This window comes from Petromyzon marinus, unplaced genomic scaffold, assembly GCF_048934315.1.
Source record: "Petromyzon marinus isolate PM22_M1 ecotype Great Lakes invasive population unplaced genomic scaffold, UKy_Petmar_22M1.pri1.0 PM_G_Scaffold_3, whole genome shotgun sequence".
Classification (NCBI taxonomy): domain Eukaryota; kingdom Metazoa; phylum Chordata; class Hyperoartia; order Petromyzontiformes; family Petromyzontidae; genus Petromyzon; species Petromyzon marinus.
In genome coordinates this window covers 5,123,945-5,268,123 of record NW_027422872.1, presented here as the reverse complement: position 1 = coordinate 5,268,123, position 144,179 = coordinate 5,123,945, and the positions used below count along the sequence as shown (strand labels likewise).

Genomic DNA, 144,179 nt, shown 5'->3' with positions numbered 1-144,179 from the left:
TGCCAAAGTGGGGAGGGGGGGGAAGGCCAGCGATCCGATTGGTCGAGAGGCAAACCTGGGAGCGTCTCCGGCGATGGTGCGCAGCGATTGGTCAACGGTTGTCCTATGCTAATTTTGGTATGCTAATTAGTTTTAATCTGTATGCTAATGTAGTTTATTTATCCATACTCATTAAGTTTAATGTTTATCCTAAATTAGTTACAAATTTATGCTCGTTTAGTTAACATTCTATGATAGTATCGTTATATTTTTTATGCTATAACAGCAGTGCATACTGGCTGTGGTGGTACCTGCTATGATTACAGCAGGCATACCGACTAGTGGTACCTGCTATAATTACATCAGGGCATGCTGTGATGGTACCTGCTATGATTACAGCAGGCATACTGCTTAAATGCTTTATCACGTGTCGTGAATGTGATAGTTTCATCAGAGAAATGGTGTCCTTGACCGGCCCAGAGCAGACATTTCACTTTGCCTTAGAACCTGAGGTGGCACAGCATTAGCAATTCCAAGTTCTTTATGTGACCAATAGCAACGAATAATGTGGCAAACATTTGAAATGAGTGGGTTATGACGTACTGTACTTCACTCTTATCGACCATTAACGTGAGTCTGTGTTACTGGCGTTGTGCTGCCTCGGCTGGTACCAACTTCTTCTTTGACCACGTGGACCATGCGGATGAATGGTCTACGCGGGTCGAGCGACCGATGGAGAAGACCTATGGGGGCACGCGGCGGGAGACTCTCAGGCGAAATCGTGGAAGTCGCGTGACAGAGGCCACGCGTGGAGGATAGATGCATGCTGGCGAGACGTCGTCTTCAGTTTAATTTAAGTTTCATGTGTCAGGTGCAGAGCCCTGTGAGCCGTGCGGCTCTTGACTCGGGTGCAACCGCAACAAAAGAAAAACGTGAACATATTCATGTTGTGGGTCACTGTTGACGATGTGGGTCCCTACTGACGAGGTGTCAATATTCATGTTGTGGGTCACTGTTGATGATATGGGTCCCGATTGATGATATGGGTCCGGATTAAAGAGGTGAGCGTCCCTTTTGATGTGGGTCTCTATTGACGAGGCGAGCATCCCTGTTGACGATGTGGGTCCCTGATGACGATGTGGGTCCATGTTAACGATGTTACCACTGAATTGGTCCTCGTCTAATAGCCTATATGTTCTACCATATGTAAAACCATACGACAATAAATGTTACAATACATAGCATGTATAGGAATTAAAATTCATGTCAACCACCACTCACCCTCCCCTCGACTCACTCCCACGCTCAGCCCTCCACTAGGGTACCCCCCCCCCGCCCATACCGGTGGCAGAGGGCCTTGTTGGACCCAAGACATCTCTCCTTCTTTCCACAGAGCTACAAGACAATCAGAGTCTAGTCGTCCTACACATCATCAGCAAGACGGATGAGGTGAGCTACGTCTGGCTGTGTGTGGCGCCGAGCGTGAAGATTTTCTTCTCTTCTGCAGCGTGCGTCCACGTCAACTTTCACCATCAAGCGCGCCCAGACTCCTCCACGGCTCCGCTGCCTCTCCTGCCCTCGTGCTCCTGCTTCCGCTCCGTCCGATCGCCCCCCTCTCCTCCTGCCCCTTGCCGTCTCTCTTCACACGCGCACTCCGACCTCCCTCGCCTTCCATGTCAGGAGGTACGCCCGAGATCACTCGTCCTGCCTGCACCAGCGACTCACGCATCGTCTGACCGCGTCTCCGTTCATGCAGGTAAGGGCACCATCACGGCGTAGCGGTTAGCGGCGCTGCGCCATTCTCGCTCACGTCCAATACCAGCGACAATTAGGGGCCGTCCGTGAATGACGTCACGCACCTAGAGGGGGGGGGGGCGGGGTCAGACGTTTGTGACGATGTGTGACAAGGGGGGGGGGTTTGAGAAAAGTGACGTCACATCAAATTGCGCAACTTTAAATAAATATAAACGCGTTCTACTTAAATAAACTTTGTAATGTTTTCTACCTACATCAGAGTGCAGCGCCACATTTACAACGCACTACAATGACAACAATAGTTTAAAGCGATTTGAAGCATGTTTTATTTTTGGGGGGGGGGGAGGGGGGCAGAACTTTGTGACGTCATAATTGAGGGGGAGGGGTCTGACTTTGTGTGACGTCGTGTGACGATGGGGGGGGTCGAAAATCCTCTAAAATCGCGTGACGTCATTTAAGGTCGGCCCCTTACCTGAAGCAGTCCTGAGCGTCACTTAGGTGGACTCAGCCATAATTAAGGTGGTGAGGTGGGTGGGGGTGCTAACATCAGAATTTGAGAGACGAGCGGCCAGCCGTGGTTCTGTCCACACCAGCCCCTGGTGTTGTTCCATCGCGACCCTCACCGGTGCTCGCTAACAGCACACGCCCAGTGGGAGTCGATGAGTCCGTGGGTTTCTGTGCGAGTCCGTGGGTCCATTGTGCGTCTGTGGATGCGTCAGTCTACATTGGGGAGCCTTTGTCTTTGCAGTTTGGGGACTTGTGCAGCACTAGTGTGTAGTAGTGTATAGTGTAGTGTATAGTGTAGTGTACTGTGTAGTAGTGTAGTGTATAGTGTAGTGTATAGTGTAGTGTATAGTAGTGTATAGTGTAGTGTATAGTAGTGTATAGTGTAGTGTATAGTGTAGTAGTGTACTGTGTAGTAGTGTAGTGTATAGTGTAGTGTATAGTAGTGTAGTGTATAGTGTGTAGTGTATAGTAGTGTATAGTGTAGTGTATAATAGTGTATTGCATAGTAGTGTATAGTGTAGTGTATAGTAGTGTATAGTGGTGCATAGTGTAGTGTATAGTAGTGTAGTGTATAGTAGTGTATAATAGTGTAGTGTATAGTGTAGTATATAGTGTAGTGTATAGTAGTGTATAGTGTAGTGTATAGTAGTGTATAGTAGTGTAGTGTATAGTAGTGTATAGTGCAGTGTATAGTAGCGTAGTGTATAGTGTAGTGTATAAAAGTGTATAGTGTAGTGTATAGTAGTGTAGTGTATAGTAGTGTAGTGTATAGTAGTGTATAGTGTAGTGTATAATAGTGTATAGTGCAGTGTATAGTTTAGTATAGTGTAGTGTATAGTGTAGTCTATAGTAGTGTATAGTGTAGTGTATAGTGTAGTGTATAGTTTACTATACTAGTTATCACGTGACTAGTGTAGCTAGCCAGGTGGTGACCACACTCGTGCGTGCATCTCCACCCGTCCGTGTTTGCAAGTAAGCGCTCGTGTGTGTATGTGCACCCGCGTGTTTGTTCGTGTCTGTATGTATGCACACTGTTGCACATGGTTCGCTCGTGTGGGTGCGTAGTGGAACGCACTGCTCATGAAAACGTTGCCTCGTTACGCGGTAAATGATGCGGCACGACAGGAGGGAACTGCAGGGATGAGGCTCTCCAGTCTTGGTGCTGTGAATTAAAACAGCGCCAGGGTGGAGCGTCCCATCCCTACAGCTCGTAGCTGTGACGGAGCGAGAGTGATCAGCGGACAGCCACCATGGTTGCCAGGTAAGGGGAGACTTCACCCGGAACTCTCCTCCACACGTGTTCCCCTTGAACATTGTCGCAATAAACGTACGGTCAGGAATCTTTAAAATATCCGACCTTTGTTGTTCCGCAAGAATATTAACGCTCAAACTCGTATCGAACTCTTCATGAATTCACTTGGTCAAACAGTTCAGGTACTCGGCAAAGCATTTCACCACCCGGTATGCAACAGTTAAACAATCTACTCCAAATCAACACCGAAATGTCAAATTATCATCCACCATTGACTTCCACATCGATGGAAGCCATTTGCCATGACGTCCAAGCCATTAAACACCGGAACAACGAACGTGCCATTCAAGTACATCTTGAAACCCATTATCTGAAGTAGTTTGTATTAAACAATACCTAAATAATAGAAACACGTTTACAATATTGAGCGAAGTTAAAGTCACGGACTTTTTCCAACTTTAGCTCAACAGGACCACAAAAGCTCAGATATGTGGTTCATAATAAATGAATAAATCTGATTGAAATCATCAACTGGCCAAACACTTTCTGATTTCAACATCACCTTATAAAAGAAAAACATTTTAAATATAAGCGCGCAACTTTATCTGTGATGAACACTGCACTTTCCGTTGTTTTCATGCAGGGGGCGCTGCAAACCTACGCACCCCCTGCATGGACGACGGAGGCGCAGGGACAGACGTTCGATTACGTTGGAATCGATCTGCAGACGGCGGTCTTCTCGCACGGCCAGCTCCGTGTCGCCTTATCTCGATCCCGCAATCCCAAACAGGTGAAAGTCCGCATCAAACCGAACCCCCGGCAAGGCCATCTACTTAATGACGAGAGAAAATTCACATGAAATGTCCTTTTCAATGAAGTCTTCCAGATGTAAATTGAAACAAGCTTTTAATGAAGAAATAAAATCATCTAATTCAAAACAACACAATTCAAAGATGCTTCATTTCAAAACTTCAAAACGGAGCATGGAGTATTTGCGTGAATGCGTCCTTTGTGTGCAAATGTTGTGAATTTCCTGGCCTGAAGGCCGTCAATGTCTTGGACCCTTATTGGTGCACAGCGTCTCAACAACAGCAGTGGGGTTTGCTTCAACCGATGGTTACGAACATCCAGACGTGAATCAGCAAGGAGCATTTCTAGTCCTAGCTAGACAAAATCTACGTCACCACGTAAGACAAAACTACAATTCGTGTTGTAGAGAATGTACCTCCTCCTATACGTGTAACTTTCAAGTGGTATGCATTGTAACTCATGAATGATCCGAGTGTGCTACCTATTTCAAAGACAATGAGTTGCTCCAGATGCTTCGTGGATCACAAAAACACCGTTTGACCTGTATCACAAGAACAACGGGTCTCACCTGAGTTCTCTGTACAGGTTACTTCCAAACAGACACACACACTGTCCTAACATCACTTATTCAATATTTGACCCTTATCGATCAAATGTTACAAGTATGCACAAAACCAGACAAGTATTCATTCTAAATTATTGACAGGCATATTGACAAAATTGGATTACTGCAGTGAAATATACTGCATCACGTTACATCATATTAACAAGAAGCTTTTAAAAAAAAGTTGCAGTCTGCTTCACAGTGAATGTAAAACATACTATTGTGTCATTCAAAATGAGTAGGCCATTGCATGCTGGCGTCTGAGTGAAAATGTAGCAAATTCTAAACATTACCTACAAACTACACAACTGAGATGACACATCAATCATCGCCCCCTACTGATAGGCTCTTGTCCACATGCAGGCCGGTGCAGGGCCACCACCTTGTGCCACACAGGGGCAGCTGCTACTTGGGGATGCTCTTTGAGTGTTTCAGACGAGGTACGACACAAAACTCCGAGTTGCTGAGGCGATTAAGCAAGCACCGTGTAAAATAAATTATTATGATAACATAGTGAATGCTTGGGAGCTTATTGGCTCTTGCTCCTGGTTAGAGATCTACCCAACCCACGGGCCCACAAAGTGTTCAACTTCACATTCTTGTCATTAAAGGCCTGTGACAAAGGTGTATCTATTGTAGCAACATCGTCTCTGGCTTACACATCTACCAGGTCTCCACTTGACTTTGTATTGTCTAGGAGCAAGTCCACCCACACCTCCACTTCCACAAACTGCTGGGAGTTGCCTCACTCTGCCTCACAGTCAGAATTCTCCTCCTGCTTCACGATGTGAAGGTCCCATTTTGGAGTTGGATCTTCATCTTCACATTTTACCTTCACTTCTTCGCTCATCACTTCTTCACATTTCACCTCGATACCTTTAAAAGTGTCCAAGCTGGGATTTTCGTCCGGTTCTTGTTTCATGAGGGATGGGCTCATTGCGGCACTTTGACTTTCACAAGCTGATTTCAGACTCCGACTCCGCTCCTTGTGGATCTTCCGATGCTTTTGTGTTCTCTGGTGTCTTCGAAGATTTGATGAATCTGCAAACGGCTTCCTGCACAGAGTACACCTGAAGGGTTTCTCTCCCGTGTGTGTTCTCTGGTGTTTTACAAGAGAAGATGACCGTGCAAACGCCTTCACGCACACACTGCACTTGAAGGGTTTCTCTCCCGTGTGTGTTCTCTGGTGTTTTTTAAGAGCAGATGACTGTGAAAATGCCTTCCCACAAACACTGCACTTGAAGGGTTTCTCTCCCGTGTGTGTTCTCTGGTGTAATACGAGATCAGATGACCGTGAAAATGCCTTCACGCACACACTGCACTTGAAGGGTTTCTCTCCCGTGTGTGTTCTCTGGTGTGTTACAAGATTACTTGACTGTGTAAACGCCATCCTGCACATCGTGCACCTGAAGGGTTTCTCTCCCGTGTGTGTTCTCTGGTGTTTTACAAGATCAGATGAATCTGAAAATGCCTTCCCACACACCCTGCACTTGAAGGGTTTCTCTCCCGTGTGTGCTCTCTGGTGTGTTTTAAGAGCAAATGAATCTGAAAATGTCTTCCCACACACACTGCACTTGAAAGGTTTCTCTCCCGTGTGTGTTCTCTGGTGTTTTTTAAGAGCAGATGACTGTGAAAATGCCTTCCCACACACAATGCACTTGAAGGGTTTCTCTCCTGTGTGTGTTCTCTGGTGGGTCTCAAGAACTGATGGCCATGCAAATGCCTTGTCACACACAGTGCACTTGAAGGGTTTCCCTCCTGTGCGAGTTCTCTGGTGCTGTGTCAAATTTCCAGTCCGATCCGTGCTGTATGCACGCTGGTCGCATTGTTGACTTGTCGTACCGAGCTGCTGTGCTGAGTGCCTTTGCTCCATCAGACCAGCGTCAGCTGCAGACAGAAAATAAGAATATCCACATCATCTACACGTCAGTATCGAGGCACAGAGGAATGCATATATACAGTCACATTTGACTTACACGTCTATACTTATTCATATATTCATGATGTAGTGAAAAAGTTTCCCAAATTCATCACAGGGCTGTTATGGCACACAATGAGAGGGCAAATGGTCATAAACATGCCTGGAAGCCCTTGTATCTTCAAAATGAATGTTCACCCAAAACTCTGAGTACACAATTTCAGCTGTCTGGCTACAAAAGGAATATTTATGAGAGCTAAATTCAGCTGACATAGCAAAGGGTGTTGAAAAAAAACCTATTTGTGTTAGGCAGAAATGCATAAATTAATGTTCAATCGCAACTTAGAGGTGTGAATCCAGGCTCAGATGTCCTTGAATGCTGGGATGAACAGTTCCGACTTCAGCTGAATGTGTGTGCTGTGTTCACCTCCTGTTTCCATTATTATAAAGAGTTCCAGAGGAAAACAAAAGTAAATATTGTTACGCTATAACCTCCGTGTTCAACAGAGTTAATAGACGTTACTGCAAACACAAACTGTACAGTCACTGGGTAAACAGGCAGTGGCGTGTCTAGAATCACGCCTGGCCACCTTCATCTGCTTGGCATGAATGCTTCCTCACTCCACCAAGTAATTAATCGAGTATCAACGAACATATTCGAGGCTAACTGGAGTTTGCGTGTCTCTCTCCGTGGTGAGATGTTAACTACCTCACCTGGTATACAGGAAGTCGTGGGTTCGATCCCGACCCTGACGCCTGCTGTATATTTGGAGTTTGCGCGTCACTCCGTTTAGCGTCTTTGACCGATAGACATTGACACACGTATTCTTGTTGATTTCGGTAAAGTTACGTAGATAGAAAATAACAATAACAGATAATACAATTACATTAAATAAAGACCACTTGTGTTGCGATCAAAACGACGTGAGTTGTTTTGCTTTATTTACATTTATTTTTATTGTTATTTTCATTTAATTTTCTATCTACGTGACTTTACCGAAAGAACCAAGAATATAAATTCCTGCAGTCACCAAAGTTTTAAGTCAAAACATTCACACACGTTGACAAAGCCTCACCTTGTGTTGTTGTGGGCAGGTCGCTTCTGATGACAAGAGCGGTATAGCAGCTCAAGCGGGCTTGGCCTGCTAACAAAAAATGAAAATAAAAACTGCGTGAATATTGACAATAAAACAAAGTTACAAAGTGGCGAGCCGGGTGAAGACAAATTAAACTTAAGCGAGATAATTAAACACAATCAGGCGAGGGCAGGAGGCAAGGCCCCGCGTTGCTAGGCCCCGCGTTGTAAAGTTCCAACCTGGACATCGATTCCCATGCTCGCTGCTACTCAACTGACATCCCTACGAGAGAGAGAGGCTCTACCTTGGTAAACAACAACAACCACCACAACCACCACCACAACAACCAGAATCGCAATGAGAATTTCTCACCTCGGATTTCAGTGAAGGAAGCGATAGCTTCCAGTTACCTCGTGACGTCACGCGGCAGCAGGTGACATGACGTCACTTCCGGAGTACGAGACACGCTCCTCCCACAATGAGCGGCTCCGTAACTAAATAAATTAGAGAATCTTCTTTGGTTCTTTCGGTAAAGTCACGTAGAATGATAATAAAATAATAAATTGATAAAATAAAATAACACAATAATATTCTCACAACGTTTCGGCCACAACACAAGCGGCCTTCATCAGGTGAAGGGGGCGAGACTGTCTGGTAGGACAGCGCTGGAGTGAAAGAGCCACGTTCAGATACGGCCTTTAAGCTGTGTGAGAGGAACAAAGCGCCTTGACAAAGGAATTAGCATATAATTTAGCATTGAAATGGCTGAATGATTAGCTTGTGACTGGTCACAGAAAGTGCTATGTTAAAAGTTAAAGCATACACACCCGCAGAGGCACCCATTGTTAAAGGAATTAGCATAGAATTTAGCATTGAAATAGCTAAGTTAAGGCATACACATCTTGACAATGGAATTAGCATAGAATTTAGCATTGAGATAGCTGAGTGATTAACTTGTACCTGCTGCAGAAATAGAGCTTGTACCTGCTGCAGAAATAGCTACGTTAAAGTCAGAGCATACACATTCACCGAGGCCCTTAGTACAAATCAAACAGGAGAATTTAGCATTGAAATAACTAGGCGAATTCCAGCATTGAAACAACTGAGTGATTAGCTAGTGACTGGTCACAGAAATGACTACACATCTGAGCTATTCACAGTACTATATAGTGAACCAATAAAAACTAAAATATAAATTATCTTCATGTTATCAATAAACTCTATATTCTCCAATCAGCTAAGCTACCAACAATAAGTCGTTATATATCACAATGCTATATGGCGTAAAAATGGGTGGATTCTTACCCTCAAATTTCAGTACCACGGATAGCTACGGGCCCCGTTCAGACGGACGAGTTCGTCCATGGTCGGAACAGAGGAGGGGGAGAGAGACAGCTGCGAGGCCCTAGTATGCTCCATGTTGTAAAACTATACCATTAACCGTGGTGTGAGAGGTATTAAGAGGCAATGCTGGCGAAAGAGCTGCGGTCTGAAGGTCATCGTAAAAATACAATTAATTAAGAACAGAAATGATTTAAAACATCTTTCCAGTGGTTACTAAGCCTGAATCCATCTTCTCGGTTGAAATTGTCTCTGTGCTTGTATATGTGAATGGCCTCATGAACGAATCTCTCATGGTAGCCGGTTGGTTTGCAAAGAACCTCCGTCTTGGAGAAGTCAATGTCATGTGAGCCCACTGAATTATAACAGTGATCTGCCACGGCAGAGGAGTTCGTCCTACCGTGTTTCAAGTCTGCTTTGTGTTCGCGGATGCGGTCCGAGATATGTCTTTTGGTTTCTCCAATGTAGCTACTACCACAGAGTCACTTTAGTTTGTAAATGCCCGGGTACTGTATGTCCGGAATCACATCTTTTACAGACAGAACCAGATCACGGATTTTATGTAATGTGTTGAAACGGACCTGGATCTTGTGTTTGTTCAGGATTTTGGAGATCTTTTTAGTGACCCCTGCAATGTAGGGTAAGGTGATGGTTTTGAGTGGCTCCACAAGAGGATCGTTCTTCATGACTGTAGTGATGGCTTTGCGGATTGTGTAGTCGGAGTAGCCATTAGCCCTGAGAGCCTGGTGTACGTGCTTGAGTTCACTGGCTATGTGTTCCTGGTCGGATATGCATTGGGCTCTATGGTGCAGAGTCTTGATGAGGAAAAGGCTCATATACAACAGGCTCACATGAAATTGATTTCTCGAAGACGATGGTACTTTGCAAGCCGACTGGCTATCAACAAAGATTCGTTCACGAAGCCATCCATATATACAGACACAGACACAAATTCAACCGAGACGACGGTTTTAAAATCAGCAATCACTTTTGGTCATGACTTGATTTGTGTTTACTTGTCAACCTCTACCGTCAGCAGTGGATGGGTGTAGCGAGGTGCAATGCCCCCCCCCCCCCATCTCTGTGATTAAAACACACAAACACCACTAGCCTATAACAATAAAGTGACCAAAAAGGACAAAGAGTACGTTTGACCTGTCAACTGATATAAATTCCACATTTATATGGCGTAGCCCAGTCTCTCCATTGGATGACTCCTGCTAACCTCACACAGAGTAGTACTCAATTTATTGAGCTCTGATGCCCAAACTGTATCTTGAAATTGCAACCTTTAAAACTGCGAGACAAACGTTTTAACCACATCACTTTCCAGCCAGATATCTCTGCCCAAGTTGGAGCACTCTACCAATGAATCCAGTCATCTGAAATTAACGTTATTGTAACATGCATTCGGAATTCCTTTGGTCGCCCAAATGAGCCTCCACACCTTGGCATGGATAGTGAGTCTTGCACTCACATCAGAAGCAATAACGTCCAGCTATTTTATTTCAGCATGGCAGATTTTAAGCCACGTTGACTTGGAACAAACCTCCCCAGGTACTTGGTCCGATTGAAACTGTAAAAATAAAATTGTACCCTTAGGGGTTAGCCTGAATTGAACCCATGAGATCGGACCCAAGCGTAATGCATAAAAGCAGCACTCCCATCTCACTGGGTTTGTACAAAATATCTGTGCTATACACCATACTACTTTACAGAAATATACTACTATACTTTAGCTGGAATGTAGCATGTTTATGGTAGAGTGGATTATTTGTAAATTTTGATTGAAAATCCGAAGTGTCTTCAGTTATAAGACTCCGTCATTCTTCAAGCTGCATACCAATGTTGAACAAACATTTACATTGCTAAAGGACATTTGCAGATGATACATTATTAATGTTTGAGACAGAGGGACATGCCAATGCACGTGAATGTTTTTCAATAAAACATATCAAAACTATACAGTTGCAATGATATTAAAATTAAATCCAAGCAACATTACCATTTTCCCTGCTCCATGAGTTTGTGCTCAATACTTTAACGTGTACAGGGCCATGGCGGTGTGGGGGCCGACGTCCACCCCACCGCCCTCGCTGGGCAGGTGGGGCGCGATGTCCGCCCCTTCCGCCGCCTCCTCCACCGCGTCGGTCGGCTCCCGCCGGGCCCCCGCCAACCGAGCGATCGGGCCCCCCGCGCTAGCGCCCTCTCCGAGGGACAGACTCGTGCTGCTGGCTCACGGCCGCACGGAGTAAACCCACGCACCCCCGCGCGCACCGCGGCTATCGCTAACGCAGCGGACAGCGGCACGCTAGCGCCTACACCGGGGAGCGATTACCTCCACGAGCATCCGCGCGCACCGCAGCCGCCGTTAACACGGGGCCCGAACGGTCTCGCACCTGCGGGCGATTATCTCAACGCGTGTCCGTGCACGCCGCGCGCCAACTACGGCTGACGCTGACGCAGCACGCGGCGGCCCACCCGCGTCCACGCCGACGGGCGATGATCTCAACGCGCGAGCTCCGGCCGCGGCTCCGCCCTCGCTCTCGCCGCGCATCCGCCCACGGAGCCGCTCCGCACAGGGATCACACACGCACCACACCGATGCTCTCTGCTAACTTTTATTCGTGGCGCAAACCCCGCACTGCCCGGAGGGAATATTCTACGAGCGGAGCCTAGGCCTACCGCTACCCAAGTCCGCAAATGCTCGCACGCCCCGTCACGCACCTCGCGGCCGTGCTCACGGCGTCGCGCGGACACCGTGAGAGTCATGAGGGACGAAGACGAAAGGGAACTTTGCCTATCGCCGCCTCGTAGCGGCGCTCGCCGGCGTCGCACGGATGCTGCGAGCGGCTCGAGACGGCGGGGAGCGTCGCGTGCGACTCGTCGCCGCCGACCCGGCGAACCTTCGCGCGCCCAAACAATTTGAAGCCAACTCAGGGGCGCCGCAATGTGACTCGCTCTGCGAGGGTCGGCCATTCTCCTGGCGCCGGGAAACCGCGGGACTTTCATCTCAGAGACACTTCGGATGAAAACCCGTCGTGCCGGGCAATCCCCCGCCAGGACGCTACGTGCGCGCGCTGCAGGTGCGTGCTCGGTGTGGGGGTCACGGGGGAGTCGAGGTGCCGGCAGAGTTGCTCCGAGACCGTGGCACCACAACGGATCGGGAATTGCGTTGAAATCCGGCTCGCGCAAAAGCACAAAAGGGGCGACCCAACGGGGCCCGAAATCAAATCGATTCGCCGAGTCGACAAATGTGCACATTGCCCCGGGGATGGCAACAGACAGTCGAGTACGGAAAATCGTGATGTGCACCGATTCTGTTTATGTGCGACACAACTTCACGCCACATGGTCCCACGGGGAAAGAGGGTGGCATAAGTAAATACAAAAACGAACCAGTAAACCATTGGTGATTGAATTTAGATTTAAAGCTTTCGTGACTGCAGGGATTCATATTCTTGGTTCTTTCGGTAAAGTCACCACGTATAAGGAAAACAATAAAATAATAAAAATATAAAACAATAAAATTCTCACAACGTTTCGACTGCAACACAAGCAATCATCATCAGGTGTGAAAACCACAGCAAGAAAATTTGAAAAAAAAATTGGTAATGGATCAAAGCTATGAAGGTGATGATCCAGGAAAATTATATTATGATGCTGTGGGAAAAGGTAATAAGTTACTCTAAAGTGCCTGGCCATGGAAACGTTGGTAATGATTAGGAAAAAGTCTTAAATATGTTGACGTGTAAATCAGCAAATCAAATTAAATCCACAGAGGGAATGAAGGATCCCAAACATGCGACACTCAGAACCAAAAGTGGCAGAGACTCGGCCGAGAGAGTGGAGAGAGAGAGAGGAAGAGACTTTTCAGGACTTTATTTCCACTAAAAAATTTACAAAAAAACATTACAGGAAAAAAACACCTAAATGGAAAATCAATAAAACATCAAACTCTTAATAGCGGTATGCGCATGAAATACAAATGGCAGCGGGATAGAAGCTGTGGAAACGAGGCATGCACGGACATCTCCGTGTGCAGCAAAGTTGTTCAAGGGTTTTTCAATTTTATAAAGAATCAAATGTTTTGACATCAGAATGCGATGTGAACAATATATATTTTTCTCCCGTACAAAACGAAATGTCAAACACCTGAATTCGTTTTTTCTTCAAGGATTCTGTTGTCGTAGTTACATATGCACTCTGCAAGTTTTTTTAATGTGGGCACGTGCAAATATTGTCTGGGTACATGAAAATATTTCTTTGAAAATGTGTCCTAGACACTATATTTGTAAGTTAATAAAAGTAGAATTGAAACATTAGCACAATGTAGATTTGTATATTGTAGGGTAGAAATATATTTATCATAGCGATGATCTAACATTGGTTTAATACAATTTATATTTTCACTTAGAATACTTTAGCCATGCAATAGACTAAATATAATGCTTGTGTTTTAAAAGAAAAAAAATATATTTACTAGGATTAAAGTTGCGCGAAAGATTTTCTAAAATCTGAGGCTTGGAGAATTGCATGCTGGGAATTAAATTGAGACAGAAAGGGGTTAATGCATGGCTTGCAGAGCAGTCGCACGTTACAGAGATCATTGACAAAACAGAATGCGATGTGAACAATATATATTTTTCTCCGCTACATTTTCAAAACGAAATGGCGTTGACATGTCAAACACCTGAATTAGTTTTTTCTTCAAGGATTCTGTTGTCGGTTTTCATTAAAGTGTAATGACAGGGTGACACCTGCTGACATCACAGGGTGACACCTGCTGACATCACAGGGTGACACCTGCTGACATCACAGGGTGACACCTACTGACATCACAGGGTGACACCTGCTGACATGACAGGGTGACACCTGCTGACATCACAGGGTGACACCTGCTGACATCACAGGGTGACACCTGCTGACATCACAGGGTGACACCTGCTGACATGACAGGGTGACACCTGCTGACATCACAGGGTGACACCTGCTGACATGACAGGGTGACACCTGCTGACATGACAGGGTGACACCTGCTGACATCACAGGGTGACACCTGCTGACATCACAGGGTGACACCTGCTGACATCACAGGGTGACACCTGGTGACATGACAGGGTGACACCTGCTGACATCACAGGGTGACACCTGCTGACATGACAGGGTAACACCGGCTGACATCACAGGGTGCCACCTGCTGACAGGGTGACACCTGGTGACATGACAGGGTGACACCTGCTGACATCACAGGGTGACACCTGCTGACATGACAGGGTGACACCTGCTGACATGACAGGGTGACACCTGCTGACATCACAGGGTAACACCTGCTGACATGACATGGGGTAACACCTGCTGACATCACAGGGTGACACCTGCTGACATCACAGGGTGACACCTGCTGACATGACAGGGTGACACCTGCTGACATCACAGGGTGACACCTGCTGACATCACAGGGTGACACCTGCTTGCATGACAGGGTGACACCTGCTGACATCACAGGGTGACACCTGCTGACATCACAGGGTGACACCTGCTGACATCACAGGGTGACACCTGCTGACATGACAGGGTGACACCTGCTGACATCACAGGGTGACACCTGCTGGCCTGGCAAGGGCTTAACAGGTACAGCCACAGAGGTAACAACCAATCAGGGAAGGAGGCGCATCTGGGGCAAAGGCAACAGGTGGGGCTAGCCGAGTTACTCCGGTAACCTGCTCAAAAGGTTCCACGAGAGGGCGTGGCCGGAGGCGGGGCCTAGCCACGCCTCTGGCCACGCCCTCTCGTGTAACCTGCTCCAAGGTTTCACGAGAGGGCGTGGCCGGAGGCGGGGCCTAGCCACGCCTCTGGCCACGCCCAGTCCACCTTGATGGTCCGGCCCCATAGCTGCAAGTTGATAAGAAGGAGCTTCCGCCGGGCCATGGCGGCCGCATGATGGCTCCGGTACTCGATGAACGCGTAGCCTCGGTTGAGGGTTTTGTCCCGGTAACAGACGCTCATCGTGACGTCCACCACGCCCTCCGTGGCACCGCTCATCGCCATCATCACCTCCGCTCGCTTCTTGTCCTCTGGCAGCCCCCCAATGAAGAGGCAGCGATTGTCCACGCTGAAGCGGACTCCAATGCGGCGTCCGGGACGGATCTCGAATTTGTTGAGTTTCTTGACGGCATCCGTGGCTTCGGCGAGCGTCGCGTAGGTAGCGAACGCGTAGCCGCGAGTCTCTCCGCTATGATCCATCATGAGGCGGAGCTGGTAGAGCTTCCCCACCGTCACCAGCACGGGCACCAGCTCGTCCTCGTAGAGGTCGCGCGGGATCCCCCCCAGCCACGGGCGGGAGGGGGCCCCTGCCAGTCGGGCGGCGGTCCGAAATTCCTCTGTCTGCTCTCCTGGACGATGCTGTACCCCGTGCGCAACATGAGGTCCAGCAAGACCTTCATGCAGGCCATGCCGAGCACCGATGGTTTGGCTACTATGGTGGTGCTGGGGCAGCGCCTTGGGGCCCGGTGGAGCCCTTGACACTCCGCGCGGTTGCCTCGTGCCGACAAAGCCACGGGGGGAATCAGCTCCTGAAAAGCCAAATCCCCAGCAGGAACTCGCTCGGCCCAAACCTACAGGCCAGCAGTGAAGAGAGGAAGAGAGAGAGAGTGGAGACGGATGGAGAAAGAGAGACGCGTTTGTTCGGTCCATGGGCCTAAATGTGACGTTAGCGTAGCCTGTGCAGTATGCATACAGCGCTTTTGTCAATCCACTGCTGGATGAAGCCCTCCCCCACATTGCGCAGAGGAGACAAGAAACACAAACTCACACGGTTCCCGGCATGCGTTTGTTTGTCCTCGGAAATGTTCACCGAGCGATGATTTTGCGTTTCGAGCGGCGCTCACGAGGCGGCGTTTGACTTCGCGCAGTGAACTTCGCCCGTGATGACGTCACTGGGCACGACAGGAGAGGTCGCCACTGACTTTTAGCGCCGGTTTTTTTCTCCCCATCCAATAGTCCATGAAACGCTTCAAAATGAGACCGTTTTGCCGGTATCAAAGTATGACAAAATAAGAATAGATTTGATCCTTTTATGGCAACAAAACGGGTGTTTAGATGTTCAAACACCAAACAGAAACCTTCTTCAATGAATCGTAAGATCTGTTTTATTGCCAGAAAGGATACAACCCATTCTTATTTTTTCATAGCCCATGAGATGTCTCCTTTGTCGGTACCACGTGAGGTGGCCTAAATTGAGCAGGTGTTCATATTGGATCATCTTTACAACAGAGCAGACATGCAGACAGAGCTAATGCTTAATGCTTTCAACCCTCGCTGTTGAAATGTGAGTTTACTTGCAAATGGAAACACAGTTCTAGATTTAAAGCTTTCGTGACTGCTAGGATCCATAATCTTTGGTTCTATTGGGTAAAGTCACGTAGGTAAAAAAAAAAATAACAAAAATCACGACGTTTCGGCCACAACACGGCCTTCATCAGGTGAAGGGACGAGACTTTCTGGAGGACAGCGCTGGAGTGAAAAAAGCCACGCTCAGATCACGACCTTTAAGCTGTGTGAGAAGAAACAAAGCGCCTTGACAAAGGAATTAGCATATAATTTAGCATTGAAATGGCTCATTGAAATAGCTAAGTTAAAGTATACACATCTGCAGAGGCACCCCTTGACAAAGGAATTAGCATAGAATTTAGCATTGAAATAGCTGAGTGATTAGCTTGTAACTGGTCACAGAAATAGCTATGTTAAATTCAGAGCATATACATTCACCGAGGCACCTAGTACAAATCAAACAGGAGAATTTAGCGAAACACAACCACGCTCAGACCGCGGACCTTTAAACTGTGTGCGAGCAAACAAGGTGTCCTGACAAAGAAATTAGCATAAAATTAGCATTTGATTGGCCGATTTTAGAAAAGATGTGGTGCACGTGCCAGTGGACTTGCCGTTTGGGGTACCACTACTTGAAAAATATACTGTACCATTGAAATTAGTTTAATGATTAGTTCGATTTAGAACATCTTTCCAATGGTTGCTTAATTTGAAACCATCTTCTCGGTTGAAATTGTGTCTGTGTTTGTAAAACCTGTGGGTTTGCAAAGAACCTTGGTATCGGGAGAAAATTATATCGTGATCACCCACAGCGTTGTAACAGTGATCAGCCACGGCAGAAGAATTCGTTTTGCCGTGTTTCAAATCTGATTTGTGCTCGCGAATTCGGTCAGAGACATGTCGCTTTGTCTCCCCGATATAGCAATCACCGCAGGTACAACTCAATTTGTAAACCCCGGGGTACTGTAAGTCAGGAATGACATCCTTCACGGATGGGATCAGATCACGAATTTTGTGTACTGTATTGAACCGGACCTGGATCTTGTGTTTGTTTAGAATTTTGGAAATATTTTTAGTAACGCCTGCTATATATGGTAGTGTGATGGTTTTGACCGGAGTATCAAGTGGTTGTTTCTGTATGGAGGGAGAAAAAGCTTGGCGGATGGTACGGTCAGAGTAACCATTCCTTTTGAGGGCCAGGTGTACATGTTTTAATTCACTAGTCAGGTGGTGTTGGTCCGAAATGCAATGAGCACTATGGTATAAAGTTTTGATGAGAGAATTATTTTGGGCTGGGTGGTGGTGGGAATCAGGTTCAAGTAGGAATCTGTGTGGGTGGGTTTCCTGTAGACATCAGGTCTCCTCTCAAACAGAACATCACTCAGCTATTTCAATGCTAAATTCTATGCTAATTCCTTTGTCAAGGGGTGCCTCTCCGGATGTGTATACTTTAACTTAGCTATTTCAATGAGCCATTTCAATGCTAAATTCTATGCTAATTCCTTTGTCAAGGCGCTTTTTTTCTTCTCACACAGCTTAAAGGTCGTGATCTGCGCGTGGCTTTTTTTTCACTCCAGCGCTGTTGTTGTATATGAGCCTTTTCCAAAATTGATATGAACAATAATATTTGCCATTATATATATCATATTTTTTTTAACAAACGAAAAAAATAATCAATAAAACCCGTAAGCCAGGCACACGAAAAACCAGATGTCGGTCATAAACAGGCCATTAATAAATAAAGAAATAATAAAACTCTCGAGGTGAGGATGTTAGCAGCTATCTGCGAAGATCTCCAGATGAACAAGAGTTTAATGTGCCCTAAGGGAGGTCACGCAGAGGGAAGCCCTCCGCAAGCCAGAAATGAGGACGCCCACGGGTTAAACCATTTTTTTTTTAAAACAACGGTTAAAATTTAAAATGCAATAACAAGAATAAGCTAAAGTTAGCGGTCCTCGCGCTCACTCCAATTAAGACCAGGCCACCAGATACATCAGTGAATTATTATCCAATAATTCGCTTTCAAATGATTTTCACCTTTAATACTTTTACTGTTAAAACAAAGCTTGGAGACAAAATACACAGTCACATCAAAGGTTTTCGAGAAGGAATGAGACAACGGGCAAACTTGCGAAAGAGTTTAAACAATATCCCAAGCAACCCCGACCACCTTTGTCTCTCTCGCAGCGCGGAGAAGCAAGAATTACACCTTATCACAAGGGGCCATCTGGAAAAGCCAGCCGGGTTTGATGAGGAGACACACCCCACCCCACACACGGCAACCAGGCAAACAAAGTTTTAAAGAAATTGCAATATAACATTAATAATGTGTTAACCTTAAACGATATTCCATTATAGAACCTTACAGAACCAAGGGATATGGATTCAACAATCAAGAAACGGACCTCTTAAACTCAGGATGAAAATTATTTTTCTTTTTAATAATTCCATCATAACAATGCGAACCTCGGTAACCCGAGAGGGGTGTCGGGAGGACGTAGTTACAAACACGAGTCTTGGCGAACATGGGACCAAATGGTATTTGAGAAATATAAAGTCGAAAGTATAAAGAGATAGGTGCTCCCGACCACCTTTGTCTCTCCCGCAGAGCGCGAGAGAGGAATTTCACGCCAGGGCAAACAGATCGTTAACGCAGGAGCCATCTGTACACACACGAACTCACACACAAACAGACCACGCCCCCCCCCCCCCCCACCTTTTCCACAGCGTGGAGAGAATTGTCTTTGAATATAACGGTCAGCCGCATTTTCAAAAGTCAGTCAACAGTCAAGAGTCAAGACAGATCAGCGAGTCAAGACGTCCACAGGACGAGCAGTCGCATGGAGCGGCTGGCTCCGAGCCTTGCTGAGTAGCGAGGATCGCATGAGTCGCCATGTATCAACGAAATTGAGTCATACAGCAGTGGAGAGAAACTGCTATCAGCGAATCAGCGCTGAGAGCGCTCGAGCATCTCCACAGGGAGAGAGCGTGCAACGTGGCTCAACCAGCAGCGGAAAAGCTTGGACAGCCGCCAACAACTTCAGCAAACCAGCGACCAAGCGCGTGCGACTTGAGTCATACAGCAGTGGAGGAAACCTGCTGTCAGAGAGCCGCCAACAACTTCAACAAAGAGAGCACGTGCGACTTGGCTCACTCAGCAGAATAAAACTTGACCTGTCGCCCGCGAGCGCAGCGTCAGATACTACAGCAGCGGAAAGAGCGCGGCCAGCAACGCCAAGCAAGAGCGTGCAGCAGCTCATCCAGCAGTGGAGGAAACTGCTGTCAGCGAACCAGCATGGGCACGTTCGCGCATCTTCAAGGAGAGGGAGCGCGCGCCACCAGCGTGCCATCAGCATCAGCATCAGCACCAGCGCGCGAACAGCGTGCCACCAGCGTGCCACAGCGCGCAACTTCGCGTCACCAGCGCTGAGAGGGCAGCGGCCCCGCACTCAACACCCATCGGCGCAACGACGGCGAGCGTCGTGCTGACTCATCCAGCCAGCGGTGGACAGAAACTGGCAGTCGTTCGTATGCCCCTCCCCCACACTCCCTTCTCACTCCCCCACCGCTACACAACGAACAAACATTTTTTTTTGACAAGGAAATCAACCTAGGCGTTTGCTCAACGCAAGAAATCAACAACCCTCCCATTAAACATACAAGACTCATGATAACTGCGTCAACTATTAGCTGATAACGAAAAACATCGCCACCCATTGAGTTACGTTGATGAGGCAATCAGAATTATTTCAGTCGAACGCTTTAATTCCATAATCGTTGATGAATCAATGAACGAACATCGCCGTGGTACTGTGCTGACGATTTCAAGCATAATAATTTCGCATATCAGAATGTGTTAAGGATTGGATACGAATCAAAGACCGAGTGCCGTCTTGTGTAATAATTCAAGTATACGAATTCGCATATAATAGAGTTAAGGTTTGATAGAATAGTTATGCATGTTTAATCTCTCTCTCAATTAACCACAGGTGCCGCTATCGAGGTGAAACAACGCAATCGTGATGGTATCATGTTAACGCTGTGTTGAAATTCCAAAATCCCGAAATTGAGTTTTCATATTATACAAAATTAAAGTTAGCTAGAAAATAAAATTGATTAAAGCAGGTTTGTGTGTGATTCTTCCTGAAATTATGCATATTGTTCTGCGTATGATATCTGAATCCTGGGGACCTATCATAAGCACACTATCACCACACATAATCCATAACACACATAATTCATAATGTTCATTCGAGAGTAATCGTATCCTTATCGATAATACGGAATTAAAGAGCAGAGTCGAATCGACTCTCTCTCATTCGTGCTCACAACACCTACAGAACTGCATACGATTAATCGCGTTGTTCAAATTCATAACACAATCCTCGTCACCGAGGCTCGACCTATTTATCATAACGACCTGCATTATCATAACCACGCCCACTCGCATAAATTAATATGATCTCTCAAATCAGCATAATTTATGCACATAATTACATACATTAACATAATTTAGGATAAATTATGCAAATTTCATTTAATTTTCATTATTTTCATCAATTTTCATAACACCTATATATACAACAGTTTCAACCTGGACATCGATTCCCATGCTCGCTGCTACTCAACTGACATCCCTACGAGAGAGAGAGGCTCTACCTTGGTAAACAACAACCACCACTACCACCAGCATGAGAATTTCTCACCTCGGATTTCAGTGCAAGCGCGGATCGGCAGCCTCCTGTTACTCGCGACGTCACGCAGAAGCAGGTTGGGGGAGTGTGAATACCTTGGTTATATGACGTCACAAGCGAGGTACACCTCCCGCTGGCACTTCATGCCGATGAGGTCATGCTGAGTGGTGACGTCACAGGGCGGGGATGGAGTTTAAGTTGATTTAGCTTCATTTTTCATTTCCCCCTCCCTTGGGTGCGTGAACTCAGCAACAACAACGTGGACATTGTGTATACAGTGTGTGTACGTACACACACTGTGTGTGTAGTGGGGGGCAAAGGCGGTGCATTGGCCAGTCATCTGAGTCAGTCGACCCATGGCATCTTATCAACTTATTTTTTTAAATTTATTTTTATTTGTTATTTGTATAATTTTTTTTATTTTTTTTATCTTTTATTTTGTTTTTTATCTACGTGACTTTACCGAAAGAACCAAGAATATTAATTCCTGCAGTCACCAATGTTTTAAGTCAAAACATTCACACACGTTGACAAAGCCTCACCTTGTGTTGTTGTGGGCAGGTCGCTTCTGATAACAAGAGCGGTATAGCAGCTCAAGCGGGCTTGGCCTGCTAACAAAAAATGAAAATAAAAACTGCGTGAATATTTACAATAAAACAAAGTTACAAAGTGGCGAGCCGGGTGAAGACAAATTAAACTTAAGCGAGATAATTAAAGTGAATGCAATCAGGCGAGGGCAGGAGGCAAGGCCCCGCGTGGCTAGGCCCCGCGTTGTAAAGTTCCAACCTGGACATCGATTCCCATGCTCGCTGCTACTCAACTGACATCCCTACGAGAGAGAGCGAGGCTCTACCTTGGTAAACAACAACAACCACCACCACCATCACAACCACCACCACAACAACCACAATCGCAATGAGAATTTCTCACCTCGGATTTCAGTGCAGGAAGCGATAGCTTCCTGTTACCTCGTGACGTCATGCGGCAGCAGGTGACATGACGTCACATCCGGGGTACGAGACACGCTCCTCCCACAATGAGCTGCTCCGTAAATAAATAAGTTATTGAATGAATAAATTATGTTAATGTTATCCGTCCCATATGTCGTGGGGTGCTGAACCCGTCGCAAAAAACTCGCGACGGCTTCAACGAATACATTATGTTAATGAGCCGCCAGTCAGTCACTGGGCGTAGCTTTGCCCAAATAAGGATTGGCACTGGAACGATATCGGCAGTGACCCAAGCGGAGGTGATGTCATGTTCAAGAGCGCGGTGGACGGGGGAGGGGTGAATACCTTGGTGACATGACGTCACTAGCGAGGGACACCTCCCTCTGGCGTTTCACACCGATGAGGTGATGCTGAGTAGTGACGTCACAGAGCGGGATTGGAGTTTAAGTTGATTTAGATTCATTTTCCATTGCTCCCTCCCTTGAACTCAGCAACAACAACGTGGACATTGCATCCCACTGGGATTTTTAGCACACAGCGTTGGTGTACGGTGCTTTTTTCAGGAACATTTAGCTGTTTTTTTCATGAATTTTCTGTTTGCAGAGTCACACAAAGTAGTCACTTTAAGATGTGTTCCTTGTTCTTGTTTGTGTTTGTTGTGGTTGCACTTGATTCAAGAGCCGAATGGCTCACAGGGGTATACCAAAAAATATACTGAAATTATTGTGTACACTCTGTGTGTGTGTACACTGTGTGTGTGTGCACTGTGTGTGTACACTGTGTGTGTGTACACTGTGTGTGTGCACTGTGTGTGTGTGCACTGTGTGTGTGTACACTGTGTGTGTACACTGTGGGGGGCACAGTCATCTCAGTCGACCAATGGGCATCTTTTCATCAATTTATTATTTTCCAATTTTGTTTTTGTTATTTTCTATTTACGTGACTTTACCGAAAGAACCAAGAATGTGGTAGCACATTCTCTATTCATTGCAGACGTTCCAGGTTAAAATCCGACAGGCACACCTGGCTACCCCAGTAACATTCACCACAATATGCGGTCTGCTAAACGGCAGATGTAAAACATAACGTTGTGTCATTCACAACGCATGTTGGTGTCACGGTAAAAATTGTGGCAATTCCAAACATTATCCAGAAACTCCACAACGGAGACACGCACCCCCTGTACCAACGACGGAGGCGCAGGGACAGACGCTCGATTACGTTGGAATCGATCTGCAGACGGCCAGCAGCTCCGTGTCGCCTTATCTCGATCCCGCAATCCCAAACAGGTGAAAGTCCGCATCGAACCGAACCCCCGGCAAGGCCATCTACTTAACGACGAGAGAAAATTCACACGGAAGACTTCTCAACGAAGTCTTCCGGATGTAAAATGAAATAAGCTTTTAATGAAGAAATAACAATCATCTAATTCAAAACACAACGCGATTCAAAGATGTTTCATTTTAAAACTTCAACACGGAGCACGGGGCGCTTGCGTGAATGCGTCCTTCGTGTGCCGTAAATGTTGTGACTTTCCTGGCCTGTAGGCCGTCAATGTGTTGGACCATTATTGGTGCACAGCATCTCAACAACAGCAGTGGGGTTTGCTTCAAGCGAGAGGTATGAACATCCAGACGTGAATCAGCAAGGAGCATTTCTAGTCCGAGTTAGATAAAATCTACGTCAATACGTAAGACAAAACTACAATTCGTGTTGTAGAGAATGTACCTCCTCCTATACGTGTAACTTTCAAGTGGTATGCCTTGTAACTGATGAATGATCCGACCGTGCTCCCTATTTCAAAGACGATGAGTTGCTGCAGAGGCAGATGCTTCATGAAACACAAAAGTACCCTTTGACCTGCATCACAAGAACAACGGGTCTCACCCGAGTTCTCTGTACAGGTTACTTCCAAACACACACACACTTTGTCCTAACATCACTTAATCAATCTAGATTTGAACACTTAATCAATGTTTGACCCTCATAGACAAAATGTTACATGTACACGGACAATCAGACAAGTATTCATTCTTAATTATTTACAGGCATATTAACAAAATTGAATAACTGCAGTGAAATATCCTGCATCAGGTTACGCCGTATTAACAAGAAGCTATTTTAAAAATATGCACCGTCTGCTTAACAGTGGATGTAAAAATACTATTGTGTCATTCAAAACGAGTCGGCCATTGCATGTTGGCGAATTCTAAACATTAGCGACAAATTACAAAACTGAGATGAAACATCAATCATTGCCCCCTACTGACAGCCTCTTGTTCACATACTCTTTGGTTCTTTCAGTAAAGTCACGTAGGTAGAACAAATAATAATAGATCACGACGTTTCGATCGTAACACAAGCGGTCGTCCTCAGGCGGAAAAAAAATGCAGGCCGGTGCAGGGCCACCACCCTGTGCCACACAGGGGCAGCTGCTACTTGGGGATGCTCTTCGAGTGTTTCAGACGAGATACAAAACTCCGAGTTGCCGAGGCGATTAAGCAAGCACCGAGTAAATGTAATTATTATAACATAGTGAATGCTTGGGGGCTTCTTGGCTCTCATTCCTGGTCAGAGATCTCCCCAATCCACGGGTCCACAAAGACTGGCCGCTCGCTCTTACTCTGCTGGTTGAACCTAGGAATTGAGTGTTCAACTTCACATTCTTTTCATTAAAGGCCTGTGACAAAGGTGCATCTATTGTAGCGACCGTCTCAAGCTTACACATATATCGGTTCTCCATTTGACTTTGTATTGTCTAGGAGCAAGTCCACCCACACCTCCACTTCCATGAATTGCTGGGAGTTGCCTCGCTCTGCCTCAGTCAGAATTCTCCTCCTGCATTACGTTGCCTCCATCAATGTGAAGGTCCGATTCTGGAGTTGAATCTTCATCTTCACATTTCACCATCACCTCTTCCCTCTTCACCATCACCTCTTCAAATTTCACCATCACCTCTTCATATTTCACCTTGATACCTTTAAAAGTGTCCAAGCTGGGATTTTCTTCCGGTTCGTGTTTCATGAGGGATGGGCTTATTGTGGCACTTTGACTTTCACAAGCTGATTTCAGACTCCACTCCTTGCAGATCTTCTGATGCTTCTGTGTTCTCTGGTGTACTTGAAGATTTTATGAATGTGCAAACGCCTTCCTGCAGAGTGCACCTGAAGGGTTTCTCTCCTGTGTGTATTCTCTGGTGTGTTACAAGAGGAGATGACTTTGCAAACGCCTTCCCACACACACTGCACTTGAAGGGTTTCTCTCCCGTGTGTGTTCTCTGGTGTACTTTAAGATGTGGTGACTGTGAAAACGCCTTCCCGCACAGAGTGCACTTGAAGGGTTTCTCTCCCGTGTGTGTTCTCTCGTGTACTTCAAGATGTGATGACTGTGCAAACATCATCCTGCACAAAATGCACCTGAAGGGTTTCTTTCCTGTGTGTGTTCTCTGGTGTATTTTAAGAACAGATGACTGTGCAAATGCCTTCCCACACACAGTGCACTTGAAGGGTTTCTCTCCTGTGTGTGTTCTCTGGTGTTTTTTAAGAACAGCTGACTGTGAAAATGCCTTCCCACACACAATGCACTTTAAGGGTTTCTCTCCCGTGTGTGTTCTCTGGTGTCTTTGCAGATTTGATGAATGTGCAAACGCCTTCGCACACATCGTGCACCTGAAGGGTTTCACTCCCGTGTATGTTCTCTGGTGTGTTACAAGAGCAGATGAACGTGCAAATGCCTTCCCACACACAGTGCACTTGAAGGGTTTCTCTCCCGTGTGTGTTCTCTGGTGTCTTTGCAGATTTGATGAATGTGCAAACGCCTTCGCACACATCGTGCACCTGAAGGGTTTCACTCCCGTGTATGTTCTCTGGTGTGTTACAAGAGCAGATGAACGTGCAAATGCCTTCCCACACACAGTGCACTTGAAGGGTTTCTCTCCTGTGTGAGTTCTCTGGAGGGTCTGAAGAACTGATGGCCATGCAAATGCCTTCCCAGACACAGTGCACTTAAAGGGTTTCTCTCCTGTGTGTGTTCTCTGGTGTACTTGAAGATGTGGGGACTGTGAAAATGCCTCCCCACACACACTGCACTTGAAGGGTTTCTCTCCCGTGTGTGTTCTCTGGTGTGCTACAAGAGTAGATGAATGTGCAAACGCCTTCCCACACACACTGCACTTGAAGGGTTTATCTCCCGTGTGTGTTCTCTGGTGTTCTACAAGAGTAAATGAACGTGCAAACGCCTTCCCACACACAGTGCACTTGAAGGGTTTCTCTCCTGTGTGAGTTCTCTCGTGCTGTGTGAAATCTCCAGTACGATCCGTGCTGTATGGACACCGGCCGCATTGGAGCCTTGTCCTACCGAGCTGCGCTGAGTGCATTTGCTCCATCAGACCAATTCTGCGGAGGAAGCGTCAGAGGAAGCGTCAGCTGCAGACAGAAAAAAATAATATCCACACCATCTACACGTCAGTATCGAGGCACAGAGGAATGCATATATAGTCACATGTGACTTACACGTCTATATTCATATATTCATGATGTAGTAAAAACGTTTCCCAAATTTTTCACAGGGCTGTTATGGCACACAATGAGAGGGCAAATGGTCATAAACATGCCTGGAAGCCCTCGTATCTTCAAAATGAATGTTCACCCAAAACTCTAAGCACACAATTTCGGCGGTCTGGCTACAAAAGGAATATTTATGAGAGCTAAATTCAGCTGACATAGCAAAGGGTGTTGAAAACAATACTATTTGTGTTATGCAGAAATTCATAAATTAATGTTCAATCACAACTTAGAGGTGTGAATCTAGGCTCAGATGTCCTTGAATGCTGGGATGAACAGTTCCGACTTCAGCTGAATGTGTGTGCTGTGTTAACTTCCTGTTTCCATTCTTATAAAGAGTTCCAGAGGAAAACAAAAATAAACTATTGTTACGCTATAACCTCCGTGTTCAACAGAGTTAATAGACGTTAATGCAAACACAAATTGTACACTGTCAATGGGTAAACAGGCAGTGGCGTGTCTAGAATCACGCCTGGCCACCTTCATCTGCATGGCATGAATGCTTCATCACTCCACCAAGTAATTGAGGATCAATGAACATAGCCGAGGCTAACTGGAGTTTGCGTGTCTCTCTCCGTGGTGAGATGTTAACTACCTCACCTGGTATACAGGAAGTCGTGGGTTCGATCCCGACCCTGATGCCTGCTGTATATTTGGAGTTTGCGTCACTCCGTTTAGCGTCTTTGACCGATAGACATTGACACACGTATTCTTGTTGATTTCGGTAAAGTTACGTAGATAGAAAATAACAATAACAGATAATACAATTACATGAAATAAAGACCACTTGTGTTGCGATCAAAACGACGTGAGTTGTTTTGCTTTATTTGCAATTATTTTTATTTATTTTAATTTTATTTTCTATCTACGTGACTTTACCGAAAGAACCAAGAATATTAATTCCTGCAGTCACCAAAGTTTTAAGTCAAAACATTCACACACGTTGACAAAGCCTCACCTTGTGTTGTTATGGGCAGGTCGCTCCTGATAACAAGAGCGGTATAGCAGCTCAAGCGGGCTTGGCCTGGTAACAAAAGAAAATAAAAACTGCGTGAATATTTACAATAAAACAAAGTTACAAAGTGGCGAGCCGGGTGAAGACAAATTAAACTTAAGCGAGATAATTAAAGTGAATGCAATCAGGCGAGGGCAGGAGGCAAGGCCCCGCGTGGCTAGGCCCCGCGTTGTAAAGTTCCAACCTGGACATCGATTCCCGTGCTCGCCGCTACTCAACTGACATCCCTACGAGAGAGAGAGCGAGGCTCTACCTTGGTAAACAACAACAACAACCACCACAACCACCACGACCACCACAACGATGAGAATTTCTCACCTCGGATTTCAGTGCAAGCGCGCACACGGCAGCTTCCTGTTACCTCGCGACAGCAGGAAGTAGTATGACGCAACTTCCCTCCCACGAGCGGCTCACTAACTGAATAAATTATGTTAATGAGACCGGCCCATATGTCGAGGCGATGGGGGCGTGGGTGCTGAACCCGTCGCAATCAACTTGCGACGGCTTTCACGAACTCATTATGTTAATGACCCGCCAGTCACTGGGCGTAGCTTTGCCCAAATAAGGATTGTACCGGGACAGATATCGGCAGTGACCAAGCAGAGGTGACGTCACGCTCAAGGGTGCGGTGGCCGAGGGTGGGAATAGCTTGGTGACATGACGTCACTAGCGAGGCACACCTCCCCCTGGCGTTTCACACCGATGAGGTCATGCTGAGAAGTGACGTCACAGAGCGGGAATGGAGTTTAAGTTGATTTAGATTCATTTTACATTGCTCCATCTCTTGAACAGAGACCCCTTGCGTGCGTGAGCTCAGCAACTACAACATGGACATTTCTGTGTGTACACACTGTTTCTGTGTGTACACACTGTTTCTGTGTGTACACTGTGTATACACTGTGTGTGTGTACACACTGTGTGTATACACACTGTGTGTATACACACTGTGTGTGTGTACACTGTGTATACACTGTGTGTGTACACTGTGTGTGTGTACACTGTGTGTATACACTGTGTGTGTACACTATGTGTGTACACTGTGTGCCTGTATCTCTGTGTGTGCCTGAGTCTCTGTGTGTGTGCCTGTGTGACACCTGATGATGATTGCTTGTGTTGCAGTCGAAATGTCGTGAGAATGTAATTGTTTTATATTTTTGTTATTTTATTGTTTCCCTTCTACGTGACTTTACCGAAAGAACAAGAATACATATCAGCTCTATGTTTTCAAGTCAATACAGTTTGGGTAGTGAATAAATTATAGTCTAAATAAGCTACACATGACGAATTATAGGCAATTATAGTTATAATCAAAGACATTTTTAAACAATCACGTGGTCCCTGTAGTCGCCGTTTGAGACAAAATCTGCTTGAAAACAGTTTATCAACATATATGAATACATTGATTCGAATAAGCAGAGTTAATTTCCTATTTATGGCATGCCAGTTATGTGCCAGTTTTCGATATCAACATCACCTTATAAAAGAATAACATTTAAAAAATAAGCGCACAACTTTATCCGTGATGAACGCTGCACTTTGTCGTTTTCATGCAGGGGGCGCTGTAAACCTACACGCACCCCCTGCATGCGAACGACGGACGCGCAGGGACAGACGCTCGATTACGTTGGAATCGATCTGCAGAGGGCCAGCAGCTCCGTGTCGCCTCATCTCGATCCCGCGATCCCCTACCAGGTGAAAGTCTGCATCGAACTGAACCCCCGGCAAGGCCGTCTACTTAACGACGAGAGAAAATTCACACAAAATGTCCATCTCAACGAAGTCTTCCAGATGTAAAATGAACTTTTAATGAAGAAATAATGTAAATCAAAACACAACACAATTCAAAGATGTTTCATTTTAAAACTTCAAAACGGAGCATGGGGTACTTGCGTGAATGCGTTCTTCGTGTGCAAATGTAGTGACTTTCCTGGCCTGAAGGCCGTCAATGTATTGGACCCTTATTGGTGCACAGCGTCTCAACAACAGCAGTGGGGTTTGCTTCAACTGATAGGTACGAACATCCAGACGTGAATCAGCAAGGAGCATTTCTAGTCCCAGTTAGACAAAATCTACGTCAACACGTAAGACAAAACTACAATTCGTGTTGTAGAGAATGTACCTCCTCCTATACGTGTAACTTTAAAGTGGTATGCCTTGTAACTGATGAATGATCCGAGCGTGCTCACTATTTCAAAGATGATGAGTTGCTCCAGAGGCAGACGCTTCGGGAAACACAAAAATACCCTTTGACCTGTATCACAAGAACAACGGGTCTCACCTGAGTTCTCTGTACAGGTTACTTCCAAAACACACACACACTTTGTCCTAACATCACTTAATCAATGTGTGACCCTCAGACAAAATATTACATGTATGCGCACAATAAGACAAGTATTCATTCTAACTTATTGACGGGCATATTAACATTGAATTACTGCAGCGAAATTGACTGCATCACGTTACATCGTATTAACAAGAAGTTATTTTACAAATACGCACCGTCTGCTTAACAGTGTATGTACAACGTACTATTGTTGCGTCATTCAAAACGAGTAGGCTGTTGCATGCTGGCGTCTGGGTCAAAATGTAGCAAATTATAAACATTACGCTACAAATAATAGATCACGGCGCTTCGATGGCAACACAAGCAATCGTCATCAGGTAGGACAAGCAAGCAACAAGAAGAAACTACTGGAGTAGGCGCCTACTACTTCAGCAGTTTCTCTTGCTGTGGTTGTCCCACCTGATGACGATTGCTTGTGTTGTGATCTAAACGCCGTGGTCTGTTATGTTTCTACCCACGTGGTGACTTTACCGAAAGAACTCAAGAGTGTGGATTCCTGCAGTCACGAAAGCTTCGAATCAAGATTACCTACAAACTACACAACTGAGATGACGCATCAATCATCACCCCCTACTGACACTACTGGCACTTGTCCACATGCAGGCTGGTGCAGGGCCACCACCTTGTGCCACACAGGGGCAGCTGCTACTTGGGGATGCTCTTCGAGTGTTTCAGACGAGGTACGACACAAATCTCCGTGTTGCTGAGGCGGTTAAGCAAGCACCGTGTAAATGCAAATATTATAACATAGTGAATGCTTGGGAGCTAATTGTCTCTCGCTCCTGGTGAGAGATTGACCCAACCCACAGGTCCACAAAGACTGGCCGCTCTTACTCTGCAGGATGAACCAAGGAGCTGAGTGTTCAACTTCACATTCTTGTCATTAAAGGCCTATCACAAAGGTGCATCTATTGTAGCGACATTGTCTCTGACTTACACATCTACCGGGTCTCCACTTGACTTTGTATTGTCTAGGAAGTCCACCCACACCTCCACTTCCACAAACTGCTGGGAGTTGCCTCGCTCTGCCTCACAGTCAGAATTCTCCTCCTGCTTCACGTTGCCTCCATCGATGTGAAGGTCCCATTTTGGAGTTGAATCTTCATCTTCACATTTCACCTTCACTTCTTCCCTCTTCACCATCACTTCCTCACATTTCACCTTCACTTCTTCCCTCTTCACCATCACTTCTTCCCTCTTCACCATCACTTCTTCCCTCTTCACCATCACTTCTTCCCTCTTCACCATCACCTCTTCATATTTCACCTCGATACCTTTAAAAGTGTCCAAGCTGGGATTTTCGTCCGGTTCTTGTTTCATGAGGGATGGGCTCATTGCGGCACTTTGACTTTCACAAGCTGATTTCAGACTCCACTCCTTGTGGATCTTCTGATGCTTCTGTGTTCTCTGGTGTACTTGAAGATTTAATGAATGTGCAAATGCATTCCCGCACACACTGCACTTGAAGGGTTTCTCTCCCATATGTGTTCTCTGGTGTTTTTCAAGAGCAGATGACCGTGAAAATGCCTTCCCACACACACTGCACTTGAAGGGTTTCTCTCCTGTGTGTGTTCTCTGGTGTGTTTTAAGAGATGACCGTGAAAATGCCTTCCCACACACACTGCACTTGAAGGGTTTCTCTCCCGTGTGTGTTCTCTGGTGTGTTTTAAGAGTAGATGAATCTGAAAATGCCTTCCCACACACACTGCACCTGAAGGGTTTCTCTCCCGTGTGTGTTCTCTGGTGTGTTTTAAGAGCTGATGACCATGAAAATGCCGTCCCACACACACTGCACTTGAAGGGTTTCTCTCCCGTGTGTGTTCTCTGGTGTGTTTTAAGAGCAAATGAATCTGAAAATGTCTTCCCACACACACTGCACTTGAAGGGTTTCTCTCCCGTGTGTGTTCTCTGGTGTCTTTGAAGATGAGATGAATCTGAAAATGCCTTCCCACACACACTGCACTTGAAGGGTTTATCTTCCGTGTGTATTCTCTGGTGTGTTTTAAGAGCGGATGACCATGAAAATGTCTTCCCACACACACTGCACCTGAAGGGTTTCTCTTCCGTGTGTGTTCTCTGGTGTGTTTTAAGAGCAAATGAATCTGAAAATTTCTTCCCACACACAGTGCACTTGAAGGGTTTCTCTACCGTGTGTGTTCTCTGGTGTTTTTTAAGAGTCGATGAATCTGAAAATGTCTTCCCACACACAGTGCACTTGAAGGGTTTCTCTCCTGTGTGAGTTCTCTGGTGCTGTGTCAAATTTCCAGGTTGATCCGTGCTGTATGCACGCTGGTCGCATTGTTGACTTGTCGTACCGAGCTGCGTTGAGTGCCTTTGCTCCATCAGACCAGCGTCAGCTGCAGACAGAAAATAAGAATATCCACACCATCTACACGTCAGTATCGAGCCATGGAGGAATGAATATAAACAGTCACACGTGACTTACACGTCTATATTCATTCATGTATTCATGACTAGCTGTACTACCCGGCTTCGCCCGGGACTTGGATCCACCACGTCCGGCCGCCTTTGTCTCCCCAGTGGCGATGTTCACACCACAACAGTTACTCGTTTGAGGCTGAGTCGACCTAGGAGAGGCCCAAATAATCGTCGCCGGTGGTGGCCGTGAGCGGGAATCGAACTCGGGTCGCCGGGTTCGTAGCGCGGCGTAGCGCTAACCGATACACTACAATGCGTTATGCTTCCACACACACACAGACACACACAGACACACACACACAGACACACACACACAGACACACACACACAGACACACACACACAGACACACACAGATACACACACACACAGACAACGCTAACCACTACACTACAACGCGTGACGCTTCCACATGTGAGGGTCACGTGACAGATTTGACGTCGCAGCTCACTTGCCGTGCAAAAAATCTATACATTATTGAGCTCCCCTCCCCACCCCTAAAACAACACAAAAGTGTATTTGTATAATGTTTGTATGGTGTACAGTCTGGAAAGTACCCACATGGCAAATTTCCAGTTTGTTGCATGTCGGGAAGTACGCTAAACATTTTGAACAGACAACACACACAATCACAACTTTGCCTTTTATATATATTTGGAGATGCAGTGAAAAACTTTCCCAAAATTCATCACGCGGTTTCAGTTTTTTGATTTTCAGTTTGATTTATTTTGGTTATAGTCCCGTGAGCCATTCGGCTCTTGAATCGGGTGCAACCACAACAAGCAAAAAAACAAAAACACGACCAAGAAAAACATCTTACAGTGACTATGTGTGACTGTGCAAACAGCACTGTCATGGCACGCAATGAGCGGGCAAATGTCATAAATATTCCTGTAAGCCCTCGCATCTTCAACATTAATGTTGCCATAGAAACGTCGTGGGGTTTTTGCTTCATTGTAAAAAAATAAAAATTATTATCTGTTATTTTTATTTTATTTTCTATCTACGTGACTTCACCGAAAGAACCAAGAATATTAATTCCTGCTGTCAGCAAAGTTTTAAGTCAAAACATTCACACACGTTGACAAAGCCTCACCTTGTGTTGTGGGCAGGTCGCTTCTGATAACAAGAGTGGTATAGCAGCTCAAGCGAGCTTGGCCTGGTAACAAAAGAAAATAAAAACTGCGTGAATATTTACAATAAAACAAAGTTACAAAGTGGCGAGCCGGGTGAAGACAAATTAAACTTAAGCGAGATAATTAAAGTGAATGCAATCAGGCGAGGGCAGGAGGCAAGGCCCCACGTGGCTAGGCCCCACGTTGTAAAGTTCCAACCTGGACATCGATTCCCATGCTCGCTGCTACTCAACTGACATCCCTACGAGAGAGAGGCTCTAAACAACAACAACCACCACAACCACCACAACGATGAGAATTTCTCACCTCGGATTTCAGTGCAAGCGCGCACACGGCAGTTTCCTGTTACCTCGCGACAGCAGGAAGTAGCATGACGTCACTTCCCTCCCAAGAGCGGCTAACTGAAAAAATTATAATCTTAGTTTTTTCGGTAAAGTCACGTTGAAGGGAAACAACAAAATAATAAAATATATATAAAACAATAAAACATTCTCACGACGTTTCGACCATAACTCAAACGGTCGTCTTCAGGTGTGTTGGGTTGCATAAATTTATTTTTAAACGGCGCATTTATTTATTTATAAAAAACGTTAGTGCCACGCGCAACGATTTGGCAGTTTATTTAGGACTAGTCCATCTATATTCTGAAAAGAGGAGGGGGGAGACGAATTTTTTTTTATAATGTATGCTGTCTGAAAGCCACTGTAAGCGTGAACAATCAATTAAGACCTGAAATGGTTTATCAAATCTTTCCAATGATTGCTAAGATAGAATCCATCGTCTCGGTTGAAATTGTCTCTGTGCTTGTATATGTGGATAGCCTCATGAACGAATCTCTCATGGAAGCCAGATGGCTTACAAAGAACCTCTGTCTTGGAAAAGTCAGTGGCATGTGAGCCTACTGAATTAGAACAATGATCTGCCACGGCCGAGGTGTTGGTCCAACCGTGTTTAAGGTCTGCTTTGTGTTCACGAATGCGGTCCGAGACATGGCGTTTGGTTTCTCCAATGTAACTACTACCACAGAGGCGACTTCGTTTGTAGACAAAAAAAAATTATGTTAATGAGACCGGCCCATATGTCGAGGGATGGGGGCGTGTGCGCTGAACCCGTCGCAATAAACTCGCGACGGCTTTAACGGTCACATTATGTTAATGAGCTACCAGTCACTGGGCGTAGCTTTGCCCAAATAAGGATTGCCACTGGAGCGATATCGGCAGTGACCCAAGCGGAGTTGACGTCACGCTCAAGAGCGCGGTGGACGGGGGAGGGATGAATACCTTGGTGACATGACTTCACTAGCGATGTACACCTCCCCCTGGCGTTTCACGCCGAAGAGGTAATGCTGAGTGGTGACGTCACAGAGTTGGAGTTTAAGTTGATTTAGATTAATTTTCCATTGCTCCCTCCCTTGGGTATGTGAGCTCAGCAACAACGTGGACATACACTGTGTATACACTGTGTGCATGTGCACTGTGTGTGTGTGTACACTATGTGTATACACTGTGTCACTGTGTCACTGAGTACCTGGTGCGGTGTGTAAATATCGCCACTAGGGAGACAAAGGCGGTCGGGCGTGGTGCTGGCCACCCACCCCCTCGTGTACCGTTCCGGCCTTCATAGGTGCTCGCTAACAGCACTTGCCCCTACAGTCTGTTAAGGCTACACGGGGGATCTTTGTCTTTGTGTGTCACTGTGCCTGGCACAAGCGTCGTGGTGACGTCACCGTCACTTAGTGGCGAATGGCGGTTGTTGTTGTGTCACTGTGCGTCACTGTGTTACTGTGTGTATATACACTGTGTGTGTACCCTGTGTGTACACTGTGTGTACACTATGTGTATACACTGTGTGTGTGTACACTGTGTGTGCACAGTGTGTACAGTGTGTGTACACTGTGTGTGTGTACACTGTGTGTACATTGTGTGTGTACACTGTGTGTGTGTACACTGTGTGTCCGAACCCCCGGCAAGGCCATCTACTTAATGACGAGAGAAAATTCATACGAAATGTCTTTTTCAATGAAGTCTTCCAGATGTAAATTGATACAAGCTTTTAATGAGGAAATAAAATCATCTAATTCAAAACACAACACAATTCTAAGATGTTTCATTTTAAAACTTCAAAACGGAGCATGGGGTACTTGCGTGAATGCGTCCTTCGTGTGCAAATGTTGTGACTTTCCTGGCCTGAAGGCCGTCAACGTGTTGGACCATGAAATGGTGCACAGCGTCTCAACAACAGCAGTAGGGTTTGCTTCAACCGATAGGTACGAACATCCAGACGTGAATCAGCAAGGTGCATTTCTAGTCCCAGTTAGACAAAATCTACGTCAACACGTAAGACAAAACTACAATTCGTGTTGTAGAGAATGTACCTCCTCCTATACGTGTAACTTTCAAGTGGTATGCCTTGTAACTGATGAATGATCCGAGCGTGCTCCCTATTTCAAAGACAATGAGTAGCTCCAGATGCTTCGTGGAACACAAAAACACCGTTTGACCTGTATCACAAGAACAACGGGTCTCACCTGAGTTCTCTGTACGTTACTTCCAAACACACAAGCACACTTTGTCCTAACATCACTTATTCAATGTTTGACCGTTACAGATCAAATGTTACAAGTATGCACAAAACCAGACAAGTATACATTTTAAATTATTGACAGGCATATTAACAAAATTGGATTACTGCAGTGAAATATACTGCATCACATTACATCGTATTAACAAGCTTTTAAAAAAAGTTGCAGTCTGTTTCAGAGTGTATGTAAAACATACTATTGTCATTCAAAACGAGTAGGCCATTGCATGCTGGCGTCTGAGTGAAAATGTAGCAAATTCTAAACATTACCTACAAACTACACAACTGAGATGACGCATCAATCATCGCCCCCTACTGACAGGCTCTTGTCCACATGCAGGCCGGTGCAGGGCCACCACCTTGTGCCACACAGGGGCAGCTGCTACTTTGGGATGCTCTTCGAGCGTGAGATGAGATACAAAACTCCGAGTTGCTGAGGCGATTAAGCAAGCACCATGTAAAATCAATTATTATGATAACATAGTGAATGCTTGGGAGCTTATTGGCTCTTGCTCCTGGTTAGAGATCTACCAAACCCACGGGCCCACAAAGTGTTCAACTTCACGTTCTTGTCATTAAAGGCCTGTGACAAAGGTGCATCTATTGTAGCGACATCGTCTCTGGCTTACACATCTACCGGGTCTCCGCTTGACTTTGTATTGTCTAGGAGCAAGTCCACCCACACCTCCACTTCCACAAACTGCTGGGAGTTGCCTCACTCTGACTCACAGTCAGAATTCTCCTCCTGCTTCACGATGTGAAGGTCCCATTTTGGAGTTGAATCTTCATCTTCACATTTTACCTTCACTTCTTCGCTCATCACTTCTTCACATTTCACCATCACCTCTTCATATTTCACCTTGATACCTTTAAAAGTGTCCAAGCTGGGATTTTCGTCCGGTTCTTGTTTCATGAGGGATGGGCTCATCGCGGCACTTTGACTTTCACAAGCTGATTTCAGACTCCGACTCTGCTCCTTGTGGATCTTCCGATGCTTTTGTGTTCTCTGGTGTCTTCGAAGAGTTGATGAATCTGCAAACGGCTTCCCGCACAGAGTACACTTGAAGGGTTTCTCTCCTGTGTGTGTTCTCTGGTGTTTTACAAGATCAGATGATTGTGCAAACGCCTTCACGCACACACTGCACTTGAAGGGTTTCTCTCCCGTGTGTGTTCTCTGGTGTATTACAAGATTACATGAATCTGAAAATGTCTTCCCACACACACTGCACTTGAAGGGTTTCTCTCACGTGTGTGTTCTCTGGTGTAATATGAGATGATATGACTGTGTAAACGCCATCCCGCAGATCGTGCACCTGAAGGGTTTCTCTCCCGTGTGTGTCCTCTGGTGTTTTTTAAGAGCAGATGAATCTGAAAATGTCTTCCCACACACACTGCACTTGAAGGGTTTCTCTCCCGTGTGTGTTCTCTGGTGTTTTTTAAGAGAAGATGACCATGAAAATGCCTTCCCACAAACACTGCACTGGAAGGGTTTCTCTCCCGTGTGTGTTCTCTGGTGTAATATGAGATGATATGACTGTGTAAACGCCATCCCGCAGATCGTGCACCTGAAGGGTTTCTCTCCCGTGTGTGTTCTCTGATGTTTTTTAAGAGCAGATGAATCTGAAAATGTCTTCCCACACACACTGCACCTGAAGGGTTTCTCTCCTGTGTGTGTTCTCTGGTGTGATTTAAGAGCAGATGAATGTGCAAATGCCTTCACGCACACACTGCACTTGAAGGGTTTCTCTCCCGTGTGTGTTCTATGGTGTACTATAAGATGTGGTGACTGTGCAAACGCCATCCCGCACAGAGTACACTTGAAGGGTTTCTCTCCCGTGTGTGTTCTCTGGTGTTTTACAAGATTACATGACTGTGTAAACGCCATCCCGCACATCGTGCACCTGAAGGGTTTCTCTCCCGTGTGTGTTCTATGGTGTACTATAAGATGTGGTGACTGTGCAAACGCCATCCCGCACAGAGTACACTTGAAGGGTTTCTCTCCCGTGTGTGTTCTCTGGTGTTTTACAAGATCAGATGACTGTGCAAATGCCTTCATGCACACACTGCACTTGAAGGCTTTCTCTCCCGTGTGTGTTCTCTGGTGTGTTTTAAGAGCAAATGAATCTGAAAATGCCTTCCCACAAACACTGCACTTGAAGGGGTTCTCTTCCGTGTGTGTTCTCTGGTGTTTTTTAAGAGAAGATGACCATAAAAATGCCTTCCCACAAACACTGCACCTGAAGGGTTTCTCTCCCGTGTGTGTTCTCTGGTGTGTTTTAAGAGTACATGAATCTGAAAATGTCTTCCCACACACACTGCACTTGAAGGGGTTCTCTTCCATGTGTGTTCTCTGGTGTTTTTTAAGAGCAGATGACCATAAAAATGCCTTCCCACAAACACTGCACCTGAAGGGTTTCTCTCCCGTGTGTGTTCTCTTGTGGTTCTGAAAAACTGATGGCCATGCAAATGCCTTGTTACACACAGTGCACTTGAAGAGTTTCTCTCCTGTGTGAGTTCTCTGGTGCCGTGTCAAATTTCCAGTCCGGTCCGTGCTGTATGCACGCTGGTCGCATTGTTGACTTGTCGTACCGAGCTGCGCTGAGTGCCTTTGCTCCATCAGACCAATTCTGCAGAGGAAGCGTCAGCTGCAGACAGAAAAAAATAATATCCACACCATCTACACGTCAGGCACAGAAGAATACACACGTGACTTACACGTCTATACTTATTAATATATTCATGATGTAGTGAAAAAGTTTTCCAAATGAATCAGATTTGATGAATCTGCAAATGCCTTCCAGCACAGAGTGCACCTGAAGGGTTTCTCTCCACGGGCTGTTATGGCACACAATGAGAGATAAAATGTCATTAATATGCCTGGAAGCCTTCATATCTTCAAGATGAATGTTAACTCATTAATATGCCTGGAAGCCTTCATATCTTCAAGATGAATGTTAACTCAAAACTCTAAGCACACAATTTCAGCTGTCTGACTACAAAAGGAATATTTATGAAAGCTAAATTCAGCTGACATAGCAAAGGGTGTTGAAAACAATACTATTTGTGTTATGCAGAAATGCATAAATTAACGTTCAATCGGAACTTAGAGGTGTGAATCCAGGCTCAGATGTCCTTGAATGCTGCGGATGAACAGTTCCGACTTCAGCTGAATGTGTGTGCTGTGTTCACCTCCTGTTTCCATTCTTATAAAGAGTTCCTTAGGAAAACAAAAATAAACTATTGTTTTGATATAACCTCCGTGTGCAATAGAGTTAATAGACTTTACTGCAAACACAAACTTGACACTGTCACACACTGCCATGAGTAAACAGGTGGTGGTGTGACCAGAACCATGCCTGGCCACCTTCATCTGCTCAGCATTAATTCTTCCTCACTCCACCAAGTAATGCATCGAGGATCAATCAACATAGCCGAGGCTATCAGTGTCTCTGTCTCTCTCTCCCCGTGGTGAAGGTGTTCCCCTCCACACATTCAGAGTCAACAGCGGCACGCGCTTAGCGTCTTTGACCGATAGACATTGACGCACGTATTGTTGGTTCTTTCAGTAAAGTCACGTAGATAGAAAATAAAAATAACAGATTAAATTCAATAAGATAAAGACCACTTGTGTTGCGATCGAAACGTCGTGGGTTTATTACTTTATTTTTAAAATTGTATTTTTCATTTATTTTTATTATTTTATTTTCTATCTACGTGACTTTACCGAAAGAACCAAGAATATTAATTCCTGCAGTCACCAAAGTTTTAAGTCAAAACATTCACACACGTTGACAAAGCCTCACCTTGTGTTGTTGTGGGCAGGTCGCTTCTGATAACAAGAGCGGTATAGCAGCTCAAGCGGGCTTGGCCTGGTGAAAATAAATAAAAACTGCGTGAATATTTACAATAAAACAAAGTTACAAAGTGGCGAGCCGGGTGAAGACAAATTAAACTTAAGCGAGATAATTAAAGTGAACGCAATCAGGCGAGGGCAGGAGGCAAGGCCACGCGTGGCTAGGCCCCGCGTTGTAAAGTTCCAACCTGGACATCGATTCCCATGCTCGCTGCTACTCAACTGACATCCCTACGAAAGAGAGAGGGGCTCTACCTTGGTAACAACAACAACAACCACCACCACCACAACCACCACCACAACAACCACGACCACCCACACGATCATAATTTCTCACCTCGGATTTCAGTGCAAGAGCGAAGCGATCGCTTCCTGTTACCTCGTGACGTCACACGACAGCAGCAGGTAACATGACGTCACGTCCGGGGTACAAGACACTCCCCTACCACGAGCGGCTCCGTAACTGAATAAAATTATGTTAATGAGCCCGGGCCATATGTCGAGGGATGGGGGCGTGGGTGCTGAACCCGTCCCAATAAACTCGCGACGGCTTTCACGAACTGATTATGTTAATGAGCCACCAGTCACTGGGCGTAGCTTTGCCCAAATAAGGATTGTACCGGAACAGATATCGGCAGTGACCAAGCAGAGGTGACGTCACTCTCAAGGGCGCGCTGGACGGGGGTGGGGTGAATACCTTGGTGACATGACGTCACTAGCAAGGCTCACGTGACATTGACTTTTCCAAGACAGAGGTTCTTTGTAAGCCATCTGGCTACCATGAGAGATTCGTTCATGAGGCTATCCACATATACAAGCACAGAGACAATTTCAACCGAGAAGATGGATTCTGGCTTAGCAATCATTGGAACGATTTGATAAACCATTTCAGGTCTTAATTGATTATTCACGCTTACAGTGGCTTTCAGACAGCATACATTAATTTTTCGTCTTCCCCCTCCTCTTTTCAGAACATAGATGGACTAGTCCTTCTAAATAAACTGCCAAATCGCTGCGCGTGGTGCTAACGTTTAAAAATACATAAATACACCGTTTAAAAATAAATAAATTTATGCAAACCGACACACCTGATGACGACCGTTTGTGTTATGGTCAAAACGTCGTGAGAATTTTTATTGTTTCATATATATTTTATTATTTTATTGGTTCCCTTCAACGTGACTTTACCGAAAGAGCTAAGAATACGGAATATCATTTGGGTCATTTTTTTTGGAACTCAGATGAGATTTCTGATATTACCGCGTTTTATAAATATTTACGTAACCAATAACTTTTGAAAAAAAATTTAATCAGACCGCGCTAATACCAACGCGAGTGTTTATTGTTGATGGTGAGTTTTGTAAATCCGTCGTACGGTTAAAAAGAATAAAGTTTTCCCGTAAAAAAAATAAAAATCTCTCCGCCTTGGAGCCAATCAGGTTTCAGTTTCTCCCCTCCCACGTGACGCAGAGTTTTCTGGCTCCTCCCCCTCCTCGCTCGCCGCCATTTTGAGAGTCGTGAGGGAGGTGAAGCCAGCGGCCTTGACAACGACGAAGATTCACACACTGTGACAACCTCACACTCACACACTGACAACCTCACACTCACACACACTGACAACCTCACACTCACACACTGTGACAACCTCACACTCACACACACACTGTGACAACCTCACACTCACACACTGTGACAACCTCACACTCACACACACTGACAACCTCACACTCACACACTGTGACAACCTCACACTCACACACTGACAACCTCACACTCACACACACTGTGACAACCTCACACTCACACACACTGACAACCTCACACACACACTGACAACCTCACACTCACACACTGTGACAACCTCACACTCACACACTGACAACCTCACACTCACACACACACTGTGACAACCTCACACTCACACACTGACAACCTCACACTCACACACACACACTGACAACCTCACACTCACACACACTGTGACAACCTCACACACACACTGACAACCTCACACACACTGACAACCTCACACTCACACACTGTGACAAACTCACACACACTGACAACCTCACACTCACACACACACAACCTCACACACACACACACTGACAACCTCACACTCACACACTGACAACCTCACACTCACACACACTGACAACCTCACACTCACACACACACATTGACAACCTCACACTCACACACACTGTGACAACCTCACACTCACACACTGACAACCTCACACTCACACACACTGACAACCTCACACACACACTGACAACCTCACACTCACACTGTGACAACCTCACACTCACACACACTGACAACCTCACACTCACACACACACAACCTCACACACACACACACACTGACAACCTCACACTCACACACTGACAACCTCACACTCACACACACTGACAACCTCACACACACACACTGACAACCTCACACTCACACACACTGTGACAACCTCACACTCACACACTGACAACCTCACACTCACACACACTGACAACCTCACACACACACTGACAACCTCACACTCACACACACTGACAACCTGACACTCACACACACTGACAACCTCACACACACACTGACAACCTCACACACACACACACTGACAACCTCACACTCACACACACTGTGACAACCTCACACTCACACACACACACTGACAACCTCACACTCACACACACTGTGACAACCTCACACTCACACACTGACAACCTCACACTCACACACTGACAACCTCACACTCACACACACTGACAACCTCACACACACACACTGACAACCTCACACTCACACACTGACAACCTCACACTCACACACACTGACAATCTCACACTGACAACCTCACACTCACACACTGACAACCTCACACTCACACACTGACACACTGACAACCTCACACTCACACACAGTGACAACCTCACACTCACGCACTGACAACCTCACACACACACACTGACAACCTCACACTCACACACACTGACAACCTCACCCTCACACACACACACACTGACAACCTCACACTCACACACACTGACAACCTCACACACACACACACACTGACAACCTCACACTCACACACACACACTGACAACCTCACACTTACACACTGACAACCTCACACACACACACTGACAACCTCACACTCACACACACTGACAAACTCACACACACACACTGACAACCTCACACACACTGACAAACTCACACACACACTGACAACCTCTCACTCACACACACTGACAACCTCACTCACACACACTGACAACCTCACACTCACACACACTGACAACCTCACACTCACACACACTGACAACCTCACACACACACAGGCTGACAATCTCACACTCACAAACACACACTGACAACCTCACACTCACACACTGACAACCTCACACACTGACAACCTCACACTCACACACACTGACAATCTCACACTCACACACTGACCTCACACTCACACACTGACAACCTCACACACACACTGACAACCTCACACTCACACACACTGACAATCTCACACTCACACACTGACAACCTCACACTCACATACTGACAACCTCACACTCACACACTGACAACCTCACACTCACACACTGACAACCTCACACTCACACACACTGACAATCTCACACACACACAGGCAGACAATCTCACACACTCACACACTGACAACCTCACACTCACACACTGACAACCTCACACTCACACACACTGACAATCTCACACACACACAGGCAGACAATCTCACACACACACACACTGACAACCTCACACTCACACACTCACACACTGACAACCTCACACTCACACACACTGACAATCTCACACTCACACACTGACAACCTCACACTCACATACTGACAACCTCACACACACACTGACAAACTCACACACTGACAACCTCACACTCACACACACTGACAATCTCACACACACACAGGCAGACAATCTCACACACACACACACTGACAATCTCACACACACAGAGACTGACAATCTCACACACACACACAGGCTGACAATCTCACACACACACACACTGACAATCTCTCACACACACACAGGCTGACAATCTCACACTCACACAGGCTGACAATCTCACACACACTGACAATCTCTCACACACACATAGGCAGACAACCTCACACACACAGGCAGACAATCTCACACACACACACACTGACAACCTCACACACACACAGGCAGACAATCTCACACAAACACACAGACTGACAATCTCACACACACACAGGCAGACAATCTCACCCACACACACAGGCAGACAATCTCACACACACAGGCAGACAATCTCACACACACACACAGGCAGACAATCTCACACACACACAGACTGATAATCTCACACACACAGACTGACAATCTCACACACACAGGCATACAATCTCACACACACAGACTGATAATCTCACACACACAGGCAGACAATCTCACACCCACACAGGCTGACAATCTCACACACACACACACTGACAATCTCACACACACACAGACTGACAATCTCACACACACATGCTGACAATCTCACACACACACACACACAGACTGACAATCTCACACACACACAGGCAGACAATCTCACACACAAACACTGACAATCTCACACACACACACAGGCAGACAATCTCACCCACACACAGGCTGACAATCTCACACACACACACTGACAATCTCAAACACACACACAGGCAGACAATCTCACCCACACACACAGGCTGACAATCTCACACACACACACACAGGCTGACAATCTCACACACACACAGTCTGACAATCTCACACTCACACAGACTGACAATCTCTCACACACACAGACTGACAATCTCTCACACACACAGACTGACAATCTCTCACACACACAGGCTGACAATCTCACACTCACACAGACTGACAAACTCTCATACACACAGGCTTGATAAAATAAAATAACACAATAAAATTCTCACGACGTTTCGGCCACAACACAAGCGGCCTTCATCAGGTGAAGGGATGAGACTGTCTGGAGGACAGCGCTGGAGCGAACACAGCCACGCTCAGATCACGACCTTTAAGCTGTGTGAGAAGAAACAAAGCGCCTTGACAAAGGAATTAGCATATAATTTAGCATTGAATTAGCTGAGTGATTAGCTTGTGACTGGTCACAGAAATGGCTATGTTAAAGTTAAAGCATACACATCCGCAGAGGCACCCCTTGACAAAGGAATTAGCATTGAATTTAGCTAATCACTCAGCTATTTCAATGCTAAATTCTATGCTAATTCCTTTGTCAAGGCGCTCTGTTTCTTCTCACACAGCTTAAAGGTCGCGGTCTGAGCTTGGCTGTGTTCGCTCCAGCGCTGTCCTCCAGACAGTCTTGTCCCTTCACCTGATGAAGGCCGCTTGTGTTGTGGCCGAAACGTCGTGAGAATTTTATTGTGTTATTTTATCAATTTATTATTTTATTCTCATTCTACATGGTGGTGACTTTACCGAAAGAACCAAAGAAGATCAATCCTTGCAGTCACGAAAGCTTTAAATCGAAACAACTGCCTTGTTCAGGTCACGAGCGCGAGGGGTGACGTCACGCGGAAGGGGAGGGGTGCGGGGGGGGGTCCGTGACGTCACACGGTCGCCCGCAACCACTCTCCCGCACCGTGACGTCACGCGTGCCTCAACCCCCCCCACCGTGACGTCACGAGCGCAGCTGCAGGGTGACATCACCGAGCGTGTGGATTGCTGTGAGGTAAAAACAACAAAAAACTATATATATATTTTTTTCTATATCTCACATTAAACACTTCGGGGTTCATATCAAGCAGAGGGCTGTTATTTTACGTTGCCGAGTAGTTTGATTATAAATACAATTTTACACGGCTTTTTTTTTTTAGAACTTCGGAGTTGCTACGTCTGAGGGGGGTTTTTTGTTCTTAATTTTTTTTCTCACCCCTTGAAGGTCACGAAACAAGCGATAAAAAGTGTGGGAATCCGAGTGTTTATAAACTACAAAAACAATATTACACGCTGGGGGGGAGGGGTTAACAGGTCCCTGCAGGGTGGGCTGGTAGGAACATTGGAATTTTGTCAAGTCTCTGCGCTGTCTATTGCTGATTTTACACCCCAACAGCACGAGATTTCACTTCGTTAAAGTATTGAAAGGGGACGGACGGACGGACACATTAATCTATTGCAGGCTGGTACACTCAGTTTACAATCTTCGCTACTACCAGTATAAAGGATGTCAGTGACAAGAGAGTGACTCTCATGACGTCACTCACGTGGTTAAACAAAGGATGACAGTGACAAGAGAGTGACTCTCAATGACGTCACTCACGTGGTTAAATAAAGGATGACGGTCACACGAGATTTCACTTCGTTAGAGTATTGAAAGGGGACGGACGGACACATTAATCTATTGCAGGCTGGTACACTCAGTTTACAATCTTCCTTCCTACCAGTAAAAGTCGCCTCATAGTAGTGATGAGACACCACGTCAGAGGGTTACCCTCAGACGTGGTGTCTCACTAAACACCAACAATAAAAAAAAGCGCGGGAAACCCTCAAAAAGTTGTGAGGCGATGGATTTAATTCATTTATTTTATTTTTTATTTGGTATCACCCTGTGAGCCACGACCCAGCGTCGCTTTCGTGAGGGCGAAACTTTCATCAGCCTCATGGGGTCCACAACATTTCACTTTGCTTGGAAATACGACGTTTTACACCCCCCCTCCCATCCCCAGCGATTCGATTGCTGTGCAGTGTTTGGAATGTGCTAGGAGATGTTAACTACCTCGCCTGTTATCATCACGGTGACTAGGAGATGTTAACTACCTCTCCTGTTATCATCACGGTGACTAGGAGATGTTAACTACCTCGCCTGTCATCATCACGGTGACTAGGAGATGTTAACTACCTCGCCTGTCATCATCACGGTGACTAGGAGATGTTAACTGCCTCGCCTGTTGTCATCACGGTGACTAGGAGATGTTAACTACCTCGCCCGTTATCATCACGGTGACTAAGATATGTTAACTACCACGCCTGTTATCATCACGGTGACTAGGAGATGTTAACTACCTCGCCTGTCATAATCACGGTGACTAAGAGATGTTAACTACCTCGCCTGTTATCATCACGGTGACTAGGAGATGTTAACTACCTCGCCTGTCATCATCACGGTGACTAGGAGATGTTAACTACCTCACCTGTCATAATCACGGTGACTAGGAGATGTTAACTACCTCGCCTGTTATCATCACGGTAACTAGGAGATGTTAACTACCTCACCTGTTGTCATCACGGTGACTAGGAGATGTTAACTACCTCGCCTGTTATCATCACGGTGACTAGGAGATGTTAATTACCTCGCCTGTTGTCATCAAGGTGACTAGGAGATGTTAACTACCTCGCCTGTTGTCATCACGGTGACTAGGAGATGTTAACTACCTCGCCTGTTATCATCATAGTGACTAGGAGATATTAACTACCTCGCCTGTTGTCATCACGGTGACTAGGAGATGTTAACTACCTCGCCTGTTATCATCACGGTGACTAGGAGATGTTAACTACCTCGCCTGTTGTCATCAAGGTGACTAGGAGATGTTAACTACCTCGCCTGTTATCATCACGGTGACTAGGAGATGTTACCTACCTCGCCTGTTATCATCACGGTGACTAGATGTTAACATCCTCGCCTGGCCTACAGGAGATCGTCGGTTCGCGCCCAGGCCCTGACCACGCTTGCTCCTGCTGCTGTATATTTGGAGTCTGCGTCTCTCTCCCCATGTTGATTGCGTGGATTTGTCTCAGGGTCCTCCGATTTTTCCCGATACGGGGCCATCCATTTAGTTCGTTGTCATGGAGGGGGATACCCAAAATGCATACGCTTGCATATGGGGGGGTCTACTCACAATGTACGCATAGGAAATGGGGGGGGGGGGTTGAAGCCTCGATAATAATGCAGCCGGCGGTGGACTATCTGTTTGCTTAAACACGTTAATATTAATAATTGATCGTTTCTGCATGGATTACATATCGGCCGTTCTACAGGATTCTAGGGGGTGGGGGGGTGATGCGTCAGGCAAATGTACGTAGGCAGGTGGGGGGGGTGTTTAAAAAGTCCGCGTGCGTACGGGGTCAGGTTTTGACAGATTTTTGCGTACGCACAAAAGGGATGGCCCCTACACATTTAGATACTGTACAGCACTGTACACGGAGTGATCCCAGCTGTCCGGCAATGGTTTGTGTGATCACTCTCTGTACTACAGAGTGGCATGTGTGTGATCTCCATTGGTTTCCTCCGAGTTTCCCTCCCATAGCTAAACCCACAAACACAGTGGAACTGGTACTTGCCAGAACCACATCCCAAAGCTAACAGATTACCTGGAAATGACTCAGTGGGGGGATCACAGCAACATCGCCCCCTCTTGTGCAAACTTGGCAGGACCCCTCCTGAAGAAGAGTTGAGACTCAGTGGGGCTTTCCTGAGCAACAGGCGTATTCATACATTAGCAATACGGATGAATACAGACGGCACATTGAGTGTGGCATGCAGTCATTATCCTCTGCCATTGTCAATCGACTTCTGGAACGAAAGCCTCCCCAATTCGTCCCAATCTCAAGTGGTGAGGACTCAACACAGCCAGTCAGCCACTGACAAGCTCACTCACCCATTAACTCACTCACCCACCACACTGCAGGTCACAGCAGCACATTCGCGCAGCTAGTCAGCCACTGGCAAGCTCCCTCACCCACTAACTCACTCATCCAACCACCCACTCATCACATTGAAGGTTACGACAGCACGCTAAGCCAGCCAGCCACTGACAGGCTCACTCACCCACTAATTCACTTGCACCCACTCACCAAACTGCAAGCACAACAAGACACTCACTGAGCCAACCAGCCACTGACAAGTTCACTCACTCACCCACGCACGCATCCACTTACCCACTCACCACATTGCAGGTCACGACAGCACACTAAAGCCAGTCGGCCACTCACAGGCTCACTCACCCACTAACTCACCCACCCACTCACCAAACTGCAGGCACAACAAGACACTCACTGAACCAGTCAGCCACTGACAAGTTCACTCACCCAGAAACCCATCCACTCACCCCACCACCCTGCAGGTCACAACACACTCACCCTCGCAGAGGTTTTTGGGCAAGCGTTGCGCACTTTCAGATGCGCTTCTGCGTCCGTCTGGAACCATTTTCCTTCCGCTATTAGGAATCCACTGAAACTGTGCATTTTAAAATCATCTAGATTGAAAACTAATTTCTTTTGCACTGGTCTTTGTGTTTAGTTTCTTGTCCTCTACCCGTACCTCCGATTAGCACGGTTCGCTCTGTACGGTGTGAAATAAGTTCAACGTGCATACACCCAGCCCATCAGCCACTTACAAGTTCGCTCACTCACCCACAAACTCATCCACCCACTCACCAAACCGCAGGTCAGAACACTCCCCCTGCTCAGCAATTTAGCCTCTAAAACCGTCGCTCTCCCAACTGATTTCTGTTTGCTTCGCCATCGTACTTTACCTCACTTGCTTCCGTCATTACGCTGACCAAGATCTCTCGCCGCCCTTAACGAACAAGCACGCACCCCGGCGCTCTCTCTGGAGCTCTCAGCCGGTCAGTAAACGGCAGGAGCTTGCAAAAAAAAAACGCGAACGCATTTCGCGCACTCCATGCGAAAACGTGTTTCACCCGCGATTCGTTTCCCTCAACCAGAACGGCGGCGACTGGGAACAGAAGAACTGGCGGCCCCCCCGGGGCCAGTGGTCAGGCGGGGAGGAAATGTCGGCGCACGAAGAAATTCTGCTGTGCAACTTGAGGAAGTGCCGGCGCATTGTTGGCGACTTCGCCTGGGTCACCTCCTGCTCGCACCTCTTTTGCGACGAGGACGGCGAACGCAAGTTCAAGATGGGGGCGGTCGCCTGCCCGGCGTGCGGCGCCTTGCCGCGCGGCAGCCTGGACGTGGTGCGGGTCTGCTTGAACCCCCCCGAGGAGCACAAGTCCATGGTGCTGGCGGGCCTAGGGCCGGACGTCATCCAGGAGATATGTTCGCGGGCGCTTTCATTCTGGATCTTTCAGGTATCGGCGACGGATCGGTGACTTTTTAAAAATAAAAATTATTTTTAAAAAGTAACAAACTGAAATGTTTTATATTTTAGCGGATAAAGTCCCACTGAGCTACGTAACCTCTTTTTTTTGCAGAAGTGACCTGGCCATCACGAATGATAGCCAAACCCAAGCGGCTGTTATCATCACGTGGAAATTTACAGCAGTCAAATACTCTAAAACGCGTTAGATGTCGTTTCTAAACATTGGGAGGGAAAAACCAGAGGACCTGGAGAAAATCCACACGGCCACTGGGAGAACGTGCAAACTCCAAACATAAGTAGTGACTAACTCGGAGACAAAAAGACTTGGAGCCACTTCTTTATTTAGCGAGCACCATTGGAATGACGCAGTTAATATTTAGTCCGTCTATTATCGGTGGCACTACTTAGAACATGTACAGCGTTTAAGATGTCACTCTTGAATTAATTTGCGTGATTTATGAATATTTTTTTCCTGCTGGGTTCTTTCGGTAAAGTCACGTAGAATGGAGATAAAATAATAAAAATAATAACAGAATTTATTATGTTATTATTATTTTAATTTTTATTACGGAATAAATTCTGTTATTTTTTTATCTCAATTCTACGTGGTGACTTTACCGAAAGAACCCAGAACATGAATCCCTGCAGTCACGAAAGCTTTAAATTGAAAATTATGAATATTTGTTTTTCATTCTTTCGATTTTTTTTTGGAGCTTCGTCATTCCCAGAGGCTTCGCTAACCGAGTTATTCTTCTACATGTAAGTCCCCTTGCGCGTACGGCTCTTTAACCGATTAAAAATACGTTTAATCAAATTTTCCATCTCGCAGGTGCACCAGGAGAGACTGTATCAGGAACACTTGGCCGCGAAATCAAAGAGGCTCAGGGTGCAGTCTGAGGACCGCTTCAAGCAGGAGATCCAGAACAAGGTCACGGAGGTCGCCACTCTGAAGCGGCAGTTCTCGCTTGCCAAGAGCGAGCTGGCCAAGTTCAAGAAGAGGTACAACGAGGCTGCCGAGAAACTGCTGGAGAGGGACCGGGAGCAGAAGAAACTGCAGGTCTCGTACGATCGCCTCCGCCTGCGATCCTCCCCTATCGACGAGGGGAGACGCGCTGAGGAGGAGGAGGCTCCGAACGGCGCGGCGTCCTCGCCATTCATAGTGAGATTCGGTAGGGCCGTTTGAACTTTAGTAATAGGTTTTTACCCTTTTAGCTGGCACAAAAACTGACACCTTTATTCAAGGCATCATGTTTGCAATAACCACAACACAAGCAGTCAAAATGCAAACAAAAGAGACAACTCTGATAATAATATGCACTGTCCTTGAATTTGATTGGTCCACACCCGAGATGGCTTTTCTTAGAGCCTAGTCTCCACTGGTGTTGGACCAGAAGACGCCAAAAGGCGTACAACTCAAAAACAGCGCACCATCAGGGAGTATTGAGGGCTCGGGGTAAGCCTTTACATTATGAGACCTCCTTTGCCCAGTAACAAGATATAGGAATAGGTTTTTACCCTTTTGGCTGGCACAACAAAAACTGACACCTTTATACATGGGATCATGTTTGCAATAACCACAACACAAGCAGTCAAAAATGCAAACGAAAAGAAACAACTCTGATAATGATATGTTTGAACTTTGTTAGGAACCGACCAAGCAGGGAAAATGGGAATAGGTTCATACGGTGACGTTTTGTACGTAATGTAATTTTTTCCCCCACCCCCCCACCCCCCTGGTAGCAGCGACGTCGACCCCGCGAACGTCGCAAGGCGCGGAGGGAAACGCGTGGAGCTGGATGATGAAAACGCCTCCGCGTTGCCGCCCCGAGGAGGCGGAGTTTGCGCCGAGGCCGTTGTTTTTCAACGGCAGCCCCCCGGGCAGGTCGCCGCACTCCGACGGCTTCCTCCGCTTCCTCTTCCCCGCCAAAGCCGCGGTGACCGGAGCCAGGAAGTGACCTCCCCCCGGTAACAACGCGAGAGTCCTTCCCTTCGCGCCCGCCTCCCCGCCCTCCAATGCGGTCGCAAGGGGTTCCCCAAAAAAAAAACTCGTGGGGAAAAAAAACGACGCAGAAAGGACCTCGCCCACTGGCCTCACCGCGCATCAGATTCCTGTGGTCTTAACGCTGCCCGCAGGTCATCTGCCTACTCCCTGTGGTGCTTGGCAGGAGCCTCTCGTCGTTACCGCCAGTCGATTGCCTCCTCTGAGCGCAAACGGAATCCGAATCGGAAATATTTATTTACGCTGGAGGTAGGAATCCGACAAGCTGTGAAGCTCTTTTCCCACAGACTTGTGGTCGGGGGCACCGGGGTAAAAACGTTACAGCGACAAACAAATGCAAAAAAACCGTGTCGTGCACAAGCGTCACGGGGTCCACGCGTGCGAGCGCGTGGCTCATCGCCCCCGTCAGTTGTGTTCGGAGAGCCGCTCGCTGGAGATTTTCACGCACGACGACAACGCCGCGTCATTGAGCCATCGTTTGTGACGGCCGGTTCGCTTGTGAAAATAGCTGCGTAGGTCGGTGGGTCCTCGCCTGGTAAAATGAAAAATAAATTTGTTGAGTTTAATAGTTTCAATTCGTTACTACTTTAGCGCACACCAATTGTGTTCTGGGAGAGCAAACCCACAACGTTGACAGTGGAGTTTGACGTCCCGCTTGGTGATCACCACCAGCGGCAGTAACTAAACGACCGCACTCCGTTCAAGTGACAAACGTCTCCCATTGGCCGTGCCGGGTGGGGCTCACAGGGTTACGTCACTTTCACATCCATCAGAAACTTTTGTCTGTACTGGAGGAATCCGTGCAGCCCTACAGGAGGTTGTAGGTGCGATCCCAATTCTGACAGCTGCTGCCGTATATTTGGAGCTTGCGTCTCTCTCACTCTCTCATCATCATCATCACCACAGTGGCTATGAGATGTTAACTACCTCGCCTGGTCTACAGGAGGTCGTGGGTTCGATCCTGACTCTGACAGCTGCTGCTATAAACCGTGGCCGATGAGCGACCGCTTTCGACCCCGCCGCTTTGCGTGCTGGAGAGTAAACCCACGACATTTACCGCTTGAGCACCGTGAATTTTTTTCCGGCGGGTAGGTTGCCGGGTGTCGTCGTTGGCGTTCGGGGGAGGGGGGACAGGCCGGTGGTGGCGGCGCTCGTGACGGCACAGAGGGGTTTGCCATTTAGAATCTCGCTGCGGCCGACCCGGGAGTTACCGTGGTGCGCGTTTTTTCTCGATGCTGTGTTGGAGTAAGTGCTGTTCACAAGAGGGAACCTGTTCCATTTGTTTTTCATTAAAAAGTTTAGGACTTTGCGGCCGCCAACAACCCTTCCTTTACATTACACAGACCACCCATACAGGTCGACACAACAACCGCCATTCGCCACTAAGTGGCAGTGACCTCACCACGTCGCTTGTGCCAGGCTATGTGCATGTTGAGGCCACGTGAAGTGTCGAAGGCCCGCTGGTAGGAGGTTATGGGGCAGACCCAGGTGCCAGGGGTCCACTGACTGAAATGAATGGCCGATGCACCACCTGTGCCCCGTACTGTGCCAACTTGCTGTGCTTCAGCCACCCAACTGCCCAGCAGCAGCATTCACGAGCCTCCTCCAATTAGGCCGATCTAGACACCACTGGTACCAGTCCACTCAGCTCCACATCCTCTTGTACCACATCACTCCATCTCTTCTCTAGCTCGTGCCGTGCTCGTTTAGCCCCCTCTATCTGGCCGAACAAAAGCTGTTTAGGCATGTGGGCTACATGACCCAACTAATGCAACCTTGCCTGCCAGAGGAGCTCACCGATGGGATTTTGTCCAGATCTTTCAAAGATCTGTGAGCTCCTCACACAATCCAGCCTGGTTAAACCCAGGATGGATCTTAGGCAGGCCAGCCTAAATGTTTCTAACCAGGGAAGATTTACCATTCGGGGGGTTTACATTTTGCAAGCGTAGAGAAGGGAGGGCATGACTGTGGCCGAGAAGACCCGAAGCTTCATGTGGAGTGACAGACCAGGTAGCTTTACGCAACTGATGAAAAGTTAATGCCGCTTGACTGATTCGGAATGAGACCTCTGTTGTCAAACCGGAGCTGGTCATGAGCACACTGCCCAGGTATGGAAAACTCTTCACTCTCTCCACAAACACAAAGATCCCCATATAGCCTTAACAGGCCGGCATGGCACATGAAGGGGTGAGTGGCATACACAATGCCACGTCAGAATTGGGTATTACAGATAGATAGCCTGCCGCCAACAAAAGAATAGCTCCAGCAGAATTGCTTCATTATTTAGTTCTATCCATGGCTGGGTGAGCACGTCCCTACTTATCAAGCATTGTGCTCACCATTGTACCGAGTCACTTAAACGCAGGCGAGCTGCTGCTTCTCTACTGCATGAAAGTAACATGGCATGTTATCTTGAAACACCTCTATAGGCTTATCTTCCAAAGCCTCCAATTGGTGTGGAAGCTTTAACCCGCATTACATCGCCAATACTGACTAAAATAGCGCCTTCATCTACTAGCAGAAATTTAGTAACACGCTTTTCAACATGATTACAAATCAGAACCTCTGAGTGTGTGTGATCCAGCCACCGTTTAACGCACTAAAACATCACCTATTGATCATACTCATGTTTAGTTTCATATCGCGTCATCATTCATTGCAAATTGCATCTCACCATCACTGAGGAACCTCAGGCATACAGGCTGTGAGCCAACACCAACAATTAGCCAAGCTCTGCAGTCCTCTGCAAATTAAGTTAATGAGTGTTGATACCTCCAATTAGCACAATTGGCTCCGTACCGTGCAAAAGAAGTTCAACATTCACGCATACAGAAGGGACCTACAATATTTAGTCTGCACTTTGCTGTACTGCCTTCTTCCGGCGTGCCGGGGAGTGGCACCTCCTCGACGTCCATGGGAAGGGATTTTCGCAAAACGTGTGCGGGTCCAGCCACCCTCACTGCCTCTGCGGTGCTGGATTAGAGGCTACGTACAGCATAGCCATCACCACCACGCTATCTGTGATCCCCGAGATGCCTTTGTCCGTCTCCGAATTACACGCACTTTGCCCGTCTGTTGTATATATAGGTGTTATGAAAATTGATGAAAATAATGAAAATTAAATGAAACTTGCATAATTTATCCAAAATTATGTTAATCAGTGTAATTATGCCCATAAATTATGCTGATTCGAGAGATAATCGTATTAATTTATGCGAGTGGGCGTGGTTATGATAATGCAGGTCGTTATGGATTATCAGGTCGAGCCTCGGTGACGAGGATTGTGTTATGAATTGGAATGACGCAATTAATCGTATGCAGTGACGCAGGCGTTGTGAGCGTGAATGAGAGAGAGTCGATTCGACTCTGCTCTTTAATTCCGTATTATCGATAAGGATACGATTACTCTCGATTGAACATTATGAATTATGTGTGTTATGGATTATGTGTGGTGATAGTGTGCTTATGATAGGTCCCCAGGATTCAGATCTCATACGCAGAACAATATTATGCAGAATTTCAGGAAGAATCACACACAAACCTTCTGCTTTGATCAATTTTATTTTCTAGCTAACTTTAATTTTTGGATAATATGAAAACTCAATCTCGGGATGTTGGAATTTCAACACAGCGTTAACATGATACCATCACGATTGCGTTGTTTCACCCCGATAGCGGCACCTGTGGTTAATCCCCGACGCGTAACGCAATCGATCGGTTGTTGAGAGAGGAATTAAAAACAAGCGAACTATTCTATCAAAACCTTAACCTTATAATATGCAAACTCGTATTCTTGAATGATTACACAACACGGCACTCGGTCTTTGATTCTTATCCAATCCTTAACACATTCTGATATGCGAAATTATTATGCTTGAAATCGTCAGCACAGTACCACGGCGATGTTCGTTCATTGATTCATCAACGATTATGCAATTAAAGCGTTCGACTGAAATAATTCTGATTGCCTCATCAACGTAACTCAATGGGTGGCGATGTTTTCGTTATCAGCTAATAGTTGACGCAGTTATCATGAGTCTTGTATGTTTAATGGGAGGGTTGTTGATTTCTTGCGTTGAGCAAAAGCCTAGGTTGATTTCATTGTCAAAAAAAAAAGTTTGTTCGTTGTGTAGCGGTGGGGGAGTGAGGAGGGAGTGTGGGGGAGGGGCATACGAACGACTGCCAGTTTCTGTCCACTGCTGGCTGGAAGAGTCAGCACGACGCTCGCCGTCATCGCGCCGATGGGTGTTGAGTGCGGGGCCGCTGCCCTCTCAGCCCTGGTGACGCGAAGTTGTGCGCTGTAGCACGCTGGTGGCACGCTGTTGGCACGCGCTGGTGCTGGTGGCACGCTGGTGGCGCGCTGTTGGCACGCGCTGGTGCTGATGCTGGTGCTGATGGCACGCTGGTGGCGCGCGCTCCCTCTCCTTGAAGATGCGCGAACGCGCCCGTGCTGGTTCGCTGATAGCAGTTTCTCTCTACTGCTGGCTGAGCTGCTGCACGCTCTTGCTTGGCGTTGCTGGCCACGCTCTTTCTCCTTGAAGATGCGCGAACGCGCCCGTGCTGGTTCGCTGACAGCAGGTTTCCTCCACTGCTGTATGACTCACTTTTGTTGATACATCGCGACTCGGCGATCCTCGCTACTCAGCGAGGCTCGGAGCCAGCCGCTCCATGCGACTGCTCGTCCTGTGGACGTCTTGACTCGCTGATCTGTCTTGACTCGCTGCTTCACTTCACTGACTTTTGAAAATGCGGCTGACCGTTATATTCAAAGACAATTCTCTCTGGGCAGTGGAAAAGGGGGGGGGGGGGGCGGGGTCTGTGTGTGTGAGTTCGTGTGTGTACAGATGGCTCCTGCGATAACGATCTGTTTGCCCTGGCGTGAAATTCCTCTCTCGCGCTCTTCGGGAGAGACAAAGGTGGTCGGGAGTACCTATCTCTTTATACTTTCGACTTTATATTTCTCAAATACAATTTGGTCCCATGTTCGCCAAGACTCGTGTTTGTAACTACGTCCTCCCGACACCCCTCTCGGGTTACCGAGGTTCGCATTGATATGATGGAGTTATTAGAAAGAAAAATAATTTTCATCCTGAGTTTAAGAGGTCCGTTTCCAGATTGTTGGAATCCATATCCCTTGGTTCTGTAAGGTTCTATAATGGAATATCGTTTAAGGTTAACACGTTATTATTAATGTTATATTGCAATTTTCTTTAAAACTTTGTTTGCCTGGTTGCCGTGTGTGGGGTGGGGTGTGTCTCCTCATCAAACCCGGCTGGCTTTTCCAGATGGCCCCTTGTGATAAGGTGTAATTCCTGCTTCTCCGCGCTGTGAGAGAGACAAAGGTGGTCGGGGTTGCTTGGGATATTGTTTAAACTCTTTTGTAAGTTTGCCTGTTCGCCTCATTCCTTCTCGATAACCTTTGATGTGACTCGGTATTTTGTCTCCAAGCTTTGTTTTAACAGTAAAAGTATTAAAGGTGAAAATCATTTGATAGCGAATTAATTTCGATTTAAAGCTTTCGTGACTGCAATGATTCATCTTCTTTGGTTCTTTCGGTAAAGTCACGTAGAATGAGAATAAAATAATAAATTGATAAAATAAAATAACACAATAATATTCTCACGACGTTTCGGCCACAACACAAGCGGCCTTCATCAGGTGAAGGGACGAGACTGTCTGGTAGGACAGCGCTGGAGTGAAAGAGCCACGTTCAGATCACGGCCTTTAAACTGTGTGAGAGGAACAAAGCGCCTTGACAAAGGAATTAGCATATAATTTAGCATTGAAATGGCTGAATGATTAGCTTGTGACTGGTCACAGAAATAGCTATGTTAAAAGTTAAAGCATACACATCCGCAGAGGCACCCCTTGTTAAAGGAATTAGCATAGAATTTAGCATTGAAATAGCTAAGTTAAAGCATACACATCCGCAGAGGCACCCCTTGACAATGGAATTAGCATAGAATTTAGCATTGAAATAGCTGAGTGATTAGCTTGTAACTGCTCACAGAAATAGCTACGTTAAAGTCAGAGCATACACATTCACCGAGGCACTTAGTACAAATCAAACAGGAGAATTTAGCATTGAAATAACTAGGCGAATTTAGCATTGAAATAACTGAGTGATTAGCTAGTGACTGGTCACAGAAATGACTATGTTGAAGTCAAGGCCTACACATCTGAGCTATTCACAGTACTATATAGTGAACCAATAAAAAACTAAAATATAAATTACCTTAATGTTATCAATAAACTCTATATTCTCCAATCAGCTAAGCTACCAACGATAAGTCGTTATATATCACAATGCTATATGGCGAAAAAATGGGTGGATTCTTACCCTCAACTTTAGCACCACGGATAGCTACGGGCCCCGTTCAGACGGACGAGTTCGTCCATGGTCGGAACAGAGGAGAGGGAGAGAGACAGCTTAGAGTCGCGGCATCTCTTCAGAAAGGTAAGAGACTCGATTAGTTGAGCCTTCTTATCCCGGAGTCTGTTGAATGATCTTAAGGATGTGTGGAATCCCTCCCCGTAGAGGCGGTTAAATTTCGATTTAAAGCTTTCGTGACTGCAATGATTCATCTTCTTTGGTTCTTTCGGTAAAGTCACGTAGAATGAGAAAATAATAAATTGATAAAATAACACAAGCTAATCATTCAGCCATTTCAATGCTAAATTATATGCTAATTCCTTTGTCAAGGCGCTTTGTTCCTCTCACACAGCTTAAAGGCCGTGATCTGAACGTGGCTCTTTCACTCCAGCGCTGTCCTACCAGACAGTCTCGTCCCTTCACCTGATGAAGGCCGCTTGTGTTGTGGCCGAAACGTCGTGAGAATATTATTGTGTTATTTTATTTTATCAATTTATTATTTTATTCTCATTCTACGTGACTTTACCGAAAGAACCAAAGAAAGCAAATTAATTATTGGATAATAATTCACTGATGTATCTGGTGGCCTGGTCTTGATTGGAGTGAGCGTGAGGACCGCTAACTTTAGCTTATTCTTGTTATTGCATTTTAAATTTGAACCGTTGTTTTAATGACAAAGGAAAAAATATATATGGTTTAACCCGTGGGTGTCCTCGTTTCTGGCTTGCGGAGGGCTTCCCTCTGCGTGACCTCCCTTAGGGCACATCAAACTCTTGTTCATCTGGAGATCTTCGCAGATAGCTGCTAACATCCTCGCCTCGAGAGTTTTATTATTTCTTTATTTTTTAATGGTCTGTTTATGATCGACATCTGGTTTTTCGTGTGCCTGGCTTACGAGTTTTATTGATTATTTTTTTTGTTTGTTAAAAAAAATATTATATATAACGCAAATATTATTTTTTGATTTAAAGCTTTCGTGACTGCAGTAATTCATATTCTTAGTTTTTTCGGTAAAGTCACGTTGAAGAGAAACAACAAAATAATAAAATATATATAAAACAATAAAAAATTCTCACGACGTTTCGACCATAACTCAAACGGTCATCTTCAGGTGTGTTGGTTTGCAACTAAGAATATGCAAATATTATTGTTAATATCAATTTTTGAAAAGGCTCAACACCAGGCAGCGCTCACAAGCAATGCAAAGTTACATTGTTTCCTCATAGGTTCATGTCATAAAGTTTATAATAAAAACAACAATGATAATTATTACATAATGCATTGGATTGATCCTAACTCTTAACAGAGTTAGTCTGTTGGCAGCAGTCAGTGTCCAGTGCAGTCCTGGCATCTGCTGCTCAGTTTCCTTCCCCGGCTGCGGTCCCAGTGGCACCTCCATCACCCCAACTGTGCGGTCGACCGGCCGCAACCAAACAGCATCATGCTGCGGAAGAGCGTGCGGATCGCGTTCGCCACACGAGCCAGGCCCTTTCGTTCCTGCACTACCACCGCCTCCTGCCACTCTGTCTCCTCCTCTGTCTCATCCTCTGTCTCCTTCCCCGTCGCCTCCTCTGTCTCCTCCGTCTTCTCTTTCTCCGTCTTTTCGACCTCCTGCATCACCATCTCTTCCACCAACACCACCACCATCTTCTCCTTTTCCTCCTCCACAGCCATCTTCTCCTCCATCTCCTTGTCGTCCTCTTCGTCCTCCACCGCTATCTCCTCATGTCTTCTCCAACGCCCTCTCCACCTTCTCCATTTCCTCTTTCACCTCCTCCTTCACTTCCTCTTTCATCTTGTTCTCCACAACCTCTCTCTCCTCTTCAACGGTCTGCGAGGATTGCTGCGCTGGCTCCGCTCTGTGAAGAGACGCGCATGACACCGTTCAACCTTCCTGCTACGGCAGACATCGCAGTCGTCTCCTTACAATCTGTAGGTGGACTGTGTGGCGGATTAATTCGAATTTAATAACCACACAAAACATCACAATCAGTGAGTACGCTTGGCATTGCAGCTGTCATTCTCTCAATGCAAGGCTAGCACGAAGAAAGGTGCTGCTGAATCTAACACAGACTGTTGTAGTTTCACAGTAGTGGCTGGCATTGCTGTGTAAATCCAATCGAATAACTTGCAGTGACATTTGTATATGTGTATTATAATTGATCCCTGGCACACAATGGCATACTCATTTCCAATGACATCAGGGGAGATTTTTAACGTCTGCTACGAAGGAGAGGGTGTGCGTGTCTTTGTGGTTTACGCAGCAGCAGTAATACCCAGGGCAGGACACCAGAGCTGAACTGTAAGCAGTGAGTGATGAACCCGCTATCGCTGGCCCGCTTCACGCATGCACGATTGTGGAAAAAATATCTATGGTGATTCGTGGTCGACTAAGTTGCCCCCTTTGACTTTGATGTCATCTCAGAGCGCTTTACACGTGATGAGCCACTCACATCTTGCATTTCTCGTCTCAATGCATTTGAAAGGGGGCACCCCCCTCCTCCCAATGGCAGCTATCCTTGTGCAGTAAAAATACACTTGGTAGTTGGCCAGGAAGCGGGCATTAGTCTGGCAACAATATAGTGGATGTAGGGTTACATGGTGAATGTATGACCGCATTGTTACGTGGTCTCACCCAGAAACCAATTATGGAGAACATTTCTATCGCCGAATGTACATGTGGGGTTTGCATTGTCTGTGTGTTTGTGCGGGTGGCAGAGCTGGAACATCTTTGCCTCATAACTAGAGGGATCTGGGTTCGATTCCCAACTTGGGCCACTTTCTCTGTGCGGAGTTTGTTCTCTCCCCCTAGTTCTGGGTGGGCTCTGCAGCTTTCTCCCCATAACTGAACCCACATAAGCAATGCAAATCACTCAATTGGGATCGCAAACAACAGTCATTTTTATATTCTTAGTCCTTTCGGTAAAGTCACGTTGAAGGGAAACAACAACAAAATAATAAAATATATATAAAACAATAAAAATTCTCACGACGTTTCGACCATAACACAAACGGTCGTCTTCAGGTGTGTTGGTTTGCATAAATGTATTTTTAAACGGTGCATTTATTTATTTATAAAAAAAACGTTAGCGCCACGCGCAGCGATTTAGCAGTTTATTTAGGACTAGTCCATCTATGTTCTGAAAAGAGGAGGGGGGAGACGATTTTTTTATTGTTTTATATATATTTTATTATTTTTTGTTGTTTCCCTTCAACGTGACTTTACCGAAAGAACTAAGAATATGAATTACTGCAGTCACGAAAGCTTTAAATCAAAACAGTCATTTTGTTACCGATTACTAACAAAACTTGGCAGGACCCTGCTGAAAAAAGGTCTTGAGACTCAGTGATGCTTATCCTGCGTAAACAATAATAATAAAAATAAATACACACAGGACACACGCAGCTGGTGGTGGTGCTGGTGGTGGTGCTGGCGGTGGTGCTGGCGGTGGTGCTGGCGGTGGTGCTGGCGGTGGTGCTGGTGGTGGTGCTGGCGGTGGTGCTGGCGGTGGTGCTGGTGGCGGTGCTGGTGGTGGTGCTGGTGGCGGTGCTGGTGGTGGTGCTGGTGGTGGTGCTGGTGGCCGTGGTCCAGAGGCAGTGGTGCTTCAATTTGGTGATGCGCTTCTCCTCCTCGAGACGTTTCACTTCCATGAAATGCTTTAACTGATCGAGGCGCTTCTCCATGAGTTGGTTCACATCTTTGAGGCGCTTTTCCACTAAGCGCTTCACTTCCTCGAGCCGCTCCTCTGCAAGCCGCTTCTCCTCTGCAAGCTGCTTCTCCTCTACAAGGTGCTTCTCCTCTGCAAGGTGCTTCTCCTCTGCAAGGTGCTTCTCCTCTGCAAGGTGCTTCTCCTCTGCAAGGTTCTTCTCCTCTGCAAGGTGCTTCTCTTCCTCGAGACGCTTCACCTCACCGAGGTTATTCACCTCCCGAATGCTCCTCTGGTTCTTGGGGCGCCTACACTTGAGCTGCTTCTATTCGTACATATGCGCAACGATAAGCACAGGAACATTCAGACATGCACACACATGCACAAAATCATACTCACACGCACGCAAACATGCATTTCCACCCATACACAAATGCATACTCACACACCTATGCATGGACGCAAACATGCATATTGACTCATGCAAATATGCTGAGCACACACATACATATACACAATCACCCGATGTTAAAACAAACCTTTACCAATCAGTACTTTTGAACACAGAATTAATGTAGCCCTAACCCCTAATTCACCTAAACCCTACAAACTAATGATACATGTTACACCCTCATATATTCCCACAGACACCTATCGACCCCACAGACCTCATGAACCCCATTGAGGCCTTGATCAACTGCGATAATTTAATGGCGATTGTTATCAACATTCATCACGGGCAATAGGTGCCAGAGAATGTTCCATTGTAAGGATCTAGCTGCCCATAAGCTAGAAAAATCTAAAAGCAGCGCTCATAGTGGGCAACTGGAATAGCACCTTCCAATGAGCTCACAGACTGAGGTCGCGTCACTGCCTGAAAAAAAGGCCAATTTATGTGCATGCACAAGTGGAATATGGCATGACATGGTGGCAAGATGGGGTGATGTCAGGAGATGATGTGGTGGTATTTAGATGTGATGTGTTGGAATGTTATGGAGAGATGGTGTCATGTGATGGTGTAGACACATCGTGAGGTTCTATGATGGGTTATTGACTAGATGTTGGGGTGGTATGATGGGAAAGGTGGTGTGGAGAAATGGCTTGATGTGATGTGTAGTCATGTTGTAGTTTGATCGTGTGGTGGCATGGTGTGCTATCATGTAGAGACGGTGTCTTTGACCCTCACCGATCACATACACACCTTTTGGTCGCCATTGTTGTCACCTTGGTTCGGGAAAGGGTCAACTCTGTCCATAATGTCCCCCCACGTAGTCGTTTGGAGCTGCGACTTCCGGGCTACGGAGCACAGACATTTCATTCAAAGGATGAGTAATGGATTAGAGAACGAAGCACATGGAGATTTCACAGAACTCATTCTGAGATCCCTCTAGTTACCTCTTATCACACTACAGGCCCTGCTATTGAGAAATATTCATCACATGGCATTAACACTTTACATGTCATATTTTTGTGAGCATGTTGAGATCATTCATTCCATAAACTTGAGACCCTAGTATAATTATAGGTTGCTGAAACCCAGAGCTTAATCAACATTCTCTGCCATGCTGGATCAGTGTCTAATCCCTTACCCACCAAGCCAGTTCTACTGAATGTCATTATTAGGGAGTTCTCCCCTGCATTTCGTAGTAATTTGTGAAAAGTAAGTTTATAGCTCATCAGAATCCTCCAGAATATATAAATATTCTGATTCTAACAAACTATTTTATGTAGGTATATGTAACTTACTCTCATAGTGCTCCAAGATATCAGCCCACTTAAGTTGTCTGTCCATGGTGTCGGTGTTGTGTCTGTTTGATGGTGGTGGCCTGGAGGGGTTGGAACAAGGATCAAATTTATCAACTCAACGAATCACTCATCCTCTCAATGATTACCATTTCCCACTCACAGTACCAGTTCACTCGCTCTTGTGCATGTTGATTTACAAGCCCCTTCATTTACTTGCTTACTGCCAACTCACTCACTTGTGCACCCGCTCACTCACTCATTCACTGACCCACTCACACATGTTTATTCCAATCCACTATTCCATTGAACATAATCGTCAGACTTAACCATGTTCATGTAGAACCCATTTGTATTAATCCACTGGCTGATAAAGGCCTCTCAATGCCTCATGGATGATGAGGGTTATGTAACCATACTTTAAAACGCTGGTCAGTGTGGGTTGGTGAAGGTCGGGGAGACTGCAAAAGAAAATATATTTCTACACTGCCCTCCAATGCTCACAATGGCTATTACACCATTTATAGCACGTGGTGGCCACCCAATGCTAGGACATCCAATCACTCCCCAAGCTAGACCCTGCTTAGCTTCTGAGACCTGATGAAATCAGGAGCATAACGGGTACTCTATTCATAGGTCAACCAATCATAGTTCATAGTTTATAGTTCATTTATTTGGTATAGCCCTGTGAGCCATTCGGCTCTTGAATCGGGTGCAACCGCAACAAACAAAAAACATGAACAAGAAAACATCTTAAAGTGATTATGTGACTGTGCAAACAGAAAATACAGGAAAAAATATCAAAATATTCCTGAAATAGCACCGTACACCAACGCTGTGTGCAATCGAATAACCTGAGCAATATCCCTCGCCCAAACATCAAAATACTATTACTCAAGCATAACCCGAACACCTGATAGGCAACCCTAACCCGTCATACCGAACACTAACCCTTAATACACAAACCCTAATACACAACCGTAACTCTAACTCCTAAACCGTAACTGTATCACACTTGCCCGTATGGCAAACTCCAACCTCTAATTATAACTGTGAACTCTAACCCTTCACTCTATAAAGAAGACCTGTACCATCGCCGTCGCCTTGCTCTGCAGATGCACACGGACACAACGCACACACACATACACGGGGAAAGGTGATGCAAAAGTATACTGCACTGCAAGCAAGAACTAAAATTATTCGTATATTTGGTATTTTTTACCATTTGTTAGAAAGTAATGCTATCACCAAGGTGCACAAGACACGTGAAGGGATGGCAGCCAATGGTCAAGGATTGGAAAGCATCCTAGAGATGTTCAGAGATGGAGTGATTAAATCAGCTCGCGTACAGGTGCTCGGTGGATTTGTACGTTACGGGACCACGAGCGAGTTACGGGACCATGAGCGATTGCAATAGTTTGGCGAGGCCCTCAGCAGTGTGTTTGTATTAAATCTTTGCATATCCACAATTAGTCACAATGCAGCAATAAATTGGCCAAACAAAATCGTTTGGATGATTGTCTCAATTCTTGGCAACCGGAAACAGCAAACATTGTATAAAGGTGCCAGGTTTTTTGTGCCAGCTAAAAGGGTAAAAACCTATTACTATGTCATGTTACTGGCAAAGGAGGTCTCATGATGTAAAGGCTTACCCCGAGCTCTCAATACTCTGATGGTGCGCTGTTTTTGAGTTGTACGCGTTATGGTGTCATCTGGTCCAACACCAGTGGAGACTAGGCTCTAAGAAAAGCCGTCTCGGCTGTGGACCAATCAAATTCAAGGACAGTGCCAATATTATTATCAGAGTTGTCTCTTTTTTGTTTGCATTTTGACTGCTTGTGTTGTGGTCATTGCAAACATGATGCCTTGAATAAAGGTGTCACTTTTTGTGCCAGCCAAAAGGGTAAAAACCTATTACTATATCTTGTTACTGGCAAAGGTCTCATGATGTAAAGGCTTACCCCGAGTTCTCAATACTCCCTGATGGTGCGCTGTTTTTGAGTTGTACGCCTTATGGTGTCATGTGGTCCAACACCAGTGGAGACTAGGCTATAAGAAAAGCCGTCTCGGCTGTGGACCAATCAAATTCAAGGACAGTGCCAATATCATTATCAGAGTTGTTTCTTTTTGTTTGCATTTTTGACTGCTTGTGTTGTGGTTATTGCAAACATGATCCCTTGTATAAAGGTGTCAGATTTTTTGTGCCAGCTAAAAGGGTAAAAACCTATTACTATTGGTAAGTTAACTTATTATCGGACAAAAAGCAATATTTGACAATAAGTGAATGGGGGTTCAAAGCAAGTTGCTCAATGGTGAAAGTGTATGCAACTAAGAGAGGCCGCTCTCTCTACTTAGTGTTCACTCAAGTGGTACTCGTGTGATTGTTTCATTGATCCCAGGGGGATGACAAACTAAGTCTAGCGTCAACTGGAAAATTAAGTCACGACTTTCCATTTTGAATTGAGTGACCTATCACACAGTACCCTCCTCCCTGGCTGGATGCTCCATTATTAGGTATCGTTATTACTGAACACCCATGCCTGTTCTTATTTGGAAAAGGTCAATTGCAGCTCTAATGCTAAATTATAAACATGATGATAGCAGCAAGGCTTTGATATGCCAAGTAGGAAGGATTGCCGCCTGGTACTGTTGTTCATCTTGGATTGAACCTGTTCATGTTTTAATTTAAAACTGCTACAGTTTAAAATCATTGTAATTCCAATTTAAAGCCCCTGATAATCCTCATGCCTTTCTTACATGTAAGGGTCTCCAAGACAAAATAAATATCAATTGGACGTTCTAACTTCTGATGCTATTTCATTGAAAAGTTACGTTAACTTATAATACGTTTTAAATATAAAAAGTTACCACTATTGAAATACAGCAATGTATGCCAAAATCCAACATGGTGGATAATTCAATCATCATCATATGTGAGACACCCAGCTGAACTTAAAACCCAGTGTACACCCAGTATTTTGTTTACTTTTATGTATGGGTATTTAAGTGTTACCTGCTGGTATAGGCAAAGTTTATCCCTGTACTCAGATTTCTTCTCACAAACAAACCTACAAGATGAGGAAATGGCCAAACATAAAATGTCTTCTTGAGATCTTGAGACTCGGTGAGACTTGTTTAGATAAATGAAGTGTTATACTGGTAGGAACGAAGTTGTAAACTGAGTGTACCAGCCTGCAATAGATTAATGTGTCCGTCCGTCCCCTTTCAATACTTTAACGAAGTGAAATCTCGTGCTGTTGGGTGTAAAAAAAATTCCAATGTTCCTACCAGCCCACCCTGCAAGGACCTGTTTGTTATAACTTGAATAATATACTTTTGAGTGTATTAGGGTACATGTATTATCATTGTCGTTACTATATAATGCACCTAAACTGACTTAACAATGTATTTGCATGAGATTTTGCAAAGGAGCAAAACATTTCTACACCATATATTTATTTTATTACAGGCGTAGTAACATCACGGATGTCACTGTGTGGTGCCGGCCCTAGCGAGGCACGGCGTGCGATGCATCGTCATCGCGAACACCCCGTAGGTGGGTGTAGTACCAGCCCTAGGGGGGCACGGCGTGCGATGCATCGTCATCGCGAACACCCCGTAGGTGGGTGTAGTACCAGCCCTAGGGGGGCTAGGTGAGCGCTGGAATAGCGCAGTAGCACCACACGTGGCGCGCAGTGCTGACTCCTACAGGAGGGAGTGTGGGAGTGTCAGCCATGGGATGAGGTTACCCTCGGCCATGGCACTCTGGTTGACCCCGGAAGGCACGTGGCGGGTAAGATCTACACAGGGGCCTCAGGAGGGGGCTTGGGGGTGGTCACGTGTCAGGGTAAGCTCCTAGGGAAGGGCCGAGAAACAACAAGAGGTTTCTCGAAGGTGGTCTTGGCCAGCCGCGACCCAGCAGCATATAAACTGGGTCCGCACAGGGACCGAGGTTCAGCGTTGCTACCGTCATCTGAAGATCTACGTCCAAGAAGAAGTCACCAACACGTGGACGAGGACCCCAGCTAGGGAGGGTCCTGTCCGTTGTAGCTACTCCCGGTAACTAGCGTAGTTAGCCTGGTGGTCCACCACCATAGGTTATCTGGTAAAGGGACAGTAACCCCTTGTGTTATGTGTTGGTGTTAATAAATATGTTGCCTCCACGAAGAATATCTGCGACTCAGTTGAATCCACTACACAGGTATTACAAACTGAAAAGGCTCGGTAATAACTAAAAAACGCAATACATTGTATACACTCGAATGTAGCTGTATAATACTCAGGGAAAGGCTGGTAGAATGGTGCTCGAGAAATTATGTAAAATTAAAGCCGTACAAACAATTGCTATTAGGTTAACTGTCTAGAGTATCGGTCATTTTGTAATGACATTAATGTTTTTTTTGTTACAGGCAGCGTAGAGAATTATGAAAATCTGGTTGCATGCAGGAGTCCTTGATGTGAATGACAATAACTTAGAGAGAAAGTATCACAATAGTCAACCCCCCTCACATGTTGTTATAGGCTGCAGTAACGACGACAGGGTGGGCAGCAGTTAGCAGTTTTGGCAAAAACCCAATGTTGTAATGTCTATGCTCTTCCATCTTTGCTCCATGCTTCCACCAGCCGACACTGAGCAGCAAGGTGCAAGGTTAAACAAAAACTCGGTGACCCGCAGTGTCAGAAGGCCCTTGTCCAGCAGTGTATTAAATTAGGGCTGTACACGTTTATCCTATCATTACATAACAGCCTTTACCTGTCCCACCGTATTTTCATCTTGACATTTAATCGTAAGAATGCGACTTGCTTACATTATCACAATACTTAGGAAAAAAATATATATGTATTGCTGTGTTTAAAAGTTCATCCAGTTCCTTCTGACACATGCATTATATGGTGCCTCTAGGCGAGTTTAATTTCAAGCATAAAGTGTTATTTTAGTTACTGTTCAGGCATACGGCTCATCTGATCAACAACAAATGAGTCAACACCGATATAAACAAACCTGTTCACTGTATATTGGAATAAAGATTATGTGGCCTGTATTTTACAACAACTTTGTAGCGTGGTTATTTGCATGCAAAGCAACTATGCCTCACATTTAAATATTGACAGTCTCAAGCCAAGCAAAGTTACATCAGGAATTTAAAAAAAACGATATAGTATCTTTGACAACAAGCATGACAATGTTGCAGTACCAAAAACAGACTTATCACAGAGAAAATGTATAGTTAGACCAGTGGTTCTTAACCTTGTTGGAGGTACCGAACCCCACCAGTTTCATATGCGCATTCACCGAACCCCTCTTTAGTGAAAAATAAAATGTGATTTTTTTCAAATTCAAGACATAGATATGTTTTTTACTGGTACACAAAATGAGCCGTGCATGAACATTACCTTGTTCAAAGAATAAAACCAACACAATGCATAAACTCACAACAAATTACATACCTGGAAATCAATGTGACTTCTGCTGTTGCCTTTGAGAGATCAGTTCAGATATGCGTGGCTTCACCTTGGCAAGTGCCACTCTCATGTCATTTTCACAGCAAAGTCTGTTCCTTTTCTTCGTTTTTATGTCCAGCATCCTCGAAAAGGATTGCTCACAAAGATATGTTGTAACAAATAGTATAAAAAAATCCAGGGCTTTCTTAGCAATAACTGGATACTTGTTCATTTGTCGACACCAAAACGTTGAGAGCGTTGTTGTTCTGAAGAGTTGCTGTTGAACCTGGCTCTGCTGAATTTCAATGATTTCGTCGAGGAATTCATCATTGACATCTGCTGTTTCAACAGCAAACGTGAACGGCTGTCTCACCCATGCTGGATATGACTCTTGTAGGGAAATATCTGTCGAGAGACTTTGCAAGCTCATCTAAGTGCGTGGCAATTGTTTGCTTCAGTTCCGTGGATACAGAAATATCTCCGATTCCAGACACATCTTCGATCTTACTTGCACAGTCGTCCAGAAGCGGGAAGTTTGCGAAGTTATTGTTCTCTGTTCGTCGTTTCCATAACGGTAGCTTTTTTTGAAAAGCCTTCAGGTGTTCTTCCGCTTCCATGATATTGACTCCACCACCCTGCATCTGCTGATTGAGATGATTGAGAGCTGCGAATATATCAGCCATGTACGCTAAAATGAGAATGAACTCAGGGTTTTTGAAGCAATCTGTATGTCAGTGTTGGTGCTCTTGCAAAAACAGGGCTAATTCCACACGCATGGCAAAAACACGATTCAGCACCTGTCCCCGGGATAACCACCGAATATTAGAATGGAGCAGAAGTACCTCAAATTCAGAGCCCATTTCTTTACACAGCTCACTGAAGATGCGGTGCCTCAGAGCACTTTTTCGCACATAGTTCACACATTCCACCACAGTTTTTAATACTTCTGCCATTTTTGGAGGTAAGGTTTTTGTTGCCAACGCATGCCTGTGCAGAATACAATGCGTCACAATGATGTGTGGTGCATCGGCCTTTACTAGCGCACCAAAACCAGACTTTCTTCCCAGCATGACTGGAGCTCCGTCCGTACAAACTGCAGAAACCATATCCCATGAAAGATTGTTGTCTCTGAAGAAGTCATCCACAAGCTTCTTCACATCGGCTGCCTTCGTTGTTGTTGTAAGAGGCTTACAAAATAAAAACTCTTCTTTTATCATGTCGTCTTTCACATAGCGTACAAAAACAGCAAGCTGGCTTAGATCAGAAACGTCTGTGGTTTCGTCGAGTTGAAGGCTGAATTTTGCCGGGCTTGAAATCAGATCCGCGACTACTTGAGCCAAGATGTCTTTACTCATGTCTTCTATTCTGTCACTGACGGTGTCATTTGAAAGGGTAATTTGGGATAATTTACCTTCGGCCGCTGTTCCGAGTATCAGATTTGCCATCTTTAATGCAGCTGGTTTCACAAGTGTTTCACCAATGGTGTGTGGCTTGCCCTGCTTTGCGATCAGGTAAGCAACTTCGTACGATGCTGTCAGGATCGGTTTGTTAACAGGTACAAATCCAAGAGCAGGCAGAGTGGCCCTTTCATCGAATCTGGCTCTCTTCACCCTGAATTCAGCAAGTGTTGTGTTCTTGTATTCCCCGTCTCCATGCAGCTTCAAGAAGTGTTCCTTTAGTTTTGCCGGTGCAAGACTAGAGTTGCTCAACTTGGCGTTGCAAATCATGCAGATAGGACGCTCACTCCCATCACGTTCCGTGATACATGAGAATCCATGTTGTACATATTCGTCCGACCACTTTCTTCTTTTGCCCGACATAGTTAGTATGGATAAAATATTAAAGAAATCACACGACGTACGACAACAACAGTCACACGTTGACTACTGAGTACGCACTAAATTCCCCGCAGCGCTGATTGGCCAAGCAGTGTAGCATGATCATCTGCAGCCAGTGATGGCCAAGCGGGCCGTGTGTGTCATCACAAATTTACACAATAATTCAAGTGTGTCCGGCCCTCCGTGGCGGGGGCTCTGCCGAACCCCTGAGATCGACTCACCGAACCCCTGGGGTTCAATCGAACTCAGGTTAAGAACCACTGAGTTAGACAATTAGTATTTACATTTGATATATACTTAGCAAAGAGAACCAGTGGACGTTTTTAATGACACACAACCAACGCTGAATGTAAAGAATAACAATTACTAAATACACAAGCCCCCTTTCAGTTAAAATCGTTCAAATCAAACCACGCTACATCAAAGCACGGACCGGCGCTGCCCCCGGCCGGGGCTCGTCCCAGGGCGGCCGGCCGGCAGGGGCTAGGAAAGAGGGGTAAAGCCTCCGGCCTAATCACCAACTCACCGGACACCTGCGGCCCAGCATGTTGAAGATGATCTCATTCTCGCGCGGGGTGAGCACGGCCGGAGCCGGCACACGGCTGCTGCCGCTTTTGCTGCCTTCCCGGCTGCGTAGGCATCGTCGTCAAGAGCGTGGGCCAGCGTCGGCCGTGCGGGCACGCGGCCTCTCGGCGGAGTCTGAAGCCGCCTCGGGAGCCGCGTCCCAGCGCCGTCACCGCCGGGCAAAACTTCAATGACGTCACACACCCAGGGGGAGGAGGGGGGGAGGGGTCAGACACTTGTGTGACGATTTGAATTCGAAAGGGCAATATTTAACAATTTTAAATTAAACAGCGTGGTGTTTACACCATTGGAAACCTCATTTGCCAGTAACAAATATGATAGTTGTTTTTTTTTTACCCTTTAATCTGGCAACAAAACATCGATATATCGGTGTGGTGTTTCTCTGTCGTGTTGCATTTCTCTCAATTAGTTTATTTAGAATTGTGACAATGTTGATTTCTGTATACTACACTGCTTTGAGTAGAGCTGTGGCTACGACTCCAGAGGACATGAGCTCGATTCCCGGCGACGGCTTAACGTCAGTGGCGAGTGACATCTGAACCGATACAGGCTCCTCTCTATCAACCCGCAATGTGCCTGTGTGTACCAGTGTAACTTCCAATTAAATGCTCCTATAAAATGACAAATTCCCCAGTACAAACAGAAAATCACAAGAAACAAGTTGTTGACAGTAGAACTCTGAAGCCCATACAAATGAAAAGAAAAAGATAATTGCCAAAAAAATTAAATAAACCGAAAAAGTTATCTATGTTGTGTTAAATAATTGGCAGAGTAAGAAGGCACTACGTTATATTGTCTGTACAAGATCTGCATTCAACCAAATTAATTTTAAATGTCTGTCCTACGGGCAGACTTGTTCACACAATGTGAATGTTGAATTTCCATCACGAGCTCAGGGCTGGTGACAGAGATGGGCACTGATCAACATTTTTTTGAGAAGTGAGGCCAATTGAAATGTATGTTAACAATGCGGCTATAGCTAAGGGCATTTTCTCCAACATCCCTATAAGGCTGTACAGGGGGGGATCTTTATTTTGACGAGTGTGACTTGCATCCCACTGGGATTTTTGCACACAGCGTTGGTGTACGGTGTTTTTTCAAGGAACATTTTGATGTTTTTTTTTCCTGGATTTTCTGTTTGCACAGTCACACAAAGTCACTTTAAGATGTTTTTCTCGTTCGTGTTTTTGTTTTTTTAGTTTGTTGCGGTTGCACCCGATTCAAGAGCCGAATGGCTCACAGGGGGCTATACACCAAATTAATGGAACTGAAACTGAACGAGGGAATCCCGACGCAGGGCTACGTGGCTGCCGCCTCGTGGACGGCCTGAGTATCGCGCGTGAATTCCCTCGCACCGGCAGTCCCCGGCGGCAGCTTCCCCAACAGCCACGAGCCGCGTGCTGCAGCCGGGCAATTTACCTGCAGAACAGAACAGTCCGTTGCAATTATATACACAGAATGTAAACCTTTGACTCGAAACTTTTGTGACCGCAGAAACATTCACATTCTTTTGTTTCTTTCGGTAAAGTCACGTAGATAGAAACTATTAAAGTTTTTTTTCTTCACTTTATTTTTTTTTCTATCTACGTGACTTTACCGAAAGAACCAAATAATAAGAATGTAGTTGAATTAACGCTTAGGAGGCTTTCACGACCAATATCATCCACAACAGAGGTGTTTTTGGGGGTTAGAACGCGTAAATATACAAATGTGTCGTTAAACCCGCCACCACCCGACACAGCCAACCAGTAAGGGTGGTCACGTAAACAGAACGTGGCCAATTCGTGTATAGTACAGCACTAGTGTGTAGTGTGTAGTAGTGTATAGTGTAGTGTATAGTAGTGTATAGTGTAGTGTATAGTGTAGTGTATAGTAGTGTATAGTGTAGTGTATAGTGTAGTGTCTAGTGTAGTGTATAGTGTATTGCATAGTAGTGTATAATGTAATGCATAGTAGTATAGTGCATAGTGTAGTGTATAGTAGTGTATAGTGTAGTGTATAGTAATGTATAGTGTATAATGTAGTGTATAGTGTAGTGTATAGTGCAGTGTATAGTGTAGTGTATAGTGTAGTATACTAGTACAGCACACCGGTGTGTTGGAGAGCCAAGCCACAACATTTACAGTCTGAGTACCGTGACGTTTCGCCAGTAATTACAATTAGCTTCATCAGGCGACATCCAGATTTGGTGAAATATGCCAATTTTATTTTTGAGTCCACACACCAAGGCTATTTATTCAGTCAACAGAGGAGCTGCGCAGTGAGCTGCTGCCAAACGCATTCAGGTTCATCAGACCATTGCCCTGACACCAGTGTTGACTTGGTCGCTGTCAATAAGTATGATGGCAAGTCTTAATATGACTGCTGCTTGCACTGAAAAAAGTTTAACTTCTTAGTTTTCAAAACATAGGCGATGTGTGCGTCTTTTTTTGTCACCGTAAATCTAATATTGCATCTGTTCTCCCACAACAGAATTGTCTGGGCAAACGATTAGCAGCATGTGCCATTACCGGCAAATTGGACAGAGATTGATTCATCTGTCATCGCCTTTCCGAAAATGTCCATCGAGCAACGTGCAACGCAGCTATGGTCAGCACTCCACGCTATTTGTGGTTCCCCACCACTTATGTCATCCACCCGTGGTGCACTGTGTCTACCACGGGGTCAAACCGAGTGCTGGTCAGTCATCATTCGCCTCCTGCGGTCACGATGTTCACACGAATCCTCATCAGAGCACATCGTAAGGTCCAGCAGCTGCTGTAGTTAAAGTAGCTCTGACCATCGTGCTCATCTCTGAACTCTTGTGCAGTTCATTACGAATGTATCAACTAAGGTAATACCGATCGCATTTAGACTCGCATCTGCCGCTGTCACTTCTCGTAAGCTAGCCTATCGCTAATATCAGAGAGGATAAGACTGCTCCGTTTTGAACTTGATAATTTAGACAAATGTCTCTTACAATCACACTTAGCATTAACAGATAAAATGTCCACATCTGATTGGGACCTTGTAGATAACATGACTGTTTTTTTTTTCTGCCGCGACAATGTCAACCAAATGTAAAGTTAACCTGATTGCTAAAGACAATGCACTATCAAAATAATGAGTGCATTGTCTTTGAGCTGTACGCCTTTTGGCATCATCTGGTCGAGCACCAATTGGGTTGAGGCTCAAAAGAAAGCCGTCCCTTGGTGTGGACCAATCAGTTTCAAGGACAATGCATATATTATCATAGTAGGTTTTTTGTTTGCATTTTGACTGCAGGTATTGCGGTTAATGCAGACATGAATCCTCGTAAAAAGGTTTCAGTTTTGTTGCCAGAAAAAAGGGGAAAAACCCTATCATTACATTTTGGTACTGGCAAAGGAGGTCTAATGATGAATAATAGCTTTCAAACACTGCACAAAATTAATGCAGAACTCCAGGTTATCCACTGTTGGCATAGCCAACACCTTAAACGCCTTTTGTTTTGTCAATATAAATCGGAGCAGGCTGTTACGGTATAATAACGACGTGCCCGCTAAACTCGGGCCCTCTTGTCCACTGATGAGTGAGGAAGTTTAACAAAAAATGACAACAGAAACTCAAGCAAATTAAGAAGTAAGCTAAAGTAACAAAAATATTTGGGTTTCTTTAATCAAAACACACCTCCATATTGATTACAAACCCTCACGCAAACATTCCCCCCAACTCGTGCGTTTATACGTTGGCCGAATGCGAAAGCCACGATGTCACACAAAACGCGTTCTAAGGAGATTTGAACTCTAAATGCTCTGGGTTACAAACCCAGCGCCGTATCACCCGAGCCACGAGGCTGGGTGCTGGCGTGCCCCCCGTGCCGTCGCGAGCGCGTTAGCGGGGTGCCCGCGCTCTGCCGCTCGAATCTTAAAAGCGCAAACAGGCGCCTCCGATTGAATCTTGACGGAAGAATGTCAAGAAAACCTCCAAAGTCGAGACGATCAAAACGGCGGCGGGGCATTGGGGGGCCGAGTAAATGGAACGTGGGATGGCAAAAAGCGATTTGAGCGATAACCTACGCCCGAGAGTAAAACTATCCCGCTAAATCAAGACGTGCAGGTCGTGGGGCGCGTCCACGCCGTGGGAGGCGCCGCCAGCGGCCTGCTCGGGGGGCTCCTGGTGGGCCCTCGGCGTCGCCCCCAGCTCCGTCTGAAGCTCCTTCAACTCGTCACGGAGCTGCCACAATTCCGATGGTGACGTCGCTCTGGGACCCGCCGTGGACTCCGGCTCGACAGCATCTGCCACCCTAGAAACGAGTCGAATTTCAATAAGAGTATTTTCATTAACAAAAAATATATATACACTCTCCATGATAGAGGGTTTTTTGGTTATATCGCATGTATAGTGCAGTGTATAGTGTAGTATAAAGTGCAGTGTATAGTGTAATGTATAGTAGTATAAAGTGCAGTGTATAGTGTAGTGTATAGTAGTGTATAGTGTAGTGTATAGTGTAGTGTATAGCGTAGTGTATAGTAGTGTATAGTGCAGTGTATAGTGTATAGTGTAGTGTATAGTGCAGTGTATAGTGTAGTGTATAGTGTAGTGTATAGTGCAGTGCATAATGTAGTGTATAGTGCAGTGTATAGTGTAGTGTATAGCGTAGTGTATAGTAGTGTATAGTGCAGTGTATAGTGTATAGTGTAGTGTATAGTGCAGTGTATAGTGTAGTGTATAGTGTAGTGTATAGTGCAGTGCATAATGTAGTGTATAGTGCAGTGGATAGTAGTGTATAGTGTAGTGTATAGTGTACTGTAGTGTGTAGTGTAGTGTATAGTGTAGTGTATAGTGTAGTGTATAGTGTAGTGTATAGTGCAGTGCATAGTGAAGTGTATAGTGCAGTGGATAGTAGTGTATAGTGTAGTTTATAGTGTACTGTAGTGTGTAGTGTAGTGTATAGTGTAGTGTATAGCGCAGTGTATAGTGCAGTGTATAGTGTATAGTGTAGTGAATAGTGCAGTGTATAGTGTAGTGTATAGTGCAGTGTATAGTGTAGTGTATAGTGCAGTGCATAGTGCAGTGGATAGTGCAGTGTATAGTGCAGTGTATAGTGCAGTGTATTGTAGTGTATAGTGTAGTGTATAGTGCAGTGTATAGTGCAGTGTATAGTGTAGTGTATAGTGCAGTGTATAGTGCAGTGTATAGTGCACACAACATCTATATACATATTCTTAGCTCTTTCGGTAAAGTCACGTTGAAGGGAAACAATAAAATAATAAAAAATATATAAAACAATAAAACCGGATTCCCACCACCATCCATCACAGAAGAATTCTCTCATCAAGACTCTGTACCATAGAGCCCAATGCATATCCGACCAGGAACACATAGTCAGTGAACTCAAGCACGTACACCAAGTTCTTAAGGCTAATGGTTACTCCGACTATACAATCCGCAAAGCTATCACTCAAACCATGAAGGACCCTCTTGAGGAGCCTTTCAAAACCATCACTTTACCCTACATTGCGGCGATCACAAAAAAGATCTCTAAAATCTTGAATAAACACAAGATCCAGGTCCGTTTCAACACATTACATAAAATCCGTGATCTGGTTCCGTCTGTAAAAGAAGTGATTCCGGACATACAGTACCCTGGTGTCTACAAACTAAGTTGCCTCTGTGGTAGTAGTTACATTGGAGAAACCAAACGCCACGTCTCGGACCGCATCCGTGAACACAAAGCAGACCTTAAACACCGTACGACCAACACCTCGGCCGTGGCAGATCATTGTTATAATTCAGTAGGCTCACATGACATTGACTTTTCCAAGACAGAGGTTCTTTGTAAGCCATCTGGCTACCATGAGAGATTCGTTCATGAGGCTATCCACATATACAAGGACAGAGACAATTCCAACCGAGAAGATGGATTCTGGCTTAGCAATCATTGGAAAGATTTGATTAACCATTTCAGGTCTTAATTGATTGTTCACGCTTACAGTGGCTTTCAGACAGCATACATTAATTTTTCGTCTCCCCCCTCCTCTTTTCAGAACATAGATGGACTCGTCCTTCTAAATAAACTGCCAAATCGCTGCGCGTGGCGCTGACGTTTTTCTTAAAATAAATAAAGACACTGTAAAAAAATAAAAAAAATAATGCAAACCGACACACCTGATGACGACCGTTTGTGTTATGGTCGAAACGTCGTGAGAATTTTTTATTGTTTTATATATATTTTATTATTTATTGTTTCCCTTCAACGTGACTTTACCGAAAGAGCTAAGAATATGAATTACTGCAGTCACGAAAGCTTTAAATCAAAATCTATATACATAGCTATCAACACATACACTACACTATACACTACACACACAACATCGATATACATTGCTATCAACACATATGCTACACTATAAAATATACACAACATATATATAGCTATCAACACGTACACTACACTATACACTACAAACACAACATCTATATCCATAGCTATCAACACATACACTACATTGTACACTACACTATAAACTACACACATCTATATACATAGCTATCAACACATACACTACACTATACAGTATACACTACACACACAACAGCTATATACATAGCTATCAACACATACACTACACTACACACACATCTATATACATAGCTATCAACACATACACTACACTACACACAACATCTATATATATAGCTATCAACACATACACTACATTATACACTACACTATAAACTATACACAACATCTATATACATAGCTATCAACACATACACTACACTATACACTACACACAACATCTATACATAGCTATCAACACATACACTACACTATACACTACACTATAAACTACAAACATCTATATACATAGCTATCAACACATACACTACACTATAAACTACACACATCTATATACATAGCTATCAACACATACACTACACTACACACAACATCTATATATATAGCTATCAACACATACACTACATTGTACACTACACTATAAACTACACACAACATCTATATACATAGCTATCAACACATACACTACACTATACAGTATACACTACACACACAACAGCTATATACATAGCTATCAACACATACACTACACTACACACACATCTATATACATAGCTATCAACACATACACTACACTATACACTACACACAACATCTATATATATAGCTATCAACACATACACTACATTATACACTACACTATAAACTATACACATCTATATACATAGCTATCAACACATACACTACACTATACACTACACACAACATCTATACATAGCTATCAACACATACACTACACTATACATTACAAACACAACATCTATATACATAGCTATCAACACATACACTACACTATACACTACAAACACAACATCTATATACATAGCTATAAACACATACACTACATTGTACACTACACTATAAACTACCCACAACAGCTATATACATAGCTATCAACACATACACTACACTATACAGTATACACTACACACACAACATCTATATACATAGCTATCAACACATACACTATACACTACACACAGCATATATATAGCTATCAACACATACACTACATTATACACTACACTATAAACTATACACACCATCTATATACATAGCTATCAACACATACACTACACTATAAACTACACACATCTATATACATCGCTATCAACACATACACTACACTATACATTACAAACACAACATCTATATACATAGCTATCAACACATACACTACACTATACACTACAAACACAACATCTATATACATAGCTATAAACACATACACTACATTGTACACTACACTATAAACTACCCACAACAGCTATATACATAGCTATCAACACATACACTACACTATACAGTATACACTACACACACAACATCTATATACATAGCTATCAACACATACACTATACACTACACACAGCATATATATAGCTATCAACACATACACTACATTATGCACTACACTATAAACTATACACACCATCTATATACATAGCTATCAACACATACACTACATTATACACTACACCAGGGGTCGGGAACCTATGGCTCGCGAGCCAGATGTGGCTCTTTTGATGATTGCATATGGCTCGCAGATAAAACAAAATATTCTCACTTGTTTTAATCCATCCATCGATTTTTCACTGCGCATGTCCTGTTCAGGGCTGCAGGAGCAATTGTCCATTATTTTAATTGGATGATACTGGCCTACGTTTGCCGTTGCTGGGTAAAACAGGTAAACGCCCCCTTTTGAATCAGTCTGAGACTGCGTCTGCTCGGTCATTAGCTCAAAGCTAACCCTTCGACGAAGAAGATGGCGAAAAGAAAAAAAGACGACGAGTATCGTACATTTCAGGACGAATGGACCGAAGAATTCGCCTTTGTGGAGAGAGCGGGTTCTGCGGTGTGTCTAATTTGCAATGACAAAATTACATCGTTGAAACGGTCGAATGTAAAGCGGCACTTCGACACGCGCCACGCTACCTTTGCATCAAAATACCCTGCGGGAGACAGCAGAAAGAAAGCGTGCCAAGAGCTTCTGAGCAGGGTGCAAGCTAGCCAGCAGCAACTCCGCGTATGGACCCGGCAAGGTGACTATAATTCGGCTAGCTTTGCTGGTTCTTTAGCAATAGTGAGGAACGGAAAACCATTCACAGATGGCGAGTATGCTAAAACGTTCATGCTGGATGTAGCCAATGAACTTTTTGATGATCTTCCGAACAAAGACAAGATAATCAAACGGATACAAGACATGCCTCTGTCGGCAAGAACTGTTCATGATCGTACCATCGTGATGGCAAACAAAGTGGAGGAAACGCAAGTGAAGGACATAAATGCAGCGCCGTTCTTTTCTCTGGCTTTGGATGAGTCAACAGACGTGAGCCATTTGTCGCAGTTCAGCGTGATTGCAAGATATGCTGTTGGTGACACACTGCGCGAAGAAAGTCTTGCTGTTCTGCCATTAAAAGGGTCCACAAGAGGTGAGGATTTATTCAAGTCTTTCATGGAGTTTGCTCAAGAAAAAAGTCTACCTATGGATAAACTTCTCTCAGTGTGTGCTGATGGTGATCCGTGTATGGTGGGGAAAAACAAAGGATTTGTGGCGCTTCTCCGTGAACATGAAAATAGACCCATCCTAAGTTTCTATTGCATTATACACCAGGAGGCACTTTGTGCTCAGATGTGTGACAGGCAGTTTGGCGAAGTGATGTCGCTGGTCATTCGTGTGATCAACTTTATTGTTGCCCGAGCCTTAAATGATCGCCAGTTTAAAACACTGCTGGATGAAGTTGTAAATAACTATCCTGGTCTGCGTTTGCACAGCAATGTGCGTTGGTTGTCAAGAGGGAAGGTGCTTAGCCGTTTTGCGGCTTGCCTGAACGAAATCCGGATTTTCCTTGAAATGAAAGGCGTCGGGCATCCTGAGCTAGCCGACACCGAGTGGCTCCTCAAGTTTTACTATCTCGTAGATCTGACTGAACATCTGAACCAGCTCAACGTGAAAATGCAAGGCATTGGAAATACAGTGTTATCCCTTCAACAAGCTGTATTTGCTTTTGAAAACAAGCTGGAGCTTTTCATCACGGATCTTGAAACAGGTCGTTTACTACATTTTGAAAAACTGAGCCAATTTAAAGATGCATGCACAGCAAGTGAGCCCATTCAAAACCTTGATCTCCACCAGCTAGCTGGCTGCACATCCAGTCTCCTACAGTCCTTCAAAGCACGCTTTGGAGAATTTCGTGAGCACACTCGTCTTTTTAAGTTCATCACCCATCCAAACGAGTGTTCACTGAACACAGCCGACCTGAATTACATCCCTGGTGTCTCCGTCAGAGATTTTGAAGCAGAAGTGGCTGACCTGAAGGCCTCAGACATGTGGGTGAATAAGTTCAAGTCACTGAATGAAGATTTGGAAAAAATAACACGACAGAAAGCGGAGTTGGCGAGCAAGCACATGTGGACAGAAATGAAAAAACTCCAACCCGAAGACCAGCTGATTCTCAAAACTTGGAACGCGCTTCCTGTCACATACCACACACTGCAGCGTGTGAGTATTGCTGTATTGACCATGTTTGGATCTACGTATGCATGTGAGCAGTCATTCTCACATCTTAAAAACATCAAGTCCAACCTACGATCACGTTTAACGGATGAAAGCCTCAACGCTTGCATGAAGCTTAACCTCACCAAGTACCAACCCGACTACAAAGACATCAGCAAATCCATGCAGCACCAGAAGTCGCATTAATGGTGAGTGTTATAACAACATTATTTAAAAGAATAAATTCAGAGGCTTATTATACTGGCATTTAGTTGAATTCACTTTTAAAATATATTATATGGCTCTCACTGAAATAAATTTCCAAATTTTTTGCTTTCATGGCTCTCTTAGTCAAAAAGGTTCCCGACCCCTGCACTACACTATAAGCTATACACAACATCTATATACATAGCTATCAACACATACACTACATTATACACTACACTATACAATACACACAACATCTATATACATAGCTATCAAAACATACACTACATTATACACTACACACATCTATATACATAGCTATCAACACATACACTACATTATACACTACACTATAAACTATACACAACATCTATATACATAGATATCAACACATACACTACATTATACACTACACTATACACAACATCTATATATAGCGGTTGGGAAGCTGACGGAACCGTTATTATTTCCCTTCCACGTCACTTTACCGAAAGAACCAAGAATAAGAGACAGCTTTGTTTAGAGCCTAGTCTCAAACAGTGTTAGATGAGAGGACAATGCCACTACGAAGACATTGACAGCTCGGGGTGAGACACACGAGGCTCTAAAGAAAGCTGTCTCTGGTGTGGAACAATCAGTTTCAAAGACAATGCATCATCATCATCTCGTAGACTACCAGAGCATGTTTTTTTTCTGTTTGCATGTTCATTACAAGTACCGTGTGCGTGGCCAATGCAGTGAGATGATTCCTTGCAAGAGGTTTACGTTTGGTGTTATCATGTTCACACAGCTGTTTTATTACTAGAAAGGGTAAAACCAATTCTTATATTTTGTTACTGGCAAGGGAGGTCCCATGATGTTTTTTTGCTGTTGTCATCATCGGCGAAACGTCACGGAAACTCGAATTGTCGGCGTAGTTGGGGGTCGCTCTCTGACACACAGCCGGCGAGTGTCGAGCCGGTAGCGACCCGGCACGTTTAGTTTACGTGACGCAATGCCAACCGCGCCGGCGAGGCCCCCCACCTGCTCCGTGGCCGGTGCCTCCCGCTCAGCGAGTCGTGGATGGTGCCCAGCCCCAGGTAGGCAATCTCGGACAGTTCGAGCAGGAGGCTGAGACCGGCGACTGCGTACATGACCAGAAGGAAGACGGTCTTCTCTGTGGGGCGCGACACAAAGCAGTCGACGCTATTCGGGCAGGGGTCACGGACGCACTTGAAGCGCGGGGCCACCTCCACGCCGTACATCAGGTACTGCCCCACCAGGAAGCCAACCTCGGCCAGCGTGCGGGCCAGCAGCTGGAGGGTGTAGGCCACCATCAGGCCGTCCGTCTTGATCCTCCACCGCTCGTTGTGCTGCTTCCCCTCGCCGTCTTCTTCACCCTCCTCCTCCACCTCCTCTTCCACCTCCACCTCCTCCTCTTTCTCCGTGCATTCAATCACGCGGTCGGGGCTGCCGGTTCGCTTGGCTCGCTTGGTTTGTTCGTCTCGCTTGTACTCGATCCTACCACGACAGAGAGCGGCGGCGGCGTCGAAGTTTCACCCCTCGCTACGAGCGAGCCACCGTCGGGACTCGAGGTAAGTGAAAATATTTACCTTCCTTTAAAATTTGACGCTTTATTTACTACTAAGCGGGAAGCACCCGGCGTTGTCCGGGGGAAAACATATATTGAAACACTTCTCAAAACTTAAAAACATAACATATACAAGTGGAAAAAAAAACTTTGATCATTGCCTCATTCGTAAAAACTAAAATGAAACCCAACGCGCGGCGTAAAAAAACGTACGCTCGCGCGCCAAGATTCGATTCTTTAGATCGCGCAAAGGAATCGAAGGTTGTAGATTTCTTTAGAATCAGCCTATTCCTGTTTAATCGATACCACAAAGCTCACCAGATATCGATTCTCGCCACACTTCATCGTCATTTCCCAACCCCCCCCCCAAAAAAAATAAGTGTATTTTTATGTTTGCATGGTGTACAGTATGGAAAGTACCCACATGGCAAATTTCAAGTTTGTTGCATGTCGGGAAGTACGCTAAACATTTTGAACAGACACATACTCACAACTTTGCCTTTTATACATATGCAATTATAATATCGCATGCAAATGTATATTTCTTATTGTTGAAGAGTTTAACAATGCTTCCCTTTCTGCTGTTGAATCGCAGAATATTTTACGACGCTGACCGTGTGCGTGTTTAAACACAGCGCACATTCGCCCTCCCGAACTGAACTAGCCGTTCGGACGTACCGACGGGGGGGCTCGGGAACGGAACTCCGTTCCTAAGTCAAGGGGAAACCTTGCCGGCACTTTCACCGTTCAAACTCGTGACCAAATCGATGGCGCAACCTAATTAAAAAACAAATTAAAACATTTCCAACTGCGGGCAGCCATTCAAATTTCCACCGTAGCCCCCCCCCCCCCCCCACTGTGAAAACTCCCTCCGAGAACCTCGGTACCTGGTGATGCGATGCACTGCGAAGCCGAGGTACAGGATGGTGGGCGTGGCGACCGCGATGATCTGGAACACCCAGAAGCGGACGTGGGAGAGCGGGGCGAAGCTGTCGTAGCAGACGTTCTCGCAACCGGGCTGCGCCGTGTTGCACGAGAAGCGGCCCTGCTCGTCGTAGTAGATGGACTCGCCGGCGACCGTCGTGAGAACGACGCGAAAGATGACGAAGGTGGTGATCCACAGCTTGCTCAGGAAGGTGGAGTGCCGATGAACCTCCTCCAGCAGATGTGTGAGGTAGCCCCAGCTCATCGTGGCCGCCGGTCTAATTCAGCGACGCCGCTGCGGGGAAACGTTCACCCGTGTTTGTACAGGCACTACTCTGCTTACAAACATTCAACTTCAGGACTTTTAGAGATAATAAAAAAAAACCTATCCCGTTTGTCCAGTTGCCCGTTTGGAATGAGAGTCGTAAGTTCAACCTCCACGCACAATAAATGGCAGTGGTGGCATCTACATTGGCAGAATGTGAAGAACCAGTGGCATCTACATCTGCAGAACATGAAGAACCGGTGGCATCTACATCTGCAGAACGTGAAGAACCAGTGGCATCTACATCTGCAGAATGTGAAGAACCAGTGGCATCTACATCTGTAGAACGTGAAGAACCAGTGGCATCTACATCTGCAGAACGAGAAGAACCAGTGGCATCTACATCTACAGAACGTGAAGAACCAGTGGCATCTACATCTGCAGAACGTGAAGAACCAGTGGCATCTACATCGACAGAACATGAAGAACCAGTGGCATCTACATCTGCAGAACGTGAAGAACCAGTGGCATCTACATCGACAGAACGTGAAGAACCAATGGCATCTACATCTGCAGAACGTGAAGAACCAGTGGCATCTACATCTACAGAAAGTGAAGAACCAGTGGCATCTACATCGACAGAACGTGAAGAACCAGTGGCATCTACATCTACAGAACGTGAAGAACGAGTGGCATCTACGTCTACAGAACGTGAAGAACCAATGGCATCTACATCTATAGAAACGTGAAGAACCAGTGGCATCTACATCTACAGAAAGTGAAGAACCTGTGGCATCTACATCGACAGAACGTGAAGAACCAGTGGCATCTACATCTACAGAACGTGAAGAACCAGTGGCATCTACATCTACAGCGCTGGTAGCGGCCATCGGCAAGTCCAATCAAGTTTCAAGTTTCATTTATTAGGTGTATAGCCCTGTGAGTCATGCGGCTCTTGAGTTCGGGTGCAACCGCAACAAACAAAATATGAACAGAGAAACATCTTAAAGCGACGACGCGTAATGGAAACATCCTGTGATAAAACAGCAAATCTTCCAGAAAAGAAAAAAACTTATTACAACTCTGTGTGCAAAAATCTCACAAACCCCTTCTTGAATAAGAGCCTTGAGACTCGGCGAGGAATTCCCCCCCGGGTGAACTGAATCACATCGTTATTATCACTACTGCCCTCTGTTCGAACAGCGTTCATCTATTTTCGTTGTAAAATGGCAATCGGTCACTTGTTCGGAGGTCATGTCCATGAGGACGCATTTCCTAAGAAGGCCACGGCAGTTGCGTTGGTTCCTCGCGCGCTGCCGAGAGACGAGTTCTCGGTGGCACTCGAGAAAAAACAAACGCGCATCCGTCCCGTGCCCTCCTGGATAGCATCATCAATTGCGGTGTATAAGGGAGCAAAGATGCCGCCCTAATCGATTGCGGTGTATAAGGGAGCAAAGATGCCGCCCGAGAAGACGATTCGTAATTTGTTTTTTTTGGGATCAAGATCTCTTGTGGACGCGCGCGTGTGTGTGCGTTCGGGCCCTCCTCCACCCGACACAGCAAATCAATAAAATGTTGACTCCCTCGCCTGGTATACAGGAGGTCGTGGATTCGATCCCGAACCTGACGCCTGCTGTGTACTCCATCTCTTCTCTAGCTGTTTAGGCATCCGCTTGCACACAACAACAACCGCCATTCGCCACTAAGTGGCGGTGATGTCACCACGACGCTTGTACCAGGCTATGTGCACCCTGAGGCCACGTGAAGTGTCGAACGCCCGCTAGCAGGAGGTCACGGGGCAGAGCCAGGTGCCACGGGTCGACTGACTGAGATGACTGGCTGATGCACCACCTGTGCCCCCTACTGTGCCAACCTGCTGTGCTTTAGCCACCCGGTGCTCCGCTCGTTGTTGTGAGCGTCGCTCCTCCGCCCTCCGTTGTTGTTGGAGGGCGACTGCCTCCAACTGCCCAGTAGCGTCCTTCACGAGCCTCCTCCACAGAGGCCGATCTTGACACCGCTGGTACCAGTCATCGGCAAGTCCACTCAGCTCCACGTCCTCCTGTACCACATCACTCCATCTCTTCTCTAGCCCGTGCCGCGCCCGTTTAGCCCCCTCGATCCGGCCGAACAAAAGCTGTTTCGGCATGCGGTGGCTGGGCATGCGGGCTACATGACCCAGCCAACGCAGCCTTGCCTGCCGGAGGAGCTCACCGATGGGACCTTGCCCAGATCTTTCAAGGATTTGTGAGCTCCTCACACAAACCAGTCTGGTTAAACCCAGGATGGATCGTAGGCAGGCCAGCCTAAATGTTTCTAACCGGTGAAGATGTTCCATTAGGGGGGTCCACGTTTCGCAAGCGTAGAGAAGTGAGGGAATGACTGTGGTCGAGAAGACCTGAAGCTTAGTGCGGAGCCACAGACCAGGTAGCTTCCACACAGCGTTACGCAACCGATGAAAAGATATTGCCGCTCGACTGATTCGGAGTGAGACCTCTGCTGTTAAACTGGAGCTGGTCATAAGCACACTGCCCAGGCATGGGAAACTCTCCACTCGCTCCACAACTGCCCCATCACCGATTGGCAGTTGTGGGGGTGTAGTGTCCGATGGTACAAAATACCCAGGCAGGTGCTTAGTTTTGGTGGGGCTGATGGTAAGGCCCCACCTCTTAGTGGCACGCTCCAGTCTCAGCAGCAGCGTCGACAACTCCTCCTCTGAATGAGCAGTTATTACCAAATCATCAGCATACATAACGTGGTTGAGCAATAGGGAGCCATCCCTTGACCGCACCCGGGCATCGATCAGCCTCCCATTATATCTGTACCATATGGAGATTCCCCCGGTACAGCTATTGAAGGCTTCACGAACTACGTGGTCAAAATAGATGTTAAATAATGTGGGAGCCAGAGGACATCCCTGTCGCACCCCAAGGTGTACAGGGAATGGCTCTGACTCCCGACCACATAGTTTTACCTGGGCCCGCTCACCATCATGAAGGTCCTTAATGATCGTGAGCAGAGGGTCAGGTACTCCAAAAGCACGAAGAACAACCCAGAGCCCTGGCCTATTGATGGTATCATATGCCTTGACCAGGTCAATAAAGCAGAGATGTAGGTCTTGTTGGAATTCCCTACACCTCTGCTGTAACAGACGGACAGAAAATATGGCATCTGTGCAGGACCGCCCTTTCCTGAAACCGCATTGGGGCTCCGCAAGCCTCTCCTCAGCGTGCCTGGCAAGGCGATGCTGAATAATCCTTGCCAGGACCTTTCCCGGCACACTGAGGAGTGAGATGCCCCTGTAGTTGTTACAGTCTGTGCGGTCCCCCTTCATAAAAAGGGGGACCACCAGGGCATCCTTCCAATCCTGCGGAACCCGTCCAGTGGTCCAGACTGTTGTTATGATGTCATATAGGGCAGTCTGTGCACAAACGCCATCCTCCCTCAGCATTTCGCTTGGGAGATCATCTCTGCCCGCTGCCTTTTCTGATCTCAGACTCCTGATCGCCTTCAATACTACCTCAACAGATGGCACCTCAGCCAGCCACTCACAGGGGGTGACTTCTTCCAATATTTGAGGCACCGCAGCCTCAGCAGGGTCATCCTCACTTTGTGCCACGATGTTTTCCTGGCTGAGGGATTTTCCCTCCCCCAGGACCTCACAGAAATGCTCAGCAAATCTGCAAACCTGTTCCTGGGGGTCGGAGATTGGATCACCGTTTTTTCCCCTAATGATTGTAATAGGTGTGGCACTGCAGGTTACTTTTTGATGGAGTTAAATAGAGATTTGTGATCACGGGCCACTGAGGCAGCATCTATCTCCTCAGCAACCCGCGACCACCACCCATCCTTGCAGCGCCTCACGGCCCTCCGAACCTCCGAGCGAAGGCTGCGGTAAGCCTCCTCATTCTCTGACGTGGGATTCTGTAGCCGATGACAGTGGGCCTGTCGCTTTTTCTCAACCATCCTGAACACCTCCTCTGTCAGCCAGGGTCTCTGGGGAGGTCTGGACCGCATACCCAAAGCAGCCATTGCAGCTGCATGAGTCACAGTCCTAAACCTCGCCCATTTACCCTCGACATCAGGAGGAGTCGGGGACGATGCCAATCCCAGCCGCAAGCGATGATGAAATTCTCGCTTGCAACTTTCATCAGATAACTGAGACCAGGAAACTTTAGGTTGGAATGGGGTCCTGGGTGTACACCCACCACCGGAGTGGAAGAATGGCAGGCGCATCTTACAGATGACAAGTCGCTGGTCAGAGGGCAGATCAGCTCCACGGTAGGTCCTGGTGTCAAGGACATGGGCTCGCATCCGCTGGTCCGTCACTATGTAGTCCAGCAGATGTTCTTGCGTGGACCCGGCATGCATCCATGATGTTGTGTGGATGTGCCGATGCCAGAACAGCGTGTTGGTAATTACAAGCCCATGGGCTGCACAAAATCTAGCAGCCTCCTACCGTTGTTATTGAGCTGATCTGGCCCATGCCCTCCAATCACTCCAGACCAGGTGCCAGCATCATGACCAACTCGGGCATTGAAGTCACCCAACATGATGACTCTTTTCCGAGGGGCCAATTTAGCCAGCACCTGTGACAGGAGGTCATAGAAGGCATCTGACTCATCGGCTTTGCCTGCATCCCTCCATGGATGTTCATCTTCGGTGGGGGCATAAGTAACCACGACCACCATTCCTCGCCTCCGGTTGATGGGAAGGCGAGCCCAAAGTAGCCTGGGGCTTACAGCTTCCCACACCTCACCGCCACGCTCCCACGCCCCCTTCATTCTTTTGTTCAAAAGAAGAGCCACACCCTGTTGTTTGGCAGTCTGCTGCCCCGAGTAGAGGACTGTCCACCCCTCATGGTGGCAGGAGCCAGAACCGGTCCACCGGACACACACACAGACACACACACAGACACACACACAGACACACACAGACACACACACAGACACACACAGACACACACAGAGACAGACACACACACAGACACACACAGACACACACACAGACAACAACAACCGCCATTCACCACTAAGTGGCGGTGACGTCACCACGACGCTTGTGCCAGGCTATGTGCACCGTGAGGCCACGTGAAGTGTCGTACGCCCGCTGGCAGGAGGTCACTGGGCAGACCCAGGTGCCACGGGTCGACTGACTGAGATGACTGGCTGATGCACCACCTGTGCCCCCTACTGTGCCAACCTGCTGTGCTTTAGCCACCCGGCGCTCCGCTCGTTGTTGTGAGCGTCGCTCCTCCGCCCTCCGTTGTTGTTGGAGGGCGACTGCCTCCAACTGCCCAGTAGCATCCTTCACGAGCCTCCTCCACAGAGGCCGATCTTGACACCGCTGGTACCAGTCATCGGCAAGTCCACTCAGCTCCACGTCCTCCCGTACCACATCACTCCATCTCTTCTCTAGCCCGTGCCGCGCCCGCTTAGCCCCCTCAATCCGGCCAAACAAAAGCTGTTTCGGCATGCGGTGGCTGGGCATGCGGGCTACATGACCCAGCCATCGCAGCCTTGCCTGCCGGAGGAGCTCACCGATGGGACCCTGCCCAGATCTTTCAAGGATTTGTGAGCTCCTCACACAATCCAGTCTGGTTAAACCCAGGATGGATCGTAGGCAGGCCAGCCTAAATGTTTCTAACCGGCGAAGATGTTCCACCAGGGGGGTCCACGTTTCGCAAGCGTAGAGAAGGGAGGGAATGACCGTGGCTGAGAAGACATGAAGCTTAGTGCGGAGCGACAGACCAGGTAGCTTCCACACAGCGTTACGCAACCGATGAAAAGATATTGCCGCTCGACTGATTCGGAGTGAGACCTCTGCTGTTAAACTGGAGCTGGTCATAAGCACACTGCCCAGGTATGGGAAACTCTCCACTCTCTCCACAACTGCCCCATCACCGATTGGGAGTTGTGGGGGTGGAGTGTCCGATGGTACAAAATACCCAGGCAGGTGCTTAGTTTTGGTGGGGCTGATGGTAAGGCCCCACCTCTTAGTCGCACGCTCCAGTCTCAGCAGCAGCGTCTCCAACTCCTCCTCTGACTGAGCAGCTATTACCAAATCATCAGCATACATAACGTGGTTGAGCAATAGGGAGCCATCCCTTGACCGCACCCGGGCATCGATTAGCCTCCCAATATATCTGTACCATATGGAGATTCCCCCGGTACAGCTATTGAAGGCTTCACGAACTACATGGTCAAAATAGATGTTAAATAATGTGGGAGCCAGAGGATATCCCTGTCGCACCCCAAGGTGTACAGGAAATAGCTCTGACTCCCGGCCACGTAGTTTTACCCGGGCCCGCTCACCATCATGAAGGTCCTTAATGATCGTGAGCAGAGGGTCAGGTACTCCAAAAGCACGAAGAACGACCCATAGCCCAGGCCTACTGATGGTATCATAGGCCTTGACCAGGTCAATAAAGCAGAGATGTAGGTCTTGTTGGAATTCCCTACACCTCTGCTGTAGCAGACGGACAGAAAATATGGCATCTGTGCAGGACCGCCCTTTCCTGAAACCGCATTGGGGCTCCGCAAGCCTCTCCTCAGCGTGCCTGGCAAGGCGATGCTGAATAATCCTTGCCAGGACCTTTCTCGGCACACTGAGGAGTGAGATACCCCTGTAGTTGTTACAGTCTGTGCGGTCCCCCTTCTTAAAAAGGGGGACCACCAGGGCATCCTTCCAATCCTGCGGAACCCGTCCAGTGGTCCAGACTGTTGTTATGATGTCATATAGGGCAGTCTGTGCACAAACGCCACCCTCCCTCAGCATTTCGCTTGGGAGATCATCTCTGCCCGCTGCCTTTCCTGGTCTCAGACTCCTGATCGCCTTCAATACTTCCTCAGCAGATGGCACCTCAGCCAGCCACTCACAGGGGGTGACTTCTTCCAATATTTGAGGAACCGCAGCCTCAGCAGGGTCATCCTCATTTTGTGCCACGATGTTTTCCTGGCTGAGGGATCTTCCCTCCCCCAGGACCTCACAGAAATGCTCAGCAAATCTGCGAACCTGTTCCTGGGGGTCGGAGATTGGATCACCGTTTTTTTCCCTAATGATTGTAATAGGTGTGGCGCTGCAGGTTACTTTTTGATGGAGTTAAATAGAGATTTGTGATCATGGGCCACTGAGGCAGCATCTATCTCCTGAGCAACCCGCGACCACCACCCATCCTTGCAGCGCCTCACGGCCCTCCGAACCTCCGAGCGAAGGCTGCGGTAAGCCTCCTCATTCTCTGACGTGGGATTCTGTAGCCGATGACAGTGGGCCTGTCGCTTTTTCTCAACCATCCTGAACACCTCCTCTGTCAGCCAGGGTCTCTGGGGAGGTCTGGACCGCATACCCAAAGCAGCCATTGCAGCTGCATGAGTCACAGTCCTAAACCTCGCCCATTTACCCTCGACATCAGGAGTCGGGGACGATGCCAATCCCAGCCGCAAGCGATGATGAAATTCTCGCTTGCAACTTTCATCAGATAACTGAGACCAGGAAACTTTAGGTTGGAATGGGGTCCTGGGTGTACACCCACCACCGGACCTCCTGAATGCCGCATAGATCCAGCCGGTACCGGTCCAGCTCCCGACAGAGGAGTGGCAGCCTCTCCTCTGCAGTGAGCGTTCGAACATTCCACGTGGCCACCCGTAGTGGCTTTTCGTTGTTTCTGGAGTAGCCCCGAGGGTAGGTATTCAATCTCCTGGCTCTGCCAAATGGGGTTTGGCCAGGAGACGTCATAGACGCCTGGCCCCCCGGGGCCTCCGGCACAAGCTTATTAGTTACATATTTCAGTTTAATTCGTGGTTTCGTGGTAATTAATTGAAGATGGAGGGGTTACCAGCCCCTCGCACCCGTCCAGAGCCCCTGTTTAGCCCCTGTGGTGGACACATATGCCATGAGGGGAGGAGCCAATCAAAATTGGATCTCCCCCCACAGCACTGTCCACGACAGAGTTGCCCGTCCGGCCCCGCGAGGAGGTAGGGGGTTGTTTTGACAGACACACACACACAGACACACACACACACAGACACACACACAGACACACAGACACACACACAGACACACACACAGACACACACACAGACACACATACACACACAGACACACACAGACACACACACAGACACACACACACACAGACACACACACTGACAAACACAGACACAGACACACACACAGACACACACACAGACACACACACACATACACACACAGACACACACAGAGACAGACACACACACACACAGACACACACACACAGACACACACAGACACACACACAGACACACACACACAGACACAGACAGACACAGACACACACACTGACACAAACACACACACAGACACAAACACACAGACACACACACACAGACACACACAGACACACACACAGACACACACACACTGACACAAACACACACACAGACACACACACAGACACAAACACACAGACACACACACAGACACACACACTGACACAAACACACACAGACACACACACACAGACACACACAGACAGACACACACAGACACACACACACAGACACACACACAGACACACACACACACACTGACACAAACACACACACACACACAGACACACACAGACAGACACACACAGACACACACACAGACACACACAGACACACACACACTGACACAAACACAGACACACACACAGACACATACACAGACACACACACACAGATACACACACAGACACACACACACAGACACACACAGACAGACACACACAGACACACACACAGACACACACAGACACACAGACACACACACTGACACAAACACAGACACACAGACACACACACAGACACACAGATACACACACAGACACACACACACAGACACACACAGACACACACACAGACACACAGACACACACACTGACACAAACACAGACACACACACAGACACACACACACAGACACACACACAGATACACACACAGACACACACACACAGACACACACACAGACACAAACACACAGACACACACACAGACACACACACTGACACAAACACACACAGACACACACAGACACACACAGACAGACACACACAGACACACACACACAGACACACACACAGACACAAACACAGACACACACACTGACACAAACACACACACACACAGACACACACAGACAGACACACACAGACACACACACAGACACACACAGACACACACACTGACACAAACACAGACACACACACAGACACACACAGACACACACACTGACACAAACACAGACACACACACAGACACACACACAGACACACACACACAGACACAGAGACAGACACAGACACACACACAAACACAGACACACACACACAGACACACACAGACACACACAGACACACACACTGACACAAACACAGACACACACACAGACACACACACAGACACACACATACAGACACACAGACAGACACAGACACACACACAAACACAGACACACACACACAGACACACACTGACACAGATCTCGGGGCCGTGGCCACAGCAGCAAGGGGAGACAAAGACGGCAGCGGCTGCGTGGGAGACAGCGCAGAGAGAGAGGGAAGGAGGAGGAGGGTGGTGGAGTGGTGGAGTCAGACCTCTGTTGGAGCGCCCGGGAGCCCAGGAGACGTCCCGAGCAGCTGGGAGATGACGCAGAGAGATGAGAGACAGGGACAGCACCTGGCTAGGACGCCACCTTCCAGCCCCTCCCCCTCACTTCCAGCCCTTCCCCCTCACTTCACCCCCTCCACATCCGCCCCTCCTCCACATCCGGCCCCCCTCCACATCCGCCCCTCCCCCACATCCGGCCCCCCTCCACATCCGGCCCCTCTTTCGTCCTCTCTTTGGACCCTCCCCCCGGGCCCTCCCCTCACTTATGCCCCTCCCCCCTCGCTTCCGCCCTTCCCACCCTCCCCCCCTCGCTTCCGGCCCTCCTCTCCCCCGTCACCTCCCTCACCTCCGCCCCCCCCTCGCCCCTCACTTCAGACCCCGCCCCCCCTCACTTCCGGCTCCTCCCTTCTCATTCCCCTCCCTTCCCCCCCTGTTGTGGGCGAGGGGTTCGCACCATGAGTTGGAGAACCAAACAACCCGCAGACTGCCTGCTGCTGGATCTCCTCTCTGTTTCAAAGAACACATTTGAACAAATTTTGACCTCGTGTCTTTGCTCATCTACCAGCTTCACATTTCCTATTGCCCGTACAAAAACCCGGAGGAAGGGCCTTTGCTATTGATGCCCCCAGGGTCTGGAATGCTATTGCCAATAAACTGCAACTTGAATGGCTACCTATGAGATATTCACTCAAAACTGCTCTAGAGGAGTTGTACACCCCTAGCTTGCCACTGCTATTCAGTGGCCTAAAATAAAATAAAATGTTTCGCTCCGGATGACCGCTGCAAAGTATTATCTGTTTTGTGATTTAGCATGCTGATCTTAAAGGTGCATTGAAAAATTTGATACTCCGACCGATGCTCCTGTTGTTTGTGGAGTAACTCATGCAGCCAGCTGTGGCTCTAGGGTTTGGTGTTACATGGTTGTTTATGTAGTTTATTGTTAAAAATTCGGTCACAGTTCCTATGATCACTGTTACATTGCATTTATGGCTTTATTTTGGTGATTTCTAAAAGTTTTTTGGTTTGACCATGTTTTTGTTTATTGTTGTACGGAGTTAGACTGATGGCCTTAATACTCTTTGGTTCTATTCGGTAAAGTCACGTAGGTAAATAATAAAACAACAATTTACCTACGTGACTTTACCGAATAGAACCAAAGAGTATGGATCCTTGCAGTCACGAAAGCTTTAAATCTAGAATTGATGGCCTTAATCTTAGTTTTCTTGTTGTTGTTTGACTTGCATCCCAATGGGATTTTTGCACACAGCGTTGGTGTACGGTGCTATTTCAGGAATATTTTGATGTTTTTTTCCTGGATTTTCTGTTTGCACATGCACAAAGTCACTTTAAGATGTTTTCTTGTTCATGTTTTTTTGTTTGTTTGCGTTGCACCCGATTCAAGAGCCGAATGGCTCACAGGGCTATACCATATAAATAAAACTATGAAACTATGAGAAGGGATGGACTGATGCGGCACAGGAGTATTTGGAGCTGAGTGGACTTGCCGACCAGCGGTGCCAAGCTTGGCCTCTGTGGAGGAGTTTCCTGAAGAACGCTACTGGGCAGTAGAGGCAGTCGCCCTCCCAACAACAGCAGTGGTTGGAGAAGCGATGCTCACAACAACGAGCGTTGCACTGGGCGGATAAAATACAGCGAGTTGGCACAATGGGGAGCACAGGTGGTGAAACAGCCAGTCATCTCGGTCAGTCTGTCCCGTGACCGGCTCGCAGAGAGCCTTCGATACTTCACGTGGCCTCAAAGTGTGCACTTTAAGTGCACCTAACCTGGCACAAGCACTGTGGTCACGTCACCGCCACTTTATGGCAGTTCTGCATGGGTGCTAAAGAATCAACTAATGTCACCTGCTGGGTCTGTCCCGTGACCTCCTGCACCTAGTCTGGCACAGTGGTGCATCTGCCAGTCATCTCGGTGAGTCAACTAATGTCACCTGCTGGGTCTATCCCGTGACCTCCTGCACCTAGCCTGGCACAGTGGTGCATCTGCCAGTCATCTCGGTCAGTAAACTAATGCCATCTGCTGGGCCTGTCCCGTGACCTCCTGCACCTAGCCTGGTACAGTGGTACATCTGCCAGTCATCTCGGTGAGTCAACTAATGTCACCTGCTGGGTCTGTCCCGTGACCTCCTGCACCTAGCCTGGCACAGGTTCCAACGCGTTCTACCCTCCCGTCAATCCCCGCAGCTGCTACCGCTGCTGCTGCACAACAGCGACCTCTCTCAGATCTGCGTCACAGTCTCCCACCATGTGGCCTCGTCTCCTCTTCCCCTAGGTCGCTGGAGAAACTCTCCATCCCATACAGGAGCTGTGTCCACAGTCCCCCCTCCCCGCCGCCTCCGCTATCACAGAAGGATTTTCTTTGTCCTTCCGCTGGCTAAAAACCTTTCAGAGGCGTCGTTCGGCGCTCAAAAGTATTTTGAAACTTTGACTTTATTTTCACAACTGTGGAACATTACATCTCTTGACCATTTACTGAAACTGGTAATACGATCAGAGGATTAGATATGCAACACCAACCGTGAAATGTTTTTATTAGATAAACTACATTATAAAAAAAAACATTAACTTATACAAGTTGTGTTGCAGGCAAGGAAATTGCTGTTATGATGAAGACCATCCGTAAAGAATATAAGTGACGCAATTTTGCTAGAACACCTCGGTCAGACGTTTCAAAATCAATTTACCAACTCAGAAAATCCCTCTAAATATTTTCAGAAAGTTCTTCATAGCATCCTCAGCGTCCTCCGTTTGTTGTACGCTAAAATGTCGAACAACAACGACCAGCATTACAATTAGTGCGTCAATTTTAAAAAACCCTCACAGTAGGCCATATTATTCACCATATAGACTATAGTCACTATACTTATTAACCCAGGAAAACATCGGTCAAAAAATACATCACTCCAATAGGGGGCGCCAATTGCTATGAATACAGTAGAAAGGTTTTTGTTTGGGTTAGATCGCATAAATGTGTCGTTATCCCACCACCACCCAACACAGCCAATTAGTAAGGTTTGTCACGTAAACAAGACGTGCCAATTAGTTCATACTTAAGCCCACCGGTGTGTTGCAGAGTAAATGCACAGATCTGGCCGTCCGCCTGATGATGCTGGTTGTAATCACTGGCGAAACGTCGTGCTCAGATTAAAAATGTTGTGGATTTGCTCTCCGTTACATCAACGTGCTGTACTAGTAAGGTTTTTTGGAGGGGGGGTTATATCGCGCAAATATAAATGTGTGGTTAAACCCGCCACCACCCGACATAGCTGTGGCTCTAGGGTTTGGTGTTACATGTTATTTATGTAGTTTATTGTTAAAAATTCGGTCACAGTTCCTATGATCACTGTTACATTGCATTTATGGCTTTATTTTGGTGATTTCTAAAAGTTTTTGGGTTTGGTAATGTTTTTGTTTATTGTAGTACGGAGTTAGACTGATGCCCTAATCTAAGTTTTCTTGTTTTTGTTTGACTTGCATCCCACTGGGATTTTTGCACACAGCGTTGGTGTGCAGTGCTATTTCAGGAATATTTTTATGTTTTTTCCTGGATTTTCTGTTTGCACATGCACAAAATCACTTCAAGATGTTTTCTTGTTCATGTTTTTTGTTTGTTGCGGTTGCACCCGATTCAAGAGCCGAATGGCTCACAGGGCTATACCAAATAATGAAATTATGAAACTATGAAAACTATGACATCTGAACAGAACATGCCAACTCGTTACCTGCACAGCACACCGGGTGTGTTGTGGAGTAAACCCACAACATTTACAAACTGAGTACAACGTTTCGCCAGTAATTACAACCAGCATCATCAGGGGATAGCCAGATTTGTGGAGACAGGAGGACAGAACAAATCTGGCTGTCGCCTGATGATGCTGGTCGCGAACACTGGCGAAACGTCGTACTCAGATTGTTAATGTTGTGGATTTGCTCTGCAACACACCGGCGTGCTGTACTAGTAACGAATTGGCACGTTCTGTTTACATGACAAACCTTACTAGTTGGCTGTGTCGGGTGGTGGCGGGTTTAACGACACATTTACATTTTTGCGATCTAACCCAAGAAACCCATACCATTGATAAATGCACAACATTTACAAATTGCGTACTGTGACGCTTCGCTGGTAATTACACCCAGCTTCATGACTGGACTTGTGAGGGTTGCTCATGTTTAATATGGGAGGGTGGGTTGTTCTGATTCATTTTCTCTCACGTGCAATTCCCTCAATATTTTTTTTATAGGGCACCAACGCGGACGGATTCTTTAAACATGCTTCACGACGACAGACAGAAGGACGGTAACCCGATCTAGAATACAATAAATCCCAACATTTGGAATGTATAAACTATGCCTTGATTCCCTTCCTCACTATTGACACATTGCACAAGGTCACGAACCGACTGTGGCGGATGGCAATTTCTTGACAACCGAGTACAATCACTGTCTGAAGATTCAATGAACTCCCTGTTACACACTCGTAACAACAGCACCGTCACTAAGCGTTTCACTTCTTACCCCCACGGGAAATTCAACCTTTCAATATACGGCGTACAATAGTGCAGGACTGTCATTTGCAAATTTGACTCCGGCACGCAATGGCCAACTCATCTTAAAACAATGCCACGGGCTCTTCTAGCATCCTCTTCGAAGCAGACGGCGTGTTGTACTTAGCAGTTCATTGCCTGGCAGTAATATCCAGGACAGTCTGCTAGATTCTAACCCCGGGACCTTTACAACAAGCGGGGGAAAAAACCCACTACCGCTGGGGCAGGCACTGTATAAGAACGTTAAATACGATAATACTGCACCGGTGTTTGGGCCCGTTGTTTAAAGCACTGGTTTGTCTCACCTAGTGGAACTTGGAGAAAAAAACATGCGACTTTTGGAATCACCGTAGGATTTCACACCGCATGCCACCTGAGATGTCAAAAAAGAGTAAGCACTTAAACATCGCCCTCCAATCACAATCGTGTCAAAACACAAGATGTCATCGTGGCGACAGCCGTTGATACCACGAGACTTCTACAAGCGAGGGAAGAAGAAAGAAGCAAAGAGGGAGTTGTTGTGGTTAGCGCATGCAGAGCGTGGATGAGATGAAACAGTCCGGTAAACCGAGCGCTCAACATGTGTGTAGAGCATCTACATCCTTAGACCTCCTTTGCCAGTACCAAAATATAATAATAGGGTTTTTCCTCTTTTTTCTGGCAACAAAACTGAAACCTTTTTACGAGGATTCATGTCTGCATTAACCACAATACCTGCAGTCAAAATGCAAACAAAACACATACTATGATAATATATGCATTGTCCTTGAAACTGATTGGTCCACACCAAGGGACGGCTTTCTTTTGAGCCTTTTGATGTCATCTGGTCGAGCACCAATTGGGTCGAGGCTCAAAAGAAAGCCGTCCCCTGGTGTGGACCAATCAGTTTCAAGGACAATGCATCATATTATCATAGTATGTGTTTTGTTTGCATTTTGACTGCAAGTATTGTGGTTAATGCAGTAGACATGAATCCTTGTAAAAAGGTTTCAGTTTTGTTGCCAGAAAAAAGGGGGAAAACCCTATTATTATTATTATATGTGTAGAGTTCAATGGGTGAGGTTCAAGCGAAGAGTAGTCACAGCAGATACAGAACAGTGATAAGGAGGTAACTGTTGTTAAATTCTATGAATAATCATAATTGCATTGCTTTCTTTGGAACTAAACCTTAAACCGCGCGTGCGATCGTGGTTTATCATATTCTTACCAAACGTGCATATTAAATGTAGTATTTACATTTTCACGTTAAGTCTGTGATGCAATTTTACCTGCTCAGGATGTGCTGGCAAGGGTTGGTTGGCTTGTGTGACACACGGGGGAACAGCTGGATCACGCTGCTCCTGGTGACTCCACTGCCCATCCAGTCCTGAGCATCTGTCATAAGGTCTCTTCCTATGGTTGCCATGCCTCTTGTCGACTCTGCACAACCAGAATGTGGCCTATTTAGCAGTATTGGCAATCTACCTTTGTACTATTAACTATCACCAATTAATTTGTTTATATAACACGAATGATGTTATATAAATATCCAAATGGCCCTTGGCAGATAAAAAGGTTCCCCACCCCTGCCGTAGACCATGAAACCAGCTGGCCAGTAATGCCATTGAAATGTACTCCATAGGCATCGGCATCGCTGTGATCGTCAAGGAGGCTAAAATTCAACATTTCATTTGCGATTCCACCAGGCCGGCCACACCCAATGGGCCCTCCCATCTTGCCTGAATGCCACACTGTAATCAGGATGAAGTCAGGCTAATTATGTGAACTGTTTAAATAGGTATTCTAGTCCATACCTGTCATCTGGTATCGACTTGATACTAGTAAACCAGTATCAACCAGAATATTCTGATTGGCTGTTGCTTATTTCGACCCATAACTTGCATTACTCTCTTAAAGATCAAGCTATTTAATTTTCCAGGAAAACCTCACTGACTACTAAGACTGTGCTTCCAGAAGATCTTGGTTTGGGATGTTTGGCCATTTCCATTCATGAGAAAGTTAGCATGTTGTAGAAAACTGGAAAACTCGGAGACAACCCAGATCATAGTCCAAGCTATCAACATCTGGCATGTCCCGATGACCACCCATTGAATGCTTAATCAGACTTAAACCTGATTAGCTTTGGACTGGTAAGACCTGGTGGTGCATTTTGGATGATTTTGCTGAATAACGTTTGCATGTTGAATGTGTGTTGTGTGAAAGGTGATCTGGGAGACAGACCCACTGTCGTCTTGATTTCGAAATGCTGGAGCTGGAACATCAGTGACGCTCACGGGAGATCGGAGTTTGGCCACTCCACTTGGTAACTCTGTTGACCCCGACGTGCGATGATCCACAATCTTGTCACCAGCAAACACAGCTGCACACACCACGTTTCATAGAGAGCGGTATTACAAAGCTTCTTGATGTATATTGTTGCATGTTAAATGTTTGTCCCTATCCAGAGTGCATAAATATACAGTAGCAGCCCAAAAGTAAGGGCACAAAGAGTTATTATACTTATTTTTTACAAACCACATCGGGTTATTTGATTTATTTTAACAAACGTTCAAACTGACTCCCATTGACATTAATGGATGCTTGAATTCTCTTTTGAAATTAATTAAGGACTCTTTTGACTGCAGGTGTAATCTTTGAACATTCATCAATTATTTTGTCTCAATTCAATTCGGGTTCTTTGTCGAGGTGACCCCAGGGGCAGAAGAAAATAGGTATTAATAATAATAGATAAAATATTACCTTAAAGAATAAACACATTTTTTTAATGCCAGTGTTACATTAAATGAAATTACTCTAACTTTTGGGATACCCTGTATGTCGGAAACAGCTTTATATGCTTGGCCTTGTACTTTTGACATTTTTTAATCTGGAAAAGAAATCAAGGAATTACATTTTAATTGATTTTATCATCTATTATAATACATTCCCAAGCGAATTATGTTGAGCTCTTTTTAGAGTCTATGGCCGCATTTTAAAGCTATCCGACGTTGTGGCTCAGCACGAGATCGAATGCTTGCAAATTGGAAGATTACAAATTTAAATCCTCATTTGGGATTGACTCTGCCCATCAACCCTGCGTGGTCTGTAAGTACCAGTGTGTGTGAGAACAATTAATCTGTGGTTGTCCTATGCATAGGGTCTGCCCCTGCCGTCGGAAAGGTGAAATCCCACCGCTGGATCAGGGCTATAAACAGCAGTGTGCAACAATGCTCATTTGAGCAAGACAATTATTCTGACTTTTTTGACGACGGTATTTTAAGCCTCCATCTTTTCTTATCTCCTTTAATTTGCTTCCAGGTTTGCACAATTAAAATGTAGGGTTATAAACATATAAATACAACAGTGCCTTATTATTGTTCTGTATCGCAAGGTGAAAAAAGATGCATGATTACAAGAAAATCAGGGTGGCCTTTGATACTCCAAGATTTTACACTTTGGAAGCGGAAGGGACAGAGAGATAGATAAGACATGAAGGGCATGATGAAGCATGTCTCGTGGGACAGACACTCGACCAAAGGGCCCAGAGAGAGATGGGCAAAGAGACACATAGTCTCTCCTGCATCGCTTATTTTAAAATCAAACATTGCAGTTAATTGTAGTCATTGCATTAGGAGGTTAAGAGCTCAGACGACACAGAGTTATCAAAATGACAAGTGTAGCATTTTAAGTTGAGCATATAGCTATTATCTACAGACATAACCAAATTACCCAACTGGCCTTGTGGGGACAGGAGCTCAGAAGGGCCACTGCATCTGCAATAAGACAAACACGTTTAAAATATCAAGCTTGCCATGGCTATACAAGTACAACACACCTTAACACGGTATGACTCAGCATAATTAATGTATTAATCACCATATTCTTGGTTCTTTCGGTAAAGTCACCACGTAGAAGGGGAACAATTAAAAAATAAAAATATAAAACAATAACATTCTCACGACGTTTTGACTGCAACACAAGCAATCATCATCAGGTGTGAAAACCACAAATCTGTGGTTTTCACACCTGATGATGATTGCTGTGGTTTTCACACCTGATGATGATTGCTTGTGTTGCAGTCGAAACGTCGTGAAACAATAGGAGAGCAATAAAATAATAAAAATATTAAACAATCAAATGACTTTACCTAAATAACCAAAAATATGAATCCCTGCAGTCACGAAAGCTTTAAATCAAAAGTATTCATCACTGTTGCATTTTTAATTTTCAGCACACTTAATTTACCGTCAAACGTACCTATCATCATGCAGTCCACACTGAGGCTTAGGGACGTGAGCAAACTTGGATAAATTCACTGCGATTCCCCCCTTTACAGAGCAAACCTATGATGAATGTACTCAACACAAGACACGACAGGATGCTCACAACATGCTTAAGGTATATCAAGGGTTGACAATTATCGTGCTGAACGCAAATACAATCTGAAACGTTTTGTTTCGTATAACATGACAATTATTATAACAATGGCCTGTTACTAATGAAATCAAGTCAATAATGCCACGTTTAATCCTGATGCACTTTTAAATCTAAATTGAAAACTAATTATTTTTTAAACTGATTTTCGTGTTTAGTTTGTTGTCCTTCCCCCGCACCTCCGATATGGCACGGTTGGCTACGTACAGTGAGGGGGAAAAGTATTTGATCCCCTGGTGATTTTGTACGTTTGCCCACTAACAAAGAAATGATCAGTCGATAATTTTAATGGTAGGTTTGCTTGAACAGTGAGAGAAAGAATAACAAGAAAATCCAGAAAAACGCATGTCAAAAATGTTATAAATTGATTTGCATTTTAATGAGGGAAATAAGTATTTGACCCCCTCTCAGTCAGAAAGATTTCTGGCTCCCAGGTGTCTTTAATACAGGTAACGAGCTGAGATTAGGAGCACACTCTTAAAGGGAGTGCTCCTAATCTCAGCTTGTTACCTGTATAAAAGACACCTGTCCACAGAAGCAATCAATCAATCAGATTCCAAACTCTCCACCATGGCCAAGACCAAAGAGCTCTCCAAGGATGTCAGGGACAAGATTGTAGACCTACACAAGGCTGGAATGGGCTACAAGACCATTGCCAAGCAGCTTGGTGAGAAGGTGACAACAGTTGGTGCGATTATTCGCAAATGGAAGAAACACAAAAGAACTGTCAATCTCCCTCGGCCTGGGGCTCCATGCAAGATCTCACCTCGTGGAGTTGCAATGATCATGAGAACGGGAGGGGTCAGCCCAGAACTACACGGGAGGATCTTGTCAATGATCTCAAGGCAGCTGGGACCATAGTCACCAAAAAAACACTTGGTAACACACTACGCCGTGAAGGACTGAAATCCTGCAGCGCCCGCAAGGTCCCCCTGCTCAAGAAAGCACATATACATGCCCGTCTGAAGTTTGCCAATGAACATCTGAATGATTCAGAGGACAACTGGGTGAAAGTGTTGTGGTCAGATGAGACCAAAATGGAGCTCTTTGGCATCAACTCAACTCGCCGTGTTTGGAGGTGGAATGCTGCCTATGACCCCAAGAAGACCATCCCCACCGTCAAACATGGAGGTGGAAACATTATTCTTTGGGGGTGTTTTTCTGATAAGGGGACCGGACAACTTCACCGCATCAAAGGGACGATGGACGGGGCCATGTACCGTCAAATCTTGGGTGAGAACCTCCTTCCCTCAGCCAGGGCATTGAAAATGGGTCGTTGATGGGTATTCCAGCATGACAATGACCCAAAACACACGGCCAAGGCAACAAAGGAGTGGCTCAAGAAGAAGCACATTAAGGTCCTGGAGTGGCCTAGCCAGTCTCCAGACCTTAATCCCATAGAAAATCTGTGGAGGGAGCTGAAGGTTCGAGTTGACAAACGTCAGCCTCGAAACCTTAATGACTTGGAGAAGATCTGCCAAGAGGAGTGGGACAAAATCCCTCCTGAGATGTGGCAAACCTGGTGGCCAACTACAAGAAACGTCTGACCTCTGTGATTGCCAACAAGGGTTTTGCCACCAAGTACTAAGTCGTGTTTTGCAGAGGGGTCAAATACTTATTTCCCTCATTAAAATGCAAATCAATTTATAAAAATTTTGACATGCGTTTTTCTGGATTTTGTTGTTGTTATTCTATCTCTCACTGTTCAAATAAACCTACCATTAAAATTATAGACTGATCATTTCTTTGTCAGTGGGCAAACGTACAAAATCAGCAGGGGATCAAATACTTTTTTTTCCCTCGCTGTACGGTGTGAAAGAACCTCAACATACATACATACAAATGCATCTCAGAATATTTCACAAAGCATGGGTGCTTATTGATACATGGGTGCTTATATTTTTAAAATGTAGCAAAGGCTACAAAGAAACGCATTCAGACAAGGGCTGTGGTAATCCGTCACCATCCCTAGAGAGAAAACCGCAATGGGCACACTTCAGTTTCAGTTTCATTTATTAGGATTGACCCTGTGAGCCAATCGGCTATTGGTTTGGGTGCAACCGCCGCAACAAACAATAAAATTACAAGCTACACCTAAAATTAATTGTACACATATCTAAACATCACCACGTACATAATCAATAAAATCCTACAGAAAAAGCACCGCCCCGTTCATGCTGCGTACAAAAAATGCAAAAAAAATCCGTTTCGATGTTTGATCCCAATAACAATCATAATACAATACAGATAAAACAAATTTAAGTATAAATCGATACTAAATAAAAAAAATCGGGCCAAACCAAGCCCCTCTAAAACTTACTGAAACAATGCTACCTAAACAACGTAACAGTTCTCCCAACAAATGTGATTAAAAGGTTACAATAGCGACACACACACACACAACACGCATCACTAAACCTAGCGTCCTTCGCTAGCTGCATAAGTCATAACAGCCGGATTAACAATAGCAGTAGCAGCGCACTATAATCAACATACAAAATAAGTTCATACGTCGGTCATCTAAAGCTAAATTTTTAAATTCAGGCCACAGGGGAGCAGTGGCAGCTTTGGTTGTGCGACTCCCCTAGAGCACTCTCGCTCCCAGAGCCACTTCAACATGAGACAATGCACAACTCTTACAGCATCTCGAGTGCAGTCCACACAGTGGAGCGGTGTGCACCACTGCATTGTGTATTCATTTGTACGTTGACAGGGTGCGGTACTCATTGTACAACACTCTGTCCGTTCTAAATGTTTGCATGCGTGTTTGCTACGCGCGTGCCAATTTACACAAAACAAAACGAGGTACAGTATGAACACAGGTGCGGTGACAGATATGAGGGCTGTCAAAATGTGCGATGTTTAACCGTGACATTTTCACTCATACCTTGAGCCTTTTGTGACTCGGAAAGCCTGTTACACTTACGGTCTTGCTTTTTAGTTCACTCAGGAAGCTACGCACGTCAGCGCTCGGGGTGCTGGGTGTTAGCGGCGTTGACCTGGCCATATTCCCTTTGCCTACAAGTTAAAACAACAACGCAGGCGCTTAGACCTGAGTGACAACACTGCATTCATCAGGTGCTTTCGCCTTGCGGGTTCAGATCCCAGTGGGGGGGTTGGCTCAGCCTACATTCTCCAGGGTCAGTAAAATTTGTATCATATTGTGGGGAAAACAACAGAATCAAACTCCTGTGATTCACTCACCCCACCACAGGAATGCAGAATTAGCACCACTGGACTATGGCTGTCATCAGGAAATGAGTATCGCCAAATGCTCATTTGAGCGGCAAAACAAAGACTATACGAGTTATTTATTTAGCAGGCCTATGATGCGTGCAACCAATTGTGCATGAGAATGATCGATGACTGATGAAAATTATATGCAAATGTATCATTTTGGCTAACGTTCAAAATGAGACCGCACAAGACAGAATCTACGAGGCAGACCATACGAATGAGACAGAAGAAGCTTGATAACAAAAAATAATGCAGTCTTGAATGGAATCGTGTCAAATCACATTATTTTACACATTCCATTACCAGCCTGCAAACAAAATAAATACGCGCACAGCACGCATTCCACGTCTGTCCCTCCACATGAACATTAAAGTAATTGTATACATCCCATCTGTCAAACCTCCATTCTGGGAGTGCATAATTGCAGCAAAATGTGTTTAATACAATAAAACGCTGCACCAGTTTTGGAATTCAGTGTCTCATCAGCAATGTCAGATTTGCTTGGATCAACGCTGGTGAATGGCCAGAAGTGTATCGGTCTTCGTTTGATGAAATACGATATGATACCCAACCCAAAATAATGACAATTGCTCGTAGTAATAACTTTGTAAATACGTTGAATCACGATGAAGGTACTCACAGCACTCGTGTCCACACATTTGTTTATTTTTACAGTTGTGAAGACAGCTTCTCTTGGAATCTTCCAAGCCAGCAGAGTAACCTTCAGAAACAAACGAGAGCTCTGTGGAGAAGTCTTTTTCACTGTAAACGTGTTTTATAATGACACATTACACATCACGTGACAAATACAATCAAACGCTGAATGTTTATGAACATTACTTTCAGCATATTGTAGGTCGAGCGAAGAGTCGAGATGTGTAAGCCACTCTAGTGTGCAGAAGCATGTCTTAAAACGTTCCAAGGAGGGTGGGGGAGACAGTCCTGAAGATTTAATTAGATCCCTAAAGTCGTGATTTAAAGATTTCGTGACTGCAGTGATTCGTATTCTTGGTTCTTTCGGTAAAGTCACGTTGAAGGGAAACAATAAAATAATAAAAAATATATAAAACAATACAATTCTTACGACGTTTCGACTGCAACACAAGCAGCCATCATCAGGTGTGATGACTGCTTTGTGTTGCAGTCGAAACGTCGTGAGAATTTTATTGTTTTATATATATTTTTTATTTTATTGTTTCCCTTCAACGTGACTTTACCGAAAGAACCAAGAATATATATCCCTAAAGTCGTATAAAATATATACAGTTCATGTATTTTCTCTGAGAATAAAATATTAATTTTCGGGGTCTCAAGGAAGAGGGGAGGGAGGGGTCCATCACCGCTGTGTCAGTTTGGAACTCTTGAGCACAAGAGAGATGATCTTTGCAGTAAAGTTGTATATGTACAGGTCAACTTCACAACAAAATATAATGCACCACACCTAACGTCCCCTATGTATATTGCCACATACTTGTCACAGCATGAGTTGGTGGGAACAATTGCACAATTTAAGGATTATATGAGTGTTGTAGATATGAAGATGCTGCATTCTAAATTGCTTCCATGGGATCAAATGCATAGAGTCTAAATAAACCAATTGATATAAAATGCATGTAGAAATGAGGCGACACAAACCATTGCCGGCTGCTTGTGCCGCTGCTGAGGCAAACGCCTTTGGTTTCTCACAGGTAGTAGCATGCAGGGATTGGGCCTGCTGATGTCTCCCATTCCCGTAGAGCCCAGAGGTGCGAGGGCTAGAGTAGAATGGTGTGAAGTTCTCATGGATGTCCATACCAACTGGGAAATGCATTAGAACCACATTTTTACCACGATAGCTTTAATCATCTTCACCACATTTTTTGTTCTGCCACATACACAGAGAGTGTGAGAAACCTTTCAGTTGTAATTGATCCTGAGCACGAGTTATCTCTCTACTGTCAACTCTGGAGAACCTCATACCTCCACCTGCACATTTTCCACGTCCACCATTTCCTTACCCCAGCTGCCATCCACACTTTCACATCTCCTCACATCCTCAAACTCCAGATGATGCAAGATGCCCCTGACAGGCTTCTCGTCCACATCCGTAAACAAAACATCACCATAATACTGAGATCCCTCCACTGGCTCTCAATGTAATCCCAGATCAATTTAAAAATAGCACTCACCGTCCTAAAGATACTCCATTGACTCGCCCATGCCTAAATCTCTCCTCTCATCTCACTCTACTCCCCTCCACATATTCTTCACTCCAGCAACCAAGGTTTTCTGTCAAATTCCCCCTGTAAACCTCGGTTCACTGGGAAGTTGCTAACTCTCGTTTGCTGCCCCCATAATCTGGACCTCCCTCCTCCCAGTCATAAGTTCTGTCGACGCCTTTCTCCTTGTATAAATGCAGCATCAAGAGCTTCCTTTTTCCTCTGCCTATGGCCGACTGCCTCTCTAAAAATAATTTTTTGAAAATATGCCTTCTGATTTAAAGCTTTCGTGACTGCAGGGATTCATATTCTTGGTTCTATTCGGTAAAGTCACGTAGAAGGGAAACAATAAATTAATAAAAATATAAAACAATAAAATTCTCACGACGTTTCGACTGCAACACAAGCAATCATCATCTTGCTGTGGTTTTCACACCTGATGATGATTGCTTGTGTTGCAGTCGAAACGTCGTGATAATTTTATAGTTTTATATTTTTATTATTTTATTGTTTCCCTTCTACGTGACTTTACCGAAAGAACCAAGAATATAATATGCCTTCTGTTTGTGTACGGTGTCTTGAGATGCTGTCGCATTTAGATGTCATACGAATCCACATTGTATTGCAACCTTTGATAAATAACAAGTAAAATTGGACGAGAGGCTACATGGATGAAATAAAGTTTGTGTGTAACGTGTGCAAGATTGGCACTTGTTCGGGAATTGACATCTGTGCTCGGGTACCAGTAATTTATTTTTTACCTAGACCTGGTACCAGTATTGAGTTGAAATTTATTCTAGGACACTGCACAGTTTCGTTAGACCTTGCCCAGGGGTTGGCAACCAAAATAACAATAAGAGCCTTTTTTTCGAATTCGGTACAAAACTTGATATTTCAACAGCTGCCATACTTGTGAATACTGTACGTACATACATTACGTTATGAAGCAGTCTGTATGAAGCTGAACGCGGCTCCGAAGCTGACTCCTGACCAAGGCTGACTGAGAAATATGTCCTGATGTAGTCTGTGGACAAGGTGGCAACCCTGAGACTTACCATATGTAGAGCTGAGGAGGTAAACGTTGAGCTCGTCACTCTTTTCCGGCCGAACAACTTCAATCTTCTTCATGAAACTCCCTGTTTTCAGCAGCATGTAATCTCTGTGAAGGTCATATCGGTTGTATATGTAGTTTCCGCAACTTACTATTACTGCAGGTGTCTTAATAATTAAATATGTGCGCTATGTTGCACTGACGTTAAAGATTTTTGACATTCAAAACGAGTAGACCAGTTCGACTCGTTGACAAATACGAATACAGAAATATGTAAAAAATTACTAAATTGGAATTACACACAGCAACCATCGCCCCCTACTGGCAACCTTATGCCCAATTGCAGGCCAGGTGCTAAATCTCCTTGTGTCCACAGGGACAGTTGTCACTGGGGGTGCCCATTTAAATGTTTCTGAGACGTGGTGTAAGTCGCTTATTGCGCGTCAAGCGCTCATAGACACCCCAGAGTAAAAGGCCCTATCAAAAACAGGTGATTATTATAAAAAAAATTCCAGTAACAAGTGCATTTAAAATGTTGTTACATTTGTTTTTAGGAACAATGTTGTTTACATATAGGAAGGAGGCGTAATGCCTGCCTATTTATTTTGTTACATTTACTTCTATATGATGCTAATTATCATGCTCTATTCCTTTATATTGCTGTATGTTCAGGGGCTGAATGCCAATGTCGAGATCTGATAAACCACGAGAGCTTCAGGAGCGAGTTTGTGTCGTTTTTATACTGCTCGGTTGAAGGAGAGCAGAGACCACAGTGGTTTACTGTCTGGTCCATAGTTCGGGTTGCATGGCCACTGATCGCACTGCAGGAGACGTGCGCGTTGGCCTGTTTGATGTTGTGATGTGGACGATGGTTCACCGGTGTCTTTGAGGTATGTCAAAGCAAGGAGGTGCGATGTCTGGGTCTCTAATTATCAGGCAAAACGATTATTTTGTTCGATTCAACATAGAAAAAAACACGTGGCCTTGTCACAATTGCTGCGATGTGTAATTTAAGCGCACGTGATGATTTGCCGATGGACGAGGTTGTTGTCGGCGTTGCCCAGTAGTAGCGTGCAGCAGTGGTTGTTTGGAGCTGTGCGGTGAGACTGTAGGTCCGCACAGTTCTTTAGTATCACTGTAATTATCACCTCAGCCACACCTTTGTAGTACCGGTTACCCTGGAAAAAAAGCAACCAGTGTCATTCTGAATTGATGATATGCAAAGCTTACCAAGCCATTAATTTAAATTGAATATTACTAAGGTGAAGATAAACGTTAAATAGTCGATTCCTTCATTTAAAACCTAGTGAAAAAACATTTAACAAATGACAGCAACGGCCACTTGCCCCACTGTTGTCACCACGTCTATACCAAGATACTGGGTGGCATTACAAGTACTCTTTCTTTCTCAAATGAGCATTGAGGTGGTGACCATCTCTCATTTACAACCCCTGAGACAGTGGTGGAAACAATGCGTCTCTATATAACCCATCAAACAATCGCTGTTGACTTCCCCACAAATCGGTGCCTATTTTATCTACCACGGAGGGATGATGGAGTGAGTCAACTCCCAGCTACGACTTGAACTCGCAAACATTCCGATGGCGGGTCGCTCACTCCACTGCTGAGCCACATGGATAGTTTCACAGGTGCAGTATTATCAAAACACTAATTAATGTTTGTCTTCAGACTCATGCTGTTTCGAGTTCCGTATTTTCCCGCATATAACCCGCGGGTTATACCACTTTTTACAAAACAAAACAAGACCCCGTGGGGTATATGCAGATGCGGGCTATCCCTAAAATATTTTACACGTGTGACATGTCATAACTCGTTTAATTTTTTCACTGCGCAACACTTCCAGTACCTTTGACTAAAGCACTGCTGAATAAACCACTCGCACTAAAATTGCACGCGTTAACATGTTTGAAATGATTCGAATTGCTTGCACAATGAAACGACAATGTTTCAAGTGGGCGCACTTTGTTTAACCGGGGTACATGCGTCTGCGGGTTATATGCGTATGCGGGCTATATGCGGGGAAATTGAGCCACATAGATGGATGGTTTCACAGGTATTTGGCAAAGTCCTGATTGACGTTTGCCTTTGAAAGCCTGCTGCTTTGAGTACGTTGAAAGTAGCAATGCACTTAAAGGGAAATTGATTTTCACCCGAGCCATGTGACTGTGCATTAGTTTCTAGATTTGAAGCTTTCGTGACTGCAAGGATCCATACTTTTTGGTTCTATTCGGTGAAGTCACGTAGGTAAAAAAATAAAACAGCAAAAATCACAACGTTTCAACCACAACACAAGCGGCCTTCATCAGGTGAAGAAAAAAAAGGCCGCTTGTATTGTTGCCGAAACGTCGTGATTTTTGTTGTTTTATTTTTTACCTACGTGACTTTACCGAATAGAACCAAAGAGTATGTGCATTAGTTGTTTTTAGCAATGTGAAATCTTTGATTGGAGTCGGGGTTCCGTCTCATGCACCTGCTCCACTCTGACTTGGTACTTGGGCAGATGCTGCACGGCTTCTTTGATCTGGTTCCCAAACGGAGGGTGTCTGTTCACTATCTGCACAACGGAGGAATGCACCGCCAGCAAAACGTCATTCGGTTTTGTTGCAATGTTGTTTACAAACAAGAAATACGCTCATCATTGGCGGGTGTTCCTATTATTAAGGAAGGGTGACGATTGTAATGTGTTTCCCAATTGAGCAATTTGCAAGTTACTTTTTACATTTTGCTAATTTGGACAATCACGCCGGTACACAACGGTCTTCTTGGCATGACATCATGGGGGTCTGTGACGTCCATTTTGAAGAAGATGGCGTCGAGCATTTTACGGTGAATAAATCCGCAGTATAATTAACCAGAGCGGTCTGCCAGATTCGAACTGCGAGCTTCTGGAACAAGCGCTGCCACTGGGCCAATGTCATTTACGGTGTAGCTACCGTATAATTGTACTGGGAAGTGCGCTAAACACCGGCACAAACATAGGTACATGTTGTGGAGATTAACACTACACCCATTATCTCACCAACTCAATTTCCCGTCCATGAGTGTTTGCAATTTTCTCAAAAGATGTCAATCCAGCGTTGACCAGTGCGCTGGACATTGAGAAGCCTACAGCAGAAACACTGAGGTTAAGTAATGTTTAATTGAAGGGTCTTCTGAAAAGAATGCGTGGTTGTAAATAATTTGTATGTGTTGCTCTTATACCTGAAAGAGATTATAATTACCGATTTTTTCAAGTTGTTTCAAAACGGAAGGTGAATTTTCCCAAAGCTTTGCATGAAAACATTTAGCGAGGTGGACAGCATTCAGCACGGCCTGGAAATTATTCTGCTTATCCTTTTGCTGCAAAAATTCGGCAAGACCTACAACCACAAAACGGAGATATAACGGATGTAAATACTGTCATGCATTTAAACGTTAACTTCAGAAACAATGTACATTCGTTTAAATAGTGCAGTTTAAACTTACATTTTGTAAGACGGATTCCAGTCCTGAAGATTTTGGCAGTGTCCTGCATCAATGCAAAATCTTGCACCAGTACACATCCCAGCTGAGCTTGAATGAGACTACAAACAACGCGTCATTTCAATTATATTCTTAGCTCTTTTGGTAAAGTCACGTTGAAGGGAAACAATAAAATAATAATAATATATATAAAACAATGTTTTATATTCTTAGCTCTTTCGGTAAAGTCACGTTGAAGGGGAACAATAAAATAATAATATATATAAAACAATGTTTTATATTCTTAGCTCTTTCGGTAAAGTCACGTTGAAGGGGAACAATAAAATAATAATATATATAAAACAATGTTTTATAATCTTAGCTCTTTCGGTAAAGTCACGTTGAAGGGGAACAATTAAATAATAATATATAAAGCATTGTTTTATATTCTTAGCTCTTTCGGTAAAGTCACGTTGAAGGGGAACAATAAAATAATATATATAAAACAATGTTTTATATTCTTAGCTCTTTCGGTAAAGTCACGTTGAAGGGAAACAATAAAACAATAAAATACATATAAAACAATAAACATTCTCACGACGTTTCGACCATAACACAAACGGTCGTCATTAGGTGTGTCGGTTTGTAAATGAGTGTCAATACAAACCTACACACCTGATGACGACCGTTTGTGTTATGGTCGAAACGTCGTGAGAATTTGTATTGTTTATATATATTTTATATTTTATTGTTTCCCTTCAACGTGACTTTACCGAAAGAGCTAAAAATATGAATTACTGCAGTCACGAAAGCTTTAAATCAAAATCATTTCAATTGTGTAGCAAAAGCTTAATTATCCACTTGAACAAACTGTTTTTGCAATATAGATGCAGTTTCGAGTGTTAAAATGAGTGTCATCTGTATGGTGATATCAAATGGATAATAATCTGCAAATGTGTAGAATATTAAAACCCTAAACACGAAGTTGCGTTGCTAACTATAAAGAAAGTTCATAACCAACTCCAAATGTACGTATGTGTCATCTTAACAGGAGCATTGAAATCATAGCTGTACTTACCAGTTTATTTTCATTTCACTGGTTTTTATTTTACCGGATATTGGAAATCTGAAATGACAGAAGCATTCAGATTCACTCATAATGGTTTGTCCAAATAACTAATACACACTGAATATACAATATACACTTAAAATGTGCTAATACAGACTTAAACCCCATTCGTTTATCCATACAATATTTTTAAATACGTAATACATTCACAACTACTATTGTCTCAAATATGTAAATGTTTTCACACTTGATGTTTCACTATCCGAGAAACCTTTTAAATTAAATAATTAGAATCAAAATTTTAGACCGATAAAAAATTTGATATGAAACTTTCAAGATTATTCCAGTGTAGGTTCTGGATTTTTATTCCAAAAAATGTAATGACATTAACACAGGATCTTAAAAAAAATACCTAACATTCTTCAAACTGGCCAAATATACCATGTAAAATTGCAATTAATTGTAATGTAACTTTACCAATACACAGTATGCATAATTGTATATTTACATATGGCAATTCACCTACATTGGTTTAAACAAAAGTGACTGCTGATGAGACACGGAATGTCAAAACCAGTCCAGAGTTTGGTTGTGTGATACCAAGTCTGCTGAAATGATGCACTCCCATAATTCCACGTGGTTGATAGGATGTGTAAAATATATAGATTATTTTATGTGGATGGACAGATATGTGAAGGAGGCATATTGTACGCTTATTATTTTTTTCTTCCATTCTTTACGACGATGCTAATGGTTATTTGGTGACGTGTCACTGATTGTTACCGTATCGTGTGCTTTTTGGCCAAGTTCAATGTGTTCAGGGTTTTCTTCTCATTAACGCGGAGCGTGATGTCTTTATACTCTCGACAGCTTGAGATAAGAGTCACCTGTAAAGAAGGTCAAAGATCAAGATGTCATCATCATGGCCAAAATCATTGATGCTACTACTACACAGAATTAAAAAGAATTCCACCCTCCGTCAGAATCCCGCAGCTGCTGCACAATAGACACACGGTGAGCTCCCAAATCTGCCCTGACACTAAACCCACATCCATTACGGGAACAAATCGGTATTTAACGGCAATTACAAACCTCCAAAACGTTTACAATACAAGGTGTCCTAAACCGAAAATGTGTTCAAAGAGATCAGGAGCAAAATGTATCAATTCAGCTAATTGCTAATCGCAAAAATACTCTCTTGTAAAATACACGCGGGAGTTATAACCTGGTGGCTCAACTAGTGTAAGTGAGTGGCTCACAGACGGCAGGCTCCAAGTTCAAATACTGCTGGTGAGTTGACTCAACCCACCTTCCCTCCGAGTTTGATAACATGAGCAGCACTCTGTTAGTAAGTCAACGGTGGTTGCGCTGCAGAGAGACCCCTGTCATAGGATTGTGGATTCTCCACGATAGTCTCAGGGCTATCAACGGTAGATGGATAACCTCAGTGCTCATTTGGGCAGGAAATCACTTTGACTTGGTTCTGAATGCCGCTGTACAATGCATTGATTATGTCTTAAAACGTAGGTGTTAGTTGAACCTTGTGCCAGATGCACACCGATTGATAGAATTGTCAGCAACGATGTATGCAGTAATAAACTAAAAGTCTGTCTTTGTAAGTAAAACTAAAATGAGACGGTATCCTTACTCCAATAAGGTGCACTGTATAGATACAAACGATGATGATCGCCAAACATGGCTAAAAACTGCTCAATTATCTGCACAATTGTAAGTCCGCTTATTAATTTGTTTCTTACAAAATAATTCACGGCCTATTGTCAAACATCCAAAATGATAATTTACAGCCGCTTGTCAAATCCGCTGCTGTGAGTCGTTGTGGTTGTTTGCTATGTGTCACATAAACACACATATCCTTGTCTGTTAACATCATTACAGTCACCACCTGTAATGCGTTGTCACGAACCCTTTCAGGGGTCTCGACCGTCTGCTAAGTAAGGGGACATTGCCGCAGCAAGCCTTGTTAACGTAAGTTGATGGTGATGTGGAACAATGAGAAACCAACCCTGTGACCTCACTTACCAGGTCTTGCACGGCTTCCGAGCCCTGTATTGTGCCAAACAGCTTGATGGTATCAAATGCCACGTAGTAGTAAGCCATCAATCTACCAACATCTGGACAATATCAAACCATTTTTTGTTAAAATAGCAAAACACATGAAAGCAAAGGCAAAGGAGGTCCCATGATATGTTAAAATAAACTGTAATTAAATGCCAGGGTGCTGGTGGCGGCTATACATCGTGCCTGTAATGCAGGGTTGTTGAATCAAACACAAATTGGTAAAACTCCCTTCCCAAGGTTGCCAAGATCGCCATATTCTCGGCTTGCCAGGGGTATGGCGGGAGAGCAAATTCATTATATCCGTACGCACGGATATTGAGTTACCACCCCTTGCACAGGTGGGGGTTTTTCCATGCACAGACACTCATCAATTAATGGAGTTGGCGACACATCCCAAAATAAGCAGCTCCAAGGCTCGGGCAATAGTTGGCGAAGGTTCTCACTGCCCCCCATTCTTGTCTGGGGGTCCCCCCCCCACCGTGCCTCCGTTAGGAACCTGCGCACGTGACAAATTCTACAGCACGTTCTGAAATGCCGATTTGCATTGACGACTGGACGCTATACACAACATGAAAATGCGAAATGACATTATGTTTTTTCGTCACAAATACAGCGAACAAACACGTCATGATATGCTGTTTCAGCAGAAGGATTATTTACCTGTTGGCTTAATATCCCCATTCTGCATACAAATTAGCTTGTAAGCTGCCAGCGAGTTCAAACTCTCTAAGCATAGTTCTGAAATAAATAATGCAAAAGAAACATGAACGTCGTTGTGGACAAGACAACAAATTAACTAAGCAGGTATTATGCCTTCCCATATTTGTCTCTCCACTAAAATCTAAAATCTGCTTGAAACATTCATAGCTAACAGAGTAGATCATTGCCTATTCATGTCTGGCAGGTCACGAGTATTGCTTCAAACAAGCCTGACTGCTTATACATTGAATGTCGAAACCGGTCCAGATTGTTTGTTGCTGCTGAAAATATTCACTCCCAGAAGGCCGTGTGGCTGATTGGATATGTTAAAAAACAATGATTCTACTTTTTATGCGGAGAGACAGCTATGGGAAGAAGGCATATTGTCAGCTTAATTATTTTGACATAACGATCGTTAAATCAATACAATTAAAGAAAATTCAATGCGTCTCATACTCATTGGTTCTTTCGGTGAAGTCACGTAGGCAGAAAAATTTAATTAAACTGACAAATAATAAATCACGAAGTTTCGATCGCAACACAACAAGTGGTCGCCCTCAGGTGGAAAAAAATCCTCCATCAGTGAAACAGCTGAACCAGCGAGAGAGCTGCGAGAGAGCTCATCTGATTGGTTCTTTCGGCAAAGTCACCACGTAGAATGGAAATACAATAACAAAAATAAAACATAATACAATAAAATTCTTGCGACGTTTCGGCCACAACACAAGTAGCCTTCCTGAGTCACGAAAGCTCTCTCGCTGGTTCAGCTGTTCACACTGCTGAATTATTATTTTTTACGCCCGAGGACGACCGCTTGTTGTGTTGCGATCGAAACGTCGTGATATTTATGATGTTTTGTTTTATTTTATTTTGTCTACTGAGTCTGGATTCCTGCAGTCACGAAAGCTTCAAATCAACGTTTAATTTGTCTCAATTTTAAATCATTGAAAATCATGCTGCTTGTAGTGGAAACACAAGGAACAACTTGAATTGACCAACTGGCTCTTTCAGAGGCTGCGTATATGGGTTTTATTCTCAGTGTTTCATCTTCTAACAAGTAGACAGGTTTCTTGAATTGAGCAAGGTTGTAAGAGCTTGAGAAGTGAGACCGTGGGAGGGAATTCACAAGGACTGGAAAGCATCAGTACCAGGGGGAAGAATCAAAGACAGAAGTGTGTTGACCTGTCGCGTGGTGGCTGAAGACAGTAACGTACGAAAAACACAAGCAAACAGTTGTATTTCTCTCAGTTTCAAATTGTCTACTATTATTCCAGTAAAATTACAGTTTGATGTTAGATTATGTTAATATCACTATACCTTGCAGAAGTTGCTTCTCAATGTCCTCTTTGTTCAGACCAGCGGCAAATTCTGTATCAGTGATTCGTACAGAGTACATTTATTTTTCAGTATGCTGCCTTTTTATGCATCGCTTGAGATGTACTTAAAATGGCTTTAACAGTTGAATATCTTGTCATAGTCAAAGTCAAAACTACGTAAACACTTGATGTCAATGAACAAACTCTAAATTGTCAGAATGTTTAATATTCACTCCTTACAAATATACCGTAATTGTGTCCTTTGTACTTAAGAACATTCAAACGTGTTATTTCCTCCAGTCAGCTCATAATATTTTTGAAAGCCCCAAACGTGAAATGTAATTACAGCTAAAATTACTGTTTTATATTACAATAGCTGATCTATGCAAAGGCATAATGGCTCAAAATACCCAAAGATGGTTTCACACAATGTTTTAGTGCATTGGTTCAACACAAGCAAAACTGTGGACCGGTTTTGCAATTCAGTGTCAAGTCAGGATTGTGTGAGCCAATGCAGGTGAACTGCCAGATCCATAATATAGTTTTTTTGGGTGAGATCGCGTAAATATAGAAATGTTGTGTCGTTAAAACCCGCCACCACCCGACACAGTCAACTAGTAAGGGTTGCCACGTAAACAGAACGTGCCAATTCATCACTAGTACAGCACTAGTGTGTAGTGTATAGTGTAGTGTATAGTAGTGTATAGTGTAGTGTATAGTGTAGTGTATAGTAGTATATAGTGTAGTGTATAGTGTAGTGTATAGTGTAGTGTGTAGTGTAGTGTGTAGTGTAGTGTATAGTGTAGTGTATAGTGTAGTGTATAGTAGTATATACTGTAGTGTATAGTGTAGTGTATAGTAGTGTAGTGTATAGTAGTGTATAGTAGTGCAGTGTATAGTGTAGTGTATAGTGTAGTGTATAATGTAGTATATAGTGTAGTGTATAGTGTAGTGTATAGTAGTGTAGTGTATAGTAGTGTATAGTGTAGTGTATAGTAGTGTATAGTGTAGTGCATAGTGTAGTATATAATGTAGTGTATAGTGTAGTATACTAGTACAGCACACCGATGTGTTGCAGAGCCACAACATTTACAAACTGAGTACGACTTTTCACCAGTAATTACAACTAGCTTCATCAGGGTGGTGGTGGGTTTATCAACACATTTATATACAGTATTAAAACAACTATTATGGATGATATTGGTCCCGAAAGCCTACGTGTTAAACGAACTTCCAGGTGTTTACAGGCAAGGGCCCTCTCTGTCTGATATGGGTCTTCGCTCAACACAAACCTACATAATGTACATCACGTTATTTTGTGTTTCATTCGAAAATTAATAGGACATGCATGTATATACATCCTTCCAAAATACCTATACTACTCAAGAACACATGTATGTTCTTGATAATTTTCTGAAATAAATGCTCGAATAGGTAACTCAACCTTTTCCAATACACCTACTCATGTTTATTGTTATTCCTTTTATATGCATCATTGTAACCTAGTGATTATACTATCGCACACATTGCGATAGTATAATCACGCGAATATTGTACGTTTTAATTTTGAATTGTAAATGCATTTCTTACTGTAATACTTTGGGTTTTTGAGTGCCCGAATGTACAGGAATGTGGATCGGATCCAATCCAATGCCACGTTGACATCTGTGATCGTGTGCAGTACAATCTCCGCATTGAGGTGCTCTGTTAAATTCATGTGCAAACTGCAGGAGACCGAAGGTGTTCACAAATTCACGGTAGCTACTTTATAGCAATGGGAACATGAAAGTTGCAGAGGGGAAGCTGATTGATGGAAATTCACAAAATGTAGGAAAAAAAACACATCATTCTGAACGTATCTTGAAATAAATTGAGAAAGTTTTCATTACAGCGTGAAATTGTGAAGATCATGAACAAGATAGTATAATACAAAATAAATGTTTATTTTGATGTGGTACTTCTCCTCAAAAGAACCAACGTGCTGTTACATGTGACAATGTCAACATTTAATACTTTGCACTAAGTAATTGGTCTAGTGTTCCAAAGAAATAGTATGGGCGTCAGTTTTCAATCGTGACTTAATAACATCGACAATGCCCAAAATCACGAATATGGCTGGGGAGGGCATTCCACAGATGGGGAACCACACAGCAGAAGGCCCAATCGCCCTTGGAGTGCTGTCTCATCTTTGGGATGCAGAGAGGACTGGAATCCATGAAATGTAGATTGTGAGATAGAATACTGGGATTCAAAAAGTCCCAAAGGTAGGTGGGTGCTTTATAGGCCAGTAACACAATCTCAGAGTCGACTCTGAGATTCACCAAGAGCCAAAGTAGAGATTCCAGAACATGTGTGATATATTCGGATGGAGTGGTTATAGGCAAACGTCAGGCAAGCTGCGTTGTGAAAATATTTCAGCCTATTATACTCTTTGGTTCTATTCGGTAAAGTCACGCAGGTATAAAATCAAACAACAAAAAATCACGACGTTTCGGCCACAACGCAAGCATCCTTCATCAGGTGGAGGGATCAGGCTGTCTCGAGGACAGCGCTGAAGTGAAACACAGCCACGCTCAGACCGCGACCTTTAAGCGTGGCTGTGTTCCACTTCAGCGCTGTCCTCGAGACAGCCTGATCCCTTCACCTGATGAAGGCTGCTTGTGTTGTGGCCGAAACGTCGTGATTTTTGTTGTTTTATTTTTTACCTACGTGACTTTACCGAATAGAACCGAAGAGTATGGATCCTTGCAGTCACGAAAGCTTCAAATATAGAATTTCAGCCTATTGAGAACTCTTGCAGGAGGCATGCCGAACAAGATGGCATGGCAATAATCGACAAGAGAGAAGAGACGCATTATCCAAATTATCTGCATAATAGTTTGACAAGCATGATGTCATGCTGACAATACTTTGAAGGTGAAAAAAATCACTTCTGAATTTCACATTTCACTTTTCACTTTTCAAATAGGCCTCAAACTTCGGAGCAGGGTCACAGAAGCCACCAACGTTGTGTCTGTTACTGTGGGTGATGAGCTGAAGTTGAGTGCACGGAGCCGAGAAGCATAACCTCTGTGTTGTCACAGCATTTTTATGCATCAAAGACTTAAGGCGGAGGAGTCACTGGGGCCAAGATATCGGGGTAATGAGAGGGGAGGGAAGAGAGGGAGAAAGCATGAACAAGAAAAAGCAGCGTCTGTTTTTGATGACGTTAGAGGCATCAAAGCTATGAAGAAAAATAAGTAAGCTTGGGCAGGACATGTCACGAGTAGGAATGATGACCAGTGCTCAAAACTAACGATGGAGTGGTAGCCAAGGTAATGGAACACGTGGATTGTTGTATCACTGGACTGTGAAGGATGTTTACGGCTAAGAAGGCCTTCAGCGGGCAGTGTATGCCGATGCTGACTTTATACATAACGTTCACAAATATGTACATGTTCATGCCCAATATATACATATAATAACAAAACTGCCGTTAGTGTCCTACCTGCTTTCTAGTTTCTGGGTCCCACTTAGCATTTGTTCATATTTTTCTTTCAATTCATTTCTTGTCAATATCACCGCAGTGGCTGAAACATCAAACTGTAAACGATATCACGTATATTCTTAGTTTTTTCGGTAAAGTCACGTTGAAGAGAAACAACAGAATAACAAAATATATATAAAACAATAAAAATTCTCACGACGTTTCGTTTGGCAGGCAGTATCAATAAATACTGAATTATTCTTTTTAGCTTTAAAGAAAAGAAAATAATACTTTTTGTAATTAAATATTATGACTCGGCTGTCAGCGCAAAGCGCAATGCATACTTTGAGAGCCTTTTGTGATCTTCATGTCATCGCAAATGTAGGTACAACAGACATCATCACTTATAAACGGGTGAAAAAGTCTGAGATTCAGGTGAGAACATCTGGGCTCTCATAGTTGGTGAACCCATTTTATGGCAACTTTGCTTTTTTTCCCCCATTTGGGAGATCAGAGCGATTTAAAAACAATAAAGATAAACAGTATGGCAGCTCAGGTGTGTGATGATGACCGTTTGAGTTATGGTCGAAACGTCGTGAGAATTTTTATTGTTTTATATATATTTTGTTATTCTGTTGTTTCTCTTCAACGTGACTTTACCGAAAAAACTAAGAATATGAATTACTGCAGTCACGAAAGCTTTAAATCAAGATATCACGTATGTTACTTCACATAAAAATAGATAAATAGCCATACTAATAATGAGCTAAATGCAGGAAAATCTTTAATGAGTCTCAGGAAATGCAGATGGATCCTTCATTGAAATATTTGCCTGATTTATTTGGATATGTTTTGTGTTTGGGAGGAAACGAAACTTCCTGGGGGAAACACAGGTTCACACATATGGGTTCATAACCAACTTTCTGTACTGCCATCTCTAGTGGGTATGACACACAAATATGCACAATCCACAAACCTTTCGGTAAAGTCAAACAAACAATATATATTGTTTCCCTTCAACGTGACTTTACCAAAAGAGCTAAGAATATGAATTACTGCAGTCACGAAAGCTTTAAATAAAAAAAATCCACAAACCCTTGCTACCACAGGTATATACTACTACAAAATACAAAGATCCCCCGTAGAGCCTTAACTGGCTGTTGGGGCGAGTGCCGTTAGCGAACACCTATGAAGGCAAGCACGGCACACGAGGGGGTGGGTGGCCAGCGCCAGGTCCGGTTAAGCCTATTGGAATTGACGCTTTGCTATTTTGCTAAATAAAAGCACATGTATATGTTTTAACAAATGGTGAACATGCTATGACACATTCATAATTGAGCAAGAATAGTGCAACAGTTCACTTCATCCTGCAGCAGCAGCCAGGTGGCTCAGAGGTAGAGCGGCCATCTTGCAATGGGAAGGTTGTGAGCGGCCATCTTGCAATCGGAAGGCCGCTCTACCTCTGCAGCAACAGCAGCAGCCAGGTGGCTCAGAGGTAGAGCGGCCATCTTGCAATGGGAAGGTTGTGAGTTCAACTCACGGTTAGAGGTCGACTCAGCCCATCATCCCTCTTTTGGTCGATAAAATAAATATCACTTTGTGAAAAAGTCAACATTGGTTGTCCTTTGGAAAGACTCTCCCATTCCATTGGAATTAAGGAGGTCCACCCCTGGCTTAGGGCTGTATATAGTAGATGGGCACCAACATCAATGCACAAATAAGCAAGAAATCTTTACCTCTTCAAAATAGATGCTATATTGTCCACATGATGGGTTTCAAGAGATGGGATCCAATAAACTAGAATACATTTGTGCACAATGCATTTAAGTTTTGAAAACGGATATTTAGTTCCGAAAAGTAAGGATGTATGAACCAATATAGTCAGAATATGTGCATCTACCTGTGGTCTTCCTGCCCTGCCAATCATCTGTAGAATATCTGTTTCCCCATATTCCTGCACCATGCCTCCCCCAGTGTAGTGCATGGTAGATTTGACGATGACCAGGTGTGCAGGAAGGTTTACACCCATAGCCAGTGTACTTGTAGAGACTGCAGACAAATCAAATAAAAACATTCGGTATTTGCACCATTCTTTTATCACAAGGCAATCACGAAAAAAAGCGCTGTGTGTGCACATATTCTGCAGAAGTTTCGCAGTAGGGGCAATGTTGCTATATGCTCCATAATATACGTTTTTGGGTTAGATATATATAAATGTGTCGTTAAAACCCGCCACCACCCACCACAGCCAACTCGTAAGGGTTGTCACGTAAACAGAACGTGACCAATTCGTCACTAGTACAGCACTAGTGTAACGTGAGTGTAGTGTGTAGTGTAGTGTATAGTAGTGTATAATGTAGTGTAGTGTATAGTAGTGTAGTGTATAATGTAGTGTATAGTGTAGTGTATAGTAGTGTAGTGTATAATGTAGTGTATAGTGTAGTGTACTAGTACAGCACACCGGTTGTGTGTTGGAGAGCCAAGCCACAGCATTTACAAACTGAGTACGACGTTTCACCAGTAATTACAACTAGCTTCATCAGGCGACAGCCATATTGCTATATGCTTCCTGATTGGATATTTTGTGGGAACATTTTCAAATCTGGACCTCGACACCAGCACACAACAGCCTACTCTCTTCAAATCATGCCACGGGATAATTAATGTCCACTCTTAAGCAGACGGCACAAAGTATGCTATGATTCATACGCTTGCAGTATTAACCATAACGGATTGCCACATTCCAAATGCGAACCTGTGTAACCTCTGTAACGATCGTCAAGCGCGCTGCCGCCCCAATGCGCAAAACATAGCGTAAGTAACTCGGTGAAGTTAATAAGTCATCATAAAAATATTGAACTCTACAAATTACTGTCATCATGTATCTGGCAGCAAATGTATCACATGCGGTTGGTCACAAGGCAGCTGTTAGTAACCACAATTTCAGCGGCATTGGTGCAACACACAAGCAGAACTCTGGATCAGTTTCAACGTTCAGTGTCTCAGCACCAGTCAGGTTTGCTTGAACCATTGATGGTGAACTGCCAGATGCTTACAGGCAAGGATACTCTGTTAGATATCAGTATGGGTTTGTAATCTTGAAATATGCACACATAACAGCCCCTACTAATTTCACAAAGCCACATGCAAACCTGATGCATGGACACATATATCAATTTACAATCTCTCCATGAACAAATAATATGCTCATATTTTACGTACACAGTACTGGCAGTTCTCCTTGCAAGAAAGCATCTTCAATGTTTCTTCTATCAGACGTTTCCATCCCTGCATGATGGTATGCAATTCCTTTCATCAGCAAATCTACAACAATAATAAAACAAATTACGCGAATGTGAATTTGATATTTTGATGCAATTATTTTAAATCATCGTTAAAAACAGTGAGGGCTTTACAAGCTTACCTCTCAATTTGATATCCTTTAGGCAAGAAGCATGCTTCTGCAGTCTGAAATTACAATAAATGACCAGTATATATGGTATAGTGGTGAGCACGCTAGACTTGTAATCAATTCCACCTTCGACCGCGATCTTTTAAACCCCCCCCCCCCCCCCCCCACACTGCCCCTGTCCACCGAGCAGTGTATAAATACATAAATTGGTAGGTCGCACGTAGTGGGGTAAAGTGTGGGTACGCCTGCCTCTTCCAACACGTCTGGTCAATGTGAAAGAGTAGACCAATATCCCTCTAGAGTAGTGCTTCTCAGCATTTTTATTCCACGGCACAAACTTTTGAGCTTACTCCATCTTCACAGCACACTGAACAAAAAATATCAGTTGGCTTTTCATCCAGCAGTGGATTGATCATGGCTGATGATGATGTGTCTGCACGCTCATCTCTCTCTCAAGTGATATATTACTACGGACGGACTTGGTGCCATAGTGTAAGTATGGAATTTTCACAATCACATGTGTCAATCTCCCCTTGATCACCTTGTTCCCTGGGCCTTAGATGCATTATGATCAGGCCCAGATTAAACTTATGAGGGGCCTAAGGCAAATAAGAGCGAAGGGCCTCGGTACGTATTTCATATTGCAAAATAAATTATGAAGTCAGTTTAACACGTAGGCTTTCGCGACCAACATCATCGTGGATATTGGAGTCATTCAACATATTTTTTCTCTCAAGCGGAGGTTAACACCAGCAGTGGCTCGAACAAGGAACTTGAGGACGGCACCTTGACCGTTACTTTTACACCAATATCTTAATCACAGAACATTTGCGAAACACGAATATGTCTAGAGCCCAATTCCCACGCCTACCTCTGCCTGTGCTGGAAATCAATCATGAATTTAGCATCTTTAGCCAGTGTGGCTGCAGCCAGCTGAACACTTCTTCTCGTCGCACAGAACTGTAAAAGAATAACCACAAGGTGCCTTCAATGCACGCTATTAAAAAGTATGCCTGCTTCCAAAGGAATACACGTGAAATATCTAAGGCCTAAACCATTTTAATATTTATATATGTGCGCTTGACTAGGTGTGATATTCATTGTATAAATGCATACTTTTATAACGTTTTGTGTGCGCAAACGTATATGTGTATGGCCTCTACAGGTGCTCGCTAAATGTTTCTTGCCCAGACAGCGCGAGGCCGTCACCGCCACGGACGTGGTCTACGCCCTCAAGCGCCAGGGCCGCACTCTCTACGGCTTCATCTCTCGCGCACTCAACCAACCCAAAGGCTCTCTTCAGAGCCACCCACCTCTTCTAAACGGCTTGCGCGCCAGCGTTACCAAACCGTCCACGAAAGAAACACTTTCTAAATGGAGCACACAATTCTGGCTTAGCAATCATTGGAAGGATTTGATAAACCATTTCAGGTCTTAATTGATTGTTCACGCTTACGGTGGCTTTCAGACAGCATACATTAATTTTTCGTCTCCCCCCTCCTCTTTTCAGAACATAGATGGACTCGTCCTTCTAAATAAACTGCCAAATCGCTGCACGTGGCGCTGACGTTTTTTTTATAAATAAAAACACCGTTCAAAAATAAATTAATTAATGCGAACCGACACTTCTTTCAAATGTTTCTTGCCGTTGCTTTTCACACCTGATGACGACCGTTTGTGTTATGGTCGTGAGAATTTTTATTGTTATATATATTTTATTATTTTATTGTTTCCCTTCAACGTGACTTTACCGAAAGAGCTAAGAATAATCATGTTTTTCTTGTTCATGTTTTTGTTTGTTGCAGTTGCACCCGATTCAAGAGCCGGATGGCTCACAGGGCTCTACACCAAATAAATGAAACTGAGAAAACTGAAAGTGAGTCTTGTAAAGACTAAACAGGGGATATTGCCGTTGTGTGATTGTATATGCATGGTTATAGATATTCAAGTGGGGAGTGGTGGTTAGTGAACCGTGCTACAAACCCTGTTACCCGAGTTCGATTCCCGCTCATGATCAAAAGCGACGGTGAATATTTCAACCAATTCTGGGGCTTCCTTAGGTCTACTCAGCCTCAAATGAGTACCTGCTGTGATACTGAAACATCAGCATTGGGGAAACAAAGGCGGTCCGGCGTGGTGCTGCCCACCTACCCCCTCGTGTGCTCATGATGGTCTTCATAAGTGCTCGCTTACCAGCACTTCCACCAGCACTTCCCCCAAAAGTCTGTTAAGGCTACACATGAGATTTTTGTCCACATGGCATTTCCTGTTTGCTATGTATGTGTCAATGGAGGCCATATACACCTTAACATATTCCATATTTAAGGGCTATGCATGCAAAATATTTAAATTTAAAAAAATATGCAATTAAACTAATCATGCCATTTTGACTTGGAACAACAAATAAGACATGTACTCACAATGAGCGTTGGCTTTTGCTCAGAATATGTTTGTATAATTTTTGCGAGCTTGTAGTTGAGTATCAAGTCAAATTTAAAGGCAGTCTGTAGACGATAGAAAGGAAATCCCAACACGATTTTGCGGAGTTTCACAGGCCGATGCTTTTCATCCAATTTTACAAAGATTGCCGTTCCATCCCTATCAGACAACCACTCGGCAACCTAGAAAGAGAAAGGTGGATGCCTCAGCAATATTTGTAGAGGATATACAAATATTAATTTAAATGCATTGAGAGGTATTCATACCTCTCCATATTTTATATATATAAGTCAAAAAGAATGTCTGGGCATTTGCCCACGTGCAACTTGATTAAGATGACACAAATTCCTTTTAACAGTGGATGTTACAAATTAAATGCAACTAGTTTATAGTAGACGTGAAGGTTATTTTTTTTACTCAAATGAGCATTGAGGCGGTGCTCATATCCTGTTTACAGCCCTGAGCCAGCGGTGGACATTCTACATTCTTATAACGGGGGAGAGTCTATCCGTAGAACCAATATTGACTCCCCCACAAAGTGATACTGATTTTAATGACCCCCGAAGGACCATGGAACGAGTTAGCACCCCCAACGAGGACTTTAACTCGCAGCCTTCTGATTGCGAGCCGCTCGCTCTACCACTGAGCCACCTGGCTATTAATCAATGTTATAGCAATATATACTCTTTGGTTCTTTCGCTCAAGTCACATAGGTATAAAATAAATACAAATTATATATACGTGACTTCACCGAAATAACCCAAGTGTATGGATTTCTGCAGTCACGAAAGCTTCAAATCAAGATTGTAGCGATACAGTATATGTTTAAACAATGTATAATAAGTATGCCAACTCACATCTTCTATATTGGGAATGGTGGCTGACAGGGCGATGATCCGTACTCCCGCACAGGTATGCAGCGGTTGAAGCGCATCCTTTGTGGAGGTTGGAGGGACAAGGTTATAAAGTGTCTTCATTCTGCTGACCACAGCCTCCAAGGTGGCACCACGTGACTCATCCCCTACTGTGTGTACCTGCACCATGACCCACAGCATAACACGACGCAACTTCCATGATTTTTTTTTATCGAAGTATCCCACGATCTTGTCTCAGGTTCTTTTCCTTGAGTTGTCCAAACTCGTGGAGACCATTACAATGCCTGTATCGGCAATTGGCCCTTCCCCATCCTGCAAGCATGAACCACCCTGAAGTACTGAGCTGTCGTGTACTCTTCCAGACTTCTGCATTGCTTACAGTATTCTGTCTTGCCACGAAATTCCCAACATCTCAGACACCTGGGCACAAATGCCAGCAACTTCTTTATATGTTGTTTGAATGGGTCCAACTTTATGATCGAAAAATTAACACATGGTACTCCCACTTCAATTCGATGACCATATATTCAAATTAGGTACTGTAACCGTATGCATGCAATCCTCGGTTTACCTGCTTTTGTGGTACGTCATTTTGGAATAACGCGCGCGTTGTATTTAGACTTTATATTGACATACGCTAGGCAATTTTCGGAATATCGTCATCCGCAACACGAGATGCGCCACCCTAGCCTGGCACCGCGACCCAACGGCGTTGCCAGCAACCAGTGCGGTACGATAACTCGTGCGCTATACTTGTACGGCATTCACTAACTCTAAGTCTGTCTCCCTCCTCGCCTCCATCCATCCCCTCCGCAACGCAACTCCGGCGTCTTAACAAGCAATACCGGATTTCTTTATTTTATAGGAAGTAAATTAGAGTTTACGTGATTTTCTTTTTAATGTAAAGTATTATATTGTGGGTACATGTATTGTATTGATATAGGCTAGGATAATAAAAGCGATTACGTCAGCGAGTGCGAGTGAAATCCCCGAACCACCTCCTGTACCATTATTTCTTCTGGGAAAATTGCTATTGAACATACGCGATTTTGAGATACGCGCACCTTTCCAGGCACATGTCTATCTCATAAGTCAAGGAGTCCCTGTATAATTATGTCACTTTATTGGATTGCAAATCCAGCGCGCTAACCATCACACCACTGTGGCCGCTTCCTATAAATTCAATACTGTGCACAGGAATAACCCGGTTTACGTCGGGGATGCGTTCCTGAAAGGTGCGACAACGAATATCCAAACAACATCAATCGAAGCAATTTACAGGGTAGGTGGAGGCGAAGGCTGAGGTGACGGACCCGAGAAAGGACGGATGCTGTCATCGACGTATGTGTGGGTGGAGGCGACGCAAAACAGGTCGCGGTATCCATGAAGTGACGACGTATTTGTGATATGTGAGGTGGCGGGGGGGGGGGGGAGTAAATGGGGGTATCGCTGTATTTACAAAAGTATGCCGAGGAAAACCAAGAACAATACAGTCATGTACTCTACCTCATCAATCAGAAACAGCCTCACGACCTGCACGAGAGACCTGTCGTGCCACTGTCTTGTTGTGCTATCCCATTTTTCCTGCAAACAAATGAAGTCAGTGAGCCCAGTAGAGATATAACATTACAATGTACAAACAAAAGCCCCGTGACCCCAGGTTCACACTCTGGGAGCGTGCCACACCCGAGTATGGAATTATCGGTGGATATGAGAGATCCCGGTGGAGTGTACGGCTGAATCAACTTTGCGGAGTGTACGGTTGAATCGTTTCCTGGATGTGAGGTGCAGCAAGCCCATTGAAGGCCTTGAACACGAGTAGGAGAATGTTAAACTCAACGCGGGTGTGAACTGGGAGCCAATGAGAAACCTGAGCACAGGTGAGATATTACGTTGTGTTCCGTATTATGTAGGTCAGCATCAAACTAGGACCCATATCTAACAGAGTGGGTCCTCACCTATACACATCGAGCAATTCAGAAAAATAGGCTTAAGAAAGCCTGACTCTGCTGATGAGACAGTGATAAGCAAAACCAGTCCAGAGTATTGCTTGTGTTGAACCAATACTGCTGAAATTATTATGATCCCAGAAGGTCGTGTGGTGGCTGATGGGATGTCTAAAAAATATACCCTTAATTTTAATGTGGAAGGACAGCTACGTGAAGGAGTATTGTCAGCATATTTATTTTTTCAACACTTACCGGTGTTGTCAATATTATTTGGGCATCTTGTGTCTCAAAATAGTCATCGACGTCCGTGTCTCCGGTAAGCTCTTTGCACTGAATGCCGAGTGCTCCAAACTTGTTCTGCCAGTCTTCGAATTTCTCCCGACACAGTGCCTTGATGGGGGCCACTAGGGGGTGCGTGTCACATTCATGCTCACACAGGTCTACATCAAGCGTGATTTCTGTTGTACGAATACAATACCGTGTGGGCAATTGCAACAATGTATAATGCAACAATTAAGAGACGTACTTACTATAAATAACTTTTGCATTGTAGGAGGGCCCTTGGCATTCCATTAAGAGTCGAATTATGGCCAGCTCAAAAATAACAGTCTTCCCAGAACCAGTTGGAGCACAAACCACTACAGGTCTGTTTGTGTACAGAATCTTAATTTTAAAAAAATGTAAGACAAAGTTTGTTAAACATCGTGTTAAGTCATCTCCAGCATTCATATGAGGTACTGTCATTGCCTCTTGGAAGTTGTGCAAGTGTTATCAATTCGGCAGAGTTAGTCACAATTAAGCATTGAGGCGGTGTTAAGTTGGGGATGAGTCTGTCTCTCCATTGGGTAATCACTGCAGACTCATCCACAAAGTGGTACCAATTATATCAAAACTGGTAGGATGATGGGGTGAGTTAACCCCCAACCTAGATTTGAAATCACAAATTTCAGAATGTGAGCCGCTCACTCTGCTGTTCAGTCACCTCATCATAGCATGCATATGCTTGCATGATATGCATGTATTCATAATAAAGGTTTTTGGGTTAGATCGCGTTATTTATAAATGTGTTGTAACCCTCCACCACCCGACACGGCCAATCAGCAAAAAAGTGTCACGTTGACAAAAGACAAATAGTTCACTACTATAGCCCACCAGTGTATTGAAGAGTGAATCCACAACATTTACAGTTTGAGTACGACGTTTCGCTGGTAATTACATCCAGCATCATCGGGCAATTCGCCAGAATGGTGAATAATATTGGTCGCGAAAGCCTACGTGTTAAATATGCCTGTATGATTACCTCTAGAAATCTTAAACGTTGTAACCTTATGATTGTTTCACTTAGAAATGACCATTAATATCAACCCTCTTGGTACATTCCACAGACATAGTTACCATCAGTAATGAAGATGTATAGTACCGAGCAAAACAAAACTGGTATCACTACATAGAAATCAAACCGTAAGTTACACGTTTGTTTAAGTGTAAAATGCCATATACTTACGTCATCCATGACGCGAGACTGAACCGAGTTAAAAAAAGGAAACTCCTTGAAAATATGTCTGTAAGGCAACGCTGAAGGTAAGTTTAGGATGACATATGTTTAGGATTATGAATTCCCATGGAGAATAACTGAAAAAGGAGACTTTTGTTACTTTATTCAAAGACAAACATGTGCTAACATTTATTATGAGGAAATTGTACATTCGCATTGTTTGGGGTTATTGTCGTTGTTACGCTTATTTATCAATGAGAGTCTCACTGAGTCTCAACACCTTTTTCAGAAAGCATAACTACATTTTTGCTCATAAAAACACACAATGTCACACAATCCAGCAAGTATTTTAATTATTGTGGTTTCATTGACGTTATTGTTTGTTATTTATATTCTGAAGGGTGCTCCAGATGTTTTGTGACCTCCAATTAATTGACTCGTAACATTTTCCCCCTTTGTGTATTCATTTCTGTTTTGAAGAAACTTTATTTTAAAAATATGAAGGTTTTGTGAATTAAATGGGGGGGTCACAAAACATCTGGACCACTCTGAATATATAGATGACACAATGATAGAGCACCAGACTAAGACAGAAGAAGGTTACTTGTGTTGTGGCCGAAACGTCGTGAGAATTTTATATTATTGTTTTATTTTATTATTTTATTATTTCCCTTTAACGTGGGTGACTTTACCGAAAGAACCCAGAAGACAGACTAAGACACTTCTAAGGTAAACAAGGTAAACAAAAAAGTCGGTGATTTCCTGCTCAAATGAGCACTGAGGTGGTGCTAAACTCCTGTTTACAGCCCTGAACCAGTGGTGGAAATTCCACATTCTTATAGGACAACCAGTTGACTTCCCCAACAAAGTGGTAATAATTTTATATTAACCCCAGAGGGAAAATGGGCTGAGTCAACCTCCAATCAGGATTTGAATTTCACAACCTTGAGATTGTGAGCTGATCCCTCTACCGCTGAAGCCTACCTGGTTGGTTCTTACTTCGTTTCAAAAGCAACACAGCTGAAGGAAGTCCACTCATTAATTTCATATACATTTTGTTGAATGTTCACAAATGAACATAGTAAAAATAGCACAAAAACATCAAGCATGCAATACTCCTCTGTCACATACCTGTCCCTGCACATAATATAAAAAAATAAGGCGATGTATTACACATCCGAGCGGCCACACGTCTTTCTCGGAGTGAATAATTTCAGCAGCGTTGATGCAACAACAAAAAAGCAAAGTCTAGTCCGGTTGAAGCTCAATTCTGGTGAGTGAAATACCAATCTTACAGGCAAGGGCCCTCACTTGATATGATCGATTATTTTTTTGTTTTAAAGAGGCAATCTCAAAAAGGATACGAATTTCAGAAACTGATCGCATTTCACTGATACTAAAGTCTTCCGAGTTTTCTGGGGAAAAAAAGAGATATGTTTTCAGTTTCAAGGACAATGCATATATTATCATAGTATGTTTTTTGTTTGCATTTTGACTGCAATTATTGTGGTTTATGCAGTAACGTGAATCCTTGTTAAAAAGGTTTCAGTTTTGTTGCCAGAAAAAAGGGGAAAACCCCTATTATTACATAATTATACAATTAAAGAGAAATCTGAAAAGTCCCTTCGGAATATTAGGAAGAAGGTTGCAATGTACAGTTAACACAAACGTATAATGAGCACGATTGTGGAGAATACTATAGGTAACTACATAAATAAGCAGCTATGACCCCTTCCCATATATGCGCCTCCACGTAAAAAAATATAAAAGTATGATTTGCATATCCCATCAGCAGCATTGGTACAACACAGGAAAGCTCTGTATTGGTTTCGACATTGAGTATCTTCAAGCTTGCTTGCACCAATGCTGGTGAAGCGACTGATGCTTTACGCAACAATAAAACGAAACCATTTGAGACTACCCATCACATGTACTCATACACCAAGTCTCATTATCTCACCTCCAACGTTCTCTTTGGCTTCTCTACTTTCTGAGGAATCGCCGCATTTGAGATTTCCTTGAAAGTCATTGGTATACGCACCAGAATACTGGCCAAAGCCATCCATCGACTCCACGCCTTTGTGAACACTGTAACGACAACAACAAACATCACATTATTCTCGCATTATTCTTGCAAAACAAGAATTCCGTTTCTGTGTTAGGGAACTCATACATATAGCAACGCGCATGTTGGAAACTCTTCTTATCCACACCGATATGCGGGGTATTGTTGGTGGATCCAAATATCAATGCTTATCTCCGTCCACTTATCCTCGTGTAGAAGTGTGGACACACACGTACGCGTGTTCCGCCCCGTACGTAGCCAACCGTGCTAATCGGAGGTGCGGGTATTACGGTGTGTTTGATACTGGCAACATTTTATATCGAATGTGGAGATGTGGCTCCACGTGAATATGATGTTTAACTTCAAATAGAGCATCGTGTGAAAGGGTCTGGGCCACCTCATCATGCAACACACCAGCGATTCGTTTTCTGCGTATAGATGAGGGCACTACAGTGGATCGTCATCAGCCATGGTCGATCCACTGCTGGATAAAGGCCTCCGCAATAAGCCGCCGCTTTCTCTCACGGCCCTGCAAGCTAGCAGACCATCATTGCTACCACAATACGTATGTTGCAACAAATGTTTGTTGTCATGGCAATGGGAAATACGATAAAAAATGTACTCTAGTCAACCTTCATGAAGTACATTATTGTAGTAGCCATCATTACTACTGCTATGTATTTTGTACATATTCATATTACGCAACTGTGTTTTTCATTAATAATTGAATGTAAAACGTAGATTAATAATATAGAGTAAACATGCCCACCGCGTTGTTTGAGATGAGGTGCTATAAATAAGCCACATTAATCCAAATGCATTGCATAGAGCACCCAACTCCACAACTATGGGACAATGACGTTCAAGGGCTACAATCCATCTTCAAATCGGGTGCTAAAATGTAAAAAACATGTTTTGACCCATCAAAGGGCAAATGTTGTCCTCGAAATGTAGTACACTTAAGGCGTGCCATGCAAATATAAAAATGCTAACACTGTACGCAGTCATTTGCACATAGCGACGCGTGATTTCACTTTGTTTTTTTGTCGTATTTAGATGTTTTTAGACAGTGAAATACATGATACAAACATTAGTTGAAGGCATATGTCGATAGTTGTGAAAGATTATAAATGTATTCATATTGCACACACACTGTAACAAATGATCTGAGCGTCAGCTTCATTTTAGCCTAAGGGACCCCCTCATGACAGCTTGTCCTTGTGGAGCACAAGGTAAACACAACCCTGAGCCAAATGGAAATTCCACGTGCCTATGACATCCATAGAACAACCTAAACAGGTATTTGCCGGCAGGGGGTGATGTTGCCTTTGGTTATAGGACCCATATCTGATAGGGTCCTTGCCTGTGTTCTATGGTTCTTTCAGTAAAATCTAGATTTGAAGCTTTCGTGACTGCAGGAATCCATACTCTATATAAAATGTATACCTACGTGACTTTACCGAAAGAACCAAAGAGTATCTTTTAATTAAGCTACGTAGATCGAAAAAAAAGTTATTAAAAACATCACGACGTTTCGATACGCAAACACAAAGCGGTCCGTCATACGCTTGTGTTGCAACCGAAAGGTCGTGATATTTTTAATCGCTTTATTTGGATTTTTTTTTTCTATGTACGTTAACTTTGTTTTACCGAAAGAACCGTTAGAATACGGACCGCTGCAGTCACGAAAGTTTAAATAAAAATGTCCTTCACCTGTAATGATCCATCTTGCAGTTCACCAGCATTGGTTGAAGCGAGCCAGACTGGTGAATGTTGAACGTGTGCGGAATGTTGCTTTGTGTTAAACCATTGCTGTTTATTTACTTTGAAATAACTGTTAGTAAGTTATCCCTGACTAGGTGAATCTCTAACGAGGTTAATCTCTAACGAGGTTAATCTCTAAGTTACTCTCTTATTAAGTTAATCTCTTACTAAGTTAATATCTTAATAAGTTAATATCTAAGTCAATATCTTACTAAGTTAATATCTAAGTTAATATCTTACTAAGTTAATATCTTACTAAGTTAATATCTTACTAAGTTAATCTCTAACTAGGTTAATCTCTAACTGAGTTAAAATAAAACTAAGTTAATCTCTAACTAAGTTAATATATAACTAAGTTAATCTCTAACTAAGTTAATATCTAACTAAGTTAATATCTTACTAAGTTAATATCTTACTAAGTTAATCTCTTACTAAGTTAATATCTTACTAAGTAAATCTCCAACTAAGTTAATCTATTACTAAGTTAATCTCTAACTAAGTTAATATCTTACTAAGTTAATCTCTTACTAAGTCAATATCGTACTAAGTTAATCTCTTACTAAGTTAATCTATTATTAAGTTAATATCTTACTAAGTTAATATTTACTAAGTTAATCTCTTACAAAGTTAATCTCTTACTAAGTTAATCTCTTACTAAGTTAATCTCTAACTAAGTTAATATCTTACTAAGTTAATATCTTACTAAGTTAATCTCTAAGTTAATATCTTACTAAGTTAATCTCTTACTAAGTTAATCTCTTACTAAGTTAATATCTTACTAAGTTAATATCTTACTAAGTTAATCTCTTACTAAGTTAATATCTAACTAAGTTAATATATAACTAAGTTAATATCTTACTAAGTGAATCTATAACTAAGTTAATCTCTAAGTTAATCTCTTACTAAGTTAATATATTACTAAGTTAATATCTAACTAAGTTAATCTCTTACTAAGTTAATCTCTTACTAAGTTAATCTATTATTAAGTTAATATCTTACTAAGTTAATATCTTACTGAATTAATCTCTAACTAAGTTAATATCTTACTAAGTTAATATCTATCTAAGTTAATATCTAACTAAGTTAATATCTAACTAAGTTAATATCTAACTAAGTTAATATCTAACTAAGTTAATCTCTTACTAAGTTAATCTCTTACTAAGTTAATATCTAAGTTAATATCTATCTAAGTTAATATCTTACTAAGTTAATCTCTAACTAAGTTAATATCTTACTAAGTTAATATCTTACTAAGTTAATATCTTACTAAGTTAATCTCTAACTAAGTTAATATCTTACTAAGTTAATCTCTTACTAAGTTAATCTCTTACTAAGTTAATATTTACTAAGTTAATCTCTTACTAAGTTAATCTCTTACTAAGTTAATCTCTTACTAAGTTAATATCTTACTAAGTTAATCTCTAACTAAGTTAATATCTTACTAAGTTAATCTCTTACTATGTTAATATCTTACTAAGTTAATCTCTAAGTTAATCTATTACTAAGTTAATATCTTACTAAGTTAATCTCTTACTAAGTTAATCTCTTACTAAGTTAATATCTTACTAAGTTAATCTCTAAGTTAATATATTACTAAGTTAATATCTCACTAAGTTAATCTCTTACTAAGTTAATCTCTTACTAAGTTAATATCTAACTAAGTTAATATCTAACTAAGTTAATCTCTTACTAAGTTAATATCTTACTAAGTTAATCTCTAACTAAGTTAATCTCTAACTAAGCTAATATCTTACTAAGTTAATCTCTAACTAAGTTAATATCTTACTAAGTTAATCTCTTACTAAGTTGATATCTAAATAAGTTAATATCTATAACTAAGTTAATCTCTAACTAAGTTAATCTCTAACTAAGTTAATATCTTACTAAGTTAATCTCTTATTAAGTTAATATCTTACTAAGTTAATATCTTACTAAGTTAATCTATAACTAAGTTAATCTCTTACTAAGATAATCTCTTACTAAGTTAATATCTAACTAAGTTAATCTCTAACTAAGTTAATCTCTAAGTTAATCTATTACTAAGTTAATATCTTACTAAGTTAATCTCTTACTAAGTTAATATCTAACTAAGTTAATCTCTAAGTTAATCTATTACTAAGTTAATATCTTACTAAGTTAATCTCTAACTAAGTTAATATCTTACTAAGTTAATCTCTAACTAAGTTAATCTCTAACTAAGTTAATATCTTACTAAGTTAATATCTTACTAAGTTAATATCTTACTAAGTTAATCTCTTACTAAGTTAATATCTTACTAAGTTAATCTCTAATTAAGTTAATATCTAAATAAGTTAATATCTATAACTAAGTTAATCTCTAACTAAGTTAATCTCTAACTAAGTTAATATCTTACTAAGTTAATCTCTAAGTTAATCTATTACTAAGTTAATATCTTACTAAGTTAATCTCTTACTAAGTTAATATCTAACTAAGTTAATCTCTAAGTTAATCTATTACTAAGTTAATATCTTACTAAGTTAATCTCTTAATAAGTTAATATCTTACTAAGTTAATCTCTAACTAAGTTAATATCTTACTAAGTTAATCTCTAACTAAGTTAATCTCTAACTAAGTTAATCTTTTACTAAGTTAATCTCTAAGTTAATCTCTTACTAAGTTAATCTCTAATTAAGTTAATATCTTACTAAGTTAATAACTAAGTTAATCTCTTACTAAGTTAATCTCTTACTAAGTTAATCTTTAAGTTAATCTCTTACTGAGTTAATCTCTAACTAAGTTAATATCTTACTAAGTTAATCTCTTACTAAGTTAATCTCTTACTAAGTTAATCTCTAAGTTAATCTCTAACTAAGTTAATATATTACTAAGTTAATATCCAACTAAGTTAATATCTTACTAAGTTAATATATTACTAAGTTAATATCTTACTAAGTTAATATTTACTAAGTTAATATCTAACTAAGTTAATATTTACTAAGTTAATCTCTTACTAAGTTAATATCTTACTAAGTTAATATCTTACTAAGTTAATCTCTTACTAAGTTAATATCTTACTAAGTTAATATTTACTAAGTTAATCTCTTACTAAGTTAATATCTTACTAAGTTAATCTCTTACTAAGTTAATATCTAACTAAGTTAATATGCAACTAAGTTAATCTCTAACTAGGTTAATCTCTTACTAAGTTAATCTCTTACTCAGTTAATCTCTAACTAAGTTAATATCTAACTAAGTTAATATCTAACTAAGTTAATATTTATTAAGTTAATCTCTAAGTTAATCTCTAACTAAGTTACTCTCTTACTAAGTTAATCTCTAGCTAAGTTAATATCTAACTAAGTTAAATCTCTTACTAAGTTAATCTCTAACTAAGTTAATATCTTACTAAGTTAATCTCTTACTAAGTTAATATCTTACTAAGTTCATCTCTTATTAAGTTAATCTCTTACTAAGTTAATATCTTACTAAGTTAATCTCTTACTAAGTTAATATCTAACTAAGTTAATCTATTACTAAGTTAACATCTTACTAAGTTAATCTCTTACTAAGTTAATATCTTACTAAGTTAATCTCTTAATAAGTTAATATCTTACTAAGTTAATCTCTAACTAAGTTAATATCTTACTAAGTTAATCTCTAACTAAGTTAATCTCTAACTAAGTTAATATCTTACTAAGTTAATATCTTACTAAGTTAATATCTTACTAAGTTAATATCTTACTAAGTTAATATCTTACTAAGTTAATATCTAACTAAGTTAATCTCTAACTAAGTTAATCTCCAACTAAGTTGATCTCTTACTAAGTTAATATCTTACTAAGTTAATATCTTACTAAGTTAATCTCTTATTAAGTTAATATCTTACTAAGTTAATATCTTACTAAGTTAATCTATAACTAAGTTAATCTCTTACTAAGATAATCTCTTACTAAGTTAATATCTAACTAAGTTAATCTCTAACTAAGTTAATCTCTAAGTTAATCTATTACTAAGTTAATATCTTACTAAGTTAATCTCTTACTAAGTTAATATCTAACTAAGTTAATCTCTAAGTTAATCTATTACTAAGTTAATATCTTACTAAGTTAATCTCTAACTAAGTTAATATCTTACTAAGTTAATCTCTAACTAAGTTAATCTCTAACTAAGTTAATATCTTACTAAGTTAATATCTTACTAAGTTAATATCTTACTAAGTTAATCTCTTACTAAGTTAATATCTTACTAAGTTAATCTCTAATTAAGTTAATATCTAAATAAGTTAATATCTATAACTAAGTTAATCTCTAACTAAGTTAATCTCTAACTAAGTTAATATCTTACTAAGTTAATCTCTAAGTTAATCTATTACTAAGTTAATATCTTACTAAGTTAATCTCTTACTAAGTTAATATCTAACTAAGTTAATCTCTAAGTTAATCTATTACTAAGTTAATATCTTACTAAGTTAATCTCTTAATAAGTTAATATCTTACTAAGTTAATCTCTAACTAAGTTAATATCTTACTAAGTTAATCTCTAACTAAGTTAATCTCTAACTAAGTTAATCTTTTACTAAGTTAATCTCTAAGTTAATCTCTTACTAAGTTAATCTCTAATTAAGTTAATATCTTACTAAGTTAATAACTAAGTTAATCTCTTACTAAGTTAATCTCTTACTAAGTTAATCTTTAAGTTAATCTCTTACTAAGTTAATCTCTAACTAAGTTAATATCTTACTAAGTTAATCTCTTACTAAGTTAATCTCTTACTAAGTTAATCTCTAAGTTAATCTCTAACTAAGTTAATATATTACTAAGTTAATATCCAACTAAGTTAATATCTAACTAAGTTAATCTCTTACTAAGTGAATATCTTACTAAGTTAATATCTTACTAAGTTAATATCTTACTAAGTTAATATATTACTAAGTTAATATCTTACTAAGTTAATATTTACTAAGTTAATATCTAACTAAGTTAATATTTACTAAGTTAATCTCTTACTAAGTTAATATCTTACTAAGTTAATATCTTACTAAGTTAATCTCTTACTAAGTTAATATCTTACTAAGTTAATATTTACTAAGTTAATCTCTTACTAAGTTAATATCTTACTAAGTTAATCTCTTACTAAGTTAATATCTAACTAAGTTAATATGCAACTAAGTTAATCTCTAACTAGGTTAATCTCTTACTAAGTTAATCTCTTACTCAGTTAATCTCTAACTAAGTTAATATCTAACTAAGTTAATATCTAACTAAGTTAATATTTACTAAGTTAATCTCTAAGTTAATCTCTAACTAAGTTACTCTCTTACTAAGTTAATCTCTAGCTAAGTTAATATCTAACTAAGTTAAATCTCTTACTAAGTTAATCTCTAACTAAGTTAATATCTTACTAAGTTAATCTCTTACTAAGTTAATATCTTACTAAGTTCATCTCTTACTAAGTTAATCTCTTACTAAGTTAATATCTTACTAAGTTAATCTCTTACTAAGTTAATATCTAACTAAGTTAATCTATTACTAAGTTAACATCTTACTAAGTTAATCTCTTACTAAGTTAATATCTTACTAAGTTAATCTCTTAATAAGTTAATATCTTACTAAGTTAATCTCTAACTAAGTTAATATCTTACTAAGTTAATCTCTAACTAAGTTAATCTCTAACTAAGTTAATATCTTACTAAGTTAATATCTTACTAAGTTAATATCTTACTAAGTTAATATCTTACTAAGTTAATATCTTACTAAGTTAATATCTAACTAAGTTAATCTCTAACTAAGTTAATCTCCAACTAAGTTAATCTCTTACTAAGTTAATATCTTACTAAGTTAATATCTTACTAAGTTAATCTATAACTAAGTTAATCTCTAACTAAGTTAATCTCTAAGTTAATCTATTACTAAGTTAATATCTTACTAAGTTAATATCTTACTCAGTTAATATCTTACTAAGTTAATATATTACTAAGTTAATTTCTTACTAAGTTAATATTTACTAAGTTAATATCTAACTAAGTTAATATTTACTAAGTTAATCTCTTACTAAGTTAATATCTTACTAAGTTAATATCTTACTAAGTTAATCTCTTACTAAGTTAATATCTTACTAAGTTAATATTTACTAAGTTAATCTCTTACTAAGTTAATCTCTTACTAAGTTAATCTCTTACTAAGTTAATATGCAACTAAGTTAATCTCTAACTAAGTTAATCTCTTACTAAGTTAATCTCTTACTCAGTTAATCTCTAACTAAGTTAATATCTAACTAAGTTAATCTCTAACTAAGTTAATCTCTAACTAAGTTAATCTCTTACTAAGTTAATATCTTACTAAGTTAATAACTAACTAAGTTAATCTCTAACTAAGTTAATATCTAACTAAGTTAACATATAACTAAGTTAATCTCTAACTAAGTTAATATCTAACTAAGTTAATCTCTTACTAAGTTAATATCTTACTAAGTTAATCTCTTACTAAGTTAATATCTAACTAAGTTAATATTTACTAAGTTAATCTCTAACTAAGTTAATATCTTACTAAGTTAATCTCTAACTAAGTTAATATCTTACTAAGTTAATCTCTAACTAAGTTAATCTCTAACTAAGTTAATCTCTAACTAAGTTAATCTCTTACTAAGTTAATCTCTTACTAAGTTAATAACTAACTAAGTTAATCTCTAACTAAGTTAATATCTAACTAAGTTAACATATAACTAAGTTAATCTCTAACTAAGTTAATATCTAACTAAGTTAATCTCTTACTAAGTTAATATCTTACTAAGTTAATCTCTTACTAAGTTAATCTCTTACTAAGTTAATATCTTACTAAGTTAATATCTTACTAAGTTAATATCTTACTAAGTTAATATTTACTAAGTTAATCTCTTACTAAGTTAATCTCTAACTAAGTTAATATTTACTAAGTTAATCTCTTACTAAGTTAATCTCTAACTAAGTTAATATTTACTAAGTTAATCTCTTACTAAGTTAATCTCTTACTAAGTTAATATCTAACTAAGTTAATCTCTTACTAAGTTAATATGTAACTAAGTTAATCTCTTACTAAGTTAATATTTACTAAGTTAATCTCTTACTAAGTTAATATCTAACTAAGTTAATCTCTTACTAAGTTAATATGTAACTAAGTTAATCTCTTACTAAGTTAATATTTACTAAGTTAATCTCTTACTAAGTTAATCTCTAACTAAGTTAATATTTACTAAGTTAATCTCTTACTAAGTTAATCTCTTACTAAGTTAATATCTAACTAAGTTAATCTCTTACTAAGTTAATCTCTTACTAAGTTAATCTCTAACGAGTCTCACTGAGGCGCCGATGACTCCATGACGACTGTCGACTGGGGGCGTTGCCCTGGCAACGGCGTCTCCCGCCAACGGCCACCGACCGTCACGTGACGCCCCCTTCCCCCCCTCCCCGCTCGCGCTGCAGTTTCCCGCCAAAAGCGCACGCGGCGCTCGTTATGTTAATGAGGATGACGTCGTGACCTGCCGCGCCAATCAGTGCCCACAGCGCCCGTAGAACACCACGTGCCTGGACTGTGAGGGTGACCCACGAATGATGTGTGCAGGGCAAGGCCGTACTAATTATAATATATTGCTATAAACAATATTTTTTAAAATATATATAATTGCTATGCCGTGTAAATAAAAACTACAACTTGCTAAACCTTGGCCACGATATCTGGACTTGTCTTCATGTAACAATGCATAGATTTCAGTTCACGTGATTGTGGTTATGGTTGTACTGTTTAAATCCCTAATCTCTGCCATTACATACGATGAAACAAGCAAAGTTCATAAATAAATAAATAAAACTGAGCGATGTAATAATACAACACCACTATTAGACATTATTGTAATAAACAAATAAAAACGTCCGTCCCATGTGTTCGTGAATTTTTTTTTTTATATTTAAGGCAGGAAATTAGTTTTCAAATTTAGATTTATTTTTTCGGTAAAGTCACCACGTAGAATGAGAATAAAATAATAAATTAATGAAATAACACAATTAAAATCTCACGACGTTTCGGCCACAACACAAGTGGCCTTCTTCAGGTGAAAGGAACAAACCTGTCGGGACGACAGAGCTTCAATGAACGCTGTTAAGATTCGTAG

The 144,179-nt window shown here is 43.6% G+C and overlaps 5 protein-coding genes and 1 long non-coding RNA gene across 7 annotated transcripts in view; 1 reads left to right on the top strand and 5 right to left on the bottom strand.

Moving 5' to 3' along the window:
• Nucleotides 1-1,832, bottom strand: part of LOC142915333 (uncharacterized) — a 5,883-nt gene extending 4,051 nt beyond the window's left edge. Inside the window, exon 1 of the long non-coding RNA XR_012935902.1 lies at nucleotides 1-1,832. This exon is cut by the window's left edge and continues 135 nt beyond it. This is a non-coding gene — a long non-coding RNA (uncharacterized LOC142915333).
• Nucleotides 1,833-14,823: 12,991 nt separating this feature from the next.
• LOC142915340 (uncharacterized) lies at nucleotides 14,824-27,799 on the bottom strand. Its single transcript, XM_076061175.1, has 4 exons — nucleotides 27,738-27,799; nucleotides 25,281-26,611; nucleotides 21,810-21,875; nucleotides 14,824-15,858 (listed from the first exon to the last, which is right to left on the bottom strand). The coding sequence occupies exons 2-4, from the start codon at nucleotides 26,599-26,601 to the stop codon at nucleotides 15,056-15,058; spliced, it is 2,190 nt and encodes a 729-aa protein (XP_075917290.1). The 5' UTR covers nucleotides 26,602-26,611; nucleotides 27,738-27,799; the 3' UTR covers nucleotides 14,824-15,055.
• A 7,972-nt stretch (nucleotides 27,800-35,771) lies between these two features.
• Nucleotides 35,772-38,722, bottom strand: LOC142915332 (uncharacterized). The gene has a single exon (XM_076061169.1). The coding sequence runs from the start codon at nucleotides 38,631-38,633 to the stop codon at nucleotides 37,536-37,538; it is 1,098 nt and encodes a 365-aa protein (XP_075917284.1). The 5' UTR covers nucleotides 38,634-38,722; the 3' UTR covers nucleotides 35,772-37,535.
• Nucleotides 38,723-45,653: 6,931 nt separating this feature from the next.
• On the top strand, nucleotides 45,654-53,573 carry LOC142915349 (E3 ubiquitin-protein ligase CCNB1IP1-like). The gene is made up of 4 exons (XM_076061185.1): nucleotides 45,654-45,900; nucleotides 49,892-50,254; nucleotides 51,095-51,434; nucleotides 52,006-53,573. Exons 2-4 carry the CDS (start codon nucleotides 49,958-49,960, stop codon nucleotides 52,218-52,220), a joined length of 852 nt encoding a protein of 283 aa, XP_075917300.1. The 5' UTR covers nucleotides 45,654-45,900; nucleotides 49,892-49,957; the 3' UTR covers nucleotides 52,221-53,573.
• A 21,925-nt stretch (nucleotides 53,574-75,498) lies between these two features.
• Nucleotides 75,499-94,622, bottom strand: LOC142915348 (gap junction gamma-1 protein-like). Of its 2 annotated transcripts, none has more exons than XM_076061183.1 (4): nucleotides 94,514-94,622; nucleotides 84,597-84,928; nucleotides 83,163-83,639; nucleotides 75,499-76,156 (listed from the first exon to the last, which is right to left on the bottom strand). In XM_076061183.1, the coding sequence occupies exons 2-4, from the start codon at nucleotides 84,896-84,898 to the stop codon at nucleotides 75,952-75,954; spliced, it is 984 nt and encodes a 327-aa protein (XP_075917298.1). In that variant the 5' UTR covers nucleotides 84,899-84,928; nucleotides 94,514-94,622; the 3' UTR covers nucleotides 75,499-75,951. The 2 variants fall into 2 exon arrangements, with proteins under 2 accessions (XP_075917298.1, XP_075917299.1); XM_076061184.1 differs by having other exon boundaries at nucleotides 75,985-76,148.
• A 2,333-nt stretch (nucleotides 94,623-96,955) lies between these two features.
• On the bottom strand, nucleotides 96,956-143,389 carry LOC142915347 (putative ATP-dependent DNA helicase HFM1). The gene is made up of 36 exons (XM_076061182.1): nucleotides 143,370-143,389; nucleotides 136,026-136,075; nucleotides 134,208-134,335; nucleotides 133,612-133,662; nucleotides 132,257-132,327; nucleotides 131,283-131,415; nucleotides 131,005-131,156; nucleotides 130,310-130,387; nucleotides 128,786-128,962; nucleotides 127,910-128,110; nucleotides 126,361-126,449; nucleotides 125,502-125,545; nucleotides 125,300-125,401; nucleotides 123,978-124,126; nucleotides 122,099-122,193; nucleotides 120,202-120,335; nucleotides 118,613-118,663; nucleotides 117,257-117,334; nucleotides 116,558-116,649; nucleotides 115,301-115,404; nucleotides 114,527-114,574; nucleotides 113,473-113,570; nucleotides 113,229-113,366; nucleotides 113,027-113,112; nucleotides 112,478-112,561; nucleotides 111,007-111,164; nucleotides 109,991-110,094; nucleotides 108,373-108,534; nucleotides 107,378-107,458; nucleotides 106,388-106,518; nucleotides 103,324-103,409; nucleotides 102,796-102,839; nucleotides 101,308-101,446; nucleotides 100,356-100,506; nucleotides 99,393-99,460; nucleotides 96,956-97,301 (listed from the first exon to the last, which is right to left on the bottom strand). Exons 2-36 carry the CDS (start codon nucleotides 136,055-136,057, stop codon nucleotides 97,232-97,234), a joined length of 3,609 nt encoding a protein of 1,202 aa, XP_075917297.1. The 5' UTR covers nucleotides 136,058-136,075; nucleotides 143,370-143,389; the 3' UTR covers nucleotides 96,956-97,231.
• Between the last annotated feature and the right edge of the window lie 790 nt (nucleotides 143,390-144,179).

Bases quoted from the DNA above. Each gene is read 5' to 3' on its own strand.
- LOC142915340 (XM_076061175.1), bottom strand. From the start codon at position 26,601: ATGGAGCAAATGCACTCAGCGCAGCTCGGTAGGACAAGGCTCCAATGC. The intron at 21,876-25,280 runs GCTTGTGAAAGT...TTTTGTTAGCAG, and splicing joins AGGAGTGGAGTCTGAAATCA to GCCAAGCCCGCTTGAGCTGC. The intron at 15,859-21,809 runs GTGAGGCTTTGT...GCTGGCCTGTAG, and splicing joins CCTGCCCACAACAACACAAG to GTTTGGGCCGAGCGAGTTCC.
- LOC142915332 (XM_076061169.1), bottom strand. From the start codon at position 38,633: ATGGAAGAGAACCCCTTCAAGTGCAGTGTGTGTGGGAAGACATTTTCA.
- LOC142915349 (XM_076061185.1), top strand. From the start codon at position 49,958: ATGTCGGCGCACGAAGAAATTCTGCTGTGCAACTTGAGGAAGTGCCGG. The intron at 50,255-51,094 runs GTATCGGCGACG...TCCATCTCGCAG, and splicing joins TTTCATTCTGGATCTTTCAG to GTGCACCAGGAGAGACTGTA. The intron at 51,435-52,005 runs GTAGGGCCGTTT...CCCCCCTGGTAG, and splicing joins GCCATTCATAGTGAGATTCG to CAGCGACGTCGACCCCGCGA.
- LOC142915348 (XM_076061183.1), bottom strand. From the start codon at position 84,898: ATGAGCTGGGGCTACCTCACACATCTGCTGGAGGAGGTTCATCGGCAC. The intron at 83,640-84,596 runs GTACCGAGGTTC...CTGTCGTGGTAG, and splicing joins GCAGTGCATCGCATCACCAG to GATCGAGTACAAGCGAGACG. The intron at 76,157-83,162 runs GTGGGGGGCCTC...ACTCGTTTCTAG, and splicing joins AGGCACCGGCCACGGAGCAG to GGTGGCAGATGCTGTCGAGC.
- LOC142915347 (XM_076061182.1), bottom strand. From the start codon at position 136,057: ATGCTGGTGAACTGCAAGATGGATCATTACAG. The intron at 131,416-132,256 runs GTAAGTATATGG...TTTAAAATTAAG, and splicing joins AGTCTCGCGTCATGGATGAC to ATTCTGTACACAAACAGACC. The intron at 100,507-101,307 runs GTCTGTCTCCCA...CTGGTTGTGCAG, and splicing joins CGAAATCAAGACGACAGTGG to AGTCGACAAGAGGCATGGCA.